General features: G+C 42.7%; 4 protein-coding genes across 5 annotated transcripts in view; 2 read left to right on the top strand and 2 right to left on the bottom strand.

Annotated features, from left to right (window-relative positions):
* The window catches only part of Mob4 (MOB family member 4, phocein), a 58,171-nt gene extending 33,926 nt beyond the window's left edge, over positions 1-24,245 (top strand). For both annotated transcript variants that reach the window (XM_055616660.1, XM_055616659.1), the window contains 7 exons: positions 3,252-3,314; positions 14,908-15,008; positions 17,858-17,900; positions 18,077-18,163; positions 19,584-19,663; positions 21,730-21,841; positions 22,492-24,245. In XM_055616660.1, coding sequence (XP_055472635.1) covers positions 3,252-3,314; positions 14,908-15,008; positions 17,858-17,900; positions 18,077-18,163; positions 19,584-19,663; positions 21,730-21,841; positions 22,492-22,623 — 618 coding nt within the window. In that variant the 3' untranslated portion in view covers positions 22,624-24,245. The remainder of the gene's footprint in view (positions 1-3,251; positions 3,315-14,907; positions 15,009-17,857; positions 17,901-18,076; positions 18,164-19,583; positions 19,664-21,729; positions 21,842-22,491) is intronic.
* A 14,057-nt stretch (positions 24,246-38,302) lies between these two features.
* Positions 38,303-91,645, bottom strand: Rftn2 (raftlin family member 2). The gene is made up of 9 exons (XM_055617143.1): positions 90,953-91,645; positions 79,940-80,123; positions 76,543-76,657; positions 71,694-71,973; positions 69,792-70,001; positions 60,152-60,273; positions 58,942-59,045; positions 48,314-48,392; positions 38,303-39,848 (listed from the first exon to the last, which is right to left on the bottom strand). Exons 1-9 carry the CDS (start codon positions 91,089-91,091, stop codon positions 39,576-39,578), a joined length of 1,506 nt encoding a protein of 501 aa, XP_055473118.1. The 5' UTR covers positions 91,092-91,645; the 3' UTR covers positions 38,303-39,575.
* Positions 91,646-100,158: 8,513 nt separating this feature from the next.
* Positions 100,159-103,058, top strand: Mars2 (methionyl-tRNA synthetase 2, mitochondrial). Its single transcript, XM_055617157.1, has one exon. It carries the CDS (start codon positions 100,179-100,181, stop codon positions 101,937-101,939), a length of 1,761 nt encoding a protein of 586 aa, XP_055473132.1. The 5' UTR covers positions 100,159-100,178; the 3' UTR covers positions 101,940-103,058.
* Positions 103,059-141,500: 38,442 nt separating this feature from the next.
* The window catches only part of Boll (boule homolog, RNA binding protein), a 92,108-nt gene continuing 89,429 nt past the window's right edge, over positions 141,501-144,179 (bottom strand). The window contains exon 11 of the mRNA XM_055616741.1: positions 141,501-141,537. Within this exon, the coding sequence (XP_055472716.1) occupies positions 141,514-141,537 (24 nt within the window). The 3' untranslated portion in view covers positions 141,501-141,513. The remainder of the gene's footprint in view (positions 141,538-144,179) is intronic.

The raw sequence follows: 144,179 nt of genomic DNA, 5'->3' as shown, positions 1-144,179 counted from the left end.
TTTTTTTTTTTTTTCCAGGTCTATTATTGTGCATTGGCAACATTTAAAAAAAATTTTTTTTTAAGTGATCACTTCCTTTAAAAAAAAAAAAAAAAAGTTGGGATTAAATCCAGGACTTTTCCTGTGGTAAATTAAGTGTGCATTTTGTCTCTCAGCTGTATCCTTAGGTGAAAGCTTTTAGTTCTGAAAATTTTCGATTAAACACTGCAATCTGTCCTTTTGCTGTGTTTTTATAAGTCATGTGAAAAAATTTTCATTTTCCCCTTTTATTACAAGTTAAGGTTAAGTAAAATAGAAGAAAAAATGAGGATTAAAAGGAAAGCTGCTTTTAAGCAGCCTTCCCTGTTTATCACATACCTTGTCTTCACTAAAATAGACCTGATTCAAAATGATGTGTATTGTGTTATGTATGAGTAGTAGGTGTCGTATTTTCCCGCCTTTTCTGGTGGAGAGGGGAGACTTGGTCTTATGTACCCTAGGCTGGCTGGCCTTGAACAGAGAGTTAAGTGGTTGAAGATGATCTTGAACTTCTTATCCTGCCTCCTTTTCCTGAGGGTAGAATCATAGGCATGTGCTGTAGTACATTTTAAAAGTTAGACTAGAATTTAGACAGTATTTTTTTAACATATATTGACTGAATTAAATGAGCACGTTTATTTATTTATTTATAAATGTGACCTTGAAATCACAGAGATCCATCTGCTTCTGTCTCCCAAGGGGGATTATAGGCATGAGCCACCACCTACCGTGGAGCATGATTAATTAATTAATTAAATGGTCTTATTTATGTATTTTCCATATCTGAGTGTTTTATCTGCATGTACACCTGTATGCCAAAAGAGGGCATCAGATCTTAGTCTAGATGGTTATGAGCCACCATGTGGTTGCTGGGAATTGGAATTCAGGACCTTTGGAAGAACAGCCAGTGCTCTCCAGCCCAAGTATATATTTATTAAGCTAGATTTTTCTCCTGAGTGTCTAATGAATGTCACAGTTAATGTGGCAAAACATTTAATAATGAGTTAACTTTTTCTTTCTTTCTCATGTAGTCCAGGCTGTCCTGAAACTCATTGTATTACCAAGGATGACTTTGAACTCCATGTCCTCCTTCCTCTATAGGCCAACACTGTTGACTTTGTTTTGAGGCAGGGTATTATATATAAGCCTGGTTCTCCTGGTACCCACTAGATAGTTCCTGTGAGCCTTGACCTCTGGATAATGCTACCTCAGCTTCCAAATGCAGGGATTACAGACATGTATTGTCATTTCTGGTTTGCTAAAATTTTTCTTTTTAGTTAATTTTAATCTTTAAATGTTTTCTGTGTGTGCATGTGTGGGTGTCTTCTCTATAGGTATGCATGGAGACTCTTCTGCCATGCTACTTTTATCAGGGTTTCTGAACTTTTGACATTGAACACACAGCTAGCGTGGGACCATCTAGAACTGCCTACCTTTTACCATGCTGGAATTCAAGGCATGTGTGTCTGGCGGCTTGCTTTTTTAGCTCATGTGCTCAGCACTTTCTCTGTCTCATTTGACAGGACCACTTAGACTAGACTGGCCTTGAATTCATAGAGATCTGCCTGCCTCAGCCTCCTGAGTGTTGGGATTAAAGACATGAGCCAAGCCTAGGGTTTTGTATTTTTGAGATAGGGTCTTACTATATAGTCTTGGTTTATCCAGGACTTGGTATGTTGATCAGACTGGCCTTGAACTCGAAGAGATCTGTCTGCTTGCCTCCCTCTGGCTTTTTTTTTTTTTTTTTAATGTGGGTGCAGGGAATTTAAACACTCACCCAACAAGCCATCTCCCCAACCCCTCACTAATATTTTTAAAAGCAAAATAATCTAATTTTTAACTTAAATTTTTTTTATTTGTGTGTGTGTGTGCTTATGTGAGTTTTTATGTACCACATGAATTCAGGTGACCCTAGGTTCAGTCTCCAGTACTGAAAAACAAAACAACAAAACAAAAAAATTAAAAAACGAAAGTGTGTGAGATATATAAGTAAACCTTGTTGAAAAATAAAATAGGATTGGATTTGAGACCAATGTTCCACAAAAATATTTGCCTTAAAAATTTGGAGCTGGAGGCTGGAGAGATGGCTCAGAGGTTAAGAGCATTGGCTGCTCTTCCAGAGGTTATGAGTTCAATTCCCAGCAACCACATGGTGGCTCACAACCATCTAAAATGAAATCTGGTGCTCTCTTCTGGTGTGCAGGTGTACACACAAATACATATTGTATGCCTAATACATAAATAAATAAATAAATAGATAAATAGATAAATAGATAAATAAATCAATCTTTAAAAAAATTTGGAGCTGGTACAGACCTTTAACCAGCAAATCTGAGTTCCAGGACAGCCAGGGCTACACCGAGAGACCCTGTCTTGAAAAACAACAACAACAAAAAGCAAAACAAAAAGTCATTTGGATGATGCCTTTCATGCTGGGGATTGAAACCCAGGGCTGTGTGCATGCTTGCTGTTCTATTTCACCTAGCTCAGAATAAAAACATTTTCATTAGTTTTATGTGTTTGGGCAGCTGCCTGCATGTGTCTGCAATGCAGTGTTCAAAGAGGCCAGAAGAGGGTACAGGGTCCCCCTGAGACTGGGATTACAGATGATTGTGAGCTACCATGTGGGTGCTGGGAGTAGACCCTAGTCCCTTTGGAAGAATAGCCATTGATCTTAACCACTGAGGCATCTCTCCAGCCCCTGGATTAGTACTTTTTAATGGGAGTCATATTTCTATTTAGAAATTTAAAAACTATTGCAATTGAAATAGAAGTTTATACTATTTATAGTATTAAACTATGAAATAGAAATTTGTTTAAAATAGTATTATGGAATTATAAATTGCTTACTAGTAATGCTAGCTCTTTAAAACTCTTGATTTAGTTTTTTGATGTTTAGAGATATTTTTCCAATGCAACTTTTAGGGGTATTATCTAACAATTGTAAATAAAAAGTGATGAACTTTTCCTTCCAGTTAAACAGTCCATGAAAGATTAATGTATTTGTGGGCTTGTGGTTACAAAGATATACTGTGTAGTTCAATTAAATACAGTCTTGATGTCCATTTAAGATTATTGCCTAGATTCTGTTATTTCACTGGTAGTCATATTGGAAAGGCTTTTCTACTCCGGTGTGAGGTCTGGATCTTTCTTAAGAATTGATGTTTATAGTAGCATTACTGTATCCTCCTTGTAACTTTGTATGTGCTTTAACCATGAGTTTTCTTTTATAGGATTTCTATAATTGGCCTGATGAATCATTTGATGAAATGGACAGTACACTTGCTGTTCAGCAGGTAATAACAGTTTCTTTTACAACTTTCATAACAAGCATATTATATCTTTGGCGTAGTTGAATATTCCCATTTTTTTTGTGTGTGTGGGGGCCACAAACCAAATTCCACTAGGTTAATGGAATGGTTATTTAACATTGTAATCAAACCTCATTTTATTAAGTGTAGTATGAAATTTGAGTGTATAATGAATTAAAGTTAAAATTAATTGAATGACTAAAATTAGAACTAAACCAGAAAATGCTAATTTAGTGACTAAACCTCTGAAAACATGTTTTTGAGATTTGTATCTTTTTATAATGATTTTAGTTCATAACCTACACCCTCCAGGGTATGTGAAAACACATGTTTTCCTTTTAGCTCTTTTCTTCTATCACATGACTTACTGTAGCACTGGTTCCTGAGTAGGCCTTCCATAGCAAGTATCATTTGAATAGCACCTTAGGAAATCCTTAGACGCTCTTATTGAGAGTCACTTAGTGTACTGTGTTAGGTTTAAACCCCTGCTCCATGGAAAACATGGTAGTTCTTTCATATTGAATAAAATGGTGAAAAAATAACATTCATGGCTAATTGCTAAAATTCAGATTAAGGATTAATTGTAGTTGCCTGCCATAGTTGAAACCAGTCAGTATTCTAGCTTGGATTGGGAAGGAGTTCATGAGCATCCTACCCCAACTTAAGTGTTATTGATAACTGTCGGCTTCTAGAGAGGGAGAGCTAGTTTTCTTTAATGATAATTGTTCCTGGTAGGTCAGCCATGATCCAGTGAATGGTCCCACAGCTAGAAGTTGATATATTACTAAATTAAAAAGAGGACATGAGCCAGGTAATGGTGGTGCACGCCTGTAATCTCAGCACTCAGGAGGCAGAGGCAGGTAGATCTCTGTGAGTTTAAGGCCAGCCTGGCCTACAAAGTTGAGTTCAGGACAACCAAGGCTACACAAAGAAAAACCAAAAAAAAAAAAAAAAAAAGGACATGAAGTTTAGGGTATATGGAGATGAGGTTAGACCTGGAGGAGTTAAAGGGAAGGGTTGGGGTTAAAAATATTAAAACATAATAGAAAAAGTGCTCAGTTAATGAAAAAATAAATAATAAAAGATGGCAGAAAATGGGCAGGAGGTCTGGCTCAGTGATAGAGTACTTGTATAGTATCCCTGAGGAGTTAGGCTTGATTCCCAGCACTGGAGTAGAAAGTAGAATGCAACCCAGGGCTCACACATACTAAACAAGCAGTCTTATCACTGAGCGTTATCCATATTTACAGCTAGCCTATTTATAGCATCATATTTGAGGTTAAATTTCCTATAGCCAACATAGAACTGTGGGCTTTATTTTTTATTTTATTAGTCTTTGTCTACTAATTTCTATATTATTTAAAATTAATACAGTTATTTGCAGATATCTTTAGACTTAGGTTAACTTTTATTACTTGTTTCAGTTCTCTCTTTTTTAAATTTTGTAGTTCATTTTGTTTGTGTTTGTGTGTCTGAGCAGATGACTTCACCAGGCATATGGTGAAGGAGCCTGCACCATATAATTAGATAAGGTGTCGCATACCTCTAATGCCAGTACTGGGAAGGTGGAGGATTGGGAGGGTTGGTCATCCTTGGCTATTCAAGTTTGAGACTAGCCTGGCAAATATGAGGGCCTATCTCAAACAAAGACTTCCTACCCCTCACCACCCGACTGGAGAATAGGCTCAGTGTCAAGGAATACTTCCTGCTGTTGCAGAGGACTGGGTTCAGTTCCCAGCACCCACGTGGTGGCTAACAAGTGCCTGTAACTCCATTTCCAGGAAATCCAATGCCCTCTTTTGACCTCTGCACCTTCTTGTTAATCATTTTTTTCTTTTGAAGGGTTATTTGAATTTTTTTAGCATTATGTTTTAATTGTAATTTTTGATTCTACCTTTATGGTTTTGTTTGTTTTGGTGATTGCAGTGATTACTAAAGTCTTTGTTACATAGTCTACTTAAGTAGAATCAGGTACTGTATTATAATTGAAAGACTTTTTTTCTTCATTTTGGTTTTTTGAGACAGGGTTTTTCAGTGTAGCCTTGTCTGTCCTGGACACTCTTTGTAGAACAGGCTGGTGAGCTGCCTACCTCTGCCTCTCCAAGTGTTGGGACTATAGGCCTGTATCACCATGTGTGGCTCGAAAGACTCTTTAAGATTTTTTTTTTCAGATTTATTTTATTTTGTGTGTATGAGTGCTGTGCCTGCATGTATGTCGATGTTCCACATGTATGTGTGATACCTAAGGAAGTGGTGAATCTCCATTTGGGTGCTGGGAATCAAACCTTGGGCCTTTGCAAGAATAGGTGCTCTTACCCACTAAGCCAGTTCTCCAGCCCCCAGTTGAAAGATGCTTAACTCTTACATGAGCCCCTTTCCTCACTATTTTTACTTACTCTTTGTTGCCTTATGTATCTGTATACATATACTGAAATTTAGTCAGAGGGTATTTTCTTTAGTAGGACTGAAGACTGAAATTAAGGCCTCTCAGGTACCAGATAATTTCTCTAACATTGAAGTATATATCCGTAGCTTAATGCTTTTTTTTTAAAACTTTATTAGTTTATTGTTTGTGTGTGTGTATTTTTACACCTGAAATGTGTGTGTGTGTATGTATGTATATATATATATATATATATGTATATGTATACATATATATATATATACATATATATATATGTATCTGTCTATGAAGGCACATGTAGACCATGTTGCTTGTATGGAGGTCAGCGGATATATTTATATCATTTATTCTCCCCTTCTACCTTTACTTTGGTTTCAGGGATTGAACTCAGGGTGAAACAAACACCTTTTCTTGATAAACCTTCTCACTGACACAATGTTCCTTTTGTCTTGTAGAGACAGTTTCAGTGTCTAGCCTAGTCGGGCCTTGTAGTCACTGTTTTATTTTGACCTCCCAAGTGCTAGAAATAGGGGCATGAGGCACCATGTTCAGTTTCAAAGTTACTTTTATCTTATTGAGACACGATCCCACTATGTAGCCCTTGCTGGTCTGGAGCCTCAAACTCATAGAACTCATCCTGTCTCTGCCTATCAAATCCTGGGATTAAAGATTTGCAACTACCCTTACTTATAATTTCTGTTACTGCTAAGGTTTCAAATTTCCTTCTGTTTTTCTCTCATTGAAGAACTTTTTAGCAGTTTTTGTTTTAGCATGGTTTGCTGTCTAGGAATTCTCTGAGGTTTTCTTTTGCTCGCTTGCTTGTTTTCTTCTTGGTGCTAGTGTAATCCAGAACTTGAAGAGGATTGTGTTTTGTTTTTTATTTTTTCTCCCAACTTGTTGATCCCAGGGATTAATGTCATATTTAGCTTTTTAAATTTTTCTAATATTTGTACCAATAAAGACACAGGAGGCATACAGTGAGGTATAAACCTGCTAGCTCAATGAGGTAACTTTCTTTCTCTCTCTCTTTCTTTCTTTCTCTCTTTCTCTCTCTCTCTTTTTCTCTTTCTTTCTGTCTCTTTCTCTCTCTCTTTCTCTCCTTTCTTCCTTCCTTCTCTTTTCTGGTTTAAGAAAGGTGGTTATGGAAAGGGGAAGGGGTGCCCCAGGAAGACAGAGACACAGAGAGGGAGATAAACAAAGAGACAGGTTATATTTCTTGCACCTGGTGGCCTCAGGTGATGACATCAGAGGTTTCGAGGCAACCTAGAAGTAGCCTAGTGGGAACAGCCTAACATTCCTCCTCCTTCTTCTTTTCAATATTTATTTATTAGGTATACAGTATTCTGCCTGCATGGGTGCCTGCATGCCAGAAGAGGGCACCAGATCTCACTATAGATGGTTATGAGCCACCATATGGTTGCTGGGAATTGAACTCAGGATCTTTGGGAGAACAGCCAATGCCCTTAACCTCTGAGTCATTGGTCTATCCCTCCTTCCTTTTTCTTTAGTTAAAAATGGCAAACTTAGGAACAGGTGGCAAGATGGGAATGAGGGCGTTGTGTTCTGGAATGACTGCTTCCTGCTGACTGGGGACGGCGAGATCTTTGGGGTACCCTAAGGGAATTGGAGAGTGTTGGCAAAGTCGTGGCAGTGCCAGCCTTCTCATTGCTGTGTTCAGGATTTGTGAGAACATCAGCGGCTAGGAGGGCAAATGCAGGTCTAGATTGATGCAGTCTGTGAGGTTTGGGTTGGAGCACCTGTGTAGGTAGCGGTTTTGGCGTTGTCTTGGATGTAGAAAACACCCGGGCCTGGCAGGATATGGGAACAAACATAAGAACAGAAAACAAGGTTAAATGTTAGAGAAATTTTTTTTCTTGGGTGTACATTTGAAACTTTTAGGCCCATGGTCTTTTGAGCTGGGCAGGGGGAATGGGGAAAAGAATCCCACCCTCTGAAATTGACAATAGGTGCAGTACTTGTCAGGAGTCCATTTGACCCAGGAGGTGGATTTGAGTGGATTTCCTAATAGTAGATGGGCTGGCACGATTGATCGTGAGAGGTGAAGCAGATGAGAGTGGTTGGAAGAGGCACCAGGAGAGAAAGGAAGTTGGCAGTAAAGGGAATGGGATTCTGGAGTGAAGACAAAGGAAGTGCCCACCGAGTTTCATGGCACCGATGTAATAATAAAAGCCATCACAATGTATTTGGTATGAGAAAGGAAGTTTATTATGGAATGGGTAAAGGGTGCCCCAGAGAGACAGAGACAGAGAGAGGGAAACAGAAAGTAAGAGAGCTTCTTTTCTTAACTATATGCAAAATGCAAAATGTGTATCTATAAGCCTGATTCTACAGCCAAAGTGCTAGCTATTTAGAAACCTCTTTCCATCTGTGTCATTTTACCTGGTAGTCTACCTTTCTCTTGCACTCATCCAAACCCAAGTGGGCTCCTTAGCTCTCTTACCTAGAATGCTGTTTTACCTATGTTCTGCCAGACCTCTCTGTTGTTCCAGCAGGCTCAGAGAAAAAAGTCCTGTCTCTCACCTGGAGCTCCTTCCATGAGGGCTCTTCCAAGCCAGAAGGAGGGAGTCTGGAATCCAATTGCTCTCAAAGAAACCTGCAGCTCTTCTCTGTACCCGTGGCAGGCTAAACCATGTCACAGTCATGGTGGTGGGGCTCCAAGCCAAGTCACTAGGGGTTGAACCATTTCACCTCTACCATGGCTCAAGGCCACCCAGCTTTGCCTCACAGAGGCAAGACCTCTCCCAAGCAACTTGCCTTAAAAATAGGAAGGGACTTTCCATTCTTTAGCATCCTTCCAACTGTATCTCTTCAGGACACACCTAACTGCATCTGACATTCATTTAGGCTTTTTATATTTTGCTAACAATTAAGTTTTCTATGTACAAAAATGAAATATCCAGCAACAAATCAAACTCAGGTTGTCAGGTGGATGAGCCATATTTCTGTGCTGCTTGCATTTTTTTGATGAGAAAGAAGTGGCTAGTTGTACAGCATGTGTGTCTTTTTTTTTTTTTTTTCTTTAGTTTTTGTATTTGACAACATTACTACAATGAAATACCTCAATCTATTGCTTTGTGCCTCAAAGAATGTGTTAGATGACAGCTGTGATCGCTAAACCACTCAGTTTCTTGGGAAAACTGTTTCTCCTTAAACTAGAAAAGCGCTTATTCCACATCCAAGGAGTGCTTTTCACTCCTGAGCTGGGCTGGAAAGATTTTCTTAGACCAGTGGTCCTTAACTTTTCTTAGGCTGTGACACTTTAATACAGTTCCTCATGTTTTGGTGACCCCCAACCATAAAATTATTTCATTGATACTTCATAGCTGTAACTTTGTTACTGTTAGGAATTACAATGTAAATATCTATTAAGTGACCCCTATGAAAGGGACATTTAACTCCCAAGGGGAGTCTACTCCCACAGGTTGAGAACCACTGTTATAGACTGGTTTCAGCCTCATGGTATTGACTTTTGAGTTTCAGTGTTTATCAGTTTCTGGGAAGGGGAATACTGGAAAGAGCAATAAACAGTCTCACTGCTAGTTCAGTGGCATTCTGTTCCGTCTGCTGTTTATGTTTCTGAGACCTCAGCTAGCAGAGCCAGGTGCTGTCCAGATTATGCTCTCTCAGTGGGAGAGAAAGATTGGTAAGTGTTCATTCCACTTTATCCCAAATTGGAATCAATTAAAATAATTTTGTATGGAGTTATATATAGTGTAACTACTATCCATAATAGTTATATTGTATGGCCTCAAATTATTTCTAAAACCTGCTTTAGAAAATGTTATTAGGTCATGATAATTATAGCTCAGGATTAAATATAAGAGGAAGAAAGATGGTCTTAAGTGACCATCTTTAGGCAAAAGCCTTTTGCCTTTTTAAATGGGCAAGATCTCATTATGACACTGTCTGATCTCAAATTCATGGAGATCTGCCTTTCTTAGTCTTTAAAAATATTTATTTATACATACATATTAGCACTCTATTTGCATGTATATCTGCATGAGAGAGCATCATTAGATCTCATTATAGATGGTTGTGAGCCACCGTGTGGTTGCTGGGAATTGAACTCAGAACTTCTGGAAGAGCAGATAGTGCTCTTAACTGCTGAGCCATCTCTTCAGCCCCTTTCTCTGCTTCTTGAGTGCTGGGGTTAAAGTTGTGTGCCATTATGCCTAGCACAATAAAGTATTTTTTGAGTATTCACAGGTTTTTTAGACATAATACTATTGTATACCAAGTAGAATGTAAAGAAACTATTTTTATTTTTTGTTTTTCAAGACAAGCTTTTTCTGTGTAACCTTGGTTGTCCTGGAACTCTGTAGACCAGACTGGCCTTGAACTCACAGAGACCCTCCTGCCTCTGCCTCCGGAGCTCTGGAATTAAAGGTGTGTGAGCCACCACTGCCTGCTTTAGAGTAATTATTTTTATCTATTTTTTACACCTTTTTAAAAAAAAATGTGCATTGATGTTTTGTTGCATGTATGTCTATGAGAGTGGTAGCTCCCCTAAAACCAAGTTACAGACAGTTGTGAGCTGCCATATGGCTGAGAATTAAACCCCTGTGGAAGAGCAGGCAGTGCTCTTAACCATTCAGCCATCTCTGCTCCCCGTTTGCCCCCACTATGACATTTAAAGAGCTCTTATTAGAGACTGGAGACATGGCTTAGTGGTTAGACCACTTACTGCTCGTCCAGAGGATCTGGCTTCTGTAACACGTTTTCACCGTCCACATGTCACAACAGTCTGTAAGTACAGTTCTAGGGGATTGGATGCTGTCTTCTGACCTCATCAGGCATCCATTCAGGAGGCAGGGGCCAGAGGAAACTATGTCTCAGGAAGACTGATAGGGCTGCTGGATGGCTCATTGGTAAAGGCACTTGGTGCCAGTCCTGCCTGCCTGGTGATGGTGGAAGGAGAACTGACTCCCACAGTTTTTCCCCTGACCTCTACATACCTGTGGCAGGTATGTAAACGGAAAAATCCTTAAAGACCCCAAAACAAACAGTAGTCATTCCTTATTCATAAACAGCCCACTCAGCTCTTTTATCCTGATATTGTAGCAGGACAGTCTTTTTTTTTTTTTTTTTTTTTTGGAGACAGGGTCTTACTGTTGCCCAGGCTCAAACTTGGTACACAGCTGAGGAGGATCTTGCGCTTCTGATCCTCCTGAGGCTACCTCCCAAGTACTAGGGTTACAATTATACACACCAGGCTTGGCTGTAATGGATGCTATGTTTTTGCCTTGAAACTGAAAATAGGAATGGTTTTATGATTTGCAAATGACTTTGTAGCTTTCTGAGAATTATCTTAAGTTTTGGTAGCATATTTAATGAGTAGTAAGTCCTAGGGTTGGAGAGATGGCTCAGAGGTTAAGAGTTGTTCCTGCTGATGATCAGGGTGCAGTTTCCAGGACCCCCACATCAGGTGGCTCAACTAACTATAACTCCATTTCCAGGGAACCTGACAGCCTCTTCAGCCTCCTCAGTCACTGTCTGAAATAGGGTTACTGTTGCAATGATGAAACACCATGTCCAAAAGCAAGTTGGGGAGGAAAGAGTTTATTTGGCTATGCTTCCACATCTATAGTACATCACTGAAGGAAGTCAGGATAGGAATTAAATCAGGGCAGGAACCTAAAGTTAGGAGCTGATGCAGAGGCCGTGGAGGGGTGCTGCTTACTGTGTTGCTCCTCATGACTTGCGCAGTCTGCTTTCCTATAAAACCAGGACCACCTTCCTAAGGGTGATACCACCTGCAGTAGGCTGGCAACTCTTAATAATCACTAATTAATAAAACACCCCACAGGCTTGCCTACAGCCTGATTTTTCGGAAGCATTTCTCAGTTGAGGCTCCTCTGTTGTCTGTAGGTTGTGTCAAGTTGAGGTAAAGCCAGCCAGCACACTCTATATTACTGAGGGTTCTCCAAAGAACAGAGGGGATAGAATAACATGTATAAATATGTACTTGAAAAGGTATTTAGAATGATTTACAGTATGTGGTCTGAGTAGTCTACCATTGTTCTTACATCTGGAAGCTTTCTACCACTGAACTACATTGCCAGCTCATTTTACTTTTATCTTTGATTTATTCACTAGGGTAGCATTTTAGTATCCTTCAAGAATTTTTTGTAGTGGGGTTCGGTGGTGCATGCCTGTAATCCCGGCACTCAGGGAGGCAGAGGCAGGTGGATCTCTTGAGTTTGAGGGCAGCCTGGTCTACAAAGTTAGTCCAGAACAGCTAGATCTGCACAGAGAAACCCGGTATCTTGAAAAACCACAAAAAACCAAACCAAACAAAAAAACAAAAATCCTTTTCATTTGCAGTGTGGCTCCAACTAGCACAGGAAGCCTAACTGTTAGTTTGTCTCAGTTTTCTGAAAGGATGTCTCATAAACTTAGTATTTTTAGCTTGTGACTTAAAAGTGATGAACAGTGACTCCTCTTTGACTTGCATAGTTAAGAGACTATTTTAAACTGGCCTTTCTTCAGTATTATTATGTTAGAGGGACTTGAGGAGAAAGAAATAAGGGAATGGCTAATCAATGAAATATTCAGAACATACAATATTTGTGAATTTATTTGCCATCTTGTATGAAGCATAATTCATTATGCCCTCCCAAACAGTTAAAATAGTTACATCAGAATATCATTAATCACAGGTTAGCATAACAGATAGTAATGAAAAAGTTTGAAATATGAGACTGTGAGAGCAGGATGCAGAGATGAGATGTAATGTATACATACTGTTGGAGAGTGTATGCCAGTACATTGCAGACTAGTACATTTAACACATTTGTTAAACCAGCAGCAGCAACAAACTCACAGGATTGAAAAGTATAAGAATGTAAAGTACAGGAGGCTGGAGAGATGGCTCAGTGGTTAAGAGTACTGGCCGTTCTTCCAGAGGTCCTGAGTTCAATTCCCAGCAACCACATGGTGGCTCACAACCATCTATAATGGGATCTGATGCTCTGTTCTGTCATGCAGATGTACATGCAGCTAAAGCTCTCATACATACATAAATAAATAAATATATATATATAAAGAATGTAAATTACAATAAAAACTAGTTATGAACAGACTGAACAGGTTGTATGTATGTATTTAGGAATATATATTAATATATGTATAGTATATAACAACAATTAATAAAAAAAGAGGCCATGAAATTGAAAGAGCAAGGAGGGGCATATAGGAGGCTTTGGGGGGAGAAAAAAAGGGAGAATATTATTATAATTTTATTATGATATCAAAAATAAAAGAACTGAAAATGAGTTATATGTTGGGGAGGGTGATGTTGGCATTAGTCTTTAAAAACTTTTATTTATATTTCTTATATCTTTTTCTCCCTATTCCATCTCAATCCTTTCCAACATCCCAACACCAGGTAGAGAGAAAAGGCATATAGTTCTTTTAGCTGCTTCCTGCTGATTGGGGTCATCGGGTACCTTGGAGCTAGTCCAATCCTCGTTTCAGGAGATCTCCAATTTCTTGTCTCACAACAGCAACCAGAAGCAGCAAGGGGGAAGCAGGAGCAGCGTTATTCTTTCTCAGAGCCTCCACACTCTCTGGGTTCTGGTATTTATTCTCTCTCCAGAGCCCTCAGAGCTAAACTATCTGCAGCTGGCAAAGAGGTCCTCTCAGAGTTCTCACGAAGCAATAGGTTTTGCTGCTGTGGACCATCTGAATCAATCCCACACCTGGGACCAAAACAAAAACATGTTTATATTCACAACAGGTGGAAATTTGGAAAGAATTATTACGTGGAATTTGAGGTGGTTCAAGATTAATGCACTTAACTTGAGAGCATCAAAACTTAAGATCATTAGGATGAAATGGAAAAAAACAATCTGAGAAAATGCTAGGCATCTTAGGTCTAGATTCCTGGGAGGCTAAGGTAGCAGTATGACTTGAGTGCTTGGCCAGTCTGGGCCACATAGTGAGAACCATTCTCTTACCCCTAAATCACCACACTACAAGAAAGGCTTAAATAGGCATTCAAGTCCCACGCCCGGGCGCCAATCTGCCGGGGCCAGCCGGGCAGGGTCGAACGGTTCTTGAGTTGGGCGTGAGGATTAAAATTAATAAAATGAACACACAGCACACAGGAAACTTTTTAAAAGTCCAGACTCGACAGCCATGGCAAAAGGCAGACTGCTGCAGCAAGCAGTGCCAGCAGCAAGCCTCAAATCTCTGCCTCCAACTCTGTCTCCAGCCTTCTTCTCTGTCTCCAGCCTTCTATTGCCGAAACTGTAACTGTCGGCCTGTCTTTTTATTGTAGAGTTTCTGAGCCAGAGTAGAAACATCTCAGAACAATAGGTTAATTTGCAAGGAGCTAGAGGAAGAGGTGTGACCCTCACAAGCTATCCCACCTGCTGTCACAAACAAAAGGAGATGGACTTGCAAGTTCTCTGCCATTAGTAAAGGCCTGCTAAAAGCCATCTCTCCACCGAGATTTAAATTTCAAAGCTGGCCGCTTGGAGTCACGGCTCCCGACACACATGCCTATAACTTCATGACGAAGAAGCCCGAGAATTGATGTTTGAGTTAGCCTTCGTGGCACACGCCTTAAATCCAGCACCGAGCAGGCAGAGGCTGACTGATGTCTGCGAGTTAGAGGCCAGCCTGGTCTATAGCTGTAAGTGGCTGCGCTTATGTTCAGGCCAGGGTCATCTGATATGGCCATGAGGAATGAAATCAGGCTGGTTGGAGGGGCCACAGCAAAACTTCACCTGTGGCAATTTTATTGCGAGCAATCAGACTTTTCATACTTTTATGAGAAATAGAATATAGTGACAGTTGCCAGAGTACAATGATGTTTGCAAACTTTACAGGGTACAAAAGATTAATGTCTAAGATCAATTGTCCTGTCAAGCTTCTTTGCTTCCATGACTTCTGAGGGAACATAGAGAGAAACACAAAGCAGCCTGAACACTTTGCTGCCTGAGGGAGTGCATTGGTGTCTCAGGAACTGCAAGGCACATTGTGCCCCAGGAGCTATGGCTCAGCCAAGCCAGCGCCATGGTTTCCTGCGCAAAGCGAGTTCCAGGACAGCCAGAGCTACATAATTTCAACAAAAAATATTAAACATAGTTAGCATGAAATACAACATCTATATAATTTAATTAACCATAAATACTTCTTTCTTTATAGTATATTCAACAGAATATAAGGGCAGACTGCTCAAATATTGACAAAATTCTTGAACCACCTGAAGGCCAAGATGAAGGTGTATGGAAATATGAACATTTAAGGTAGGTCTTTATGAAATCTCAGGATAGTACTAACAGTTCTATTAATAGTACACTAATAAGTACCTCCTAATAATAATTATGAATCAAAGAAAATTTGTAAATCACAACTCCAATTTCTTTTTTTATTTTTATTAATTACAATTTATTCACTTTGTAGCCCCCTGTAGCTCCTTCCTTCTTCCCCTCCCAATCCCACCCTCCTTCCCACAACTCCACGTTCTTTGAGTGTCCTTTGGTTATTTTGAGACAAGGTCTTATTTGGTAGCCCAGGCCTTGAACTCCTGATCCACTTGTCTCCCAGTCTCCCACCTCCTAAGTGCTGGGATTGAAGACAAATGTTATCACAGCTGGTGTGGATTTTAAGCCTTAGCCTCCTGAGTACTAGAATTACAAGCATGCAGTTGATAACTGTTAATTCCAATTGAGTTATAACTTGATTCAAATCTCCTGGTAGCTCGTAATGAATCTTTGTGGTTAGGAGAAGGTGCCCCTTTGAAAGGCTGTAGTCCCATTGCAGGATGTGTGGATTTTAGCTCTGGATTGTCTTTTTCACTGTGTTAGCTCTCTGTAGATTAATTTGAACCTGTCAATTTGTGCTCTTTGCTGGATTATACCTGCAGCACTACCAAATGAGTTAGTTGAACTACGTAAGCCCTTATCATTGTGAATCTTTATTACTTCTTAGTGAATAGTCACTCAGAACCAAATAAAATACAGTTTACTGATACGCAGTGGTGGACAGTGGTAGGTGATTCAGAAATAGTGTCATTTAGTATGATGTGTCTTTTTGTTAGAGTGCTGTTTTAATAGTCTAAGCGCAGTATTTTGGAAAGGAAGTATAATCATAGAAAACTGAAAATTTATCCTTTACCTTTTGTTTTCATCCATTAAAATATACTTAAATAGCTGCCTGTAATCCCAGCACTTGGGGAGGCAGAGACAGGTGGATCTTTGAGTTCAAGGTTACCCTGGTATACAAAGCAAGTCCAGGACAGCCAAGGCTACACAGAGAAACCCTGTCTCAAGAAACAAACAAACAAAAAGTGAAACCTGCCACAGAAAAGCAAAGCAATAAATAGTATGCGTAAAGTGGTTTTATGAATTAGTTTCGTATGTGTCCTTTTTATTTAATTTTCGTGACCTGTTTTATCTTCTAATTGTAAGGCTTTATAGTATTGCATCTTTGGGGAACCAAAGTGTTTTTATTTGGTGTGGAAACAGTTGTGATTCTACCTGGATAGAGTGGAATACATATCACTAGATAGGATTTTTAGAGTAAACACAGTTAATATTTTGACAACTCTAAAACATTTATTTTTACTACAGAGGATTGTCTTATATCAAATGTCTGCCTAAAACTGTCTGGTACTATTTTTAATATATTAAAATATATTGAGAAGTTGGCATGGTTGGCAAAGTGAAGACAAATCAGGAATTTAAGGTTTTCCTCAGCTGCATATCAAGTTCAAGGGCCATATGAGATTATCTCAAAAAGTGTACATTAAAGAGTGCTTAATGGATTTTAGGCATTGCATAGGCCTTACAATTTTCAGTTTTAGAAAAAAAAAATCATGAAAACCCCCACCAAATTCTAACAAAAGGAAGTTACGTGGGCTATGATCCCAAGATGTTTTAGTCTATGCATGAAAGCAGTATCTTTTAGGAGCAGGTAGTGAAATGGAGGATTTAAATTTTGTATATTATATGTAGGATAGCTTTTGAAGCTTTTCTGTTCTATTTTTGTTGTGCTGGAAATTGAACTTAGGGCCTTGCACATAGTAGGTGCACTAGTGCTCTACCACTGAGTTATGACCTCAGATTTGCACGTGTATTGTTCCTGTTTTTGCCTGTTTGTACATTTATGTGTATTTGGGTTTGGATGTACATATTTGTGTGGAGACCTGAAGTTGATAGCAGGAATCTTCTTTGATTTCTCTCTACCTTATTTATTGAGGCAGACTCTCTCAGTTGAACCAGCTTGTTGAAGAGCTCTCCTGTCTCCACCTCTTGAGTGCTAGAATGGCACAAGGACCACCATGCCTCCTGGTGTTTACCTGGGCTCTGGGGATTGCAAGGTCTTCATACTTGCATAGCAGGCACTGCATTCACTGGGTGTTTTCAGTCCTGAGTTTTCTTTTTTCTTTTCTCTCCTCTCTTCTACTTCCTCCCTCTCCCACCATGGGGACAGGATCTCTCTCTTTGTAACCCTGGCTTCACTATGTAGAACAGATTGGCCTTGAACCCACAGAGAGTCATCTACCTTCGTCTCCTGGATTAATGGTGTTCACTATCTACCTCACCTGGCCTGATTTAGTATTTGTTTGTGTTGTGTTTGTTTTTGTTTTTGAGGCAGGGTTTTTCTATGTAGTCAGCATTGAACTCAGAGAATCCCGAGTGTGGGGATTAAAGCCCTGAGCCACCATGTCTAAGTAAAAATATTCAAGTCTATAAAGGCATTTAGTCTTTTTTTTTCTGTCTAACTGTATGTAAAAATAAACACATGTAATTTGTTACATAACTGAAATGTCTTTCAGGCTTTATTGTACATATCAACAATCTCCTACCTCTGTTTCTCATACTCAGAAGTTTTCTCTGAATACATGGTTAATGTGAACCTTTTTCAATAGTTGTATACAGTTGGAACAACTACATCACAGTAGATTCTCAGAGGACTGACCTAGTCAAGAAGTGCACATTTTCCTAGAGTCTTGGTGAAATTTCTAAGCTACTTTCCAGAAAAATTAAATCAATTTTTAGTGTATAAGAAGGTAACCAGTTTGGCTGCCTTATGAAATAAAATAAGAAAATAAATAAAGCCTGGATAATAAATGTGATTTTTACATTTTCAGGCAATTCTGCCTTGAACTAAATGGACTTGCTGTTAAACTTCAGGTAATGTGTTTATGTTAATGCTATAATTCAAAATTCTGATCTTTAAAAGTAATTTTGTAGGCTTAGATTTATTCAGAGTTTATTTTCTTTTTCACATTTTATAGAGAAATGTAGTGACCCAAATGACATATCTTTTATCATTCTACATATTAAAAAAATAAAATTATTTTTAACAGAGTGAATGCCATCCAGATACGTGTACTCAAATGACAGCAACCGAACAATGGATTTTTCTTTGTGCAGCTCATAAAACTCCAAAAGAGGTGAGAATTGAGAGGTTTCAGTGCATAGTCACTTGGCACCATTACTCTGGACCTGAGGTGCGGCCAGACATCTCAGAAGGGAGCATTTGGGGAGGCAAGTCTGTTTATACAGCACCTGAGAAACAGCGATTAAGGGGCGAGGGTCACTGTCCCATGGACCACTTCTTCCAGCTAGGCCCCATCTCTCCAAGTGTCTGCCTCGTCCCTGACATGTTAGCTGAGAACCATGCTTTCAGCAGATAGGCCTTGGGGAACAGTCCATGTCCATACTTGAACAGAAACATTGTGGAATGTAGTGGGCCTAGTTGTGTAATGTCATAAATACATAAAACACTGCTGAATTTGTTTAATGTGTGTGGGTGTGATGTGTATGCAGTGGTGTGCACAGGTGTGTACATGGACCTGTGGAGACGAGAGGAGGCTCTCTCCCTACCTTACTACTCCCAGCTGTGCTTCAGTTCCAGGTGCTTCTGGTCATGTCTGCATTTTACATGGATGTTTGGGATTTGAACTTAGGTCCTCATGCTTACTTAGCCACTGTTTATTTCCCCAGAGCTCTAAAACTACTGAATGGAATCTAAAAATGTGTGTGTGTGTGTGTGTGTGTGTGTGTGTGTATGCGCGCGCCTCTCTGTGTGTGTCCTTGTGTGATTTTGTGTGTCTTGTGTTTAATTTTGTGTGTGTGTATGTATATGTATACTTCTGTGAGTCGACCATTACCTGTGTAAATCACTAATCATTCAAAAGTTCTGTTTGTCCAGTTGTATTTAAGGCTGGAGTGTTCTTCCTGTTCCTGTTTTCTTTTAGGGTTAGTGCTGGGAATGAAATAGGAAATTAGTTAATATATCTTATAGAAGCCTGATATCATAATTCACAGTGAAAACTAAACTTTATTGATGTGACATATTTCATAGTCACTCTGAAATCAGAAAGGGCTTTTTCTTAGAGTATGCTCTTGTCTTTGGAATAAGATACCTAAGATGGTTAATTGTCTTGATGGGCTTGAGAGGAGGTTAGGAGATGAAGTGAAGTAGGTATATCAGAGTGCGTTCACAGACACCTAAATCATGCCAGCCCTGGCCTAGTAAGTGCTTTAATGCCCTGGGGTTGTAAAACTTGAACAGTGTTGAGAGAAGGCGGAAACTGGAAAGCTGAATTTGGTAAGCAAAGGCAGGACACTGGAAGGTGCTCTCTGAAGGGCATTTTCCTCCCTGGCCCCTTCCTGCTGCCATGAGTTGATCCCTCCCTACCACAGTCGTCCCGCCATGGTGGACTAAGCTCTGAATTGTGACAGGAAATCCTTCCTCCTTTATGTTGCTTCTGTCAGGTATCTGGTTACAGTGGTAGAAACGCTAGTAAACATACACCTAATAAAAGAGAGGCCTTCTTGTTAATGCGTTTACACCTTTCTCTTTTCTAGTGTCCTGCCATAGATTATACCAGACACACACTTGATGGTGCTGCATGTCTTCTGAATAGCAATAAATATTTTCCCAGCAGGTAAACAAAACATGCTATTTAGCTTTTTGGGTTTCTTTTAAAGGTTGATGTTTGAAAGATAAAATTAGGGTTTGATTTTAGTTTTCTTTTTAATTATATAGTTGACTTGTTCAGATTATGTGAGTTTGAAATTAAGGTGAGATAACATTAGAACTTGTCTCTGAAAGTTCATAGACGCCTCAGAACTGGTCCCTGCTGCTGCTGTTCCTTCTCTAGGCCTCTCCTCACCAGGCATCAGCCTCCTGATAAAGAACAGACTTTAAGGGAGACTGCTTGTTTTTCCTTAGTTTGCCTGTGGCTATTCTAAGCAAAATTAGCATATGACATACATGAATAAAATACATTTTATCATATACATGATATATTTTGGTACTGTTCACTCCATCGCCCTCTCTTAGCTCACTCGTCCCTTTCCTCTTCCCAACTGCCCCCCTTCAATTTTTCTTGCTTTCTTCCTCTCTCTTCCCTCTCCCTCCCTCTACAGCACCCCACCATGTGCCCCAATACATTTTGCTAGGGTTGTTTAGACACATGGATGAGAGTTTGTTTACTAAAGCATGTGCACTTTAGCCTAGTCTGTTTTCCTCCCCATCAATGGTTAACTGAGTATATAATCACACTTGCTGTGAGCTCGACAATGTATCACCCATGTCACACCTGAAGTCAGCATTCTACACTTCTCCACCTTCCTCTAGCCCTTAAATTACGACTTCTCATTTCTCAGGGTTCCATGAGCTTTGAAGAGGGTTGATAGTACTGTTCCATTTACAGCTAAGCATTCAGTAGTCATTTATTTTCAATATTGTGACCTGTTAGGACTCTCCAGAGTTACTCTTGGCTACTGCAAAACAGGTTTGGCAGCATGAACAGTTATTTAGAAGCAACTTGGAAAACTGTGGGGAAAAACTGCTTGTATTGTATTACTGGTGAGATTTATGAACCCTCCCACTTTTAAATTGAAAATAGACTCCTCTCCCCATGGTTTATGAGATCTTTTTTTTTCCCCCCCGAGACAGGGTTTCTCTGTGTAGCCCAGACTGTTCTGGAACTTGCTCTGTATATCAGGCTGGCCTCAACTCAAAGAGATACTCCTGCCTCTGCCTCTAAAGTGCTGGGATTAAAGATACGTGCCACCACTGTGTGGCAGTTTATGAAAAAAATTACTCATTTATTGTTTTAAATTAAAAAATTATTTATTGTTTTTGAGACTGAGTCTCACTATATAGGCTTGGGTAGTCTTGAACTCACTGTGTGGATCAGGCTGACCTTGAACTCACAGATCCACCTGTCTCTTTCTCCCCAGTACTGGGACTAAAGATATTTGAGCCGCCACACCTAGAATAACTCTTGTTTTGAGATAGGGTCTTATATAGCCCCTGCTAGCCTCGAACCTCATCATCTAGCCTGAGTTGTCCTTTAACTTGGGTGATCTTCCTGCCAGTCCTTGTAAGTACTGAGATTGCAAGTGTCTGCCTTACATTGGCATGTGACTGTTCTTTTATTCTATTAAGGAATTTTTTATTTGTTACAAAGTAAATGGAATTAGAGGGTTTTTCCCCTCTAAAATATGATTAGCTCCAGGTACCTCATCTAAAATTTTTTGAGGGTTAAAAAACACAGATAACATCTAATTTTTCTCCCAGTATTTTATATTCTAAAAGAGAAACAGATATATGCATTTTGATTTTCAAAAATATAAAGGAAGCAAAAGTAGATTCTATAGGATAAAATAGTGAATCCTCTCAGCAGTTTTAAGTACCTGCAGTAGACAAAATACTAGTAGTGTAAAATATTTTTTAAAGTCTTTGGTTTCTTAGGTTTTTTTTTTAAAAAAAAAGTGTTGAGGTGCCAGGGATTCATTTTAAGTGCATTACACTTTAACACAGCTTTTTAACTAAGGTGCTGTGGTTGAGTAGAGAGGGCACTGACCCAGGACCAAGCATTGCTTTTTGTTCTTATAGCACTGTAACTTTGATCCAGATTCTTCTATCCCTTGGTGTTGTTTGGACTATATAGCTCTACCATTTTGTCCAGTCTGTGAATCTGTTTTGTTTTTCTAATTTTAGGGTTAGCATAAAAGAATCATCTGTAGCAAAACTAGGATCAGTGTGCCGTAGGATTTATAGAATATTTTCACATGCCTATTTCCATCACCGGCAGATATTTGATGAATATGAAGTAAGTATATGTCTTAGCCTTCTTTTTATTGCTGTGATAAAGAACCACAACCAAAAGCAACTTGAAGAGGAAAGACTTTGTTGCTGCCTACAGCTGTTAGGTTCTACTCCATCAGGAGGGATGTCCGGGTGGGGGCGGGAGCAGAGGCCATCGAGGAACACTGCTGATTGGCTTGCTCCTCGTGGCTTGCTCAGCCTACTCTCTTTTTGCTTTTGTTGTTTGTTTTGTTTTTTTGAGACAAGGTTTCACTATATGGGCTTGACTGATGTGGAGCTCACTATGTAGAGCAGGATGGCCTCAGATCCTTAGAGATCTCCCTGATTGAGCCTCCCAAGTGCTGGTATTAAAGGCTCAGCCTTCTGTCTTAAATATCCAGGAGCGTCTGCCCAGGGATGGCGCTGTGCATATCAATTGAGAATATAGTCCCCATGGGCTTTGTTAGCAGGCAGATCTGGTGGCATTCTCTCAGATGAGGTTCCCTCTTCCATGATGACCCTTGCTTGATTGAAGTCAACAGAAAACTAACCAGGGCAGTGTGTCAGTAATTACTGTAATATATTCTTGTCAGGGTGGCAGTAATGTGTGTTGATATTGTTTCTAGCTTTTGATTTTGGATAGTAAAGTGACTTTGTTTTTCCTCCTTTCTACAGAATGAAACATTTTTATGTCATCGGTTTACTAAATTTGTGATGAAATATAATTTGATGTCGAAGGATAACCTGATTGTACCAATTCTAGAAGAGGAAGTTCAGAATTCAGTTTCTGGGGAAAGTGAAGCATGAAGGGAATCATGTAGAGCAATGTACTGATCACATAATTAACAATTATGTACTGTATATATATCATTTTAGACACATCAATCATGTATCCATATTATAGCTTATTTGTTTAGTATAGGTTTTTGTATGCTATGTGTTACCTTTTAAAATGAGAAATACATTTTAAGTTATTCATGAGCTGTATATTCACTGGTGTGGCACTCATGGTTTTTAAGTAAGTTTAGTATTATCTGTTTATAATGCCTGTTAATAAAAGAATTTACAGTTTGGTAAAATTGCTGCTAAACAATCATTGGATCTCAATCCTTTCAAACCTGTAAAAGAATGAGCTTGTGTTTCTCACAAGCCATTTACTAACGATAATATTTTCTTTGGTTTCACCCTTAAGTTTTGAAATTTTAGACAATTCAGTAGTATTCCATCTGTACTGTTAACTTTTCCAGAATGAGATAAAAGTGTTTAAAAGGTCTGTTTATAGCGTTTGATACGCATAACCGATTATGGATATGTTCAGAGAAATTTGAGGAGTTGTTAGTAATACTTAAATAACCTTACTCTGCTACATAAAGTATATTCTGGGTCAGTGTACTTGGAAACATTACCTTTTTTGTGACAGTGGATTATTAAATATGTGATGATGACGATAAGGCACATACGTGATGTTCCCATGGACACCTGCCCCTTCTTGTTTCCTTTAGTCCTCTCCCGGAACTACATTAGTCAAGAAACTTATTTACCAAGCTATGGTTAGTGGTGGCTTCTCCCTATTTATATTTGTATTAATTGCATATGGAGCATACCTCAGACTAGCAGTGATGTTACACTACAGAAAAACTGTACTGTACAGGAAAACTGTACTGCCTACCTTTGTTTTGGGAAATTGTTGTAATTACTTAGAAATAGTCATTAATATAGTTTGACTCTTCCTGTTAGTAATATTAATCTTTTCACCTAACACTTGGCAGCATTAAATAGATATGAAAAAGATAGTGTATTTATTTTATTCTTCCTCCCCCAAAGCTTATTGTTTTAATTATATGCACATATAAGACTATTTACAGTAATTCACAGGTTCCAGTAGTGTTGCTGAGTGGTTATACTTTGATTTTTTATTTCAGGGTCTTAAAAATTTAAGTGCAAACTTAAAATGTAGGTGGTGGGGTTTCTCATGAAATGCGGGGGTCTGTTTGCCATACTGTAACAGGGCACTAAGATGGGCAGGGACTGTGCCAGCAAGTGGCACAGTCGAGGCCACCTCTGCTGATCTAACAAACAGGAAGCTTCTTTTTTATTTCAGAGTTATTTTCAAAGGAAATTGGAAAATGCGTTCAACTTGTTTGTTTTTCTACTTATTTAAAGAAATGATTTGTATTGTATTATGAGACAAATATTCACAGGAAAGTTGGGAAATGACAGCGCCCTGAGAGTGTGTGTGTAGTTGACGCCTGTCCGAGCCTGCCCTGTGCCAGCGGTCATGGTCATCACTGTGTCAGAGCCCACAACTATCCTTTAAGAAGTTCTATGTTTGCAGTGAATAGAACATTGGCTGAAATTAGATGTTCATATTACTGTCACCATAAACCATTGGAGTTAGTAATTTTTAAATAAACTTGGTAAATATCCTAGAGACTAACCTGCTAAGTTCATAAATTATGCATAGCATAGCAATGTTCTCTAGTTGAAGTTTGACAGTGGATGTCTGTCACCTGACTATTTCTCAGTGAACATTTAAGGTAGAGATCGGGGTTGTAGATGTGGCCGTGGCCGAGTAACTGGAACACGTGTGAATATATGGCCAGTGTTAACAGGAAAATAAAATATGGTTTTCTTTTTCTACTCACTCCACCTTCCCTGTAGTGTGTTTGAAATTGATTGTGAAAGAGAAAACTCTGTGTGAACCTGGTCTAATAGTAGGTAAGACAGTGGGGAAGCAGTGTGTTTTTTAACACGGTTCACATAACTCTGGAAATGCACATGTACATGAGTAGTTTAAAAAGTAGCTGGAGGGGCTGGAGAGATGGCTCAGCGGTTAAGAGCACTGACTGCTCTTCCAAAGGTCCTGAGTTCAATTCCCAGCAACCACATGGTGGCTTATAACCATCTATAATGAAATCTGGTATCCTGTTCTGTCATGCAGTTGTACATACAGGCAAAACTCTGTATACATAATAAAGACTACTGGGAATCCCAGCCCTTGGGAGGCAGAGGCAGGTAGGTCTGAGCTTGAGGCCAGCCTGGGCTACATGAGATCTTGTCTCAAACAGAGGGCTGGTAGGATAGCTCAGCAGGTAAAAGTGATTGCTGCCAAGCCTAGTCTTGAGTTTGATCCCGGGAACCCACATGGAGAGGTCTGCTGCTTGCAGGTTGTCCTCTTGACCTATGCATTCTATAACATGCATGCGCCTATACACCCACACAAAATACTAAGTAAATGTCAGAAAGGAAAACAGGAATGGAGGCAGAGGCAGGCGAGGTGACTCAGTGGGTGAAGGTACTTGTGCCAGGCCTGATGACCTGGATTCAGTCCCTAGAACCCACATGGTAGGTAGAAGGAGAAAACTGACCCGTGTGGATTGTCCTCTTAACCTCCACATGTACTTTGGTATGTGCTAGCTCCAAGTAAATGAGAGAAAATTTAAACCTTTGAAAAAGTTATTGAGTTGAAGTGAGGGCCTGGAGAGATGGCTCAGTGCTTAAGAGCACTGGCTACTCTTCCAAAGGTCCTGAGTTCATTCCCAGCACCCACATGGTGGCGCAGAACCATCTATAATGAGATCTGGTGCCCTTTTCTGGCATGCAGGCACACACGCAGGCAGAATGCTATATAAATAGTAAATTAAAAACTTAAAAATAGTTGAGGTGATGGTTCAGTTGGTGAAGTACCCGCCTTGCAAGCATGAGAGGTAGCAGGCTTGTAACCCTGTAGTGGAGGAGGCAGAGCTGAGGCAGGTGGGCGCCCAGCTGGCCAGACAACCTAGGTACCTGGCAAGTTTCAGGCCAGTTATCAACACTGACTAGGGGCTAGAGAGGTGGTTAAAGCACTGGCTGTTCTTTTGGAGGACCCAGGCTCAGTTCCCAGCATTTACATGGCAACTCCTAACTGTAATTCCCTTTCCAGGGGATCTGACCACCCTCACAGATATACATGCTGGCAGGACACCAACGTACATGTAATAAATTGTTTTTAAAAACTGACCAGAAAACAGGTGACACAAAGCGCACGCACACACGCACATACGCACGTGTACACACGGTGAAGTGGTACTAAGGAACAATACCAAGATGCCCCCTGACCTTCACGTGCACACATAAGGTTTTCAAGCCTGGCAAAGTCACTGCTGTGTGAGGGAAGTCAGGCTGCGTGTGTATACAGAGATCAGGAAGTTAAGGTTGGGTTTTCCTGCCAGGTATGGTGGCTCAGTGCCTGTAATCTCAGAAGTTGAGAAGCAGAGGCCGGAAGATGGCTCAAAATTCAAGTACAGCTTTGGCTATATATACTGCATCCCAGGCTAGCCTGGCTTATAGAGTAGCCTGTCTCAAAAGTAAAAATAAAAGCTTTACATACTCTTTTTAGAGAGGCTGGAGAAATGGCTCAGCAGTTAGGAGCACCTAACTTGCAGAGATCCCAAGTTGATCCCCAGCACCTATGCTGTAGATCAAAACCATCCAGAATTCCACTTCCAAGGGATATGACCTCTTCCAACCTCTGTTGGCCGCAAGCACACGTCACATATACATATATGCAGCCAAAACAATAAGAGATACAATTCACCTTTCTGCTCTGGGAAAGCATCTTATGTTCCCGTAACATACCATTGGCTGTGTCCATTTTGTTTTAACTGGCTTTAAAGGTGAAATTCTCACTTCTAGGACAGTTTCTTGGCTAGATTATTTGGGGGGTGTGGGAAGTGTGTTGTTAAGATTTCATGTAGTACAGACTGGCCTTGAGTTTCTTACCATCTTGCCTCTACCTCCCAAGTGCTGGAATTGTATGAAACCACTGTTGGGCAATTTTTTATTTCTCTCTTTCCTTCCTTCCATCCCTCTCTCCTTCACCGCTGTCTGTCCCATTCTTAGTTCAATTCTCTTTTCCTGTTTGTTTCTTTGAGACAGGCTCTCTCTGTAGCCCTGGCAGTTCTGGAACTTGCTGTTTAGACCACTTTGGCTTTGAACTTACAGAGATCCGCCTGCCTCTGCATCTGAGTGCTGGGTGGCATGCACCACCATGCCTGACCTTCTCAGTTAAATTCTTTTTTTTATTATATTTATTTATGAATACAATGTTCTGTCTGCATATATATATATCTGCACACCGGAAGAGGTACCAGATCTCATTATAGATGGTTGGGAGCCACCATGTGGTTGCTGGGAATTGAACTCAGGACCATCTGGAAGAGCAGACAGTGCTCTTAACCTGTGAGCCATCTCTCCAGCCCCCATCAGTTAAATTCTTAATGACTTAATATTTTAATATCTAAATACAGTTAGAAATCCATGATTATATTGTTAGCAACACTGTATTATAGTTCTAGACATTCATTGACCGTTGTCAAATTCACTTTGCAATAGAATGGACACCTGCACCCCTCCCCCATGGTTAAGCTGTGTTTGTTTAAGCCAGGATATGGTGGATATACCTGTAGTCCTAGCACTCAGGAGGCTGAAGCAGGAAGATGGTGAATTCTAGGCCAGCTGAGGCTGTGTGACAAGCTGGATAGTCTCCCAAATAAGGGACAAGGAAAGCTGGGAGCGTGTCTCAGTGGTGAGGCCCTTGCTACGTAATCATGTGGACCTGAGTTCAGATCCCAGCACTCATACCAAAGCTGGGTTTAGTGTCACATGGCTGTGATCCCAGTCCTGGGAGGCAGAACCCTGAAGACATCTCACTGCAGCTCAGGTGCCAAGATGCAGGTTCAGAGGCCCTCTCTCAGGCCTTGAATCCTAGCACTTGGGAGGCAGAAGCAGGTGGATCTGAGTTCAAGGCCAGTGCGGGCTACATAGACACTTTCTGGACAATCTAGGATACATACTGAGATCCTGTTTCAGTCCCCAAAAGGTGAAGGGATGGTAGAGGAAGGCACCTGGCATCTACCTCTGATTTCCAAGGTACACAAATGGGCAGGTATGCATTCCATGTGGGAATACCCATACCACATAATACATATACATACCACATATATACACCATGTGTATGCACATGAAGAGGTTTTGTGTGTGTGTGCGCGCGCATGCGTGTGTGCATGGTAGAGGACAACTCTTAGGAGTCAGTTGTTCCGCCATGTAGGTTCCAGGGATTGAACTCAGGTCCTTAGGCTTGCTGGCAAATGCCTTTATCTGCTGAACCAGCTTGCCAGCTCTTATTTTATTTTTAAAGATGTATTTTCTTTCAGGTCCTCCAGCTGCTCCCACTTTGTTTTCTGACCCAAAGTCAATGTTATCTCCCAAAATGGTGAAAGAAATTGGCTGCATCCCTCAAATTGTCAGAGGAATTTTATAACTCGGCTGTCCTGTTTTAGACAGGCCTCAGTGGAGAATTCATTCTTTCTTGCTGTCTAGAGGATGGAGCACAGTGCTGTTTCCATAAGACATGCTGTGGACTGCTGGGCGTGGCATTTGGCATTCCAGTTCTGTGGAAAGACGCAACACTTTGACGTATCTAACCTGATGACTGTAGGTGCATTGTAGGGTAACGGGCCTCTGGAACTTCTGTCTGGAACTTCGTCAGTTGATGGGCAACTGCACCGTTCCCCTTCTCTGGCTCTTGGTAACCACCATTCACTCTGACTATCCACTTTTAGCTCCTACTGGAGTGAGGTGTCCTAGTAAAATTAAGCAGCATTTGAGACGAGCTTCTTTAAGCAAACAGTGCATTCTTCAAACTCATCCATGGGTGTTACTGTATACTATATACTGGAGACTCCCTCCCACCCCCCCTTTTTTTCTTTCCCTTTATCATTATGTTATGTGTATGGCTATTTTTTGTGACTGTTTGCACCATGTGAATGCAGGACCTGTCAAGGCCAGAGGAGGACTGCAGTTTGGATGTTTGTTAGAACCCAGCCCGGTCCTCTGGAACAGGAGCCAGTTGCCTTACCTGCTGAGCCATCTTTTCCGGCCCCTTCTCCAACATCTTCATTTCAGTTGTTTTCACAAAATGCCAGCAGTGGGAATGTTGAGTCGTGTGGCACTTCTATTTTTAATTTTTGAGGAATTTCTATATTATTTTCATAGCTGCTACAGGATTTTGCATCCCTACCATCTGGGTAAAGGCTCCTTTTTCTCCACATCAGGCACCCTGCAGGTGTGAACCTCACTTCCCTGATGATAGTAAACAATTCCCCACGTACCTGTTGGTTGTTTTTATCTTGTCTTTGGATAAGTGTCATTCAGCTCCTTAGCTGATTTTAAAATTGGGATTTTTTTTTTTTTTGCCATTGAATTGCATTACTTCACTATTTTAGAGATTAGCCTGCTATCAGATGGGGGTTTGCAAATATTTTCTGCCATTCTGTAGGTTGTCTTATCCTCTTTTGCTGTACAGAAGCTTTTAAAAAAATAAAATAAAACAGCCTTTGTGGGGCTAGAGAGATGGCTCAGTGATAAGAGCACTGCCTGCTATTCCAGAGGACTTGGGTTCATTTCCTAGCACCCACATGGTGGTTCACAACTCCTGGGTGGTTCCTAGCACCCACATGGTGGTTCCAGGGGACCTAACACGCTCTTCTGGCCTCACTGTGGGCACCAGGCATGGGCATGGTGCATAGACATACACACTGACAAAATGCACACAAACACAAAAGAAGAAAATTTAAAACAAAACCACAGTAGTTTATGTGCATGGATGAATGCATGGCTTGCCGCCACCACGTGTGTGTGCAGCTCTGAAAGAGACTGTTGGGAACGGGTTCTCTCCTACTGTGAGGGCCCCAGGGGCGGAACTTGGGTTACCAGGCTTGGCAGCAAGCACCATTACCCCCTGAATCTTCTCGCCAGCCCAGATTTGCCTTTTGGGGGAATATTGAACCTAAAACAGAAGTCAGCCCTGGTAGGCTGAGACAGGACCATCACCTGAGCAGGGGGGTCTGAGGCAGCCTCAGCAGCGTGGGGAGACCTCGTCCCAGAAAACAAGAAAGCAGGTGTGCACCTGGGCATTGGTAACTTAGAGGAGCTAAAAGAATTTAGTTTTGTTGGTACTCAAAAGTCCTAAGGCAAAGCTAAGAAAACAGAGGACAAAGGAAGTGGGGCATGAGAATTGAGTTTTTTTCTTCATTTTAATTTTTTTTTTTTTTTTTTGAGATAGTGTCTCATGTAGCCCAGGCTGGCCTAGAGGAAGGTGACTTTGAGCTTCTGATCCTCTGCTTCCTCTTCCCAAATGCTGAGGTTACTCTAACTTCCCAGTTTACATGTGCTTGATTAAAATCTAGGACTTTGTGCACGTCAGGCGAACATTCCAGGAGCTGCATCCTCAGCCCCTTCAGCCCTCCTCCCCTCATTTTGGTAAAAATCACTTATCTGAGACAGGGTCTCACTGTGTAGCCCTGGCTGTCCTGGAACTCAGCATGTAGACCAGGCTGCCCTGCATGAGCCGCAGAGCTGGATCTGCAGATCCCCGGAAGGCACGGACGTGAACTTGGAGAGGCTTCCACACTGGGCCTGAGAAAGCAGTGCCCAACCCCATCTCTCTGTCGTATGAAGGCGAACTAAAAGTGACCTCAGCTTTTAAACAGGCCCAGGTAAGTGAACTTTTTGCAAGATGCTGCAATCCCAGCAGGAAGCAACACAATCGTCTGGTTGAACTCCAAGTGTTTATTAAGGCCAAAGTGCAACGTTAGTCACTGGGTGGGAGTAGGCTAGAGTTTGGCAGTGGCCTGTCTAGCAGAATGAGGTGCGCTGGGGTGTCCGGGACTTCCAGAGCTCCTGATTCACTTCCAGGGCCCGTCTGAATCATGCCGTGATTTTGGCTGATTATAAACAGCCCCTTTTTCTTGCTTACAATTCTAAATTAAAAATAGGCCAGTCCTCAACTGGCTCTAGTCCCACCTTCCTTTAGCTCACACTAGCTGGGTTCTAAGTGTGCCAGAAGCTTCACAATGCAGCCCTTCTTCCCCAGGCTTCCTCTGCAGGCGAGCACTACTTTGGAGATTCCTTAAGTTGGACCCAAATGTGCCTGTGAGTCACAGTTGGCATGGGAGTTGTGGATCGCTTGGCCTGGCCTGGTGCTTATGTCTTGAGTGGCTTAATATGAAGATGAAACCTCTGCTCACTGCGCAGCAGAAATCCAGTCAGTGATAGTCCGGATCCAACTGAGGGAGTGAATCAAGCCATTGTCAGTTCAGTGCGGAAGTATGTATTCAATGAATAATTTCTTACGGCAGAAGCTTTTCCCTTGGTCAGAAATACCTATCAGGATAGGCAAGTGAACGAAGCATCTTAAAGACTACATTTAGGATTTCAGGAGCAAACCTGAAGATATTAGCTAACAGCTATATGAATGACACCAGTCTCAGGGCTAAAACCTTGACTTTGGGGAAGAATAGAATATGGTGTTTATGGCATCAAAAGAATAAAGTAGGGGTCAGGTGTAATGGTGAATGCCTGCTTTCCCGGCATATGAGAACAAAGGTGGCAAACCCTCAAGTTCAAGTTGATGAGACCTTTAAAAAACCACAGTGGCTAAAAGGTGCTTGCTGCCAAGCCTGATGAGCCAAGTTTAATCCCCGAGACTCATGGTAGAAAAGAGAACTGACTCCATCGGGTTCTGACTTCCCTGCATACACATGCAGACTCTTACAAAACAAATGAAGTTACGTGTATGTGTGTGTGTGTGTGTGTGTGTGTGTGTGTGTGTGTGTGTGTGTGTGACAATATATATTTGAGACAAGGTTTCTCTATAGTCCTGGCTGTCTTGGAGACAAGGCTGGCCTCGAACTCACAGAGGTTCACCTACCTTTGCCCCCTGAGAGCAAGGATCAAAGGTATGTACCACCCAGCATAAAATTATTAAGGAACAAGAAGAAAGGGGCTAGAGAAGTGGCTCAAAGATGTTAAGGATGTTTACTGCTCTTCCAGAGGAAGGTTCTCCAAAGCGCTTCAGGTGGCTCATCACCCCTGCAGCCCCAGCTCCAGGGAACACCCTCTTCCGGACTCTGGAGAGCCTGCGCCACCATGTCTACATAATTTTAAAAGCTCACGTAAAAATCCCCAGAAGAATATGTATTTGTTTACTTGTACGTGGAGGGTGGGCATACGCATGCCGTGGACGTAAGTGTGGAGGTCAGGTTAACTTGCAGGAGCCAGTTTTTTTCTTCTACCCTGTGGGTCCTGGGGATTGAACTCAGGCTTGGTGGCAGGCGCCTAGCCCAGTGAGTCATCCCAGCAGCTCTCATCCCCCTTCCCACCCCCCTACCTTTTGTCATGCTGATTTTGAACTTGAGGTACCAGAACCTTCTGTCCAGCCCCCAGCTGGAAGTTCCTGATCCGCCACTTTAGTCGCTTCTGTCTATAAAGTTAGGAAGTTTCACTGAAGAGCATGTAAGTTGTATTTTACAGTATCATGATAGCTTATGTTGCTGTCTTTTGCCAGGAGAGAAAGAGGCTGTCCCGCTTGGCAGTAATCTATAATAAAGCCTCTTCAGGGCTGGGGTCGTAGCTCAAGGCAGTATTTACCTGGCATGGACAACACCCTGAGTTTGATCCTTTGCTCCACAAAAAGCAGTTGTTGGAATCCCAGCAAGAGAACTGTGTCTGAACCCAGCCTGGGCTAAATATACCTGTCGTGATAAACAAAGGCGTTCTCAAGCTGGGTGCTGCATTTGCCCGCAGTGTCTGTAGTTCTGGCTCCTCAGGAAGGAGGTTCATTGTGCCGGCAACACAGAGACACTGCCTCAAATAAAAAGGTTTTCCGTAGACTTATTCACAACTTGACTATTGAGAAGTCAATGAAGGCTTTCATTTAAAATTGTATTTTTGTTGTTTGTTTTTGGACAAGGTCTTACCAGGGAACCCTGGCTGTTCTGGAGCTCAATAGAGCAGGCTAGTCTTAAACTCATAGAGATCCACCTGCCTCTGCTTCCCGAGTGTTGGGATTAGGTGTGTGCCAACCATGCCTGACTTTGTGTGTATGTGTGTTTTGAAGACAGTCTCCCATTGCAGCCCAGGCTGCCCTTGAACCTGAGGCAATTCTTTTCTTAAGTACTGGATTGCAGGCTAGTATCACCACACTTGGCCTAACATTGTATTTATGTGTGTCTATTTTGTATAATTGAACACAGTGAAATATATTAATACAGTAGGATTTCAGGTAATTAACAAAGATTGGAAAAGTCAGGAGGAGAGATTTCTTGGGTTCTTCCTTTCTTCCTTTTCTCTTTCTCTCCCCCCCCCCATTCCCTTCCCTTTTTTTTTCCCCCTCTTCTTTTTCTGAGGCAAGGTCTTTGCTATGTAACCAAGACTGGCTTTGAATGTCAGAGTTCCCTGCCTTTCCACCAGAGTGAAAGAAGCATAGGTACTTGCCTGGCTGAAAAGGTTTTTTAAGCATTGCTTTGGAGCATGGGGAAGGCGATTGTCGGTTATTGATCTGGGAATTTTTCATAGGACAAACAGCGTTTACTGTTTCTGAATGAAAGGTCACCTTTTAGAGTAGGTTAGAAACAGTCCTTGTTTCAACTAAATACCAGGTGTGGAGAGGCACCATGGCAAGGAGTCTGGACCATAGCAGGATGGCAGCAATTGGAATAGAACATACGGATTCAAATCCAAGCCCTGTCACAGCTCCCAAAGCTCATGGCCTTCATGTTCCCCATCGTTTCTTAAGGACCTAGGGAGGATAAGAAAGTCTTCCTCTGTGCGGCTAGTAGAACAAACAGAAGTTTGTGATTCTGGGGCTGGAGAGGCGGCTCAGTGCTTAAGAACTTGCTGTTCTTGCAGAGGACCCGGGTTCAAGTCCCAGCACCCACATGGTGGCTTATAACTGTTGGCAAGTCTAGCTCCAGGGGATTTGACTTCTTGCCTCTGTGGGAGGATTTGCAGGTCTGGTGCGCAGACAGACATGCAGGTAAAACACTAACGCATGTAACATGAAATGGCTAGAAAGAAAAGCATTCACATCGACCATCTCTGTCCACTCCGTACACCGTGGGACAGAGTGCACGATAATTATATAAAAAAGAATATCAACTAAGAATATGTCTTTCCGGGGAAAAAACTCAAGCGACATGTGGGCTGCTGTTGTATTCTGAGATCTTTGGAGAGGCACAGCCTGTGAAAAAGGGAAGCCCAGGCCACCTAGAACTTACTACATAGACCAGGCTGGCATCAAACTCTCAGAGATCTGCCTGCTTCCGGATCCTTCTACTTCTACTGCCGAGTTACTTGGATAACAGGTCTGAGCCACCATGCTCAGCTCGATTTGCTTGCTTACTTGTTTTTATTTATGTATTTAGGTAGAGTCTCTATAGTCCAGGTTGGTCTGGAATCTACTAGGTAGCACATGCTGGTCACAGTAATCCTCACAGTATCCTCCTGCCTGAGTGCCACTATGTCTGGTTTTAAATCTGCATGCTTTAAAGCTATCTAATTAAAATGTTCAGTTTTATAGTTGCCATATTTTAAAGCCAACATGTATATTTTTTCATGTCTAAAACCATTTGGGGGCCCTAAAAATTTCATAGGTGCTTGCACCTAAAATGGTCTGTCTGACAGCTGGAGAGATGGTTCAGGGCTAAGTACACTGGCTGTCCTTCCAGAAAATGGTCTGTTGTAGTTTCCTAACACCGTGGGCTTGTCAAATGATAGCCTGCGCTTAAGGAGACAAGGAGGGCCTTGTAGAGGACCTCAGACACAAGGCTTCTCTGCCTTCTTGATCTTCATTCTCTTTCCCTTCCCTTCCCTTCCCTTCCCTTCCCTTCCCTTCCCTTCCCTTTCCTTTTTCCTTTCCTTTCCTTCCCTTTCCTTTCCTTTTTCCTTTTTCCTTTTTTCTTTTCTTTTCTTTCCTTCCCTTTCCTTTTTCCTTTCCTTTCCTTCCCTGCAACCAACAAACCCTGTCCCCTAAGGCAGCCACGAGACCTAGAAGGGTCGCTCTGACCTGCGTTCCTGAATGTGGCCTGCCCTATACTGTCCAGGAAGGAAGGAGCCAAACAGGTGGGTCCTGCCAAGGCCCGCTGGTTTGTCACCGTTAGATCCTACTTCAGAAGAAGTCGCCCACGCCCTTCGTCAGCTCAGCTGCACTCCAGCTTTCCCTGCATGTTGGAGCCTTCATTTCTGGGTAACTCTGGGTCATATAAGGCTTTGCTGAGTAAGGCTGGTCTTGCTTTCCTTTTGCCCTCCCGTCTGTTGTGCGAGCCAGCATGACTGTGCTGAGCAGGGAAGTCCTTAGTTAGGTCTTCACCGCACTCAGGCTGCACAGAGGCTGTGTCTTGTCCAGCACTGTGCGCCCAGGCACTCCCCTCAGCATCAGCAAGGTCTTCATCACCTGAAGTGGCGTAATTATTTGTATTACTTTTTTTTTTTCAAGACAGAGTTTATCTGTGTAACTCTGGCTATCCTGAACTTGCTTTGTAGACCAGGCTGGCCTTGAACTCAGGGATCCTCCTGCCTCTGCCTCCTAAGCGCTCAGATCAAAGCTGTGCTCCACCATGCCAGGCTTGTATCACTAATTCTTTTAAAGACAGGCTCTCACTATGTGTCCCCGGCTGGCCTAGCTGGCCTTGTACCTGCAACACAACCATCTGCTTTCCTAGTTCTGAGGTTATAGGTGTGCACCAGGACATCTGGCTCTGTATAATTATTAATTTACTATATTTTTAACTCCTGATAGTCAACCTATTGATTCTGCAGGGCAGGAATCTTTGGCAAAGCCCCTGGCCATGAATCAGTTGGTGAGTGTTAAACAGCTGAGTCCAGGAGAGTGTGTGCATGCCTCCTCCACAGGGATTCTGGTTTAGCCCGACACAAGCCAGAACCTTGGAGAATAAAGAACATGCTGCAGACATAGCCCTCTCCAGATCATTAAGCCTGGGCCTGGTGGTAAAAGATTAAAATCTCGGTGCTCAGAAGACTAAGGCAAGAAGTTGAGAAGCTGGAGGCCAACCTGGTCTGTGTAGCAAGTTCAAAGCTAGCCTGGGTAACTTAGTGAGAACCTGTCTCAAAATAAAAACTGAAAAGAGGGTTGGCACATGGGAAGGAGAGGAAGATAGATCAGGGGCTCAGTGTCAGCCTCAGTTACATGGTTCAAGGCCAGCCTGGGCTATACTACACCCTGCCTAAAAAATAAAAAGGTGTGAGGTATAGAGGTTGCTAGGGGCCTGGGGATATAGCTTAGTGGTACAGTTCTTGCCTAGCCTAGCATGCAGAAGGCCCCTGGGGGGCCAGCCTGGGGGAAAATAATCAAGAGTGCCCACATGAGTGGTGGCAGCATGGTCTTCTGCAGACACCTCACTGTCATTTATTCTCGGCTGGTTAGCATCGGTCGGGGCCCTGGCAGCTCTGTCTGGTTTGGAATGCCTGGGCTGAAGCGGTCATCCCATGTCAGACTTTTGGGTGGCTGAGACCACAGGTGTGTGCACAGGTGTGTGCTGGGCTCCCCCCACTGCAATGGGAAGAAGTAACCCTGAGATTAAAAGCAAGAGTTTGCACACTTTTTATCTATTTCATGTCGGTGCGTGCGCACACAGGTCACGGTGCACGTATGAAGTCAGGGAACAGCTTCCTGGAGTGAGTTCCCTGCTTCTACCTGGGTCCTGCGGACTGGGCCTGGCCATCAGGCCTGGCAGGAAGCTCCTTTACCTGCTGAGCCAGCTCGCTGGCCCTAAGAGCAAAGCATAAAAGAAAGTGTGCCAGCTTGGTATGGTGGCGCACCCTGGAGGCCGAGGCATGAGCTTTGGAACCTGGGCTATGCAGCAAGACCCGGAGTTTAATTTGAAAACAAAAAAGTGTGTCTGTACAGTTGTCTTTTTCAGGCAAGGTCTCGGTATGTAGAGCAGGCTAGCCACTCAAAGATCTGCCTGCCTTGGCCTCTCCAGTACTGGGACGAAAGCTATGAGCCACCATGTCTGGCTGCTTGTATCTATTTTTAAGAAGTTGTAATTGGCACATTCCTAAGTTTTCTCTCAGTTACATGTAAATTTCTAGCTCTGCTCCTTTTTTTTTTTCCTTTTTATTTATTCTCTCATGTATTTTTAAAGAAAGGGTCTCGGGGAGCCAGGCTGACCAACGTTGAATTTAGTAAAAGATAACCCGGGGCCCCTGACCATCCTGCTGGGGTTACAGGCACGGGCCACCACACTTGGGCCTTTTTTTTTTTTTTTTAACTTTTCTCTTTTTGAGACAGGGTCCCATGTAGCTTAGGCTGGCCTCTCTCTAACTTGCTATGGAGCCAAGGATGGCCTTCAACCCAGGACTCTGCCCTCTGCTTCCCCTGTGCTGAGGAACGCCTACCTCTCCAGGGTGCTGGGGCTGAACCCAGGTCTTTATGCCCACCAGGCAAGCGCTGCGCGGCCGGGTCACACCCTTAGCCCCTCTCTGTACTTAAAATTACGAAAACTTTTCATCATGTGTCCGCGTTGCGGCCTGTGTGTGTGCCGCGTCAGAGGTGCCTGCTTCCCTGGGGTTACAGGTGGTTGGGAGCCGCCTGATGTGGCTCCTGGGAATAGAACTCTGGTCCTCTGCAAGAGCATGCGTGCTATTACCTGCTGAGCCGCTTCTCCAGCCCCCGCCCCCCCCCCCGTTCTTTTTACTTATCTACTATTTTGTCCTCACTCCCGTCACCCTCCCTCTGGTCTACACTGCCCCCTGTACACTCTGTGCACTAACTGAGGTACAAAGGCCCCTTTCCGCCCTTGTCATCCCTGTCAGGGGACCTGCGTCTTTCTGAGCACGTTCCCGTGTTTCAGGGCTTCAGGACATGCCGCAGAGTTTTGAAGTCATCCTCCGTTTTCATCAGAAGTTCGCCAACTGTTTATTGTAGCGCAGGGTAGCCTCACAGGCTAGCCTCAGACTTTGCGTGGTGTCGGCTCACTGAGTGCTGGGGTTGCAGGTGTGGACCACGATGCCCTGCCTACCAACCTGAATATATAAGCCCTGTCCATCAAGGCATCTGCCCCCCCAGAAGTGACAGACGTGTCCACAGGGAAGTCTGAGCAGTGTACACTGTGGACTTCGAGGCTTCGGCATAGACGTGGGGTCGTCGTGACCTCACCAGAAGCTCACGGAGCCTGGCTTAGTGTGGGTACACTGAGTATCTGATAACACATAATACATATCTGTCCCATGTATACAGCGTATGAAAGCCAGCTATTGCAGCGTAACGCGTGTAATCACAGCACTCAGGAAGTTGAGGCAGGAGGATTGTTAGGAGTTCCAGAGTTACATGTAGCAAGACCTTGTCTCAGAAAACCGGACGAGGGACGGGCAATGGTGGCGCACGCCTTTAGTTCCAGCACTCAGAAGGCAGAAGCAGGCAGATCTCTGAGTTTGAGGCCAGCCTGGTCTACAGAGCGAGTTATAGGACAGCCAGGGAAGCACAGAGAAACCCTGTCTCAAAAAGCCCAACCAACCAACCAACCAACCAACCAACCAACCAACCAACCAACCAACCAACCAAAACCACCACCACTACCATCACCGCCAAAACAAAGAAATAACAAAACCAAACACAGAACAACAAAACGTAGGAGTATTTGTGTTCAACCGAGACAGAAGCCAAATAACAAATGACAGTTTATTATTCCAATGAGTCACAATATCAACATCAAGCTGATAAAAATACAGTCTGTGAATTGCTTAGCGCCCCAGTCAACTGCAGTTATCTTGGAGCTCAGCCTTTCACATGTCCATAAAAGTCCCCCATTCTGTAGATTCATCTTCACCTGATAAAGCCTGGGCTAGATAGAGGCCTCCGGGGGGAGGGTGGCCACAGGCTAGGACAGGGTTGGAATCACTGCGTGGGCCGTGAGCCCCGCTCCACTCCTGCAGGACAGAGTTCTGGGGTGCAACGTTTTTCCAGTTGTAACAGGTCAAGACGAAGCATGATGTGAACCTAACGGCTGTAGAAGGCACACTTCCACCTGAGGACGCTATTTGTTCTCCTCAAAGCTATTTGCAAGTTTGAAGAAAGAAAGTCAAATCGTGTTGGTTGTATTTTTGAGACGGAGTTTCACTGTGTAGCCCTGGCTGTCCTAGAACTCGCAGAGATTCACCTGCCTCTGCCTGCCAGGTGCTGGGATTAAAGGCGTGCCACCATGCTTGCTGTAGATGACATGGCTTTGACACACTGAGATTGTGGGCTCCTTCAACTGACTTTTTTAAAAATTAATTTTCCTATTTGTGGTGCAAGTGCTTGTGGAGCCCAAAGCCAAAGTTAACGATTCACCGAGGGGCTGGCCGTACCATGGCCCTTTGAAAGAAAAGACGAAAGAAAGAATTTTTTTTTTTGAAGGCTTTTGTCAAACGTGGCTTGCTTTGTATGTACATACAACAGTTAGAGGCAAAAATTAGGTTGGTTGTTACAGGCGGGGAATGGATATTTTCACTTGTCTGTGTGTATGGGAGGAGGGCTAAAGACAGGGAGGGAGAAAATATTTTTCAGTTGAAGTGAGTCTGTAGCTTCCTGAGAAGGCTCTAACGGTTGAGATGATGGTTGTGGTACTCAGTCTTTTCAACAGGAGTTATTTTGTCCATTACTGGGGAAGTGAACCAGGTTGTCGCTTAATGACCAGAAGGGACATCTGTTTACGCAGATTAAGTTTGGCTGAGAGAAATGCAAGCATGCTTTTGCATTGATAAACAGTTGTCATTCTTCCTTGTCTGAGGGGTTGAGTCAAAATTTACATAAATTAGGGGGAGGCTGAGCCTGGAAATTAGAAACGTTACATAAATGTAGATAGTAGTAGTGAAATCAAATCAGGCAGCAGTCACTTTAGTGTCTATTTACAAGCCTTTCTAACGCCAAGGCCTGCAGCTCACATGCAGGTGACCTGCGTCACACCTTCTTCCTGGTCAAACTGTCCATCATCCAGTTCCCGGAGGACGCTGTCGCTGCTGCTGAACCCCGAAAAGCCGTCACTTGGTGCAGGCCGCTCCTCTTTGGTCCAACACTCTCTGGAGGGAGTGAGGGGGCCCTCCTCAAGAGGGGCTTGGCCTCCTTCGGGTTGGGCCACCCTTGTGTCCAGGCTGATGCTCCGGCTGCCTACCTTGTTCCTGTCCTCGCCCTTCAGCAGCCGGCTGGCTTTCCTCTGAAACAAGGAGATTGTCAAGCAGGGCTTGGAAAACGGGCCTTGCACTCTGTGTCCCCCCATCTCCCGGCCTGAAACTCCCCTTTCCTTCCCACTTCTCGCTGTAGGGGCCCCGGGCGTGGCAGAGGGCCTAGCCCCTCCGCCGATGTTGCTGGAGGCCATGGCTCCATCTGTCCTCAGCACCTTGGAGGAGATCCTACTTATCTCTAAGGTCCAGCTCAGAGCCTTGCTTCTCTCTGCCTGCCTTGCAAACCTGCTCTTGGCTTGTCCTTCTCAGTGGCAGGTGGGTTGTGTGCACATTTCTCAGGAGAGACATGAGTTAAATTGTACTTGGGGAAACAAAGCAAGCAAGAAACAAGTGAGTGCTGTCTGGTGGTGGTGGGGTAATGGTGTCTAAACAGCAGAAAATTATGCTTTAGTGGGTTCCTTGTCTCTTTGTCATTTGTCATAAGAGGCACAGGTGCATCCTGGGAAAAATGCATTTTAAAGGTCCCTTTAGAACAAGGGTTCTCAACCTGTGGGTTGGAATCTCTCAGGGGGTTGGGCTAGCCTGTCACAGGGGTTGCTCAAGACCATCAGAAAACAGGTATTTCACTGCAACTTAAAACAGCAGCCAAGTTACGGTTATGAAATAGCTATGAAAGTAAATTTATGGTCAGGGGTCACCACAACATGAGGAACTGTACTAAAGGGTCTCAGCCTTAGGAAGGTAGAACCACGGCTTTTGAATGACTACCTGGAATGTCTTTGGGGTCTAAGCAGACGCCTTTTCTGGTCCTGCTGCAAACAGGGTTAGTGCTCTGCAGTTTGACCCAGCCCATTCTCATTCGAGGTTTCAAAGCCCATGCCAGGCCTGGTCTCTTTGCTCCCACTCTCTCCCTCTCTGTCTCTGTCTCCCTCTGCCTGTGGATGTAGCTCTCAGCTCCAGCACCATGCATGTAGCATGCTCTCCAAGATGCTAATGGACTAACCGTCTGAAATTGTCAGTCCCCAATTAAATGCTTTCTCTTACAAGAGCTGCCTTGGTCATGGTGTCTCCTCACAGCAGAACAGTGACTAAGACAGTAGACGTCTCTGCCATGATGATGTCTCTGCCATGTAAACTTAGGTCAAAAGATCTCTTAGCGACAGAAGGAGCTGGAGGAGGCCTCAAGCCCAGCCTGAGGCTGTCCAGGAAGCTATGATTGCTTTTTTGCTTCACTGTCACTGCTAATGTGTCATACACTGGATCTATCACAGATCTCAGCTCTACAAGCTGAATAAGGACTCAGAAATCAAACTAGTCATTAAGTATTCTTTCCATTCTCAAAGAGTTTACTCACCCTACATTCATTTCAGTGTCAGTCAAGCACTAAGAGTACACTTTACTGTGTGAAAGGCTCAAGTTACGAAACTCTTAGAAAAAAACTGGCCTTATAGGCTGGTCTTTACAGTTTCTTACTCCCATCTCGCTGGCACACCCTTGCTCTCACCAAATGCAAACATCAGACCCTTGACCCTTGTCCTTTTTTGCCCCCATTCAAAATCTGCCGAGCTGCGTGCTCGCAGTGAGGGCTGCGAGGTCCTCTGGGGAGGGGCCAGTTTTGAGAGTGGTGCCCTGATCAGTGACAGGCCTGGACTGGGCTTCCTGAAGCCTGGCTAGCAGGGCCTTTCCCACAGACACAAAGATCCCCAGGGCTTGTGCTCAACCTTCCACCCCCACAGGGAGGCCCTGCGGCCCTCGGCCCTCGCTGCAACAGGGACAAAGGTGATGTTTGCAATACATTACTGTATGTCAGATAACAGAGGCCCGCTCTCACTGCAATGAGAACCTCCTTAATAAAAACAGAAAGCTCTTTAGAATAAGCTGTTGTTCATAGTAACTTATCTTAGATAACTGTTAATAAGTAAACAGCCATCTGTTGTAAATTTGAAATAGTATCTGACAAAATACGCTGTATCCTAAAAGATTTCAGAGCACACTCCTTTGCTCATCCAAACTCTTTACGGTTTGATTGATGTGTCTTTCGTAATGATACTGCCTCTCCCATGCAACCTCACGCCACGTGAAACCTTTTTTTTTACAATCAGACAACTTGTGATGTTCTAATAACTGGAAATGTTGGAGTCTGAAGCCAAGCCTACCCTTGGAGACCAGCCATGTCAGTCCCTCATTCTTCAGGGGTTCCCCATGAAGGGATAAGACCAAAGAGGGATTGGCCCCACACTGGCATTGCAGTCATCTGCCTTGTTCTTTTCACAGTACATTCATCACATTTGTAAAAACTAAACAAAACTTCCGGTTACAGAAACACACGCACACACACTATATACAGACACACACTGTGGGGAACCTGGCAGAACACAGAATGGAAGGAAAGCTCACCTATAATCTTAGCTCCAACAAGGCTCGTGTGGGAACCCTGACATACTTACTGCGTCGCTTCTCTCCTCGCCCCATCCTGTCCCCCCTCTCTGCCTATTCGTGGTTCTCCAACCCAGCACAAGCTTTTGTAGCTTATGTAGCTGATCTTCCCCTTAGCGCTCCATTGCAGTTCCCCTCTATGTCAGTGCTTTTGTACTGTTCTCCGGGCGGACTCGTGGCCTTTCCTGCTATCTCCTGAGAGTTTCCCTACAAAGCGAGGGGGAATTAGGCTGATTTGGATGCAGAGCCAACACCGCCCTAATAACCCTCTAATGTGCACTCTTGTGTAAAAGAAAAGGGGTTGACCCATTCTCTTAGTGTCTTTTCTTGATGCTGTGGCAAAACCCTGAGAAAAGCAGCGTGAGGTGGGTTTGTTTCGTCTCACAGGCTGAGGGTACAGTTCGTCACGATGGGGAGCGATGGCAGAAGACGGTCATGACAGCTGGTCTCACTGCATGCACAGTCAGGGAACAGAAGTGAAGGCTTGCGCTCAGCTCACTCTGCGCTGTTTCCAGCCCCGGGAAGGAAGGTGCTGCCCGCTTTCGAGCGGGGTCTGTGTCTTAGTGAGGGTTTCATTGCGTGAAGACAGCATGACCAGCGCAACCCTTAGAAAGGAAAGCGTTCAGCTGGGGCTGGCTTACAGTTCAGGGGTTTGGCCCATTACCATCATGGCAGGGAGCATGGCCATCTGAACTAACCTGCACTCCATGTTTATTGCCCTGCTTTTCCTAAGATCTGAGAGTGGAAACAACCTGAGCCAACGTCCATTGGCTGATGAGCGGATAGAGAAAACGACACTGTCCCTGCTGCCACTGGTGCTGACGGGAAATGAGAAAAGACAAGGCTCGGAAAGACAAGAACTACATTCTTACTGACACGCAGAATACGGGAAAGTTAATCTCATGCAATTACAAGTAGAATGGTGTCTACCTGACGCTTGAGAGAGTGGGGGTGGGGGAGGAAAGGTCAACCAGTGGACGCAAGTTACAAGTTACCCATTTTGGTCTGCTGTGGCCTCGCTGGGTGACTGTGTACACTTGATTTCAAAGTTTTCACCATGAACAAGTGAAAAATACCTGAAAAGGCTGATATGCTAACAATTTAAAAATTATATGACATAGATATGCATTGAAACATCACATTGTACACACACACACACACTTTAAAATTATTATGTAATTTCAGGGTCTAGAGAGATGACTCCCGTGATAGTTAAGAGCACTTGATGCTCCTGCAGAGGAGCAGGCTTTGTTCCTAGCACCCATATGGTGGCTCACAACAGTCTGTAACTCTAGTTTCAAAGATGCCCTCTTCTGGCCTCCCTTCCTCGGCACCAGGCATGCACATACATATATGCAAGCAAAACATTCACACATAAAAAATAAATTTAAAAAAATCTTAAGAAATTCTGTACCACTTAAAATTAATTTAAATAAAAACACATCTACACTGCGAAAAGCAACACTGCGTGCCTTCCGGGGCCAGTCTCTCCATTTTTCTCTTAATGACAGAGCTTCCTCCCCCCGACATCCCGCAGTGTCTGGGTATATAATGTTTCACTATGATATCAACATAGAGGTCACACTTCTAGCCTTCTTTGGAAGTGGCTGTGGAGAGCTGGAGGCATTCAGGGGAGAGCAATATGAGAAGAAATGCTTGCCCTCAGAAGTCACTGCCCAGGGCCCATACCTGGGACTCCCATTTCCTGTATCGCGGTGGCTGAGTGTGTTATCAACTGGCATAGGAGCCCCGGCTCTGCAGGAAGAGCCCACTTCTGAGGGTGGCAAGGCTGAGCCAGGTCACGAAGCTCCAGCCCACCCCGAGTGCCTGCCCCTCTTTATGAAGCACTGGAGTCATTTCCGATGTGCAATTCGATTTTTACGGGACTGGTGTGTTTACTTGCTGTGCTTGCTGTGTGTCCATGTGGAGGACAGGGCCAGCAACATAGGGCTGCCTCTCTCCCTTTATGTCACGGCTTGCAGAGACTGAACTCAACATGTTAGATTTGCAGCAGGACCACCTCGGCTGCCATCTTAAATACCAGTTGTTGGAACAGCTTAGTAGTTAGTTATTTACAAACTGACAATCAACATGGAAAAATGCTATTGATGACTAATGCTTCTCACTTAATTTTCCCTGACTTTCTGATTACGAAAAGTTCCAAAATGTAGAAAATTTAAAAGGGAATAAGTGCCCAGTGCCCTCCACCGAATTAAATACTTGCTGCTTCAGAGCTGTGTGTAGGCACTGGAACTTCAAACTGACTGATAAACTCCATTTCTGTATTCACAGCTGATGGTCCTTTTAGCTGGAGAAAATACAGGACCACTTGGCATTCCTGGATTTTTCTCCAGTCTCTTTATACCATTAGCAGAATTTAATGATTTGGTGTTGGAAGAAAACCATTCCTTTAAAAATAATTACAACCTCTCCTATTGCTAGTCATGGCACCAGACACATCTAGATATGTTTCCAAAGCAAGTCCCAAGAGCTCTGTGGTGTGTGCTAACACTGTTCGTATTTTATAAGGGAAATGGTGACCTGGCCGGGCAACAGGCACTGTCTGTGTCCTTCCCAGCTTCTTGTCGGCTCCCCAGCCTACTGTGGATGGGAGTCCTATTCTGAGCCTGTAAAAACTGAACATTTTTAAAGTTTTTTTAAACTACTATTTTAAAAATTATGTCTCTGTGCGTATGTGCACAGGTGTTTGCAGAGTGCAGAAGAAGGGGTGAGAGTCCATGTCGTTAGAGTTTACAGGTGGTTGTGAGCTGCCCACAGCAGTGCTAGGAACGGAACTCGGTCCTCTGGAAGAGCAGCACACGTGTGTGTTTCTGTAACATAATCACCCAGGAGGGGATTGATGAGTCGTGTGTGTGTGTGTGTGTGTGTGTGTGTGTGTGTGTGTGTGTGTGTAAGAAGTGGCTAGGCCATCTTCTAGAGTGGCTAGATTGCTCACATCCCTCCCCACAGAGACTGCTCTGCTTGCCCGTGAGCACCACCAGCTCGTGGTTATGTAGAGTCAGGAGTTTAGCCCTTGGAATACGTGCATGACGGCATCTCACCATGGGCTGCATTTGCACTCCCATAACCAATAACTAAGCATCTTTTCATGTACTGATTTCCTGTGTGCATACCCTCACTGGCAACTGTAGTTTTCTTACTGTTGGTGTTTGAGGTTCTTGGTGAACTCTTGCCACAGCCCAGTTACAGATGGGATCTGTAAGGGTTTTGTGGTCTGCGGCTTATCTTTCCTTCTTTTAGTGGTAGAGTCACATGGCACAGGTTTTTATTTTCATGAAATCTAATTGGTCAGCTTTTGGTTTGGTTTTGTTCTTCGAGACAAGGTCTCTCTTTGTAGCCCTGGCTGTCCTGGAACTCACTCTGTAGACCAGGCTGGCCTGGAACTCACAGAGATCTGCCTGCCTCTGCCTCCTGAGTGCTGCGATTAAAGGCATGTGCCACCAATGCCTGACTGATTTGTCATCTTTTAATGGGTCAAGGTTTTGCTATTATGTCTAGGATCTTTTTGAACTTCACAGACATTTCTCCACAATGGCTATTTTGAACGTTTTCCAGTTTTACTAATGTACAAAACTTTTGATGTCCTAGAGAAAATGGGGCTGAGGGCACAGCCAGATGTGTCTACAGCAGTGGCGGCAGCCACTCCCAGCCCTCCTGTGGGGGAGGGGCAGGAGGGTGAGGATCCCTAGGTGTGGGACACTGAGGCATTCCCGATGCTGCCTCTGCGGAGTCGCAGCCCTGGGCTCCCACGTCCCACTGTCTCTGTAGCTTCAACAGCAAGCGCCACACTGACCAGCTCTGTCCAGCCCGTGAGCCCACTCACTTGATGTAGCTCTTGGTTCTAGCAGCACCTAGGCCCGGGGCACACACTGTAAACTCTAGAGACTCAAGTCCTGGTGGTGAGGTAGTATGACTCACCGAATGGCAGCCACACTCAGGGACTCTTCCTGGGGAGGATTTTGTAACTCTCACCCTGGCTCTTTCCTCTTCTCTGTCCTATCCTCCTCCCCACTCCCACACTCCCTTCCATACTTTCCAATTGTCCTCACTCCCTTTGTGAACTCCAGACAGTCTTCCTCTCCATCTCTCTTTGGAGTGGAGTCTCGGCCTGGCTTTTCCTTCACTGCATCACGTAGAAGCATCTTCACATCCACCATATTGCAAGGAAGGCTTTCATCTTTTTAATGTTTGGGGCTGAATCGGGATCCTCATGAACATGAGGTGAATGCTCCGCCACTGAGATCTATCCTCAGCTCCAGAACTTCAAGTTGAAGAAGGAGTCTAAGTATTTTCAGAGAATCAAGAAGCTGCTATCAACTCTAAGTAGGAAAGACTGTAAGGAGCTGACTTGGACTCAGACACAACTGCATGGCCCTCCATTGATCCAAATCCCATGGAGGTTGTAAATGCGTGTGGCCCTTCCTAAACGGAGAATGTTAAAAATAGGAAAGGAAAGAAAGCTTGTTACATAATGATGAAGTAACTGTGTGGAAGAAGAGAGAGTTAAAAACTGGTGCTGGCTAGTTCCGGGTCAACTTGACATAAGCTAGAGTCATTTGAGGGGAAGGAACCTCACCTGAGAAAATGCCTCCATGAGATCTGGCTCCAGACAAACCTGTAGAGCATTTTCTTAATTAGTGATTTATGGGGGCTGACAGCCCGTTGTGGGTGGGGACACCCCCAGGATGGTGGTCCTGGGTCCCGGAAGAAGCGGGTTGAACAAGCCAGTAAGCAGCAAGCACCTGTCCGTGACCTCCAGGTTCCTGTTCTGCCTGAGTTCCTGTCCTGGCTTCCTTTCCATGACCAACAGTGAGATGGAAGTGTGAGCAGAATAAACCCTTTCCTCTGTAGCTTGCTTTTGGTCGTGGTAGTTCCATCACAGCAGTAGTGACCCTAACTAGGACAAATCCTTCTGGACATTCTTTCACGGCTAGCCTTGCTGTTTCTTGACAGTAAACTCTTGAGGCAGTGCCATCCTCCCTGAGGTGAAGGGGCTCACCTGTGGGCGCTAAGCCAGTCTTTCTGGTGACCCTCCTGCCGCCCCATCTTCCCGTCCACTTCCCCACCTCTCAAGCGACTTCCGCAGCCAGGCAACCCTGCTCCAGAGTTAACTGAAAAAAACACAGCGTGGCTAAACTGCGTGCACTGTTGGTGTGTGAGGGTCCTCTCGCTAGTTAGGCGTCACCCCTTTCCTCTACCCTACTAGGATTGGTAGCCGAGGCCTGGCAGCTCCAGTGACAGGACAGGTTAGCAGCACGGATCTGTGTTGTATGCGCACAGGGACTGTGTAGAAGAGAGGCAAGAACTCAAGGAGATGGCTTGGTGTGGAAGACTGAGCTCAGCACGGCTTTTACAGAGGCTGACAGGCCGTGGGCGAGTACCCGGCCAAGGAAAGGCAGCGTGCGCTTCCGGGGAGGCAGTTTATGGGAAGGAGCACCAACAGGAAAACAATGGAGGATGAGTTCTAGATTCGAGTCGGGGAGAAGCAATATCAGGTACTTCTTCCCAGCAGGGGCAGTGGATGTGCGCACACTGGGAGCCTGCTACCTCTGTAAGGTGAGGCATATGCCATTACATGGCAGGAAAAAGGGGCAGAGAGCACTTCCTGTGTCTTTCTTCATTTTCTGGAGCTCAAAAGGGTCCTCAGGCCACTGCGCTGCATGTTAGAATGGCATATTTCAGTAGTCTTTGGAACTGTCGGGGGAAGGCTGGCAGATATCCCTTCTTTTTAAAAACAATTACAGTTTTGATTTTATTAGCTAATGTATGTGAATGCACATGTGTGTGAGTGTGGGCACATACGTGTGCACACGGCATGTGTGTGGGTCGGAGGACAATTTTGGGGAGCCCATTTTCTCCCTTCTACAATGGGTTCTGGGGGAGCCAGTCAGTTTCTCTGTTACATTCTTCTTTAGGAGACTGTTCCATGCTGAGCCTGTGCGTCCTATCGGTACTCATGTTTAGAACAACAGAGAGAGCTTACGGATTTAATGCTTTACTGTCATGTCTTATAATGTCAAAATTGGTGAATTTTACTCACTTCTGGGGTCTGAGCAGCTGAACTCCACGTAACTGGCCTTTGGAGAAATACGACCTGCTTTGTAGCCAAATTCCCTTCACTGAAAGTTAAAATAGTAACATTAGTATTTATGAATTAGGAATTTTTTTCAATCCTAGAGAACTTTTAATTACTTTTTAAACTTAGGATACCAACAAATGGATTTCATTATGGCACTTTCATATACATGTGTCATTATACTTTGTTCTAGTGAATTAGTCATTTTCTCTATATTCTAGGTTGGCCCAATATATCCTTTGTGGGGTAATCTTCTGAGCTCCAAAGAGTTATGCAATAGGACTCTATAAATTACACTGGAAAACAGAGAGGAAAATCCCTTCTATTAAAAAAATAATTGGGGGGGCATTGGCGAGATCACTCCATGGTTCAGCGCACTGGCTGCTCTTGCAGAGGACCTGGGTTCTGTTCCCAGCGCCCACATGGCGGCTCACTGCTGGCTGCAACTCCAGTTCCAGGGGATCCAGTGCCCTCTTTTGGTCTCCGCTGGCATCAGGCATGCACATGGCACCCAAAGAAACATGCGGGCAATACATCCAGACACATGAAAGTTAACTAAATCAGGAGCTGGGGAGCTGACTCAGTGACCAGGAGTGGACACTGCTGGCGGGAGGGATGGCTGAGCAGCTAAGAGCGCTGGCTTCTCCACCGGAGGCTCAGGTTCAATTCCGACCACGGACTTACAACTGCCCGGAACTTCAGTTCCAGAGGATCGGGTGCCCTCTCCCTCTTCTGGCCTCAGAGGGCATGCGTGTACACGGTGACGTAAAGGCAGAGAACCTGAGCTCATTTCCCAGCACCCATAGCGGGTGGCTACACATCCTCCAGCAAAGGGATCTGATGTTGTCTTCTCTTCCAGGGCACTTGCACACACGGGCATTCATTTACACAGACACGTAAACAAAATAATTTAAAATCCTCTTAAAACAAAACCAACCCCCACCTTTGATTATAACCTCACCAGTTTTGCAAAAAAAATTTTTTTTTTGTTTGTTTGTTTCTTCTTTGGTCCTCTCACTGACTTTATTTTTCATACGTGTGCCCACCATGCATTTACATGTCCTTGTATTCCTTGTTTACGGGATGATGTTTTTAATGGATGTCTAAGACCTTCAAAGAATGAAGGCACCAGAATGTACAGTTTCCCCTTATGTTTTGGAAAGTAAGTTTCCTGCTAGTTCTAAATCACGCTGTTGTTATATATATATATACATATATATATATGTATATATATAACACATATTTACATATATGTGTATATATACACACATATTTACCTATATTTATCTATTTATCTATCTATCTATCTATCTATCTATCTATCTATCTATCTACCTACCTATCTATCTATCTATCTATCTAGTCTTCCTCTTATGAATTATTTCCTTGAGATGAATTCTCCGGAATGAGATTATCAGGTGAAAAGGTATGATGTAAGGCACATGGTACTGTCAGAGGCTAATTTGAGAAGCCACATACACGGACCTTCATACATGTTGTCCACTGAGACGGCGCAGCCACAGCTGCTTCCATTCACCGCAGATGCCTCTGTGTAGCCAGCCACTCAGTATTCTCCTACTCAGCTGTCATGGCAAAGCGCCCCTCGCCAGAGCCTCCCCAGGGTGGGAGCCTCTGAAGGGCTTCCCGGTGTCCTTGGGTTTGTGGGGATGAGTGTTTGCAGCTACTGTTGCTCAGTAACCACCTTTATTATGCAAAGAACCCGACAGAGCAGTCCTGTGGGCTGCCACTGATTCTGTGCGCTTTTATCTGAAGATGAATGCGAGTGGAACTTTGCTGCACAGCGTGCAGCGGAGGGGCGCTGGCAGAGCACGCCGAGCTTATGGGTGCCACCAATCTGGGGACACAGGAAACCTTCCCTCAAAGGAGGAGGAGACCGCTACAATTTTATTTTATTTATTTTTAAAAAGATTTATTTATACAGTACTCTGCCTACATGTATGCCTACATGCCACTGTAGGGCACCAGATCTCACTAGAGATGGTTGGGAGCCACCATGTAGGTGCTGGGAATTGAACTCAGGACATTTGGAAGAGCAGCCAGTGCTCTTAACCTCTGAGCCATCTCTCCAGCCCCACAATTTTACTTTTAAAAGACCTTTTTTTTTTTTTTTTTTTTTTTTTTTTAGATTTACTTATGTATTTTACGTATAGGGGAACTTCATCTGCATGTATGTCTGCAGTTTTATGTCAGAAGACACCAGACAGTACTGAGCTGCCATGTGGGTGCTGGGAATTGAACTCAGGACCTTTGGAAGAGCAGTGAGTGTTGTTAACCACTAACCCCTCTCTCCCACCCCTTTAAAAGACAGCTTATAGTCCAGTTTCATTTTAAATTGACCCTATCTTGTCAGAACACAACACTCTGAATGACTTTTGGAGATAAATAGTGAGGCATCACGGAAGGGATTATCGTATAGACTAGACTGCAACTGTGTCTGGAAGTCATGGGGAACACTGGGAAAAGCCACGACTTAGGAACCAGACAGTTCCTGGGTTCAAATCCAAGCCCTGTCACAGTGCCCAAAGCTCATGGCCTTTTTGTTCTCCACCGTTTCTTAAGGACCTAGGGAGGATAAGAAAGTCTCCCCCTGTGCAGCTACTAGAAGAAACACAAGTATGTGGCTGGGGGGCTGGAGAGGCAGCTCAGTGCTTAAGAGCACTTGCTGTTCTTGCAGAGGACCTGGGTTCAAGTCCCAGCACCCACATGGTGGCTTACAACTGTTGGCAAGTCTAGTTCCAGGGGATTTGACTTCTTGCCTCTGTGGGAGGATTTGCAGGTCTGGTGCGCAGACAGACATGCAGGTAAAACACTAACCCATGTAACATGAAATGGCTAGAAAGAAAAGCATTCACATCGACCATCTCTGTCCACTCAGTGCAACGTGGGACAGAGTGCAAGATAATTATATAAAAAAGAATATCAACTAAGAATATATCTTTCCGGGAAAAAACTCAAGGGACAGTGTTCACAGGAGAAAGGAGAAAGATTTCTGGGCAACGTTCTAGGTGGGGAAATACAGGAGGGCACCAGGCCTGGAAGAGAAACACAGGGCAGGCCAGGGAGGTGGTGCTCCAGCGTGGTTCTCCCCCGCCAGTTAGAGGACGGGACACGTCTGAACACAGCAGGAAATGCAAGTCTCTCTAGCCTCCGCTGCTCACTCTGCCTGGTACGAACACTCCAGGTCAAGGCCGAAAGCTCTGGCTGCAGAAGGGAGAGGCTTTTGACTACAGAGCCTTCTGGTTAGGGATGAGTTTAGGCTGTTCTGAGAAGTCGGGCTTCTCAGCATCTGCTTTGTTGAGAACTCGGGGTTCTCTGCATCTGCTTGCTAAGACTTCAGGTTATGACTACATTAAAGTGGAGAATAACGAGGGGAGGTAAAAACAGGTGCCTGTCCTACCACCCCAAGGCAATTAGGCTGTGTAAACTTACAGCCTTGATGTTACTCAGGAAGAAGCAGCGGCAGAAGAAACTCTCTGACCACATTTTGCTCAAATGTAACATTTGAGCATCATATCAAAACCCAGTCACTGAAAGCTTTGCTTAAAAATTTCAGTGCCACCAGATGTGGTGGTACACTTGAGAGGCAGAGACAGGCAGACCTCTGTGAGTTCAAGGACAGCCGGTTCTACACAATGAGTTTCAGGACTGCCAGGGCTATGTAGAGAGACCCTGTTTTAAAGAAATGAATGAATGAATGAATGAATGAATGAATGAATGAATGAAAAAATTCCAGAGAATTAAGTTTTGCACAGAAGTAAGTAGCATGTTATATATATATTTGTAAGAAGACAAAACAATGCCACCATCAAAGCCCTCCAAACTAAAAAGCCCTAAATGCAGCTTGATAATCCTTTCAGGGATGCTTAAATTTTGAACTTATTTTTGTGGGATGTCATGGGGCTGAAGATGTGACTTGGTGCTGCAGCTCTTGCTTAACATGCCTGAGGCCCCGGGACACAGAAAGACAGAGACACACCACAGGGAGAGCAGGGAGTAAAAAGACAAGACATTCATCAAGACAAGACACCAAGACATTCATGGTGAAGTTACAATACACCTCACTAATAAAAGACTGTCATCCCTAAAGAAGCTAAGCAACAAGGAGGACTCTAGGGAGAGGCTTAATCCTCATTCAGAGAAGGGCAAAAAGTATAGACATCAGAAGCTGGAGAAGACAGGGAACAGGACAGCAGTCTACCACAGAGGGCGTCTGAAAGACTCTACCCAGCAGAGTATCAAAGCAGATGCTGAAACTCAGCCAAACTTTGGGCAGAGTGCAGGGAATCTTATGGAAGAAAGGGGAGATAGAAAGACCTGAAGGGTACAGGAGCTCCACAAGGATACCAAGAGAGCCAAAATATCTGAGCCCAGGGCACCTGCAGAGACTGATACTCCAACCAAGGACCATACATGAAGAAGACCTAGAACTCCTGCTCAGATGTAGCCTATAGGCAGCTCAGTCTCCACATAGGTTCCCTAGTAAGAGGAGCAGGGGCTGTCTCTGACATCGACTAATCGGCTGGCTCTTTGCTCACCTTTCTGTGTGTGTGTGTGTGTGTGTGTGTGTGTGTGTGTGTGTTGAGGGGAGCCTTGCCAAGCCACAGAGGAAGAGGATGCACCCAGCCCTGATAAGACCTGATAGGCTAGAGTCAGATGGAAGTGGAGGAGGACCCCCCCCCCCCATCAGTGGACTAGGGGTGGGGCATAGGGGGAGAAGGGGAAGGGTGGGACTGGGAGGAGATGAGGAGGTGGCTACAGCCAGGATACAAAGTGAATAAATTGTAATAAATGTTGTGAGTATTAATATTTACTATTGATATATCTTTTATTAAGCAGCAGCTAGTCCTAAACCAGCTGTATACCCAAATCACCACACAGAGACTAGGATTTATTTAATTAACCTAGAGCACAATGCTGGGCAATAGTTACTCCATCCTAAACCTCCAAGCCTGCATAGTTTCCTGCCATTCAGATTTCACCCATTATACTTGCTTTTAGTCATATCTTAGGTCTGGTTCATTTTTCCATGTGGTTCCAAGTCCTCTCCTGTGGATTCTCCCTTCCTTCTGCTTCCTCTCTCCCCTCTGCGGACCAGGATGTCCCACCCTGTCCTCTCCATTGCTCAGTAGTGGGGCTGGTTGTTTAAGTGACAACACAGAGAACAAATGGTGGCTTGTTTACACAAACTTGAGACAGGTGATGCTTAGAATAAGCATCAAATGCAACGTCTGGATTGAAACCAGATAGTGGGGTAGAGGTTCAGCATTTGAATGAACAAGGGTACATTCCACGAGAATATTATATCAACAAATAAATAATAAATCAATAAAAAATTAGCACTCCAAAAAAAAAGAATGCTTTGACTTATTAAAAAAAAAGGACTGTCATCAACTATGTTTAAATTATTTATAAATACAATCTTAAAAGTGAGCAAAAGACTCAAACAGGTACTTAACCAAAGAACTCAGGTGGCCCATGAAATGAAAATGTGCTCAACCTTTGTCATGACTAAAGCTGTAAATAAGAGAGGCTGGAGAGATGGGTGGTTGAGAGCACACCATCCACATCTTTTCCAGCTTCTGTGGGGGCCTGCACTCACACGGTACACACACACATATTCAGGCACACACAGGAACACAGAAAATAAAAACAAAGCAAACAACGAAAGGACACATGGAGGAGGGATGGCTCAGAGGTTAGGAACACGCTGTTCTTCCAAAGGTCCTGAGTTCAATTCCCAGCAACCACATGGTGGCTCCCAACCATCTAGAAGGAGATCTGGTGCCCCCTTCTGGTGTGTATGCATACATACAGGCAGAATGTTGTATAAATCAATCAATCTTCAATCACATGGAAACTGCACAGATCACTACGAACTTCCCAGAATGGCACCTTTGTGAAGTGGTATTTCATGCTTGAGAAGAGGGAACACTTTACCCTGCTGCGAGTATAACCAGAAGCGACCTATTTGGGGCAGCCTGACCCTCATGTAGCTGAACTAAACAAATGCCCGATGACCCGGCACTGCTTACAGGGAGCCCAGGGCTGCGCACCAGGGCTTCTGCTTGAGCTCAGAGGGCTGTCCACAACCACCAACAGAAGGCGTGCACACCGCCGTAGGCCGACAATGTGCAGAACAGACACCCACATCGCTGCACACAGACATAACTGTGTCTGTGAAAGCAACACAGGGAACAGACCTTTGCACCACGGACTCCCAGAGGTGCCCGTGTGCCTGTAAATGAGCCCTGTCCTTTTCCCTTATAAGTAGCCCTAATTGAACTCACCCAACCCAACCAAACAGAAAGAACGGCTTTGTCTTTGACCACTTAGTCACATGTGAGGTAAAAGGTCTTAAAGGCATGCAGCCTGTGTGGTGAATTCACCCGTGATCCCCGCACTGAGGAGATGGAGGTAGGAGGCAAGGGCTTCACAGCCGGGGCTCAGCTACATAAGCAGTTTGACACCAGCTGAAGCTACACGAGGGCTCCTCTTAAGCAAACACACAAACCAACAACAAACTCAAAATAAGAAACCAAAAAGGCCCACTGCTGGTTTTTACCACAGTCGGGTAAGCCCCAGTGTTTGGGAGGGTGAGGGAAGACAGGGGATTTGGGATCTGCCCCGGCTACAGAGCAAGTTCCAGGACAGCCAAGGTTACATACTGAGATTCTGTCTCAAAAAACAAACAAACATTTATAGAATTTGCAGCTTGTAATTTTGTAGCTACCTAGTCACATGGTCCCTCGGCCACTATGATCCTGATTTGTTTTTTTTGGGTATTAGTATGTGAATATCAAAAGAAGGAACTGGGCACCTCTGTAATCCCAGTACCCAGGAGGCTGAGGCAGGGGGACCCTGCGTTGGGCAGGCCTGGTCTACACGGGAGGCTTCGCTTTGTCTCAAAAACAAATACAACCAAAAGCCGAACCCTGCAAACTCAGCTCCACCGAAGTCCTGGGCCGGGAAGCACCAGCAGCGCTGGCAGCGCAGTGTGTGTAGTAAGCTGGCAAACGCTGGGCCCCCACGACCATCCTGAGCTTAGCCCTCTGTGGGGGGCTTACAGGGAAGCGCCCTCCTGCTTTGCGGAAGCCTCAGGGGACGCGGCCCTCAGTATCCCCAGCAAGCATGTCAGTGCTCTGAGCTCTGCACTCACACGCTTGCGGGCCACTGCGTGGGTGCCGGGAACCGAACCCCGGTTTTCTCCAGCAGCGAGCGCTCTTAACCGCTGAGCCGTCTCTACACGTGCGACCCACGCCGTTGGTTAAGCGAGTAATATGTGCTGCGTGCTCAGCCAATGTTCGTGGCAGCTCTCACCTCGGCTTCTCCAGTAGGAAAGGACCGGCACGCCTCCTGGCATGCCAATCCTGACAACAAAGACTTCTGTTTTCAGGCTGCCTGCAATAACCTGGAAGAGTGTAGGGACCGTGGGTTACAGCCTCATGCTGTTTCCATGACAGCGCGGCTGTAACCTCCGTGAGCCGGAACGCCCTGCGTGAGCATTCAGGGACAGCTCAGGCAACAGAAGAGCAGGGAAAGCTGAAATCCTGGATCTAAGGAGGGCCTGTTGACAGACAGTGCTCCGACTGATAGGGTTTCAGGCACAGGCCCTCCAAAGAGCCTGACATTTCTTTTTCTGGTGTAAACACGTATCTTTATGACATTATTTATTTCTGTTGCCTTCCTGCCTTGGAGTCCTCAGGACTTGAGGGTCCAACTTTATTTTGATATTCATAATCTCTCTTCTTTTAAATATTTCCTTGGGACCTATGGACAAAGTAGCTTATTGATTAACTGCTGTATTAAATTACAAAGTTCATAAGCTTGGCCTGCCCCATCTAGGATGCAAGCCCCTGGCTGTGTTAACACTGCATCAAATGTAAACTTGACTCTCTCCTAAGTGACATCAGGACCAGGCACCATGGAAGCTTCTGCAGCTTTCCACTGGTAGGCTGACTTTTTCTTTCTTAATTTCATTTAAAAATTATTGGAGAGTGTCAGTTTATTATAAAACATCAAATAATAAGAACTGAATAGAAGCAAAGAAGCCCCTTTTCCTCTTATAGTCTCCAGAACTGAATATATTCTAGAACCACCGTGAAGCTGTTCCAAGGGTTGCTAGACATATTCAAAACCTATAAAATCAGGATTATTCTCTAATACTGTCCTAAAACGTACCTTTAAACCCTTAGCATATTAAAAATTTGAAACTTATTTTATGTGTATGGGAGTTTTGTCTGTGCATAAATGCACCATATGCAAGCAGTGCCTGAGGAGGCCAGAAGGGGGCGTCAGATCCCCTGAAACTGGGTAGCCACCATGTGGATGCTGGGAATCAAACCTGAGTCCTTGGAGGAGTAGCAGTACTCATAACCACTGAGCTCTCTCTCCAGGCCCCCAAATCCTTAACAGTTATTACAGAAAGGATTCTACGGCAACGCATACTTAGTGCCATTCTAAAGCACGTAAAGCTAGGCCCTGGGGCGGGAGGAGGAGGCACACTTCCACGGGTCCGCACTGCCTAGAGTGTCTGGGGCACAGGGGAAATTTGCAGGGTAAAGTTTTGGCACCTCTCTCCCGCCCTCTGCTCTGGACCTACGGCCCCTCCTCACATGAGGGGGTCTCCAAGGCCTGGCCTGCAGAGTCAGACCTCATGCAGTTCGCCACAAAGGGGTTGAGTCTGGCTTCATGTCTCACAGCCTACTCCACGGCACAGCATCCAGGGATCACACTCGATTTCAGTTCCACCCTTAGGCTTAGGCCTGTCATTCCATAACTGATCTTGACCGGATACAGGAAATGCCACTGGAGCTCAGCAGCAGTGGGCTGGCTGCCAGATGTCCGGCCCATTCATTCAGGGCACTGTGGGAAACACAGTGAGACCAGCTGGAATCCCCGGATGAATGACAAGGGAGAACTGTGTTTCTCCTTAGGGGAAGAGGAAGACGTTCAGGATTTACACGTTTTGGAAGGTCTGTAATTCTAGCTGTATCAGGCCAAATGACCCTCAGGAGAGCTATCAGAAAGAGAGAGAAACACACACACACACACACACACACACACACACACACACACACACACAACCAAACCTGGACATGGTGGCATGCACCTTTAATCCCAGCACTCAGGACAGAGGCAGGTACATATCTGTGAGTTCAGGGCTAGCCTGGCCTACAAGTGAGGACAGCCAGGGCTTCATGGAGAGACCTTGTCTCAAAACGCAAACATACAAACAAACAAAAAAATGGGTTGAAGGCAGAAACACAGAGGCTGCTCAGAAGGTGCGTGTGCAGGACCCCACACTGGGTGCGGACCCATGGCCCTTCTGCTCTTGTTTTTCAGAAGCTCCTGCAAATTTTTTTCTCCTCCTCCTGTTTGTTTGTTTTTGGAGACAGGGTTTCTGTGTTTTAGCCTTGGCTGTCCTAGACCAGGCTGTAGGCCAGGCTGGCCTGGAACTCACAAGAGATCCACCTGCCTCTGCCCCCCAAGTGCTGGGATTACAGGCGTGCCCCACCACCTCCCGGCTGCCTGCAAAGTTCTTCAATGTCTGCATATTTGAGGGACTTGGGTCGGTGCAAATGCCTCGGTCTCATCCTCTAGGCCTCTGACTGACCGACTGGGGTGGGTCTGCAGCATCTGTGTTTTCCTGGGCTCTTCCGGTTATTCCCACAGCCCACTCTGAAAACTAAAGGATCACTGCCGGACTGATACTTGACGGGTGTGGCAGATGGAGACGGTGGGAAACAATGTTCTGGGGAGTTGGCACTCGGTGTGAGAGCAGTTACTTGGGTTTGTTCATCTCTCACTACTCCTCTTTTGATCTTTAAGCTTGGGCATCTTACTGTGCCCACCTGGAGAAAGTGCGGCTTTACTCTAAAGCCATGTCGATCACAGGCTTTTACAGTCTGTTCAGCCATTGGGGAGAAAAGGGAAGAACAGAGGAGGCAGGTGGGACTGGCAAGGGTGTTCTCACACCTCTTCTTAGTCACATGCAGTGGATGGTGAAGCCATGATGACAAGGCCCCTGGGGCACTGTGCCACCTGAGGTAGGCAGTCACTGGCCTAGACAGGGCAACTGTGGCTGGCAGCCACGTTCAGGATGCCAGTTAGGGGAGAGGGAACATAGAGAATCCATCAGCCTTTTTCAAAAGCTATTGAGAAGATACAGCGACTCAAGCTTTCCTCCCAAGAAAGTCGGTGAGCACGAGAGGAAAGGCGAGTGCGTACCTGTGAGTGTCTGGCATTCCCGTGTCAGAGCTGGCTGTGCTGCAGGGGACAGCTGACCTGTCACCCTGGAGCAGCTGGAGGCGCAGGTAGCCAGTCTTCTTCCTGCCTGCCCCAGCCCTCGAGCCCTAAGCCTGGCTTGCGCTGGGGCAACTCTGCACCCAGAGTGAAGAGACCAAGAGTTTACACATCTACAACCTGAAGGGGTTGGACTTGGTGACCTCCAAATTCCATGAAGCCACACTCGAAGCTTTTCTCTCTCATAGGCTTTAAACAAGCACTGGCCAATTTAGTGCACAAGGGAACAGGTTTAGAGTTAAAGGTGCAGGCGGATACCCCGGCATTACCTGTCATGTCTCAGTATAGGTGTGGGCAACACGCTTGTCAGAAGCCACCCGAACTCAGCCAGCGTGTGCAGCAGCGGGCCATAGTCTGTTTTGACTTCACAGCCCTGTGTGGAGAAGCATGTGAGCTGACGGTCTGAGGACAAAGACCCCGGCGCTGAGCAGCCAGGACGAGGGGTGACAGGGCTGCAGCGACGGTTGTCTGGCCAGTGGTCCAGTGCCATGGGGCCCATGCAGCCCCCGGAACCCCATCCTCTACAGCTGCTCCCTTCTTAAATCCACAGCAAGGGCACAGTGGCCATTCAGGCCTTTCTTTGGTCCTGGGAAAGCCGTGGTTCTCAGATTCTAATGTGTGGAGCTGGGAATCTGCATTTTAAAAGCTCCCTAGGGTGTCAGTTCCACCAAGTTTACAAAGCAGGTTCGGCAGCAGCAGCCTAGAGGCTGACGGGGCTGGGAGCAGGGCAGCGAGCTGACAGGGGTGAGCTGACCGGGGCGTGCTCTAGTTCCTGCCTCACTGGAGTTTGCTTTCACTTGCTTATGACTCTCACCTTCCCCAGCCCCTTTGTAGGGTTTTCAGTTTCTTTGAAAATGAGTTCTGTCCTCTATGGCCTTTGTAAGGCCAGATAGTAAAAATGTTTCCTTCAAAGACCCTGTCATGCTTTCAACAGGGGTACCTGAAGGTGTCTGTCCCCTCAAAAGCAGGGGCCGGTGACACAGGAAGTTGTAACTCCCCAATCCCAGCAAGTGTGCCGCCGCTGATTATGAAGGACAGTGCCGCCGTGTGCACACAGCTGGCCTGCTGCTCCTCAGAGAAAACTTCTGGCTATTTTTACTTCAAAAATCAATTCTTAAGGTCAAAAAGGTGCGTCATGTTGAGCCCTCAGAGGTTAAAGACTAGGTGATGACTGGATTATTACTCCCAGCCAACTACCCAGGCATTTTGTAGTGAGGGTTTCAGCACCAGGGGATTTTGTTTGGGGCTAAAATCTCAGACTTGGGGGAACCTACTTAGGTGCAGACGATTTTTGCTGCTCATTTTACTGAAATGTTTGACAACATGGGTAAGGCATATAGAAGGTTGTCCGTTCTTTTTTGAGGACATTTTGATGACAGTGGACCATCTGTGTTTAAGGATACCGCACGCACCTGGCAATGACTTTAGTATGTAAAACCACACACAGAGAAGAGCAGGGTCTCAGAAGCTGCGGCTCACCTCAATGATGGTCCACTGTTCCACCACAATGGCATCGTTTCCCTTCCTGTTAGAACCTGGGACTCCACAACCTTCTTCTTCATAGATAAAAAACCCTTCCAAAGATTTCGGCGAATGGTCCCCTGTGAGGGAAAGGACACAATTCAGAAGAGTCATAAGTAAATTATACCTGTTTCTAAGGATCATCAAATCCTTAGGGTCACCGTGACAGCGAGCTGTGAGAAACACTTGTCAACTGGAAGCTGTGTCCTTGTGTGTGTCTGCACGAGCAGCCCCAGGTTCTGTCCCACCATCTCACAGTGACAGCTGCTGGGTGAGTCAGCTCACGCTTGTAATCCCAGGACTTGGGAAGCAGAGATAGGAGGATTACGACTGTAAGGTCATCCTTAGCTACAAGTTTGAGGCCAGCCTGGGCTATGTGACACAGAAATGGGCTGGAGAGATGGCTTAGTACTTAACTTTGCTTTCTGCTCTTCCGGAGGACGGAGTTCAGTTCCCAGCACCCGCACTGGGTAGCTCACAGTTGCCTATAGCGTCAGCTTTAGGGACTCCCATGATATGTACACACACAGAGACACATAAATAAAAAACCTTTACAGGAAAACCTCACTTAAACAGGACAAATTTATTTTGGTTGAATTCTTCTGCTTTAAGATTTCCTTTTTCTCCATAGGTAAAGACGGTTTTATATGTCACTGAATTAAAATCCAACATACACATGAAATTACCACAACAGAGACAAGATTAAATAATGTGAGCACAGATGGAATGCCAATCTCAAAAGCATCTGGAAATGAGCTTCACCCTGAAATAACATTTTGGCTTTTGATCTGTATTATATCATCAATGGAGACATGAAAAATGTTAGTCCTTGAACTTACGCGTATAATATTAAAATCAATGTGTGCTAAGAGCTTTAAAACCTGTAAGTGCAGCTGGGTGCGGTGTTATATGCCTGTAATTGCAACACTCGGGGAGGCAGAGGCAGGAGGATCTCTGTTTGAGGCCAGCCTGGTCTACAACGCAAGTCCAGAATAGCCAAGGCTACACAGAGAAACCCTGTCTCAAAAAATAAAAATAAAATAATAAAAAAACCCAAAACCCTGTAAGTGCAAGGCTAGGGACACAGCTCGGTAGGTAAGCTGCTGGCTGTGCGAACGGAGGGAGGGACCTGGGAGGCAGGGACAGGCAGATCCAAGGCTCGCTGACCTGCCAGCCTAGACAGAGTGAGAGACCCTGCTCCCCAAAAGAAGATGGGGGGTGGCAGAGAAAGATAACTGGATGTTGACCTCTAGTCTCCACGTGCACATGCCAGGGCAAGTGCACACATGTATGACATGTCTCTCTCTCTCTCTCTCTCACACACACACATACACACACACACACACACACATACACTCATATTAGAAGCACTGAGCAATTTTTTACCTCAGAGCATTAAAAAAACCCATGTCCCCACAAAAGCCACAGGAAGAGGCTAACAGAAGTCATTGTCCAAGAACCCCTGCTGGGAAGGAAGTTTTAAGGAAGTCCTCTCTGCATTTCTCTTGAATAGTTGACAATAACCATCTGGCCTAAACTAAAGGATTTAATGGAGATTCTTTTGTCTCCTACTTGGCAATAGAAGACATTTTTTCTCATGGTCATGTGCTGGGTGAACATTGTGGGTTTTATGTTACATCAAAGTTTCCTTGTTGGTCATACAAAAGAGAATTGTTTTGTTAAAATTGCTGGATGTATACAGTCATTGTAACGAGGAAATTTGTGTTTGTCTATAAATACGTGGTCACACCTCAGAAGTCTTAATAAATATTTTCATTTTAAAACCCTCTACAAAAAGAGCCTGTCTGTGCGGCACAAGCCTTTAACCCCAGCACTCAGAGGCAGAGGCAGGCAAATGTTTGAGGCCAGCCTGGTCTACAGAGTGAGTTCCAGGACAATGAAGGCTACACAGAGAAACCCTGTCTCAACAAACCAAACCAAACATTCCAATTACTCACATCATGGTGTGCTGATAAGTCAGCCTGTCTACCCTGGTTGAATAGATTGCTTAATATGCTCCCAGTATAATCCACGCTGTATATTTATATTTTAATAAGGAACATATATTCTACTTTGTCCGCACAATGATTTTTATTTTATTGTCACCATCTCCATTAAAAAATGATTTGTTGTTCTAAAAAAAAAAAAAAAAAATTCTATTTTTTTAGGAACCCATGCTGCTAAGATCACAGTCTACTAGGACCAGAAAGCCTTGAGCTCAGCGCACAAAATGGAGGACTCCCTTTGTCAGTGGGGTGTTCAGATCCCCACACCCTCTACCTGAGGATAAGGGATGTCCTTAGGGAAATTACAGGTTCGATGCCCTTTCTCTCCGAATAAAATTGCTCTGACTCCCAGAAGCTGGTCCTGGAAGTTGCCCCTGTCCATCGCCCCCGCTCCCTTTGTCCTCACGGACCAACAACGAAGACAATGACGACAGGGTAATAAAGGCTAAGGAATTTTCACGTGACATTTTAAGTTTAAAATGAAGACAGCACTAATTTTAATGTCATTTTTAGTTTTAATTTTTATTAAGAGACTGAAATACGAGCAAATTGGTTCTTGCCTTTTTGGGGGGGATTTTTTTTTTTTTTTTTTTGAGACAGGGTTTCTCTGTGTAGCTCTGGCTATTCTGGAACTTGCTTTGTAGACCAGGCTGGCCTCGAACTCAGGGATCCACCCGCCTCTGCCTCCTGAGTGCTAGGATTTGAAAGCCATCGGCCACCACAACTGGGCTTTTTGTCCACCCCCCTTCTCCTTCTTCTTTTAACACATTAGCATTTAGGGCAGAATGCACTTTTCTTTTTGAGATGGTTCCCAGAAACACAGGGAAGTTAAATTTCCTAGCTGGGGTGCTTCCTACTTGTAGTGCGTGCCCTACCCTCCTTTCACTGTGGTGCCCACAGTCGCACCACAGTCACCAGCAGAATTAGAACGGATAATTAGAACTGGATTTTTTTTTTTTTTTTTTAGAATGGGGTTGTAGATTTTAAAAGAATTATATATTGCAGTAATCACATAGTTACAGCCTGTCCCTCTGTTTCCTTTGGGACATGACATTAGGAAAACCATGTTTCTTGGGTTCAGTGTAGGAAGATAAGCACCTCTAATCTTCTTTTGTTCTGTTTTGTTTTGTTTTGAGACATGGCATCCTGGAACTTGTTAAATAAACCAGGCTGACCTCAAACTCGGAGATCTGTATGCCTCTGGGATAAAAGGCTTGTGCTACCAAGCTCAGGAATAAGCTTCAATTTTAAACAATAACATCTGTCTGTCTAGTGTGTGTGTGCGTGTGTCCAACCTAGGTGCTTGTGGAGGTCACAGGACAACTTGGGGGAACCAGCTCTCTTCTTCCCCTATGCTGATCCCAGTTTTCAGGCATGGGTGCAAACACCTTTACTCATGGAACCATCTCACTGACCCACTTCTAAACCCCTTGGTCTACAAGAAAGCCGGTTTGTACAGTCCAAACAACACTGAGATAAGAAAAAAAAAAAATGAGGCTCATTGTAGTGTAACATTGTTAGTGAATTTTGAAGACACTATGTTGAACAGAGGGAGCCAGATACACATGACTACAAACAATCTAGCTGTAGGGGTAGCTAATGCCTGTAATCTAGCACTTGTGAGGTTAAGGAAAAAGGATTTTGCTGAGTTCAAGGCTGGACTCAGAAGGAATCCCTGGACTACAGAATGAGACCCTGTCTCAAAAACCAAGTGCAACAAAGTAGTGCAATTTGTGGAATAATTAATTCTGTCTTGGTAGAATCCAAAACAGGCATCCCCTGGGCAAGTGATGAGGAGACGGCCTACCCTGGCTGGGAAGCCTTCTGGAAGCCTATGAAGTTCTCATCTCGAGTCTGTGTGCTCCTGTTAGTCACACATCGGATGAAAGCCTTTCACTCTGTATGATTATTGCATTTACAAACTGAAGTCCTTGCTACAGAGTCCCTGGCTGGCTCAGTGCTCATGCTAGGGCCACCTACGTCTGAGTCTGATGGTTCTGGGAGAGAGTTCTTAACATCAGTGGCAACAATGGTGAGTGGCAAGAAAGATTTTGTGGAGAAGGGTTTAGTTTCCAGGTAACAGGGAGAGGAATTATTAGGGACAGTTTTCACATCACTGTTCTGCCTGTAGCAGATAACACTGGATAACCCAGAGTGTTCCATCCCATGCCTTTGCCTACCAGCGTTTTTTTGGGAGCAGGTTTCAGGTATGTAAAAACACAGGGCGCCCCCTCCTGCCCAGAGTTTTATTCACACATTCTCCCACATCTGACAGTGGTGGCTTGTTCTGTGTGCACGCTCTGAAAATGTTCTAGGAAGCCCTGGCATGACTCACTGCTCTCTCTCCTTCTCCTTTTCCCTCCATCTTTTTCTCTCGTGACCACCAACACTAGTTAAATGCGCCTGTGCACCGGGGAGGCAGAGGCAGGTGAACCTCTGTGAATTCTAGGCCAGCCTAGTCTACAGAGTGAGCTCCAGGCCAGCTAGGGCTGCATAGTGCGACACCATCTCAAAACACACAATTCCTCCTGCTAAAACACTTAAAATTAAATACACTCATCCTGATTGGTAATGGGTGGTACTACCTGTGATCTCAGTCACTTGGGAGGCTACAGCCAGAGGCTTGTAAATTTGAAGCCAGCTTGGGCAACTTAATGATACCCTTTCTCAGAGCGAAACACAGTCCTCCTACCCTTCACCCCCTCCCCCCAGTGAAACCCCAGAGGCTGGGGATTAGCTTAGCTGTACAGTGCTTGCCACACACTGCCGAGGTCCTGGGTTTGATCCCAGCACCACAAAACAAAAACAAATATGGTATCTACAAAAATAACATGCTGTCCACCGCTTCCCTTTCTGTAAAGACAAATCAAAAACCAAAAAGACAATTTAAGAAAGGGAAAATGCTTTCTTCAAAGTTCCAGGAAGGTGACCTTGTGACCTCTATGCCTTAAGGGTATCTATGTGTGGCTCAAGGAGCACAAGGTTGAAGGATTCCCCTAAGAATGGTTGCCTTTCTGGACATGTGATCTTACATACCCGTCAGCTAGATACGGCAATGATATTAACGTAAATGTGAGCATCGCCAACACTCGCGTCTTAGTTTACAGGGCCATGTTTCTTATTAAGCTTCCAAAGGTGTGAAGTGAAGGGCAGGTGGGGCAGGGTCATCGCTAGGCCGTGTCTCTGTGATGCACGGCCGATCAAAATGAGTGTCAACCTCTCTTTAAGGACTGCTAGAGTAAACAGCTGTGTTGCTTTCAATGAAAATAGCCTCCATAGGCTCTTATACTTGAATACTTGGTCCCCAGTTGGTGGAACTGTTTGGGAAGGACTAGGAGGTGTGGCCTTATTGGAGGAGGTGTGTCTGAGGGTGGGCTTTGACACCATTCCCAGTTAGTGCTCGCTCTCTGTCACTGATTTGCTGATAAGGATGTGAGCTCTCAGCTGCAGCTCCAGGGCCTGCGCGCTGCCTAGTTCTCTGATGGTCATGGACTCTAACCTGCTACAACTGTAAGTCCCAAATTAATAAACAAAAACAGAAACATTTTTATGAGTTGCCTTGGCCGTGGTGTTTTGTCATGGCAATAGAAAAGTAACTAAGATAGCAGTCGCTCTATTCTTTCCCTTTATGGTCTATGTCCCCAAATGAGGCCAGAAAAGGTAACTTTAAAATGCAAATCAGATCGTGACTCCCTTTTAAAATATTCAACTAATGAACTGAAATCAGTATCCTGCATGATGGTTAAGATCACACCCTCTGGTGTGGGAGATGGCTCAGGCTATAAAAACACCTACAGCCAAGCCTGGTGATCTGACCTCAACCCCTAAAACTCAGACTGTGCAAGGAGAGGACTGATCCTGTAAGTTGCCCTTTGACCTCCACATGTACACTGTAGCAAGCGCACACCCACACATCCACACACACTTAATTAAAAAATGAGCACATACTCCACCTTGCTGGCCACACTTCTTCCTACTTGTGCAAATGTGGGCAATTATTTAGGGACTGTATGCATCAGATTTCTCACAGGACTGTGTGGATGAAATGAGTTATTCTGTGCAAGTTGTACAACAATCCTGGCAGAGAGCAAGTAAAACATATATGCCAGCTCTTGCCAAAGCCTTATTGATGCACATGACTGCATGGATGGATGGCCCCTGCCCACCTGTCCCACTTTGTCTAGAGCCATCTTTCCCTACATGCTCTGTTCCAGGCACACAGACCTTCCAGGTTCTTCTTGCTCTGCGCTCTCTGCCTTGAATGGTCTAGACCCCAGCTCTGACACACCTGCCCCTACAGCCTCCTAGTTGCACTGCGCTTATTACCGTCCTGTATGTGTGTTTGTGTATGTGTGTGTATACGTGTGTGGGTGTGTGCATGCTATGGCACATGTGTGGAGATCAGGGGGCAATTTGTAGGAGTCACTTCTCTCCTTTTGTCCTGTGGGCCCTGGATAACTGGACTCAGGTGGGCAGGCTCGGAGGCAGAGGCAAACACTTTACCTCGAGCCATCCTGTTAGTCTCAGGTCATTCTTTCTTGTAGCTTTTCCCCTGGTTCTCTTGCCACAACATCTTACTTTTCTTAGTTTTCTTACTTTTGAAACTGTGTGTATGTACGGATGTTCTGATACCTTCACAGCCTGCTTTGTACCTGTGCTCGCTCAAACTATTACCAACTCAGTGCCTGAGCGTGTACTCAGAAGAGAAACAGGTATACCTTTCAACCTTCTCATCCCACTGCTCTTCTCCCTGAGGTCCCTCGAAAGGAGGGGAATCCGCAAACAATCCAAAGGGGGCCATAAGATGAGGCATCTAAAGTGTGTCTGGGGGAGGGGAGGGAGGCTGCACTCCCGTGTGTGTGTGTGTGTGTGTGTGTGTGTGTGTGTGTGTGTGTCCTCAGGGGAACGTTCAGAACAGAAGAGGCTGACTGTGGAAGGGCACTGCAGAGGAATTCCATAGATCTTACAGTGTCAGTGTCATGCTCTGCGGAGGTAGCTAACTTTGCAATGTATTCCCTCCCCTCCACTGCTGTTTCTAGAGCATTTTCTCCAGTGTGACTTGTGAGCTAATGTATTTCTGGGCAGTGTCGAGTTCTGCATTTCTTTTTCTCCATTGTGAACTGATTTCTGACAATATTTGGGATGAAGGCAGAATCAAGACACAGCAAAATACGCATTGTTCCCCTGTGTGTGTGGGATGGCAGGCAGCAAACACGCAGAACCAAGAGTCCAGTCCAGCCCTGCTTCTTCTCACTGGCTTTGCACAGTGACACACGACACACACACACACTGACCAGTCTCCCCTCTGCAATATCCCTGGGGACTCCCAGGCAAGTACTGGTGACACACCAGTGTCCAGGCCCCATAGACTGAGGTGGATAGTGCGGGTTTGGCAAAGACTGCATCCCACTGTGTCTGAAAAGACATTCCCGAGTGTTGAAAGACGGACAGTCTTCCCAGGCTCTAAAAACTAAAGCCCCACCCGGTTCCTGGCTAAGCAGCTGCTGTAGCTAATTTTGTTTTCATCAGGCCAGGCCCAAGGCAGGAATGCCTGAGACAGACTGCAAAGAATAGCTTTCCTTAGGCAGTCTGTCACTAACCAGAACTGGCTCCGACTTAGACACCGCAAAGAGAAGATGGAGAGGAAGACAGGGGGAGAAACACTGTGAAGCACTAAAACAGTCTCCAAATAGATGATCCGTACGGAAAGTATGAGAGTGCGCATGATGCATGCCAGGAGGGAAGACGCCCAGAAAGTGAGCTCCGTGTTGCCTCTGTGCTGGGTGCCTCACGTGCCCTGTCCTCACTGATACCTCCCAGCAGCTAAGACAGAGTTTCATACCCCCTTCAGGAAACAGCCTGCCAGAGCACCCAAATTCCCCCAATCACAGAGCTAGTCAGGAAAAGTAGAAGTTCAACCCTGGTGTATCGGGTTCCAAAATCCTCTTTCTTTTCATTAAACCTTGTTATTTCCAAAGAAGACCAAATCGGAAGACGTTTCCCGTAACCAGAAAACCCTGGGGAGTATTTGCTGAGCACCTGCTCTGTGCCAGGCATCTCTACATGCTCAGGTGCTCCTTGGGCTCTAGGTGAAAGGGTCTTCTGGACCATGAACCCTGGGCGTACTAAGTTCTATCCGGTCATCTGCAGAGCTCAGGGAAGGCCCTAGAAGGCTGCTTTAAGAACAGAGTGGTCTCACGGCGTTGTGTCTGATTTAGAACAGAGTGGTCTCTGGACACTCTGTCTGATTTCCCCTTCATGCCTTGCTCCAACCTCACTGAGCTTAAAGGCCATAGCAAGCCCAGCTCCCACCTTTCTGACATTTTCTCTCCAGTCTGCCCACGATTTGTCTTTTTACTTATTTGAACATTAAAGTCATTTTTGGGAAACTCTTTTGTTTGTTTTTGTGATAGATAAGATTGGTTATGTACTACACTATAACTCAAAATTAGAGAAACACAAAAGAATGGGTCCACATCTCTGAATTATTTTCTTCACAAATTTCAGAAAGAGCCAGAAACTAACTACATACATTGTACCCATATCAAAGTGGATATTAACTATGAATCTGCATTGAATTTCCTGACTGGGCTGTTGTACACTGTACTTGGAAATTTCTATTGGCTGGTCGCCCATGGTGTGTCTGTCTATTCCTGATGGTTCCTACACATTAGCAAATGTTACATTACAATTCCACACCAGCATGGTTCTTTCATTTACTCTTAAGAATAGTAAAGCTTTTTCTTTTCTTTCTTTCTTTTTCTTTCTTCCTTCCTTCCTTCCTCCTCCTCTTCTTTCTCCCTTCTTTCTTCTTTTTTCCTAAGACAGCTTTTATGTGTATCGCTGGCAATCTTGGAACTCACTCTGTAGACCAGGCTGGCCTGGGACTCAGAGATCTTTCTCCTTCTGCCCGCTGAGTGCTGGGAGTAAAGGTATATGCAACCAGGCCAGGCTTGCTTTAGTAGTTTTTAAAAAAACAGGATCTTAATATGTATACTTGGCTGGCCACTGCCCAGAAATAGTAAAGCGTTCTTAAAAATTTTAAAAATTAGCCGGCAGTGTTGGTGCAGGCCTTTAATCCCAGCATTTGGGAGGCAGAGGCTGATGGATCTCTGTGAGTTCAAGGCCAACCTGGTTTACAGAGCTAGTTCCAGGACAGCCAGGACTACACAGAGAAACTCTGCCTCGTAAAACCAAAAGCCAAAACCCAAACCCTAATAACAACAACAAAAACACACTTTACTTATCTCTGTGTTTGCTGTAGGTGTATGGGCACATGTGTGCCGCGTGCATGCCTCTGCATCCATGTGGAGGCCAGAGCTCAACTTAGGGCCTTGGTTTTCCTCTATCTTCAGTCCTACGGTTTGAACTTAGCTTGTGGGGCCCTGCTGCAGCTTCCTTTACCTACTCAGTCATCTCACCGGCCAAGGCTTTTAAATTAAAGCTACAAATCTGTGCAATAACTGGACTATATTTTTAAAGAATTATACCCATCCTTATAGCCACAGAATTTGAAAGGTAAAAATATTTTCAGCAGTTTTGACACAATCCAGGTTACTTACATATGAATATGTTACTAACCTAAAACTCACCTTTAGGTGTCTCCCAGCATACAAGAGAGTCAATTAAAGACAAGCCTTGCTTATAATAAAATGTCGTTAACTCTAGCCAATTGGCATCAAGTGTGCTGACGGCTGCTCCTTTCCGTGTCACCTTCATGGACAGGATGCCTTCCTGATAGGTCCAGCAGGCTGCATCCTCGTCAAAAGCATTGAAGACCATGTACAGCTTGTTATCTGGGACTAAGCATTCAGGGAAAAGGGAAAAACAATCTTACTGTTCGAAATTCTTAAACAGTTTGTTCTCCACGAGACATTAAAAACACACAAATAAAAATAGAAAACAATAGAAATGCTCACCACTTAATTAAAAAATATATGTACATCTGTGTCCATGTTCGTGTTCTGTGCCTGGGTATACGCACACACGTAGAGGCCAGAGGCTGATGTTGCGTGTCCTTCTCTACCGTAGGTTTTGGGCTGGGAGTCTAACTGAACTCGGAGCTCACGATCTGGCCATCTTGTCTACCTGTCCAGCGCCGGGGTTACGAGCATGCGCTTTACATCTGCCTTCTCTGGGGGAACTGGGCGTCAAATGCAGGCTTGATGTTTGTGGGATGAGTGCTTTACTAAGCCACCTCTTCCCTCTCCCCATCCCAACTCAGCTCAATCAACTCTTAGCACTGTGTCACACTGGCTTTGAATTATTTCTTCACGGAAATAAGACAATGGGCACAGTGGAGGCTACAATGTAGTAGGTACCTAGCAATATACAGTCCCCGATTCCAGCCTCTAAAAATAAGTGTCAGAATGAATTTGGTATTTATTGTTCTCCCAAAAGCTTTTAGTTTTTAAATGTACAGTTATTTACCCTAAATATTTTACTGTTTAAAAAAAATGCTTTAGCAGGGATTGAGGATTCAGGAACTTGCCTGGTGAGAGCAAGGTCTCAGGTTTGGGCCTCAGTTATTAAAAAACAAACAAAAAACCAAAAAACGGAAAAAAAAGAAAAAGAAAAAGACCCCCTCTGCCAATCCCCAGTTAAAAACAACAACAACAACACTTTAACAGTCCACTGTTCCACATGCATCTCCTGCTTCTTCCTCTAGAGAATCGTGCTCAAATGGGCCTCTGCCATGCAGAGGACACACATGTATCTCAGAATGTCAAGGCCCAGTCTCCACGGTGCCCTCCTAGGACAGTGCTGATCAAAGGCTGGGTGCAGCTGTCAACGTGCTAGAGCTCTAGTGCCAGGCCCTGGGCTGTTTCCCTTCATAGGCCTGTGAGAGCCTCGGCAGGTTCCCCTTTTAGAAAGCAATAGAGGCTTTTGTCTCCACAACCCACGTTAACTCTACCGCTTACGGTCTTGAATTTTCCTTGATGTCCCTGCAAGAAAACATTCCTGCAAAGATGTCAGGAAACTTTCACACAGTCAAAAACAAATACTCTTAGTTTCTTGGGAATACTTGAGACCTGACAGACAAGAACAAAACTATTGTCTACAGTTATTTCCGGCTGTGGGCACTATTGTTATAATAACTGACTCATCATGATGTTCCATTGTCATATTCCAGTGGTGATCAAAGCCAGTCCATTCATTTCAAAGGTGAAAAGCACGGGTGAAGTGGGGAAGGCCCTGCACTGAGATTCTCACACTCTGTTTACCAGACAGTGGTAAACCAAGCTGCTTTCTTGGTCAAGTCACTTCCTTCATTTTAGAGGCGGGTCGGGTGACTGGCTTGCAGGGCCAGTGGGAGAACTAATGCCCCAGCATTTGCCCTGCCTTATTTCAGGCTATAATAAAAACAAGCCCGCGAGCTTAGATTAGTTCATTGTCCTCGTAGCCTGCAGACATTACCTTTGTCTTGTAGTTCTTTAAAATAAACATGTAGTTTGGGGGACATAAGAAAACACTCTTAGCACGCATGCTCTCACCTTCTCCCCACTCTGGTTTAGAGCAGCCGGCGCTGCTATTTCCTTCTGCTGGATGCTGCCCGCTTTCATGCTGAGGTTCCTCCTCCACGCCACTCTCAGAGCAGTGTCCACTGAAGGCTCCCTCATTCCAGCTTTTGCAGTTGTCTTGTGAACCGTGTCTCACTCGCAGGCCCGACTCTGCAACCCCATCATGGCTGGCTCCATTACAGTGCTTGGATGGCAAGCAATACTGTGATACGAACCCAACAAATTTCATTCCTCTTCTAGCAGCAGCATTAATCTGCGTTTTAAAGAGATGGCAGGACCAAGGTAAAGCCCATGTTCAAACCAGACAACTAACCTTCAGTCCTCAAGGAGGTTGCTAGAACATACAAAAAACTGGATAGTGAAACAGCCGAGGACCCCTAAAGATCATGTCTCAGCGTAAGCGTGACTTGTCACACAGAACTAATCTGCTTTAGAAATGATCAAAATGGGACCGTATTTTTCTCTCAAATTCTGCCACATTTGGCAAGAAGTAGTAATTTTACAGCATGATTTTTGGAGACTATTAACAATGATCTTTCCAATTGGATCAAAATTAAAGATTATTCCAGAATACTCCCAAAATAACTAAAACAAACACAACCTCACTATTAAAGAAGACATTAATTTAAAAACAAAATACACACTGCACTATTTAATGTTAACAAAGATGTTAAGAGATCCGTTCCTATAAATATGCATATGTAAAACATGAGTCCAGTTCATGGCAGCTGTACTGAAGCTTGCCAATGTGCTAATGCATGATGGCTGCCTCTGACCTGGGCCACGTACTCAGGACTGGATTTGATCCCGCCAGTCAGTGAAGAAATAAGCTCTGAGGCCCGCGCCATGGAGTTAATGAGATGATCTGGGATCTTCGCAGTGGTGATTTCATGTCCAGTGCTGTTTCTGTTCACGTCCTTGTGGGAGTGTCATCTCCTTTTCTCGAAAAGCACACAGTGCCCAAGACCTAAGGCTCTTTTCCGCTCTGTTTGAGACCCTTCTTCTTCTCCTGTGTTCAGAAGGCAATACTTCCTCCTGCAGGAGCTGTGTCTTCTCCGTCTCTGTATTGCATGGTGCCATGGGTGCACTATAAACACTCATTAAATAAGTGAAAAGGCAGTAGAAGTATTTTTTGTTTGTTTGTTTGTTTGTTTTTGGAAACAGGGTTTCTCTGTGTAGCCCTGGCTAGCCTGGAACTTGCTCCGTAGACGGTGCTGGCCTCGAACTCCGAGATCTGCCTGCTTCTGTCTCTTGAGTGCTGGGACTAAAGTTGAGCACCACCAGGCCTGGCTCAGCAGTGTTGGATTTTCATGGTCACTGTTTTAAACATATAAACTAAAAGTTTTAAATGTTATTCTGGAGAGAGTTATGATGGAGGTTGAAGATGGAAACACTGATAAGATGAAGTGGAATTTTCAAAGTCAGGAAGAACTGAAGAAAATGAAGAGCAGTACAATCAAAGGGGCCACTGGGAGCCAATCTGGGCGATGGAAGGTGACAGGAGCCAGAGCTCTGGAATATAGCCAGCCCTGGCCTCATTCCTCTTAAGAGTCATATTCTTAGAGTTAATGCTGTGTAGGATACTTGGACATAACCACACAGTTTCCCTCTCCCAGGTGTCCTGGGTGACAAGAAGGAGGTGTGAGGTGTGAGAGGGCTTGGCATTCTCTGAGTGAAAGGCCAGTGTCCTCTCTAGGCACTGCTTCCAGTGGGGCATTCAAGTACATGTTTCTTACTGTAACAGATATTTTTTTTTTCTTCCTGAAAACTCTGTGAACAAACATATGGATGTCCTTTTTATCCTAACTTGGAGGATGCACATTTTAATTACATGTGTTTATTTGTTTGCTTGTGTGTGTGCGCTCCTGTGTGCATATGGGTACTTGCGTGTGATGTATATGTAGTGGTCAGGGGACAACTAGCAGAGTTAGTCCTCTTCTTCTGTTATGTGAGTCCCAGAGACTGAACTCAGGTCGTCAGCTTCGGTAGCCCTGCCTTTCTCCTGGGCTGCCTTGTCAGCCTGGGAGGACTGATATGTTTAAATGCAGTGTTTTAAGACCCAAGAGAAAAAAAATGCAAACTGAGTAGTAAAAATAGAATGGTCAAGGGTGGGAATCTCCCAGCAGAACGCCAGCATGTATTCGGCATGAGCGTTCGATCCTCAGTACTACAAACAAGGAAACAAACTAAAAATAGAGGAGGCATTAATATATCGCTCAAGTTTGACTTGAAAATTAGCTGTTCAACAAGTCTTCACACAAAGGCGCTGTTCAAAAAAAAAAAAAAATATTTGGCATTCGCCAATGGCTCTTGTCCACGTGTATGCTTCTGAAGTGTCTCACTTGGAGAAGAATCCCGTTACTCTAATTGCTGAAACAACAGTGCTTTCCTGGTGAGCAGGTGTTTAACTGTGGCCAGGAAGTTAGATTCATAACAAGCGCCCTGACAGTCATCTATCAAGACTCAATTAGTTTTTTTTTTTTTTGTTTTCAAAAGAAGCTATCTGGAGCGGATTTATTCTCAGAAAAAGAAATGACCCAGCAGTAGATGGTGTGTGTACTTTTTAAAACCTGGAGTTTTCCTACCAGCGGTTGAATGGAAACTTTGTACCTAGATGGGGACAGTCATTAGCAGCTCTTAGTGGCCAGACACAAACCGCAGGTGCTTCTCCGATTGATGGGCTATTCACACTTGAAAGCAGCAACAGAAACAAACTTCACTTTCTTTTTCTCTCTTCCTTGCATCCCAGGTTGGTCTGGAGCTCAGGCTCTCTCAGCCTCAGCCTCCTACTTGCTGGAATTACGCCCCACACTGTTCAATGTAGATGTGAGCCTGCATGTCTCACTCTATCAAACTTTTTTTTACCTCAAAGAAAGTGCCTTGGATCCTTGACTCTATATATTCAAATTCAATAAAGGCTAGCTGGGTGTGGTGCTGTATGATTTAATCCCAGCACTCAGGAGGCAGAGCTTGCCGATTGATCTCTAGGAGTTCAGGGCCAGTTTGGTCCACGATCAGTGGTTCTCAACATGTGAGACTGCTTTGGCAAACCTCTATCTGTAAAAGTATTTACAATATGATTTACAGCAGTAGTAAAATTACAGTTATGAAGTAGCAACAAAAATAGTTTTATGGTTCAGGATCACTACAACACGAGGAACTGTATTAAAGGGTCACAGCATTAGGAAGGCTGAGGACCACTGAGAGCTCCAGGCAGCCAAGGCTATCAAAGACTGTTTCAAAAACAAAACAAACAAAACCACACAACAAAACAAATAGAAGCTAAGAACTTATGAGAATGCCAGTGTGACTAAAAACAATTTAGAATATTTATGGAATTATGATATATATGTTTTTTTTTTGGTTTAGTCAATTTACATTTAGTGTTCAACTCTTTTTGTTAATGCAGCTTCCAAGGTATACATTAATTGTAAATTTTCCCTTGTTCTCTTTTTAAGTTAATTTTCTCAAAAAAAGCATAATTTTTTATGCCAACACCTCCATTCACAATTAAATGTGTTTCCTTTTTTTGTTTTCTTTCAGATTTTTTTTTTTCATATTTAAAGAAACCTTTTAACACAGGGAACTTCCCAGAGACTCATACTCCAACCAAGGACTATCCGTGGAGATAACCTAGAACCCTGACAATGCAGCCACTTCTGATGAGAACTGATAGACTAAGATCAGAAAGAAGGAGAGGAGGACCTCCCCTATCAGTGGACTTGGGGAGGGGCATGCATGCAGAAAGAGGGGGGGAGGGTGGGACCGGGAGGGGAGGAGGGAAGGAGGGGCTTATGGGGGGATACAAAATGAATAAAGTGTAATTAATAAAAAAAAGATAATAGTGACCAATAAATGTTAGTTCATATTATTGAGTTAAAAAAAAAAAAGAAAAAGAAACCTTTTAACTCTTTGTCTCACCTGAAACTTTTGGAATCTATTCTCCACGGGAACAAGTGCCTTCTCCCCCAAGCACTGACTAAGTTACAGTCATTCTCACGCTTCCCGTTCCACATTTTGTCATTACACTTGTAATACGCAGCTGAAATTTCTGCTGGCCCTATTCTGTCTTCCTGGGTCTTAGGTTTTTGTGATGGCTAGCCTCTGACATTAGTCTGACAGGACCTGGAATCAATTAACAGGCAAGCCGACGGGCACACCTCTGAGGAAGTTTCCTGCTCAGCTTAACTGAAGTGGGGCTACCCGGCGTCAATGTGGCACTGCTTCTGGTGGCAGCCCAGATAAAAGGAAATGAGACACGAGGCTTTTTCTCCCTTGCTGTCATGTGCTGCTGAGTTCGTTTGTGCTGGCAGCATCCTGCTGCGGCTAGTTTTGGCTGACGTTTAAACCCAGCTTCTTCAACCTTCCGAAGGGCACACAAGGCCGGTGGGTTTCCAGAATCTTCCAGGACTTCAGCATTCAACTGGGACTGCTGAGGCGTCTGGTCTTGGGAAGGAGCAGCTACTGGGTAGGAAACAGCCTCAGCTTGAAGGTACCACCCCTCCAGAGAACCCTGGCTGCACAGAGTTAGACTCTGTACAGTTCCGCTCACATGCTTTACAGTTTGAAAATCTGTACAGTAAGTCATCACTGCTCTCCTAATCTTGTGGGTCCTACTCTGTAACTCAGGCTGCCTGGAATTCACTGTGCAGTTCAGGCTGGCTTTGAACTCTCTACATAGCTGAGGATGGCTTGCACTCATGGTCCTCCCTTGAGCAGTGCCAGGCTTACAGGCCCGGGCTACCGTGCCTGGGTTCCCTATAGTTTCAGGTAAGAAAGGAAATTGCTGTTTAGTGTACCATGAGGAATGCACAGCCAGTACCTTTTCGATGAGTTCCTTCGCTGCGTCGTTTGCTTGTGTCTCGTAAGCAGGTGGACACTCCTCCATCACAAGTCTTGCACGCCTCTGTCCAACTGCTGCTGCCGAATGCTTGGGGCTGCGAGGAGAACACGGGCATGCTCAGAGGCACACTGCTGCTCTCCAGCTGGGTCCACACGGAAACCACGAGCAACCCACAAGCAAGGTCATGGCTATCACTGTGCTATCTCGGTCGTGACGTTTCTCTAACAGAATGCCACACACACACAGCAATTTCTGTTAACTTACACTGCCTTAATTCAAACTTGCAGCGGTTGAATTCCCAGCTTAACGCAAATGAATGAGACTTTGTTGTTGAGCAGAAGCACAAGTTAAAAAAACAAAACAAAACTGATCCTATCTGAATGCAATAAGCATGTCTGTCTTCCCCCCCCCCCTTTTCTTTACTGATCTCTCACTTCTGCCAAGCTTTAGACACTGTTAAGCCTATTTAACACTAAAAGCGGGAAAGGTAGTTTATACACAGTTGATGGAATTTGTAGTCAGTAATAAGCATTACTACTGTGTAAAACTGTCAAGTGTGCTTAGCAATGCTTGAACTTGAAACATTTATATTCTAGTAAAGGCTGAACTCCATACACACTCGGGAATGTGTGTGCTTGAGCGTGTGTGCACACACGACTGTGTGTATGTGAGTGTGTGTTTGACGGTGTGTGTGTGTCTCTGTGTGTGTCTGTTTGTATGCACAGGTAATTACTGAGTAGCAGGTAGTTGCTGCCCCTTATAACCAACACTGAAGGAGCTGGGTACGTGGCTCAGCGGTACAGTGCCCGCTTAGAATGTGCAAGGTCATGGATTTGATACTTACAGTGAACAACAAAACCTCCAAAACTTTCTGCTCCCCCCCCCTCCCCAAGCAGAGTTTCTCTGTGTGCCCTGGCTGTCCTGGAACTTGTAGACCAGGCTGGTCTCTGCCTCCTGAGCGCTGGGACTAGAGGTGTGCCACCACCACCTGGCCTTTTTTTTTTTTTTTTTTTTTAACTTAGATAAGTTCTTGTGTATCTCAGGCAGGCCTCAAACTTGATACGTAGAGGAGAATGACCTTGTCTTTGACCCTCCTGGATGCTGGGGTGACAGGTGTGTTACCCCATATTTGATTTATGTGGAACCAGAAAATAAGCCCAGGGCTTCCCGCATGTCAGGCGAGCACTCTGCCATCTGAGCTGCATCCCCAGTCCGTCTGGAAGTTTTAAAGACTCCCCCCCTTCTTCCTTCCCTTGGCAATTTTCCCCTTTTCTCACCATTTCCCTCTTAGAATGTTTTTCTTTAGCCTTTACATTGCTAGTGCTGTTCATCCACCACTGTGAGGAGGAAACACGGTTTTTGAGATAAAACAATGCATTATTGTGAGTATGTATGTGAGTGCATGTGGGGGGCCACGCGGGTCGGAGGGCACCTCTGCAGCTGGCTCTCTCTCCTTCCATCTATGTGTGTCCTGGGACTGAACTCAAGCTACCTGGCTTTTTAGTGGCTTTACTCACTGTATCTCTTCCCAGCCGGAAGGCCCTAAGACAGTTCTCATACAGATCAAGAGTGGTGCAAAACTTCTTAATACATTAAACTGAGGCAATATTATGGCCATCTTCATTCTTCATTGGAGAGAGGCACAGCAGCTGTGGTGGTTTGAATCAGAGCCCTCACAGGCTCATATATTTGCATGCTTAGCCCTCAGCTGATCAACTAGGAAGGATCAGGAGGTGTGTCTTTGGTGTCACTGCATGTGGGCGTTAACATTTCAAAAGCCGACCCTAGGCACAGCGTTTCCTTTCCTGCCTTCTGCCTGCAGACCAGGATGTAAAGCTCTCAGCTACTTCTCCTGCACCAGGACTACATGGGTTCTGCCATGAGGACAACGGACTAACCTCTAAGACTGTAAATAACCCCTCACGTAAACAGTTTCTTTTTTGAAGAGTTGCTTTGGTCACCATGTCTCTTCAAAGCAAGAGAACAATAACCAAGACAATTGTTTTCTTGTGGTATAAGACTCACACCCAGGGCCTGGCACCAGTGTTGTACTCATCAACGGGGGGGGGGGGGGGCATAAGACCCTGTTTTGCACGTGAAAAGTCTAGGTTCACTCCCAGGAATCCCCCACCTCCATCATATTTAGGAAAAAAAGTCGGCAGTATGTCTAATTTACGAGTACTTGGCGTGGTAGTTCTCTCTGCTATGAACAGTTTAGGAAACCTTTCATATGAATGTAGGTGGGCTACTTTCAGCGGTTGCAAGAGCATGGGTAGTTGGAAGAACTCCGTGAGAGGGGCTGCCTGATTTGGTCAGAATGGTCAGGCTAACTGTTGCTCCTTATCTTCTGGTGTTTCTACAGGAGTTACTTCCACGCCCAGCTTTACAGGGGTTTCTTGGGTCTATTTCCCTTTGCTCACTGATGTCCTCCTCACTTAGTACCTATTTATTTGCCTATTTATTTGCCAAGACAATGACTGGGGGTGTGGGTGTGGGGATCGTTGTTTTGGTTCTCTTCTTTTGTGCTAGAGGCTTCCTATGTAGCCCACCCCAGTGCCAGAGTTGAGGTGCTCATGCCTTACTCGTCCTCCTGGTACGAGGAGGACGTACCAGGTGCTGCACTTACATGCGTACACCCCACTTGGCTTCATCAGGAGTTTTAAAGAGGTGAATTTCCTTATTCCAATGCAGTTTCAACTGCAAAAAGTGTTCCTTGAATTAATCTCCCATTATCCTTTATACCCCATTACTCTTTCAACATCTTTTCTTTTAGGTTAAAGAAAACCCACCTAGGTGGTGGCGGTAGCACACAGCTATGATCCCAGCATTGTGGGAGGCAGAGGCAGGCAGATTTCTGTGAGCTCAAGGCCAGCTGGTTTATAAAGAGGGTCCAGGACAGCCAGAGCTACACAGAAAAACCCTGTCTCAACAACAGCAGCAGCAGCAGTAATAAACAAAAAGTTGATTAAAGAAAACCATTAACCAAGGACAATGCATGGAGAGGGCCTAAAACCCTGGCTCAGATGTAGCCCACAGACTCAGTCTCCAAGTGGGTTCCCTAGTTAAGGGGAACAGGGGCTGTCTAGGGGAGCAGCTTTACCAGGCAACAGAAGACGACAAAGAAGCCAGTCCTGATAAGACCTGATAAGCTAGGGTCAGAGGGAAGGGGAAGAGGACCTCCCCTAGGGAAGGGGCATGGGGGAGAAAAGGGAGGACCAGTGGGATTGGGAGGGGATGAAGGAGGGGGCCACAGCTGGGATACAAATTGAATAAATGATAAAAATTAAAAAAAAATTAAAAAGAAGAAAAAAGAAAAAGAAAAAAACCATCACTCTCAATAGCCTGAGAGGTGACTTCTCTCAAGCACCGTGCTTACCTTAATTTCCGGCGCGACAGCACCGCCCTGTAGAGGTGACTTGCCGGGAGGTGTTTTTGCTGCCCCACAGGCTGGATAACTGGGTGAATGGCCCCAACAACAAAGCCCTTGAGATAATAGTCTTCCACTTTGGCAACTATATCCAGAACTGAATTTATCTTGATGACTTCTGGGTTTGTTGAAGCTGAAATACCAAGAATGAAGAAAAATGTTCATATTGGTAATGTTGAATTCTAGTTTATTTCTATCTACGTGTGATAGCATTCGTGACTAGGAGAGACAGCCTGATTTCGAGGACGCCACACTAACAGGTATTATGTATTTCCTACTTGAGGTGAGATGGGTTGCCTTCACGGTGTTATGACTGTGGATAATCCCAGGCCACAGTGCAGGTGATTTACCCAACTCAGAGAAATACTGTTGTCAGCCTTAAAGCAGAATGAGAATGACTTACAAGTTCCTTTTCCAACAAAAGAGCTTTACTACTTAGAATTTTATTTAAGTGACTATATCGCCCTTAAGTGATATGAAAGACACACATCAAAAAAAAAAAATTAAAAGCCAATACTTTTTATTGAGTGAGCAAGATAAGATTCTTAAAAATACAGTTTATATAAGTTTAAACACTATAAAGGTACGAAATTGTACTTGCTAGACAGAAATCATCAAAGAAAAGAGAAGAACAAGATGTAGATGAAACGTAAAAGCAAAACTGCCATGCATTCGAAGTGTCCCTCCAGGAGGACTCAGGCTCTCCAGGAATGCACTTGTGTCCAAATGAAGAGAAAAAGGGAAATTGCTTCGCAATTGGAGAAAACGTCCTCAACGTTTTAGAAATATTAATTCAAATAGCTTCATTTTCTGTAATATTTATCTCACATGGAAGGCAATTAAGGATTATCAAGCAGAAATAGACCTGGGTTGGTTATCTTTTGAGTAAGAAAGCACAGGAAATTAACTCCAGGTAAGGGCTGGCCTGGCTTGGCAGAGGCCGGCAGAGGCCGGCATGGAACTGTTGCTGATTGACTGAGCACAGGAAGAAGGTTAAGAAGCAGATGAGGAAGAAGGGTCAGAGTAAGCTCGTGCACCGTCACACTAACACTCACGTGGTGGAACAGCTCCATGGCAGTGAGCACTCACACCAGCTTCTCACATGAAAATGAAGTGCTCCACAGAGAGCTATGCCAGCATGAATCCATTTCCTTCCATTTTTATCCCCTTTTGGATTTAAACTAATATCCTACATCTAATACATTTCCTTCATCATTATGAATAGAAATGAAAACAAAGAGGACAGTCCTGAGCTTTGAAGAAACATCTGGTCTCCATGTAAACACCCAGCCCTGTCTGTCTGTGTGGCAAGCATTTTGTTATTCATTTGGCTTTACCCTCCTGCCCCCCCGCCCCCTTTTTAACATTTGGTCTACAAATTTTGACTTTAAAACAAAGCATCTGAAAAACTACACAATCGTGTGAAACAAACTCTTAGGACTATGGAATAAAATATAATGTAAACTAATCTTTAGAACTATGTGCTGATGGTACATCATTTTAAAGAAAATTACAGCCATTTAATGGATGAAATGGCTTGGGCCAGGAAGTGGAAAAGTTAGCATGACACTCAGAATCTCCAGTCCTCTTGTCAGCCTTGCACTTACAGACCTCACTCTGACATGTAACAGCTTGGGGTTCTGGACACGTCACTGTTTTACCCCAGTAAGCCGTCATCCCTTTTCCCATCCCCAACCCCGAGTTAATTACCCCTTCCTCTGCTGTGTTGTATCTGCTGTGCTGTAGTTATTGTTTATATGCTTGTCTGGGCTGTTCAGCTGGGAATTCCTTAATGGCAAGAATCCTATCACATCTTTCTGTTCCTCACATGTTCCTTAGGTCATTATGTTAGACAAAATTACTGGTCATTACAACAATAAAGAGGTAAAGTTACTGTGCAAAGATGGAAAACCAATCAGTACTGGTTTGGGGAAATAAGAAGCAGTTGGTTAGTACTGACAGGCAAAGCAGCACAATCCAGGCAGTGCTGGGGAACCGCCTTTCGTTGCCTTGATCATGAAAGTGAGGGTGTCAAGAACACTGTGAGGGGCTGGAGAGAGGGCCCAGCAGTTAAGAGCTGCTCTTCCAGAAGACCTGGCTTCAATTCCCAGCATCCACACGGCAGCTCACAACCATCTGTAACTCCAGTTCCAGGGGACGCAATATCCTCACACAGACAGACACACAGACAAAACACCCATGCACATAAAATAAAAAATAAATTATTCTTAAAAAGAAAAAAAAAAAGAATAACATTGTGAGGATCCAGAGCATAAAGTCATGTTCTTTTTTTAAAATTTTTAAATTTTTTTTAATATTAGTTACAGTTTATTAAATAAAGTCATGTTCTTTTGAGAAGGCCTGAGGCCCCCACATCATATTAATTGTATCACACAAAGAAAGCCATATTGCAAACAGAGTAAAAAGTAGTGAGATAAATGGTATAATTGGCTTCATTTTAGAGTGAAATATGGAGAGACATTTGGGAGAAAGTTTTACCAAACTCAAAGAATCATTTATGGGCTGGAGAGATGTGCCAGCAGTTCAGAGCATTGGCTGATCTTCCAGAGGACCTGGGTTAGTTTCCTAGCACCTACACGGCAGCTCACATCCATGTAACTCCAGGTCCATGTTATCTGACGCCCTCTTCTTGCCTCCTTGGGTACTGCACACATGTGCACAGACACACATGCCTGCAAAACACTCATACACATAAAATAAAAATAAATGAGTATTAAAAGAAAAGAATACCTTCTGCCGAAAGTGGTGACATGTGCCTGCGGTCCAGCACTTGGGAGGCTGGGTCAGGAAGACGGAGAGTTGAAGCCATCCTAGGCTGAAGCCTGATGGTTGTCAACTTGACATGTCAGGGAAGAGGACAGCTCGGTTGACGAGCTGCCTGTATGACACTGTGAACACATCTGGGGGCTGTCTTGGTTGTTAGCGTGTGCAGAAGGGCCCCGCCCACTGCAGGCAGCAGCGTCCCTTGGCAGGCGGGCCTCGACTATAAGAAAGCTGGCAGAGCGTGTGCGGAAGAGCAAGACAGCAAGCATTTCTTCCTCCACAGTTTCTGCTTCAAGCTCTTACTCTGAACTCCTGCTGTGACTCCCCACAATGGTGGATCATAACTGAAATAAACCTATTCCTTTCCAAGTTGTTCTTAATCATCTGAATGTTTCACTGTGTTGACAATTGTATGGTATTCAGACCTACTTGTTCCTACTGATGAGGAGGGCAGAGAACACACTCAGCAAGAACGTTCCTACCACACTCAAAGAGTGGGTGATTACGTATCTCAGACAGTCCCAGCCTTTGAGGCCAAGCCTTTGATTTGACGTGCTTGCGTAGGGCAGTAATATCAGAGGCCCACTTACCCTTTAAACACAGGAAATTAAGGGGGAGGTAGGGGTTGTTTAGGGTAGATTGCAAGCACAGGCAGTGAGCGGCAGCTGTAAGCTGGCCTGAGTGCCACACAAGTTCTTTGGAAGAAGGAACAAACGGTGTTTGTAGCCTCGGTGGGTGTGGCTGGTTACTAGTAAGTTATGCTACACGGTCTGTAAAAAAGCATTGCTGTGTCTTACAGGGCTTTTGTGAGGCGTCTGAAAGGAGCAGTCTGTAATTGATTAGAAAACTATACAAATGCTAAGTGAATTTTTATCACTACAATTAAAGCATGTTGAGGGTTGAACAGAATTTTCCTTATTCTTAAAGCTTTTAAATAAAATATCCACTGATGTTCTGCATCCGCCTTCACTAAGAGCTTCAAAGACTGAACCTTTAAATGCCAGTCAGTGGACATGGGGCCTCTCGTTTGTCATCCCTACATTTGGGAGCCTCAAGCAGGAGGAACAGGGCAAGTTCTAAAGCAGCCTGTGTTACCCAAGTCAGTTTCACAACAGGCTGGGCTATAACATGAGGCTTAAAAAACCCAAATTTCTAAAAAGATACAGAAAGTCACATTCCACCATAAATCTGAGCTCTCGTTAAATACTGGAGGTTTTTCTCTGGCGACACAGTCCTATGAAAGCAGCACAGACCACGTGTGTTTGTTTCCATGAATTCACCTCTGAAGACTGGCTTGTATTGTATTGTATTATTGGCTTGTGTCGGCTTGAAATGTATCTAAAACTGTTTTCTTAGGTAAAAACAAAATGTGGAAACTCCGGCTTTACCACATTTTTAAAGGGGAATGGCCTGGTGACCCACATATTCTGACAACTGTAGAACAGAGTAATAAGCAAGGAATCCCAACAAGTGCTAAGTCCCATGTGAACAGGTCACATCCAATTTTGGTCCCTTCAAACCCTGCAAGATAGGTATTACTGTCTGATCAGCAAGCTCAAGAGAGGTTAGAGAACTGATTTAAGTTGTTGGTAAATTCCGAGGCTGAGCTGGAAACCAGGCAGAAAGATGTGGCAACCGGGACACTCAAGCCCACAGGGAAACCCCCCCAAACAAAAACCAAAAAACAAACTTCATCGATCTGAACCACGGTCACTGAAGATTTGTGCTTCTCAGCCTTCCTAATGCTGCGGTCCTTTAACAGTTCCTCATGCTGTGGTGAACCCCAACCTTAACATTATTTTCATTGCTGCTTCATAACTGTAATTTAGCTACTGTTATGAATAGTAATGCAAATATATGATATACAGGATGTCTGATATGTGACCCCTGTAAAAGGATTGTTAGACTCCCCCAAAGGGGGGTTTAAACCATTCTTGATTGTTAAGTAATTGTGGCTGTTAGGAGGATTACCTGATTTATTCTACTTGTGAGAGGTTTTTAAGTAATTGAGAAACAGGCTACTATGTAAATAACATTTCAACCTTTGTTTTTTAATGGGAACTGGCCACTGCTGAAGTCAGTCAGTATAGTTAAATGAAGTAACACAATGGCAGTGTTCAATGGCCTTGAACATGGGGCCAATTATCTTGCATCAGGCTCCTGAGTGCTGGGATCCAGTGCCACCTTGCTTGGCACTGGACGCAAGGCGGTAGACTCCTTGTGGCTTGGGAATCTCGTCACCTGCCTTTATCTGCTTTCTCCTTCATGAACAATGCTCCTCTCTCTGCTTCCTGTGCAGCCCCATTCAGGCCTCAGGACTCCTCTCACTGCTGGCCTTCCGTCATCCTGTCTTTCACCATTGTTTGCTTTATCCCCATCCATTCCTATTCACTCTTTCAACTTTTCTTTGGAGGGCAGGTATAACAAACACAGGAAAATAAGCACAGAACATACTTAAAACTATTAACACTTGGATAACCTTTATTTAACGAAAAATGAAAAACTTCCCTGCTCTTCTGAGACCTCTCATTCTACCCTTTCCAATCTCGGTTCCCTCTTTCCACCATACCTAACCTTGATTGTCCAGTAACCATCCATTCCTTCGTCTTCCCCTAGTGCCAGAGACTAGGAACATAGCCCTAATCTCTACAGGTCAGTGTCAAGCAGAGACTGTGTGCCAAAGGAGCAGTTTGGCCCTGATGTGTACTGCCAGGCCAAGTGGTGGATGTTTTGAGCCATGTGAAATGGGATCATACAGTTGTGCTTTCACTCAACACCATGCAGCGTTGGACTTGCCTCTGAGCTGTGCTTCCAGAGCTCTGCTTTCATTGCAGGATAGCACAGCGGTGAGCAAAGGATGGCTGTGGTGTTTAGGTGTGTATGTCCTCTGGCTGCTCTAGCACAGTGTGCAGAGTTGAGCAGGTGTGGCCGAGGCCGCAGGGCTCATAAAGCCTTTTGTGCTTATAGTCTAGCCCTTCACAGAGACTGTTAGTGGATGCCTGCAGTCCGGTGGTCACTTGTGTGAGTATGCTCTTAGTCTGCGAGTTCCCAATTGCTTGACTTGGACATCCTTGGGCACCCCATGGTGTGTGTGGGCACTGGGTATATCTTCAGTTAAGCAGAAAATGTCAACTGTTTTTTTCTTAAATGATTATAACATTTTACTGACACCTGTCATTGGCAATCTTTTAGAATTTTTGCTATTCTGGCTATTTCGTAGTAGTGGTTTTAACATGCCTGTTCTTGACTACCAACGACTGAAATACAGTTTCACGTATCTTTTGGCCACTTGGATTTCTGATTTTGTCTGTCCAGATTCTTGTCTATTCTTTCCTTACTGTCTTGTAGTGGTGATTTAACTACTCCAGGCAGAAGCCTTTATCTGTATCTCATTCACGCTTTCTATCTCAGATGAGGCGGCACTTCTGAAGAGCCTTTCCAGATCACCCCACTTGGGTCAAGGGGCTCTTCTTCCATAGCCTCTGCAGTCCTAGGCTGCATCATAGGGCATAAGGGTGAACACTGTGGCTGTGTGTCTCCTTCCCAGCTCCTGCCACAGGTGCTCATGTGCACAGAACCAGGCTGTTTTGTAATGTACACAGGCTCGGAGAGGGCTCCTCACATGATACGGGAGCATAAGTTGGAAAGAAGCCCCAGGCATAAAGCAGAGAGCTGGCAGGAATGTGTATGCACTGTCTCCTAACATTGCCTGTTTTGGGGTGGGGGGTTGTTTTTGAGTCAAGGTCTCCTGGTGCACAGGCTGGCCTCAAACTTGCTGTATAGACAAGAACAGCTTTGAGCCCCTGACCCTCCTGCCTCCACTTCCACAGTGCTGAGGTTACAGGCCTGTGTCTTCATGCTTTGTTTTATGCAGTACAGGGGACTGACCCCAAAGCTTCATGCATACTAGGCAGACACTACCAACTAAGCTATATTTCTAGCTCTTGACATCTTTAAGAAGGGGTCAGCCATACGCTATTATTAGAGATCCCTTCCTCACCGGATTAAGAATGGATATCACAATAGTTGGTATTTGTGAGATCTGTTATTTTTCTCAGGTGGATTATGTCACCATTTCAAACATAATGGAACACTTTATGTGGCGTAGTTAAAAAAAAAAAAAGAATAGTTATAGCAATACTTAAGAGGATCCAGTCAATTTTATCACTGGTCTCCCCACTCCCAATAGCATTTTTAACATCTAACAATCCTTTAATTGCTAGGGGAAGAGCCTCAGAATTCATTAGACTGATAAAGTTATACAAAATGCACATTTACTTTTATTTTCCTTCACCCTGTCTCCTTCCCGCTCCCTTCTCCCACCTCCTTGTTTCTGACACAGGTCTTGCCGTGTAGCTCAGGCTGGCCTCAGATTTGCAATCTTCCTCTCTTGGCCTTCTAAGACATGGGATTACAGGCATACACAACCATGCCTCACTCTGTCTTTTTAACCTCTATTTCTGACCACATACTAACTCTTGACTTTCAATACATTCTCTGTAGAGCTTCATTTGCATTCTTCTTGAATGTTCTCTCACACTTGACATAACTGATTCCTTCTGTGTTAGACCTGTGCTCTCTGCTCGCTGGTGGTCACAGTCCTGGTAGCTACACTCTTGCTGATATTGCTGTTCTCTTCACAGCTGTGCCTCAGGTCATGCCAAGATAACTTTTGCTGGGCCCATACTCCCTCTTTTGAAGACTTTATTTCAATTCTCCCTCAAATCACTACTTCTAGCTGGGACGACAAAGCGGAGTGAGAGCTGGGTTTAAAGAAGGAAAGGAATGCAGTCCATCCCAGACTTGGGACGGAGGTGTTCTTACAGGAGGGATGGTAACAGCTAGCTTTTATTGAGTACTCACGAACCCCAAGGTGCCCACCTCACAGACAGTCTTTTATCACTTCTTTTAATATCTAAAACAACTCTCTGATGTAAGCAGCATTAGAACACCCGTTTGCAGTTAAGGGATCAGATACAGCAGCTTGAAAGAACTCATGACACGGTCCATGACTAGAGCAGTGATTCTCAATTTGTGGGTCGTGACCCCTTTAGGGGTTGCTTATCAGATATTTACATCATGATTCACAACAGGAGCAAAAAAATTACAGTTATGAAGTAGCAACAAAAATGATATTATGGTTGGGGTCACCATAGCATGAGGAGCTGTATTAAAGGGCCACAGCCTTAGGAAGGCTGAGAACCACTGGACTAGAGGTTCTTGTATGCCTAATCATTATGCTATTATTTTCCTTGTTAAGATGTAAGGAATGACTTTAAGACCAAAACAAACAAAAACAAAACAAAAACCAAAAACCAACCAACAAAACCCCAAAACAAAAACAAAAAACAACAAACAAAAAACCCCACACACAGAGCAGGGAAAGCCGAGTGAACCCGTGAAGGAGCATGGAAAGCAGTAAAGAGAATGGGGAGATGAGACCTGGAAGTTTAGTGGTCCGTTTTCTGGCTGGACTTGGTACGTGAATGTGTGTGTGTGCACGTGTGTGTGTGCGTGAGTGCTCAAGTTTACGTGTGTACATCATGTGAGGGCAGAGGTTGGTGCTGGTTGTCTTCCACATTCTACCTTATTAAGATAGGTTTCTCATCGGGTTGGAGCTCCTGGGTTGGCTGGCTGGACAGTGCTCTCCCGAGATCTGCCTGCCTGTCTCTGCTGTGCTGGGCCACAGTGACACACCTGGCCTTTCTGTGAGACCCCAGTCCCTTTTCCTGACTGAGCGCTCACTCCCCAGCATCTGAGAAGAGGCTGGTAACAAGTGAGCTCACGCATAACAGTGGGGCAACTTTGAACCATTTAGCACTGGGATGAAAGTAACATTTCATCTCCTACAATACATACACAACCACGGCAACTTGGACCAACAGAATTTGCAATGAAATGAAGGGGAGAAAGACAGAATTGAATGGGAAATAGATACTTGTTCGAGATAAATGGTAACATGCATAGGGACCTGAAAGTCTCCCCCTCGTTTAACTTTATTCTCTGGTCCATGGCTTCCGCTTGGGGAAAAGTACGAGACAGGTTCCTTGTGAACACACACACACAGCTGTCACCAGGCCATTTTGTTTCCGCCTAGGTTTCTCACTGTGTGGTAGTCTGGCAGCCAGGAGCAAGCACCATTCATTTCTCTTCCCAGCAATCCCAGGAAGGGATGGCCTGTGCCAAGCAGAAGGCTGGCATGCGCTAGCCCACCCAGACTCACTGTCACAGAGACTGGAGTGGCAGGCAGGTGGCTGTCGAAGACTGGAGGAGGGAGGCAGGGAAACCCTGCCTGGAAGAGGGGGTGGAGTGGGGCTGCTACACAGCATCCTGGCTTCTGAAGCAAAGGCAAAGGCAAGACCAAAACAAACGGGTGAACAAAAACCCCAAACAAGAACATGTGGGAGAACTGGGAAGAACCAGGGCCAGGAGTCCAGGCGCCTGGACCAAATAGGGGGCAGATGCTACCTAAAGCCTGCTTGCTTTAGTGTTGGTGAGCACACAGTGAACCCAGGCCTGTGCTTCGTGGTGACATTATCCTTCTGCAACTGGAGTGGAAGCTGGGAGGTAGAGCTCTTTCATGGAGAAAAAGGTTTCTGATAACAAAACCAAAATGACACTGCGTAAAAGCTGTGTATCTTCTTGACTCAAAGGCAATCGCATTTATACAAATTGGCTGGAGGTGCTAACATTTTGGAATGGTACGAATCAGAAAATGCCGAGTCAAAGTTCTACAGCCCTACCGTGAGCTGTGCATCAGAATCTTAAACGTGTGCAGGTGAGAGCGGTTCTGGCTTAAGCTTCACAAACAGATAAGAAGGGCATGTTTTTGCATTCTATACATTTACCACCCAAACCAGTCTGCATCGATAAGGAAAAAAGTGAGCCTCCACTGTAGAAACACCCCAGTCCAAGGAGTTTTCTGGAATGACATTTTTAAAAAGGCATGTAAAAAGTCATGATTATGTGCCTATTTTTCCACCAGCATTAACCATCCATTTTAAATTCACACAGCAACAAAGAAAATTGAGAATATTAATGTTTCTTCTTTTGGCAGCCTCATCATTACTCAGATTCTTAGATCAAAATAGTTGGTGAAGCACAGGTACTGATCTTATTTGTCTCTGAATTTTGCTTGCTGGCCAGCTCAATTTTTAACAAAGAAAAATGGGCTGCTCTTGCTCTTTGCACAAAGATGCACTGTTTTCAGAGCAAATTAAAAAAAAAAAAAGGATGGTGATGTGGTGGTGGAGAAATATCTAGTAGGATAATTTTATAAACTCTATTAACGAATGAAATGTATGACTTGAGAGAAAATTATGCTTTGCAATTAGAACTTAATACCAGTATTTGGGAAACTCAGCAAGCAAGTTTCCCTAAATTTCCTTTTCTTCTCTCTTTTTCAGCACATTCTAATTAAAGACACGGTTTGTTTTAAACACTTAGGCACTTGTGTCTCAGGAGTCTGGAACAGTGTTCCGAGTTTTCAGAAGGAGAGAGGCATAGCCCTGGGTCAGGAGGAGGCACCTCAGCTCCTTTCCAGAGCTGCCATCTGGCCTTGTTTGTTTGTGCTTCCAACTTTTTGGAACAGAGTTTCTCTGTTCAGGATGGAGAACCAGCAGAGGAAGTGCCTTCCAGCAGGCTACTTTTCCCTCTTAAAACAAAAACAAAAACAACTAGTTTTTTCCATCTTTAGTTTGGTCAAACATACAAGCATGAGTAACACAACCACAAAATTTAACACACTGGCCACCTCAGTTGCCTTGGCCAAGTTCTCCAAGATGCAAACAAGTAGCCTTGCCATAGCCTGCGGTCCGTGCCTTTCAAATCTTTTCAAAACACAAGCTGTCATTAAGGCTACAGCAATTTGGCCTAGAAATCAAACATTTGTCTCATTGGCTTTAACAATAAAAGGAACATTTCCAAGCAGTTTTCCTAATTTTGTATAGTACACGAGCCATGTTAAAAAAAAAAAAAAGCACATAAAGCAAAAAAACAAAACAAAAATCTCCCCAAATATAAGTAAGAAACAAAGCGTCATTGTTAGATGGACCAAACAATTTCATTATGAAAAAGAGCTTGGGAACCCACAGGTTCACACTCCCCCCCCCCCAAAAAAAAAATCTGTATTCTCTTATTTTGGAAACAGATAATAAATACAACAGAAATAAGGAGTACCTTGTAAAGTAAAATCCAGCAGTGCATATTCATAAGCAAATTCTGTCTTTGTTTCCACTTGCGGTCTCTTCAGGGTAGAAAATATTTTTCCAGGGCTGCTTTCATCGGGGTCTTCTAGCTTCCTAAGTCCGCACCCCATGGCAAAGTCTGCAAGGAGTTAAGAGTGCTGGAAAGAGCGAGAGGAGCGAGAGCAGCCAATTCTGTTGTTCAAGCTGCGAGGAAACAAAGTTTAGACTGAACTTCTTTGATTTGGTTTTCAGCGAAATGATAGATAGCCGGGAAGCAGGCGGCGGGTCGGAGGACTGGAGCTGGGGACTTCATCCATTCTTCTGCGAGGTCACTGAGCCCGTGGTTTAGCTCGAGCTCCGGGAGGCTGGGCTCCAGCTTCCAGGAGGCTCCTGGAAAGCGGCTGCAACTTAGCGGAGGATTTCCATGCCACGTCAATGTACAGGCAGCGCCCCTACCAGAGTTCTGCGGCTCAGGGCACCGACAGGCTTTGTCTCACCCAGTGGCTGGATGGAAGAGAGGTGTCCAGAAATGGAATTAAAGGCAAAATGTAACTCGGGTGTGATTATCTTCAGATGTAAGACAGAGTCAGTCAGAGTGATGCGGTTCTTTCTGTTTGCTCTGCTCTGTCCCGTGCTGGAGCTCTCTTCCCTGCTTCTCCCAAGGAAGCTAAAGGGAGGAGGAGAGGAGAGAGGAAGAGAGGGAGGGAAGGAAGGAGAGAGGAAGGGAGGGAGGGACAGAAGGAAGGAGAGAGAGAGAAAGAGAGAGATTGAGAGACTGATTCTCTACGTGGTTGGAAGCAAAATCAATTTCAAGAAAGGAAGCGAACTTTCTGAGGAAGCTCTGGAATCCAACAGGAGAAGAGTAGCAAGAAAGAAAGAAAAGAAGGAAAACCTAGAAAAGCACTTTAGTCCTAGGTGGAACTTTTGAAAACTTCTTCCCACATGGAGATTTTTTTTTCCTGGAAAAAGTGTGCTGATTAAAACCATCAAGTATAAAAAACCATAAGACATTTTCATAAAAAAGATTTGAGGATGAAAGTGGATAATGGAGTGAATATGTTACCATGGTTTATTTTATTTTATATTTTTTAATTAGCATGTAGCAATAAAAAAGAAAAAAAAACACTTAAAAAGAAAAACATTTTCGTATGTAATTGGAAAGAGGAAACAGTTAGATGAGGAATTAGTTTTCCCAATCTTATTGGTTTATTATTTTATTTATTTATGTGCATGTGTGTGGTTGCCTAAATGTGTGCAGGGGTCCTTAGCTACCAGAAGAGGGGGGTATCAGATCCTATGGACCTGGAGTAGCAAATGGTTGTAAACCACCATTTGAGTGCTGGGACCATATCTCAGGAGCAGCCAGTGCTCTCAGATTTGGGCCAACTGACCAGCTCAGCAGCCCTGGTTTAAAACACCGTTCTTAGCAGATGTGACTGATGGCAGAGCTACAGGTCTCAAATAGCCTTAGTAAAAAAAAAAAAAAAAAAAAAAAGAGTGTAGATAACTGGACTGATTTAATCCTATACCTTACCCCAGGTCAAGAATAAGTTAGGAGGAACCAATGCAATGCACAGTTATTGTGCTGTGTCGTGCCCAGGTCCGGGACGGTGTGCCCCTGCCACTCCGAGCCCTGGAAGCAGACTCTGCTGCTCCTGCTTAGCACAGACATGCTCCTGGGCACGTTACTTTCTTTGAGTCTCAGCGTCTTGCCCTCTTAAGATGTCCCTAGTGGCTCTTCTGCCACCGGCTGGTTTCAAAGGCTGGAAGCTAACCCCATCTTCTGCCCAGAGCAATGCATTTGCCCACAGTTGCACCTAGGAGAAAGGGCTGACAGTCATGGTTGGAAAGAAGTGATTTTGGCCCCACTCGCACTATTTACAAAATAAATCCTGATCTTGGAGAACCTGAAGAATGCCAGTGTGAAGAAAATGTTCAGTCATTAAGTGTGCACATGAAAACCCTTGAATGGAGCATCTGTGGATTATTTAGTTTGGAGAGCACTGTCATCTTTTGCCTCTAACTTCTGCCTACTTTCCTTTATATATTTTATTTCTCAAAGATGTTTTGTATAGGAGACCATTCCATAGTCTGCATGTTTAAGGATAGGCGTAGTCAGGCGAAGGAAATTCTGGGTAAGTTAGATGAGTCAGACAGTGCTGAGCGAGGGACTCATTTGACTATGTTCAGAGATTCATGCTTTCCAAATTTCATGTCCCCTTTTTGTAGAATGGGCTGTTGTGCTGTTACACAGTAACAATGAGCTCTCTGCTGGTCACCAGAACCAATCACAGTGCTTGGGAAGTTGTTTATTAAGTACCCACTATGCTTATCAAGTGCCTGCCATTTCCAGGCACTCAAAAACCACTGGGTATAAAAGATGACTAATAGGGTCTGTCCCCTACAGGAACTTATGGGACTATATCCTGGCTGTTTTCAAGGATGAGTATATGTAGGATTGACACAGAGAGGTGGGAGCATGAGCCTAGAGAAGGGAAGCACATAACTAAAGTCAGTATGGTGTGAATGAGTGGTTACTGGAACATAAAACATAAAAGAGGAGAAAAAACAAGCTGGGAATGAGGAATGGGCTAAGCTGTAATGGACGTTGAATGCTATGCAAATAGAACTTAGATTTTATTTTGTAGGTGATGGAATTAAAGGACATCCACTTTCCTGTTAGATACATCACTGGTACAGCCTGAGGAAGATGGTTGAAGTAGAATAAAGGGGCTAGAAAGAGCCTAAGTTCAGCTGATGCTGATGCCAAGGGAGTTAGCTCCTTCATACTATTATGTAATAGTTACTATTATTATTTTGAGACAGAGTTTCTCCATGTAAGCCTGACTGTCCTGGAATTCACTCTGTAGACCAGGCTGGCCTTGAACTCAGAGATCTGCCTTTGTCTGCATCTCAAATGCTGGGATCAAGGGTGTGCGCTACTATCGCTGCATGCCTGAGAATAAGGCTCCTTAAACAAGGCCTGACCAAAGACACCACATCTGGCATGCCAGCACTGATGGGGGAATCTCACGGGACCCCACCTCTAGATGAGGAGCTACAGACAACCAATGACTTCTGAAAGAAGGAGAATGAGCCCCTTAATGGTTGTTCAATACCAAGTGGCCAGCTCTAAAAACATACATGCAAGCAACACTCAATGGACACAATGGGTTGTGATATGCATATATACATCATACATACATATTTATGCTTAGGAACACGTGTATAACAGCAATAAGAAAAAAGATGCCATAAATTTGAGAAGGAGTGAGAGAGACATGGGAAAGGTTGAAGGGAGGAGAAAGAGGAGGAAATTATATAATTATATTTTAATTAAAAATAAAATTGGACAAAAAAGTGAGAACCGTCTTAGGAATGCTTCAATGTATGTACATCAGTAAATGTTATAAATTTGATAAATGCTCTCAAGGACAGAAATCACATGATTATTTTGATAGATGCAGAAAAGTTTTCTTATAAGATCCATCACCCGTTCATATTAAAAGTGTTGAAGAAAGTACGAATAGAAGGGGCATATCTCAACATAATAAAAGCTACATATGATAAATCTATAGTGAATATTGTATTAAATGAAGAAAATTAAAAGCATTTCTATTAAAATCATACTAGGGTATTCAGTTTCTCCATCCTTACTCAATATAGGACTGTAAAACTTAGCTCGAGTAATAAGAGAAAAAAAGACTAGAAATATGAAAGGAAGAAGTCAAAGTATCTCTACTTACAGGTGATATGCTTCAATAGACAAGAGCCGTTAAACAATATAGCTGGGCATGGTGGCACACCTTTGATCCCAGCACTCAGAGGCAGAGGCTCTCTGTAAATCTGAGCCCAGCTTAGTCTACAGAGTGAATTCCAGGACAGCCAAGACTACACAGAGAAACCCTATCTCAAAGAAAAAAAAAAAAAACAAACAGTCTACCAGCAAACTCTCTACTTTCAGCGAAGTGGCTAGGTACAAAACCAACACACACACACACACACACACACACACACACACACACGTCAGTAGCTGCCTCCTATGCCAATGGCAAACATATTGAGAGCGATCAAGAAAACAGATTCCCAATAGCCTCAAAATTTTACCTTGAATTGAACCTAACCAATAGAAGACCTCTACAATAAAAACTTTAAAGCACCCAAGAAAGAAACTGAGGAAGTCAAGATGGAAAGACATGGGTTGGAAGAATTAATCTTGTGAAAACAGTCACTTTACTAAAAGCACATGAACACACAATATTTAATTCTTCATCAGATCATGAGCTTTGGAGTGTTTTTGCATTTTTCGGATATTGTGAACATTAGTGGCATAACTTTGTATCCATTTGACTGGTCAAAATGAAAACATATAACACCAAATACAGATTTTTTTTTAATCAAGGAAATGTTGCTTATAGGCAACATTATAAGAGTGTAACTTTAGGGCTGGAGAGACAGCCCAGTGGTTAGGAGCGCTGACTGCTTCAGAGGACCCAGTATCCCCATGGTAGCTAACAGCTGTCTGGTACTCCAGGCCTTTGAGAGTACTGTGTGCATGTGGTACACAGACACACAGACAAAACACCCCAAGACAAAAATAAAATGAAATAAAAGCAAATAAATCTTTAGGAAAAAGTGTAAATTTATTTAACTATGTTGGAAGAAACTTGGCGTTATCTTGTGAAGCTGAACATTCACATTTTTTTTTTTTTTATTTTTTATGATCCAGCAATTTCATTTCCAGGTGTAGGCTCAAGAGGAACTTTAGCACCTAACTATCAAGAGAGACATCTGAGAGCGTGAATAGCAATGCTGCATCCCTTGTGTGTAGGAACAGCCTTTCACCTCACGGAATTCTGTTGCACAGTGAAGGAAGCCCCTGCAGTATCTGATCATTTTTCTTATATGATGGGAGAAGAGAAGCATGCTGCTTAGTTTTTTTGTCAACTTGCTATAAACTAGAGTCATCTAGGAAGAGGGAACGTTGTTTCTGAAAATGCCTTCACCAGATTGTCTGTAGGCAAGTCTGTGGGCCATTTTCCTAGTTAGTGATTGCTGTGGGAGGGCGCAGGCCATTGTGTGCAATGTCATCCTGGTCAGGTGGTCCTGAGTTGCATAAGAAAGCAAACTGAAGTTCAGGCATTCTCCTTTCGCCCTCCTTGTTACTTAGTTTCTTTGGGTCTGTGGAGTGTAGTGTGTCTATCCTGTATTTTATGGCTAATATCCACTTATAGGTGAGTACATACCATGTGTGTTTTTCTGGTTCTGGGTTACCTCACTTAGGATGATCTTGTCTAGTTCCACCCATTTGCCTGAAAATTTCATGGTTTCCTTGTTTTTAATAGCTGAGTAGCATTCCATTGTGTAAATGTACCACAGTTTCTTTATCCATTCTTTGGTTGAGGGACATCTGGGTTTTATCCAGTTTCTGGCTATTACAAATAAAGCTGCGATGAACATAGTTGAGCAAATGTCCTTGTGGCATGGTGGAGCATCTTTTGGTTATATGCCCAGGAGTGGTATAGCTGGGTCTTGAGGTAGACATATTCCCAGTTTTTTGAGAAAGTGCCAGATTGATTTTCAAAGTGGTTGTACAAGTTTGCACTCTCACCAGCAATGGAGGAATGTTCCCCTTTCTCTACATCCTTGCCAGCATGTGCTGTCACTTATGTTTTTGATTTTAGCCATTCTGAGGGATGTAAGGTGAAATCTCAGAGTCATTTTGATTTACATTTCCATGATGACTAAGGACATTGAGCATTTCTTTAAGTGCTTCTTGACCATTCGAGATTCCTCTGTTGAGAATTCTCAGTTTAGCTCTGTACCCCATTTTAAAATTGGATTATTTTGTTTGTTGTTTAATTTCTTGAGTTTTTTAAAATATATATTTTGGATATTAGCCATTTTTCAGATGTAGGGTTGGTGAAGATCTTTTCCCAATCTGTAGGCTGACTTTTTTTTTTTTTCTTTCACTCAGAAGGGGAAATAAAATAGACATCAGAAGTGAATAGAGAGGGAACTGGGTAGGAAAAGGAGTATGGAGGGGGATGAGGGTGGGAAGAGTGGAGGTGGGTGGGAGGCGAGAGGGCGGGGGGGGGGAGAGAGAGAGAAGGGAAACTGATAGGGGCATCTCTGGGACCAGCTGAAGACCTGGGACAGGACAGGCTCCTGGGAGGATATAGAGGTAACTCTAGCTGAGATCCCTAGCAGTGGGGGATATGGAACTGAAGGGGCCATCTCCAGTCTCGAGGCAGGACTACCAGTGAAGTGAGGGTAACACCAAACCACCAACAAAACTTTCTACCCCAAATTTACCTTGTCTACAAGATGTCCAGGGATAAAGATTGAACAGAGGCTGAGTGAAAGGCCAACCAATGACTGGTCTAACTTGAGAACCATCCCATGGGAGGGAGCCAACCTCTGACACTGGTGGAGTGGCTCCACTCAGATGCTGAGACCCACAGCCAAACATTAGGCAGATTAGATGCTATTAGAGAGTCCATTAGCTGCCAATTGGAGCTAGCTTCTGAGTTAGGGATGGGAGCCTGTGTCTATGTCCCCTCTCAACACTGGGGCTGCATTAGGCCCCTACTTGTGCAGGCCCTGCGCATGCTGCCTCAGTCTCTGTGAGTTTATGTCATCTGGGCATCAGTCCTGTCCTGTCTGGAAGGCACTGTTTTCTTGGTGTCTCCCATTCCCACCGGCTCTTACCATCTTTCTGATTTCTCTTCCTCATGGTTCGAGAGCTCTGAGGGGAGGGATTTGATGAAGACATCCCACTTAGGACTGAGTGTTCCACAGTCTCTCAGTCTCTGAACACTGTCCAGTCATGGGTTTCTATATTAGCTCTCATCTGCAGGAGGAAGCTTCTCTGATGCTGGCTGAATAAGACACTGATTTATGTGCATAGCAGAATGTTATTGAGTCCTTTTATTGTTATTTTTTTTGTTATTGTTTTTTTAGCAGAACAATAGTATTTGGTTTTCCCGTAGGTCCATGGCTTGTCTAGTCTCAGGTTCTCGGCCATCTGAGAAATGGGCTTAATTTCATGGAGTAGTCCCTAAATTCCACCAGATAGTGGTTGGTTAATCCTACAACTTTTGTGTCATTATTTCACCAGCGTATCATGCAGACAGGTCATCACTGTGGACTGAAGGGTTTGCAGCTGGATTAGTGTTTAGCGCTCTCTTCTAGTCGCATGCAGAATACCATGAACACTAGTGAGTAGGAAACCCCCAACTTTTAAGTTTACTGGATTTTTGCAAATTGGTGGATCAACTAGAGCACACAGACTGACTACTCAGTGGATGTTTGTTTCCCCTTCTGTTACTCCTCTAGAGAATTCCATCCGTCTAGCATCTGAATCATTACAGAAAGCATATCCAGCTCACCACGTCTTCACACATCATGAAGAAATGAATGAACATGGCTGAATCTTAGGAACAAAATGTTGAGTTAAAAAGGTAAGGTGGCTACTACATGTAGCACTGTCTTTTAAAAATCTTTTTACTGGTGACTAAATATAAGCAATGTTACCCACTATTGTTATACAGGAATGTGAATGTGCAAGTAAAAACTCAGAGCAATTATTACTCATGGGGGGGGAGGGGAAGGAAACAGCTCATAGGTCTAAAGTGTAGCTCATCTTTAACTTTCCTTTCTTTCCCTTCCTTCCTTCCTTCCTTCCTTCCTTCCTTCCTTCCTTCCTTCCTTCCTTCCCTCCCTCTCTCCCTCCCTTCCTTCCTTTTCCAGATAAGGTTTCTCTGTGCAGCCTTGGCAGTCCTGGAACTCACTGTGTAGACCAGGCTGGCCTCACAGAACTCACAGATATCTGCCTGCCTTTGCCTCCTTGAGGGCTGGGATTATAGGCTTGTGCAGGGCTGACAAAATTTTATTGTAACAAAGTCACTACTGATCAATGAGGGCCACAGAACAGACTGGGGGGCTGAACTAGGACTCTGAAGAGACGTTGTGCAGCATATTTAAAGGATGAAACCAGGATGGGCTGTAGCATTGTTCTCTCATATTTTGACAGAAGGGTTTGAACAAGGGAGTTTCCATAAATCAGGATAGGAGTTGGTTCCTGAGCACATGAACTTAGTTGATCCTGCCAACAACATGAAGAAGTTGTCCTTGAAATGGCTGCATTCAGACAACTGTTTCCTTACAAGTTGTCCATGAGATGCCTGGACTCAGACAACTGTTTTCTTACAATAGAAGCTGTTCAGCTGTTGGGAAGTCCTCAGCTCCCCTAGGGCTTGGGACCTTGAACTTAGTTTCTCCTTATGATTAAATGGAGTCTGAAAATGAAATGGTAGTACTTAGAATAAGTTTCTTTTGCTTGTTTCCAACAATCCTTTGAGAGCCACCAACAGTACCTAGGTTGGGTGAGGAGTGGTGCTCCGTCCCATTTTATTAAGTGCATATATTCATTGTTTAAATTAAATGGGGTTAGATGAGAAAATATGATTGTAGATGAGAAAATATTCTCTGAGCCACGGATTAATAATCCAATTTTACTTTCCCAGCTCTTCTCCTAGTAAAAATTAAAATTCCATACTAAAAGCTCAGTTCTGGAAAAACTTTACGACTATTTGAGGAGAAAATTGTAACTGGTTTTGTACAATAAACCTGAAAGTTAACGTTTCCTTCTCTGCACACCCAGTCACACTGTACTCCAGTCCCCGGATCACATTTCAAATCAGTCCTTAAGGCTTAGCAAAATGTTGGAATAAGGTAATTCTCCCCCCCCCTCCCCGTGCTTCTCTTTCTCTAAAGTGCTCTAGGAAATTATATTTCTTTTTTTCAGATTTATTTAAATTCTGAGATGAAATTTAAATCGTTTTTCAGATTTGACTAGGCTGGATTTGTGTCCTGCAATATGCTGGTTAATGGGTTTGGGAAAATGCCTCAGTATAAAAATCTTGCCAACAAGCTCGGCCCAGAACCGATTCAGCTCAGTACAGATCCGGGGCAGATCCCAATGAGCAAAACTGCGAACCAAAGCACCACCCAACAGGGCACTACTCAAACCCTCCCGCCAGCTAGCAGCCCTGGCGCGCCGCAGGAAGCCCGGGGAGGTGCCGTGGGCGGGGCCGCAGAAGCAAGGGCTCGCCTTTCATTGGCTTCCGAGCCGGAAGCCGCGGCGCTGTCCCGCTGCGCACGCGCCCTCCTAGTGCTCGGGAGCAACGCCTCCAGGACTGGCGCCGGCCGGCACCATGCTGCGGCAGTGCGCTCTGCGGGTGCTGAGTGGCGCCCGCGCGGGGCGCGGCTGTCGCCGCTACAGCTCGTGCTCGCCGAGCGCCAGCGGCGACGCTCGAGAAGCGCGGGCCTACTTCACTACGCCCATTTTCTACGTGAACGCCGCGCCGCACATCGGGCACCTGTACTCGGCGCTGCTGGCCGACGCCCTGTGCCGCCACCGTCGTCTCCGCGTTCCCGGCTCCGCGTCCACGCGGTTCTCCACCGGCACGGACGAGCACGGCCTGAAGATCCAGCAGGCGGCGGCCACCGCGGGCCTGGCCCCAATCGAGCTGTGCGATCGAGTGTCTGCCCAGTTCCAGCAGCTTTTCCGGGAGGCTGGCATCTCCTCCACCGACTTCATCCGCACCACGGAGGCTCGGCACAGGGTGGCGGTGCAGCACTTCTGGGGGTTGCTGGAGGCTCGGGGTCTGCTTTACAAAGGGATCTATGAAGGGTGGTATTGCGCCTCCGACGAGTGCTTCCTGCCTGAGGCCAAGGTTACTCGGCAGGTGGGTCCGTCCGGGGATCCATGTCCTGTGTCTCTCGAGAGCGGACACCCTGTCTCCTGGACCAAGGAAGAAAATTACATTTTCAGGCTTTCCCAGTTTCGAGAACCTCTCCAGCAGTGGCTTCGAAACAACCCTCAGGCGATCACCCCGGAGCCGTTCCACCGGGCAGTCCTTCAGTGGCTGGAGGAGGAGCTGCCTGATTTGTCGGTTTCTCGGAGGAGTAGCCACCTGCACTGGGGCATTCCGGTTCCCGGGGACGACTCGCAGACTATCTACGTGTGGCTGGATGCCCTGGTCAACTACCTCACTGTAGCTGGCTACCCAGATGCAGAGTTCAAGTCTTGGTGGCCCGCCACATCACATATCATAGGTAAGGACATTCTCAAATTTCATGCTATTTACTGGCCTGCCCTTCTCCTAGGGGCTGGATTGAGGCCACCACATCGCATCTGTGTACATTCGCACTGGACAGTGAGTGGCCAAAAGATGTCCAAGAGCTTGGGCAACGTGGTGGATCCCAGGACTTGCCTTGATCGGTATACTGTGGATGGCTTCCGCTATTTTCTCCTTCGGCAGGGTGTTCCCAACTGGGACTGCGACTATTATGATGAAAAGGTGGTTAAACTGCTGGACTCCGAGCTGGCAGATGCCATAGGAGGGCTTTTAAACCGGTGCACCGTGCACAGAATAAACCCTTCTGGGATCTACCCGACTTTCTGTGCTGCCTGTTTCCCCAGGGAGCCAGGGGGCACGGGTCCGTCAGTTCGTGTGCAGGCAGAAGACTATGAACTCGTAAATGCAGTAGCCACTTTGCCCAAGCAGGTAGCGGGCTATTATGATGCCTTTCAGATCTATAAGGCTCTGGAGGCGGTATCCAGCTGTGTTCGTCAAACTAATAGTTTCGTCCAAAGGCACGCACCGTGGAAATTGACCTGGGAGAGCCCTGCTGATGCTTCCTGGCTGGGTACCGTGCTTCATGTGGCCCTGGAGTGTTTGCGAGTGTTTGGAACTTTGCTTCAGCCTGTTACTCCCAACTTATCGGATAAGCTGCTTTCAAGACTTGGGGTCTGTGCCACTGAGAGAGGCCTCGGGGAGGTCGACTTCCTACCTCGATTCTATGGACGCCCAAGCCCTTTTGAAGGGAGAAGGTTGGGACCTGACACTGGGCTTTTGTTTCCCAGACTGGACCAATCCAGGACTTGGCTAGGGAAAGCAGACAGAACCTAGGAACGCAGTTCATACTGGCTGGTGGTAAAAGAACAAATGTAGTTTTTGCATTTTCAGGAAAGTTAAAGTGTTCAGAAAGTGTTAATCAGAGATGAGCACATGAGCTGTGTCCTTAAGAGCGACTGAGGTGCCTAACCCACCCTTTTCATTTCTCTGTGCCACTAACCACTGTACTTGGTTCCCTAGTGTCTCCAAGAGAAGGACGGTTGAGGGCAGGACCAAGTTGCTGATACTGTTCCTTCTCATTGTACCTTCTCCCAAACCATGGTCCACGCTACCTCTCATAGCCTCTGCTCCTCAGGCTGATTTAGCACAGTCCCTCCTTGAACTGCAACTGGGATTCAAAGTCCCTGACCTGTTTTTACAGGTTAGCCCTACTTTGTTAAACACGGTAGGTCTCCTGTTAAAGAGACTTTCTTTCCTTCTTTCTTTTCTGAGAACTTTAGGAACCAGTGTCCTAGACTAGATGATTTTTGCCCATGTTTGTACTCACTTTGCAGTTGTGCTTTATAATACTACACTTCATCCAGTAGGGGACTCTGCTCTCACAATTCAGCCTCTTCACAGCGTGGCTTCAGAAGACTTAGAATTATTTTCAGCTTTCTAAATTCACAGAGCTTTAGAATTTTACCGTTTTTCTTAAAGGATAACTTTGAAACCACTGTTATTTTAACAATACAAGATACTAGGGTTCTCATTTTAAAACTACTAAAAGTGACATGTACAATAAGCTAGTAGGTAAATATAACAGGTTTATATGATAAAACTAAAGCTCTTGAGGTACACTGTGTAGTACCAGTATAAATTTCAGTAGTGGTTATATGTATAATGCATCTATAAAGCCCTCTCTTTATATTTCTTATTTCTTAACTTAGACATATATAATTTACCTCATATTACTATTTTTGGTCAATCAGGATACATAGTACAAAATCATGTAATATTGTTATTAATATATTTGTCAAAGTAATTTTTGTTGATTACTTTTCTTTGAGACAAGGTTTCACTATGCAGTTCAGTCTCCTGCCTCAACCTTTCAGGTGTTGGTATTACAGGGTGTGCCACAATGCCTGTCTTGTTCTTTCAACTTGTTATTAAAGCTTGATCATAACTACCTTATTTAGATCTCTTTGGTTATATTTATTGAAGGTAATGTTGAAAGAAGAAAATTATCAGTGTTTAGGATTGTCAAGGATTCAGGGTTCTCTCCAAGGCTCCATATAAAAGAACATCCAGAGAAGATGTTAAAGTAACAATTAGTGTGGTGATTAGAATAGTCAGTCAGTGTTACGTCTGTTCACAGCACAGCTTGGCCACAGCTTAAATGAGCTTGCTTTGGAACATAAATGCTGATCTGGTATCGTGCAGAAAGGGCTCGACACGGAGTAAACAGTTGAGCTGGCAGTTGCTCCAAGTTTACTCTTAAGTGCCACCCTTCTGCTCTAGTTCTATTAGTCAGCAAAGCGACAGCCTAGGTTGCGTGGAAAGGTGGAAGGACCATTTCCACATGCGTTCCTTGGGGCTCCTTGTATCACTTGTGCCTTCGGTCATCCCAGGCCCTTATGGCATCTTTTAGTTACCTACCGGGATTCATGGGGTAGACTTCTGGGGTACAGGACAGTCTCTTCGGACTGCGTAGTGGTGTGAGGTAGTGTATATCCCTGAAAGGAAGGCACTTAGAAGACCAGTGAGATTAGCTCTCCGCTGCTGAGCCCTCACTGCAGTGTGCGCGCCATGGTCCACAGTGTGTTCCATAGGCAATTCTCCTTGTGTCCCAGTGGAGTTTGGCTTGCTGCTGTTGGAGTTTTGCAGACTGTTGTTTTTGAAGGCATTTCAGTAGCTGCTATTAGACACGAGGAGAGATGGCCTAGCAGCCAGGGTAGTCTGAGTGGAAGAGTGTAGTAAACTGGATCCCTCTTCTGTGGTGATGAGGAAGGTCAAACAGTTCTGTACTAGGTACAGTAGGTAAAACAAACGGCCTTTGTCGTACACATCTGTGTTTGGCTTGACACAGGAGTTAAGAATTGCCAAGTAGAGAGTTACATGTAACTGGAGGGTTTGCACTTCTAAGGTGAGGGGTTGGGGGCCCTTCTGGAAGAAGGGAATAAATGTGGAGATTTGTAAGGTTTCCTATTCTGGAAATGTCAGTACTTTATGTGGCATCTTATAGAACCTTTTGCTACAAGGCCCCAGCCCCCAGTACTCTTGTGATTCTCAAACACTCTTAAAGGCAGTATCACAGGAAGTGACAGCACAGGCAGGTCAGATTTCAAGGAAGGGATGAGAGTGGGGGTTGGAGCTAGAGTTTATCGGCGGAGTACTTACCGAGCATGGAAGGTCCTGGGCTCATTCCTAAGTACTGCCAAACAAATAACAGGTCTCACCTCTCCAGGCTCCTGTCCTCTATCTACGAAGTCATGTAAGAAGCAGTAGGTAATGGTTATGTTAAATGGTATTTCTGTGTACTGCAAAGCATGTTTTACAAACTGATAAGATTAGGTACTTTACAAGTTGGAAAAACTTGTGGCTGCAGAAGCAGCAAGTAGATACAATCTTTGATTGCACCAAAACCTCAGACATTTTAAATAGACACTTTTCTTGAGAACCTATACGAGCCTTGATAGGTGTGAATAGGCTAGTAGACTATGAAGTTGATGCGGGAGTGTGTAAATTTCAAGGGCTGGAAGTTGGGCCCTTGAGCCAACATTTGTTCAGTGGATGTTTTGGTGAAGGTTTACCTGTGACTGTGACAGTTCTTCAGCCCGAGAAGTTCTGATACTGGAGTGGGTATCAGTTGACTGCGCTGTAGGCTTCAGGAAGCAGAGGCAGGTGGTTTATGAAGATTGGAGCAGGGATGGCTTCATGGATCTCTGACTGCTGTGCCTCTACGAAGTTTGCAGTGACACTGCTGCACTGGTGTCACCTGGAGTTATGGGGAGTCCAGGCCCCTTAGGTAAGCTGTGGCTAGTGAACATTGCTGCTCTGTGATAATTTATAACTGCACTTCTCCATTGTCTGAAGTTCAGCTGAAGAAACTTCTTGTGGTAGTGCTGGTTGTTATAAACTTTGGTGGGTCCTTACCTTGCCCTTTACCTGAGTAGCTGAAGATAGAAGATGTGGTCTTGACTACAGCCACACGTTTTTGCTGCAGAATTTTGCTAGTTTGGAGGTAGGGGCTACGGCCAATTGGGGTACCCAAGATTGTAGAAGAAAGCCTTCAATTCTCCCCTAAAACTTTGAGCAAGCACAGCTCGTCGTGCCCCCTCAGCTGGAGCTTTGGATAGGACTGGTGAACTTAAACTCGTTTTTTAAAGCTTATTTTTGTGTGTTTCTGTCTGTGTTAGAATGAGAACAAGAGACCGTGGAGTGGCTGGGAGTAGAGGAGCAGGTATGTGTGGCTTTGTATTCCTGGGTGTAGGATTATGCATAAAAAGGTCAGAAGATGGGGTGAAATATGTGTCCTTACCTTTCTACCTAGTTTGGGTCAGTCTGTTGATACTGAGTAAGCCAGACTAGCTAGCTTTCCCATTTTCTGGAGATTCTCCGGTTTCTACCCCTGCCTCCTTCCAGGGCCTGCTGGGATTATAGATACTTGTATTACTTGTGGGATTTGGAGAAGAGAACTGGGGTGGTCAGCCTAGCAGGGCAAGCCCTTTTACTTACTGAGTCATCGCCTTAGCCCCAGCATTGCTGAGCTCCCAACAGGGAGCACAGTGCTTTGGTTAATATTTAAGAGCTGGAACAATGACAGCCACATTAAGGTTAATTAACCACATCTTAAACTTACATGTAGTGTTCTATTTCTGGAGACAGGACCAAAGCCCCCAGCTTAAACTGCCAGTAACTATTTTGAGCAGACAGGAAAAGACTAGCCAGTGTAAAGGTGAAATTTTCTTCTTTTTTATATAGTCTTGGGCTTCCTAAAATTCTGCCTTTGGATTCAAGGAGCAACCTAACAAGGAAAGAGCTGTACACTTAAATACTGTTTTAACTCATAGTCCATGATGTGAGACAGACTAAACCATGGGTCTGAGAACTGGGAACGCTTTGGTGTGGCTCTGTTCTACCGGAGGTTCGCCACACCTGGATTGTCATCGAAGTTACAGGCAAAAGGATAGATGCTTCATTCCTAATGAACTCAACAGTTTACAGCAGATACCTAGGGTATTGTGAGATGTGAGGATATTTCAGGAAGGTTTGCCAACTGCAAATAGAAAATTGAGGCTCCAAATGAGTTCTGCCCTTGAGTTGTTAAGAATGTTTGGTTTTTAATTCTGTAGAGGCATGGAAGACTGAAGTGGGTAACTGGAGGGAAATGCTAGGAATAACTGGAAATGGAAGGTGCCACCTTCCTCAGTATACAGTGGGGAAATGGAACAATCATCACAATCTTACATGAGTAGTTTGCAGCCATTGTTAGTTGAGAATCACTAAGATACTGAACATGAAGATGACTTTCAAAGATCTCATTATGGTCAAGTTATAGATTGGAATGGTATCTCAGTGAGCCCTGGCTGTCTTGGTACTATTTAGACACCAGTCTGGCCTTGAACTTACAGAGTCACCTGCCTCTGCCTCCCAAAAGTGCTGGGATTAGTGTGCCAGTAGGCCGGCCAGTGCCTGATGATGTTTTTAAAGAGGTAGTTAAGCTTTTGTTTGGACAACTAAATAAGACCACTTCAGTAGTTTAGTTTCTTTTGAACTAGTCTAGAAGCTTCTATTGTTTAAAGTCTATAGATAGACATACATAGTCCACAAGCTTATTTGAAACTAATCAGCAAAATAATACAATGGAATATTTCTAGCCAGATGAAAAGGTAGAAGAAAACTTGACCCAGAAAATGAGAAGATTAAAAGGGCCAAGTAAAAGCAAAAAGAGCATAAGATGATAAATACAAATGAGTAATTGTAATAGTGTAAAATTTATAACTTCTGAAGAGACAATAAACAAAAGATAGCTGGCATAGCAACATGTAATATTAGACAATTCAGGCTGAGGTAAAAAAAGTAGTAACACAAGGGACATAGGACAAAAGGAATAATGCACCAAGTTGAATCAGTTAGGAATTTGTATGCTCTGACAACACAGCCTTAAAAAATAGAAAAAGCCAACAGTGAAAAAATACATATAAAATAAAAAATTCCACTTAGGACTTCAGGAAAATCATGCAATGAGAAGTGAAAAATACCGTAACTGAGTAACTATTATTAGCATTTGAATCTTTAATGCTTACTATACAATATACCATTACTGTTAAGGGAAAGGAATTTGTAGCAGCTAGGTTTTGTGACTTTAAATTTTCTTTTTTCATACAAGCCTCTATTAAAGTAAATGCAACTGTTGGTCTGATATACTTGATTCACTAAGTTCTTTCAGTAGCCACCCCCTCCAAACCCCTAGCTGGGCATGGTGGGATACACCTTAAATCACAGCACTCTGGAGGTAGAGGCAGGGACATCTCTTAAGTTTGAGGCTAGCCTGCCTGGTAGAGTTCCAGGTCAGCCAGGGTTACCTAGTGAGAACCTGTCTTAAAAAAAAAAAAAAAAAAAAAAAAAAGATCATAAGAAGATGGTGGGAGAAAACCAATAGTTCCTTTTTTATTTCATCTTTTCCCACTGACCTAGTAAGCTGGTGAGAGGCACAGAAGACAGTAATTTGCATAGGATTACAGTTAAAACAGCAGTGCCTAGACTCAAAGGGCTCCTGCTGAGCCTTAGCACACCACAGTACAAACACCAGTCATAACTATATCGTGGAAAGCATAACTGGATCCAAATTATCTGAGATCAAGTAAGACCCTTAAACTTGAACAGAGTAGTGTTTGAAGCTGAGGGTAGTTAATGTGACAGTTATGAAAGTGCCTACAGAAACTTGTTTGTATCCTAAGCCTGCTTATATACTGATGCAAATTCAAGCAGTTTTTAGGAACTGTATAGCCAGCTTTTCTTTAACATTATTCCTTTCTTGTTTTCAATGCTCCATGTCCTAGAATACATTGATTGTCCTCTAACCCACAGCTTCTTCGTGGGTCACATAACTAACTGTGGGGGAAACCAAAAAACTGTCAACAGAAAAAGGTTCCTGAACACACAACCAAAAATTGATTGAAAATCAAATGTGTGAGGAAGCTAGTGTCTCCGGTAGCACTCAACAGTGTTGCATCGCATGACCTTATTGTAGCCCCGCTACTTTACACACAATTTCAGCCCTGCAATGTCGACAAAGGCTGCCAGATGTGGTGCTGTGGGTGAGAAATGTCCCCTCTTAGGCTTGTGTGTTTGAACACCTGGTTTGTAGTTGTTCTTTTTGGGGAACGGGTTGGTGGAGCTTTGCTGGTAGAAGCGTGTTGAGGGGGCATTGGTACTGTTTCTTTTCCCTCCTTCAGTGTGCTGTGCCTTCTGCTTGTGTTTAAAGAAGTCAGCTTTCAGTTTCCTGTTTGCTAAGCCTGCCACCTGCTGCTATTCCTCCTTTCCATAATGGACCTTTTCTTATCCCTCTAGAATGGGAAGTCAAAACCAGCTCTTTTTCCCTAAGTTGCTTTTGGTTATGGCATTGTATCACAGCAACAGAGAGCAGACCAGGACACTGAAACACCAGGGTTCAAATGCAAAACTATGTATGTTAGGAATTGCTGTCTTTACTTTACAGTTTTCTGTGTTTATGGGAATATAATACTTTAAATAGGGGAAAAGCCCGTAATATTCCAGCAACCATTCCTTAGCACCAAATCTGCATATTATCAGGTTGTTTTGGATCAGAGTATTTGTTTAAAAGAATTGAAGTAGAAAGATGATCATGAGAGGAAAGCACGTGAAAGTAGAAGCTGGTTAATGAGGGAAAGGAACGGAGCCTGCTGGGTGCAGAAGGTGACAGTGGAGGGAGCAGATGGAAAAGTATAAAAACACATGTATGAAGGCGCTGTTATATAATTAGTTACTCTCTGTGTTAACCTGAAAAAATAATAAAAATAAATAGAAGCTAGAGAGAGAGAGAGAGAAATCTAGAGAGATGAGTGAGTAGCTAAGAACACTTAGTACTTCTCCAGAGAATCTGGGTTTGATTCATTCTAGGGGATCTGACGCCCTTTTCTGGCCTCCACTGGAATCAGACATGCACCTGGTGCACATACGTACATGTGGGCAAAACTCTTACATGAATAAAAAATAAGTCAATCTTTATTGGTTTGAATGAGATCGGTGCTCAAGGGCTCATGTTTAAGCTTCAGCTGGTGGAATCCTTTGAGAAAGATTAAGAGGTGTGGCCTTGTTGGAGGAAATATGTCACTGGGGATGGGCTTTGAGATTTCAAAAATCTCTGCCATTCCCAGTGTGCTCTCTGCCTCTTACTGATGGATCAAGATGTAAGCTTTCAGCTGTTGCTCCAAGTCTGACTCTACTATCTAACTCTCTGGAACAATTAGCCCAATCAAGTACTTTCTTTTCATAAATTGCCTTGGTCATAATTTCTTATCACAGCAATAGAAAAGTAAGACAAAAATAAAAGTTGCTGTTTGAGTTTCATTTTATTTTTTTTTAAAGTTAAATGAATTTTGTTTTGGATTTGGTCAGAATTTCCATCAACTTCTGAAATAACCTTAGACATTCTCCATTTTTTTATATATTGATATGAAACTATTTTCAGCATTGAAGATTATGAAATAAAAATATTGATTTTATAATATAAAAATGTTGAAAGATGTTTTATGTCTTTTAGTATCAGCTATTCAACCAAGATTTAGCTCCTAAAGGTGTAAACCATTTTTCCTGTTGGTATGTGTGCACATAATATGTGTCTTGGCACATAACCCATGTGTCAATGTGAGAAAAATTCCTTCTTTTCTTCCGCCTTTACAGGGTACTCAGAATTGAACTCAGGTCCAGGTGCACACAGAAAACACCTTTTCCTGCAGAGCTGTCTCACTGGGTCAATTAATTCTTTATGTAAAGATCAATAAGCACATTTATCTTAGTATACACATTTGCTTTAGGCTTTAATAAATGGTAAGATTATATGTGTACAAAAGAATTGTTTTAAAATAAATGTATAATTTATCATCAATAAATGTTTGGCTGATATATACTATCTTATGTATATATTAGTCATAAAATTTTCTTAGGTGAAAAGGGGTCACAAATGGAGTGAGTTTAAGAATCTGCTAAAAATTAAAGAATCTTGTCATAAAATACTTAGCTAATGAGGCTAAGTATTTTAAAATGACATTTTCTCAACACTTCACATTTATCTTTAGATAAACATCAATATTGAGGTTTATTTGAATTAACTATTATAGTAACAAAGCTAGAGAATTTACTAGAGGCCACAAGACTGAAACTTTATTTCATACATACAGTTTAATACAAATGAACACATCAATAAAACTTACCTAACAAATGAACATATTAATAAAACTTATCTATTTACTAACAGTTTAAATTCTATGACATCTATTCTTATGACATTTTTCTGAAACTGCAGAAACCAGGTCGCCTGGCTGTGGTTATTACCCATTCAAAATGCCAAATACTGGATAAGACTTGACAAATTTTATTTCACAGTATAGTCAATATGTTCTCATCTCTTTAAACTAGTAACTTTATTGTGAGCTGCAAAAAGAAACACTGAGTTTCACCTTTACATTTGAAAAGGAATGTAGCTGTTTTGTTAGATGGGAGTTTCACTCAAGAAAATGGGCTGAGACCATCTTTATAGAGGTCTCAGCTCTCATGTAAAACATTTTAAGAAATCAAATGTTTTAAAATTTGTGTTAACTAGAAAGGCCAGGAATTCTGGGCTTAAAACAACTTTTTTAGTATCCTATTTGAATGCAGACACCTTAGTTAGCGAGGCATGATGCTGTTCAGTAGGTAAGAATGACTTTATATACTAGAGGAATTTGTAAAGCCTTTCATAAGGTACAAAGCTTCAATCTTAGTAAACTAGAATTAATGAATTGACATTTTATACTTTAAGGCCCTAAGGAAAGTTCATTTTACAGAAAGTCCCTGTGTTGTATATAAAACGTAGACTTTTAAAGTATTAAGTCCTGTTCTAGTTTCATTGTGGATGGCTTTTTTCCCTTTTCTCTCTCTCTTTAAATGCTGGAGACTGACCCAGAGTCTTGTGCGTTAGGCAAACGTTTTACCACGGATCTAGCTCACCAGCTAGAGTTTATTTTTAACTCATCATTGGAATCTAATTAGAATAAGCTTATTTTGATATTACAGAAGAACTTTGTAACTACTTAAAAGGTTAGTTACTGAAAATGTGTATATAATTAGTTTCATGAAAATGGCTGGTTAGTTTTCATGCCATTTTAAGAAGGAGTTTTATTTGGATGCAAAGGAAACATTTTTAAGATTCCTTGTGACATTGTTTTAACCTAGTATAAAATATAAAAAATTGTTTGTTAGCGCTGATGGGAATTTTTTTAGTTAAATAAACCATTGTTCACATGAAATCGGTCTATAAAGTAATTCACACCAAACTGTAAATAATATATTCTTGGATGTAACTGATGTCATACATTAGTTTTCTAGCCTAATTTTTCTGTAATTCATGGAGATTAGATACAGAACTATAACTCTGACATGAATAGCTGTAGCTCAGTGTAAATTTACTAGGAACTGCTGTGATTTCAGATGGACAGACAACAGTCATATTGAAAACTTGCTTCTTAAAACCAAATAATGAGAAGGGGGCTAGTTAAGTTAAACCAAATTATTAGAGAACATCATTGGTAAGTTTGTTTAAATATTCAGTATGTAAAGGTGTGTATGTCTGAGTTCAACAATTTAAAACAAATTGTAAAGATTATATATGAAGTTGGAACATGGGCTTACACACATCCTGTAAACATGGGATTATTGCTGTTTATTTTCATTTTCCTTTTCACATCAGGGTAGTAAATGTTATTTTAATTAAAAGCGCTTCTCACAGTTTGAAATAGTCTGAGCAGAATACTACAACTACTAACTTTACTAATCAGCACTTGGCTTTTTACAAAGGGCAGAAAAATTATGGGTATTAGTATCTTTTAAAAATCTGTCTGCATACTTTTACATGTTGTTAAAAACATGGCCATATACCATGTATCTTTCTTTATTTTGGTGGTGAAAACAAAGATCCTAATGTGATTGGCAAGAAACACATTGTATTAAATCTAATCTCAAATTGTTAATGGATACTTTTAAAGTTATTCTTCTATCCTCAAAGTACCAAGGGAAGAGGATGTATTTTAGCAATACTTTTTATGCTGATTAGACATTTCCTTTAGGTACTGTTGGTGGTTGTTTCAGAACTGAATAAGGGTGAGGTTATTATAGGATTTATAAAAAGACCTTAAAAACTGAAAGCTTAAGCACTGATGTTTTACAGTTGTTAAAATGATTTTTGTTACATTTGTAAAGAAGAGCAAGGCGCCACAACTGAAGCAGAGTAGTATCTTTTGAGGGCTTACATTAATATTTTCATGGTATCTCCATTTAATACTTTACAGTCTAAAGGAGATAAACAGTAATATATAATCGTTACAGAATTGAATGAAAATAATGTGGAAGTACAATATATTTTAGGAGAGAGCATAACTGCTTGAACTAAGTTGGGTAAGAAAAACATTTCATTGTCAAAAGTTTTTTTTTTTTTTTTAATGCAAAATAAGGATTACTCTCAGACTCTTGGAATTTATAAAGGTTTTAGAAAAATGTCTGATTTCACTGAATAAGCCTGAGTAATAAATATGGGATTAAAATATATACTGAAAACAGGTGAGCTGAGTGTCAAGTATATTGTTTCATGATATTTTGGCTAGGGCTCTGGTAATAGATTACATATAGCATGTTACTTTGAAAGTAACTTTAGCAAAAGAAAATACTTTTAAGTAGATGGAATAGCCTTAGGATGTATAAAGATACTATCTAATATACTAGTACATTTTTTTCACAGACATGTATTTTAGGTCCAAAAATTAGGATTACATACCCCAAGTATGTATGTACATCCACAAGTATATTCATCATCCTTCATGAGATGAATAAAAAGTAATTCAAGTTATTACTGGGAATTGCTTTTCTGATATTATGAAAACTTTTTTACTTATAATTCTTACTCTTTTCCAGCTCTTTAATTAATACTGTCCAAGACAGTATTAATTCCTGGAGGTAAATTTAAAGTACTGAAGTTCTAGTGTTTTCTAGAAGTACTGTGCTATCAAATTTCATTAAGTTCTGAAGTAAAATTCCATGTAGTCAATTTAAATCTTTATATAACCTTATTGATTTATGTAACCTTATTGTTTTTACTAATCTAAGCTTCTGTCAAGGAATTTTTTTTAATAGAAGCCACATTTGGTAAACAGAAAGCATTAATTTAAAAGATTAGTTATTTCTTAATTTAAAAAATTCTAATTAGTATGGCATAGTTTTTAATTTTTAGAAACTTCTTTCATTCCTAACAGCAGGCAATCATACCTTCTTTGCATTTAAAAGTAAAACTGTGTTATGGGTAAATTCTAATGTTTTAAAAGCCTATAAGCCCAAAGAAATGAATGAATGAAAGGTAAAAAGAAATACTGACAGTATCAAATCTGACATGATGTAATTATGAATACTTATATGCCTTAAGATGCCATGAACACTCTACTTCATGTATAAATGACAGAAAAGGGCCAGAAACAGATAATTTTTAAGAATATTTAAGGATAGTGTCACTTTGGCCATGGTAACCACATACAATAAGTGGCTATAACAGGACAGACTTATGGATATTTTATAACACCTTTTTACATCAATGTTTTAAAAAAATTGTAACGTAGAGTTTGAAATGTTCTTATCAAAAGCACTTAATACAGGTAAAATACACATGAACACAAATGTAGTGAAACCAGAATAATGTGACAACTAGAATCTATACATCCTCTCCTTAAGAAGATGGAGTTTGTTTAGAGACTATTATAAAAAGTGGTCTGTTGCTAAGTATTTCTTATATATACACCATGAATTTGTCTACAAATATGAAACTTTTGGAATAAAACTGAAAATCTAAACATCATAGATGTTTGTAAGTGGTTATGTATGATGATCATGCTGGTAAGACAGCCAGATGGTGACCTGTAAGATAGTTGTTGTCTTACAGAGACAACTCTTATCTTGTTTGTTACAGCTTACAGCTCTATAGTACTTAAGTGTCTGAGTTAATAAAGGAATCATGATTTAACTCTGCATCTCCAATGTTCTGGCTACTAAGGTTTAGAAATTCTCTTAAAAAAAAAAAAAGCAAAAACATTTAACCTTAAGCATATTCCCAAACCCATTTGTTACTAGACCGCATAGGGGTCTAGTTATTTTCTATTTCTGGACAAAACAGTTCTCCAAGAGTCTGCTTAACAAAGTCAGTACAGGAAGGTGGAGTGGAAACTGAATCCTCTGCTCTGAAATCTTTTCTAGGATGAAAGTGTGGGCTTCGAGAATATCGAGGTTTCAAACCCACAGATGAAGGTTGAGAAAAGCTTCTCCTCACAGAATGTAACCTTGGTTCCTATTAAGAGATTTAAAGAAAATTAGGGTTTTAACGCACTTTAAATGGCTCTCATTTTTATAATTACTTAAGGGAAAGATTTAAAAAACAAGATTAACTGGGTCTGGATTTTTTTATTTTTCTTTTTAAGAAAGCATTAAGGATCTAACCTAAGCCTTGTGTGTGGTAGGCAAGCCTGGTCTATCACTGAGCTATATTCATTCCTGGCCCTGGGTCTGGATTCTGAGGAAAGTGTTCTTCAGGAAATGCTTGAAGAGGAGGTTAACTTTCTAATCTGCTGCTACACAGGGAGGCATCCTATGGCTATAAAGAAATCACATATTAAAGGATCCAAGAATTGCCATATTCAATAAGATTTCTAAATTACATTATACTTTTTTTTTTTAAAGATTCATTTATTATGTAAACAATGTTCCATCTGCATGTACACCTGCACACCAGAAGAGGGCATCAGATCTCACTATAGATGGTTGTGAGCCACTATGTGGCTGCTGGGAATTGAACTCAGGACCTCTGGAAGAGCAGCCAGTGCTCTTAACCTCAGAGCCATCTCTCCAGCCCCTACATTATACTTTCTTTGGGCCATCCCGAAACTTTGGCTAAATTTGTGTTTTACAAAAACTTATGTGCTTGTGGTATGTAAGATTAGAATTAGATCTTAAGGATAAGAAAGCACTATAGGAGACAAATCAGCAGGTTATTAGTATACTACGTAATGGTAATAGATAAACTCTTTATCTTGCTGTTAAGCAAATCATTCGTTGACTAAGTTTGGTTTCAAAAAAGGGACTTTTATTTGATCTACTGCAGAATATAAAGATTGGTAGAGATACCCCCTGCTTAAGGCACTCAAAATAGCAAGTTTTACTAGTCATCTTTAATAACTAAATGACTTCTTTAGAGCATCTGGGTGGAGGCAAATCCTGTTACTGAGAAATCTCATCAATTGTTTTCCCTGCTTTAAGTGATCTGAATTCAATATTGTGATTAAAGAAAGCCAGTAAGGAGGTAGTGACTGCCATATTGAATACAACTTTTGAAGTAGCACCTAGACTAAAACAACTGTATTTGACTATTTGACTAAAACTGTATTTGACTATTCTAAAAATTAGCATCTTTCGTACAGTTAAGGGATATGGATGAACTTTCTAAGATTAAGAAGCAAAACTCTCTGCAGGGGCATTTTCTAGGTATAGTTTAAGTTAGGTGCTACAGGCACATGGAACACTACACTGATCTCCTAGAATGCTGAGCATATCTTATGAGTCAAGAAGTAATGTGCCAGTGCCAGACCAAGTAACTGTCAGAAAAAGTTCATGAAAACAGGGAGTTATTTTTAAACTGTGATAACAGATCTGGATGCTTTAATTGTGTAATTATAGTTAAATTAAAAATTTAGCTATAAATTAAACTTAAATTTAACTAAAATTAAAAATGCTTTAATTGTGCAAATATAGTTTATTAATAGCACTTTAAGATACTTTGTGATGTTACAGTCTTCCAATTTGAAAAGAATGTTGCAATGTCTTGTAGGAATCATAAACTAAAGAAAGTTTATCAAAATCAGTATTATAAAAAAATTTACTCCATTGAAATCAGGCTATATTGTCAGGAAGTTTTAACAAATAAGACAATTATGATAATGACCTTTATCTTAGATCAAATTTGGGGCTGGAGAGATGGCTAGTGGTTAGAATCATGTACTTCTCTTCCAGAGGACATGGGTTCTATTCCTAGCACCTACATTAGGAGGCCCACAACCACCTGCATCTCCAACTTCAGGGATTCTTGCACTTCTGGCCTCTGTAGGTACTTGCTTGCACTCATATGCACATAACCACATACATGTGCACAAATATACACATTAAAAATAAGAAAAAGTTGAAAAAGAATTAGATCAAATTTAAAATTTTTGAGTCTAGTCCTTATTACTAGGATGTAACAACCAGGTACGAGTAAACATTCCCCAACCAGCAGAGCTGGGGTGTAGTTCAGTGATAGAGCTTAGAAAACAAGGTTAAGTGGAGGGGTTACACTCAAATACAGATGAATGCCTACATTGTAGCCATTAGCAAGAATGGAGAGGAAGAAGGAAAAATGTTTTGGTGGTGGATTTTGTTTCAGAAGCATTTCAAGATGTGTTATGTTCTCATGTTCCCAAGAGTGAATGGTGAAGGCTATAGCTATCTTTTGCTGCCTGAAGGCTAAAAGGTTTTCCGGGATACCCTAGAAGCTCGCTCTTCTCTCCATGTGTTTCTTATATTTCTCAGAATGCTAACTTGAACAGTATTTTAAAAGTCTATTTTACTGAGCAATATTAAAAGTTCTAGAGTAGCTGTATTTCCACAATGGAAACTGGTTTGTATACTTAGGTTGCATGATAAAAGCTTGTTGAAACAAATTTTTGTTTCTCATGATTTATTTTCTGTTTTAGAATTTAAATATATTTTGGCTAGACTCTCATATACTTAAGAAAGTAGAACAGATTGATTTTTACTGACTAAATGAAAGATGGTTCATAATTCTTGGGTGAAATAATGTCTCAAAAGTATTATGTTCTTTCTGGATTGATTTGACCCTGCCCTATTTTTCCAAAGATTATTAACCTTCTTATAGTGATCACTACTAATAATTTTTCTACCATTTATAGTAATGTCATATTGAGTAGTTCTCTGAACCTGTATAAACTTCTATTCTTTCATAGAAAACTAAGTATGGCATGGACAAAACGGGACAGTTTGTATGAGTCCTTATAAATTATAAGGGCCTCTATAAATGTGAGGTGCTATTTTTGCCTTGAAATGGTAAAGCAAGTATGATTTTACAGTATACCATCAACAAAGTTAATTATTTACAGGGAGTATTAGGAACTTTTAAAGTAGATCTATCTACATAGCAATGGTCCAGCAGACCTGACTTAATGTCTCTTCTGAAACATTACTCATTGAGCCCTCTGAGTCAAAGCAGATCTGAATGCCATTTTCCACAGGGTTTTAACTGCTGTGCCATCTTCACAGCCTGTTAGCAAGATTTAAGACTGAGAACTTACAGGAGCCTACCACAGAAGGCCTCTGAAAGACTCTACCCAGCAAGGTATCAAAGCAGATGCTGAGAATCATAGCCAAACTTTGGGCAGAGTGCAGGGAATCTTATGAAAGAAGTGTGAGATAGAAAGACCTGGAGGGGACAAGAGCTCCACAAGGAGAACAACAGATCCAAAAAAAAAAAAATATGGGCCAAGGAGTCTTTTCTGAGACTAATACTCCAACCAAGGACCATGCATGGAGATAACCTAGAACCCCTGCATAGATGTAGCCCTGGGCAGCTCAGTCCAAGTGGGTTCCCTAGTAAAGGGAACAGAGACTATCTCTGACATGAACTCAGTGGCTGGTTCTTTAATCACCTCCCCCTGAGGGGGAAGCAGCCTTACCCAGGCCACAGAGGAAGACAACGCAGTCAGTCCTGATGAGACCTGATAGGCTAGGGTCAGAGAAAGGGGAGGAGGACCTCGCCTGTTAGTGGACTGGGGAAGAGGCATGGGAGGAGAAGAGGGAGGGAGGGCGGGATTGGGAGGGGATGGGGAAGGTGGCTACAGCTGGGATACAAAGTAAATAAACTGTCATTAATAAAAAAAAAATAAAAAGACTGAGAACTTAGGTTGGAGAGATGGCTCAGTGAGTAAAGGTGTTTGCTGCCAGTGATTCTCAGTTCAATCCCTGGTAGGAGGAGATAACTCTCGACTCCTACAGGTTGTCCTCTGATCGTCACATGTGTACCGCAGCGTGCACTTGCTCATGTGTATTTGTACACACACACACACACACACACCCCACAACCTCTCCTCCTGCATGGTTACTGATAACTGGTTATAAACTTTTGACTTGGTCACAGGCCCTAGGGGAGAACCTGATCCCATTATTCTGGCAAGTGGACATAGTATTAAACTGCCCTCCCACGTTATCCTTGTCGCCCTAGATTACTGCATCTCTCAGCCTTCATCAGAGAAGCTTCTTTCTTTACAGTACATGGAGATGAATACAGAGACCCACAGTGGGTTAATGTGCACAGAGTCAGGGTCTTTAAAGTTCTCCGCTGTAGATGGGACCTCTGTACCATATCCTCTCCCCAAGAGGGAGGTGGCAGAACAACTGCAAGAGGAAGAGGCAGTGAATGGCTTCAGTGAAACAGTATTTACTGCTGAGGACCACTGCACACAGAAACTCAGGGACTGTGACTGCATGCACGAAACTTTCAAAAAATCAAGTCATCCCAAATCCCCCTGAGATGCTATTAGCACCCAGTGGCTGCTGGATGAGGTAGAGTCGGTTTTCTTTAGGTATACGGCTCCTGAAAGGCTACCGATGTTCTGGTACATGGTCCTACATACATGCACGTATAGGCAGCACGAAGTGCACTCAGTGGGCTTAAGAAAACAAAGCACATGAAATTGGTACTAAAAAATGGTGGTTAGGATAGGGATAAAACTGGGAGGGAATGGGAGTGGATTTATCAAGACATTATATGTATGTATGAAAAGTTCAATAAACTATGTAGCACGAAAATAAAGCTGTAAATTTCTCTTTATCAGCTCTCCATCATTTTCCTAAGGTCAAAGCATGTGCTTAAGGTTATACCCTGTTTTCAAAAGGAAGTTGTACTCAGAGCCAGGTGTTGTGGCACCCACCTTTAATCCCAGAACTCAGGAGACAGAGGCAGAAGAAGCTCTCTTGAGTTTGAGAGCAGCCTGGTCTACATATGAGTTCCAGGACAGCCAGGACTGCAGAGAAAGACCTTGTCTCAAAACATCAACAACTGGCTCAGCAGTTAAAAGTACCAGCTGCTCTTTCAGAGAACCAGAGTTTAATTTCCGGCAGTCACATAGCAGCTCACAATTGTTCATAACTCCAGCCTCAGGGGAATCTGATGTCCTCTTCTGACTTCTACTGGCACTAAACACAGAAGTGGTGCATATGACTAGACGCAGGCAAGACACTCATATACATAAAATAACAAAATTAATAAATATAATAAAATATATAACAAAAACCAGATTTTTAAAAAGTTGCATTTTGCTTCTCAAGTGTGCGTCTTTCAGTTAGCCAATTGTGTTAAGTACATGAGAGCAAACTTTGACTATTCAGAGTGAGGCACAGGTCCTCTTTGCTTTGGGAACAAAAGATCACTAAATGATAGTTCATGCTGCTGAGGATGTAGAGTAAGGGAGACTCATCCGTAGTTGATGGGAGTGCAGACTTGTACAGCCGTTATAGAAATCAGTATGGCAGTTCCTTGGAAATTTGGGAATCGATTTACCTTAAGATCCAGCTCTACTCTTGGTCACGTAGGACTCTACATCCTACTTCAGAGATACCTGCTCAATCATGTTCATTCATTACTATTCTATTCACAATAGCCAGAAATTGGAAACACCTGATGTGACAATCAGCAAATGAATGGATAAAGAAAATGTGTAATTATACCATGGAATATTAATCATTAAAAAAGTGAAATAAGTTAGGCATGGTGTTGCAAGGCTTTAATCCCAGAACTCAGGAGGTGGAAGCAGGCAGGTCTCTGAGTCTAGTTGCTTTGGTCTACAGAGAGAGTTCCAGGATAGCCAGGGTAGCACAGAGAAACCCTGTTTTGAAACAAGTAACAAAAAGTGAAATCATGAAATTCACAAGTAAATGGATGTAGTTAGAAAAATGTCATCCTGAGTGAGGTAACCAAAAGACAAGTAAGGTATATATTTACTTTTCTGTGGATGTTGCTGTTACGTCTTGGACAAGCAGGCTTAATCCACATTGCCACAGAGGTTAGGTATATAATAAGGGACTGTGGGAAGAACTGGGTTGCTTTCTATTGGGGGGGGACCAATAGAATAGCATAATTATAGATGGGTAGGGGGGAGATTGGAAGGGGAGAATAAAATGAGGGGAGAGGGAATACAGGTGGGGCAGCTGAAATTCAGGGCCCTTTGAGGGGTTGTATGGAAACCTAATACATAAAGGCTTCCTAAAATATATGCATATATGAAGGTGATTTAAATGAAATTTCCTAATAATAGGGGAGACAGAGCCCCAACTGGACATCTTTTGTTCTAGGATTGGGTTACATCTAATTCAGTTGTTGGCCAAAGGTGCTCCCCAGAAGCCCCATTGCCAAGGCTATCTGCTCCTCTCATAAACTGATGCTAAGGTCCTACTGCTGAAGACAGTATCTACACAACTCACTGAATGTGGAGAAGTTGAGCTGGTGTCTGCATAGAGCCTTCACTCATACTGACTAGTGTTCAGGGCACTGGAAGGCACTCTGCACACTACCAAAGAAGAAAGGTAAACACTAACCCAGCTATAAGCCCTTTGCTCTACACTCCTCAATCTGCATGCAGATTGTGGTAGTGCAGTACGGTTACAAAGCTTAGGGACTACCTGCCAATATATGATTGGATTTAAGGTCCACTCCATAAGATGGAGCCCATTCCTGACACTGCCTGGGTGGCCAAGAACCTAAGACTATATAGGTCAAAGATGTAGGAGAAAAGCAACTACTACTGTTCTGTTAAGGCAGTGGTTCTCAAACTGTGGGCTGCAACCTCCTTGACGGGGTTGAAGGACCTTTTTATAGGGGCCAAATATCAGATATCCTGCATATCAGATATTTACATTACGATTCAAAACAGTAGCAAAATTACAGTAGCAACGTAAATAATTTTATGGTTGAGGTCACAATGAAGAGCTGTAATAAAGGGTTTCAGCATTAGGAAGATCGAGAACCACTGTGTTAAAGGATTGTAGTAACACAATGACTTCTAATAACATTTGTTATTAGATCTACACTCATAGACCAGTGCCTTGCTCAGCCATCATCAGAGGAGCTTCCTCCTGCAGCAGTTGGAAACAAATACAGAGCCCCATATCTATACAATGTGCAGAGTGAGAGACCTTGGAACACTCAGTCCTAAATGGGATGTCTCCTGTCCATTCTCTTCCCGCACAGCTCGGGAAATCCTGCAGAAGAGGAGGCAGAAAAAGTGTAAGAACCAGAGGGGATGGAGGACATCAAGGAAACAAGGCCTTCCAAACGCAGCGGGACCAATGCACATATGAACTCTTAGCTCAGGCTCTGCACAGGGGTTCCAGTGCTGAGAGGACATGGAATCAAGGTCTCATTCCTAACTTAGAAGCCATCTCCAATTGATAACAATGCGCAAATGACAAATAAGTTTTCTCCAATGAATCTCACTGTATATACAAACCACTCTTAAGGCCAGGCTTCATGCCGAAAAGTAGATGGCCAAGACAAAATAAACTCAGTAGTATTTCTGGAGGGATTTTTATCTCAAATTGCTTGTCTGAGGATTTTTCCTCCTACCTTACAGGGCTTTTGCTTATATATTATGGTTTCTGATTTTGTGTTTTTATGGGATTTCTGTGTTTGCAAATGTATGTCTCTGTGTCTATACCTGTTTCTTTGGATCCTTACGATATGTCTATTTTGTCTTGTCCTATTTGGGTTTATTTAATTTTCTTTTATATTATTATTAACCAATTAATAATAATAATAATAATAATAATAATAATAATAATAAAAACAGATGCCTGTTTTCTAATGAGAATGAGAAGAAAGTATGTGGATTTGCGTGTGTGGAGAGGTAGGGAGATCTGGGAGAAGTTAGGGGAGGGGAACCATCATCAGAATATATTATATAAAAATATATTTTCAATAAAAAACAAAACAAAGCTTTGCTGGGTGGCCTGTTTGCTACTTACCCTTGTGTAGAAGTAAAACTTTTTCCCCTCTAAAAATGAAAACAACCCTGGTACCACAAGACTGTTTCATAGTTATAAACTTTCTTCATGTATAGTAAAAGACACTAGGATTTCTAAGATTCATTTGGATTCATAAATGAAATGATTCTGTCTGTAATTTCAGGTTCCTAACAGGGAAAAGGGCTTTCCTCTGAATATAAATCAGTCAGTTTAACTGGCACTTAGAATGCAAATAATGAATTAAGTCACAGAAAAGTCTAAGTCTAGTCTTTGGGGCTCAATCTGCTTTCAGACGATGGTTTGAGTTTAATGTTACATTTCTAGACCTCCGCAGAATTCATAAGGGATTGGTTTTCGTACCCCTAGATGTAAATCAATTGGTTACTAATCAAGTCCCTTATATAAAAAGGCATACTATTTGCATGTAATTTGCACACATCTCATATACTTAAACCTTTCCTAGATTTATAATACTTAACACAATGTGAATATTATATTAAATAATTGTAATATGGTATTTTTTAGGGAATATCAAGAAAAAGCATCAGTTAATATACAGTAGAAATACAATTAAATATTCTTGATCTGCAGTTGATTGAGTTTGCACATACAAAACTCATGGATAGAAAAAGCCTACAATTTGTAATATGCTCAAATACTTAAATTCCAATTTCCCTAAAAGTTGAGGTCATATCAACTACATTTCTAGAACTTCATTTCTGAAAAGTAGTTGTTGAATGATTATTTAATTTTATTAATATGAAAAATTAAAAACTAGACAATTTTAGTTATTTTTTGCTGCTCCCTTTCATGCTCATGTCTTGTAATATTTATGATTAGCACATATAGTCACCACTTGGAGGTCTGTGCATGTAGGTCAGTTGGTAGACTATAATGCATGAGACCTGGGTTTGATCCCAGGCATCACATGAAATTGGGTATAGTGGCACACAGCTATAATTCCAGTATTCAGAAGGTAAAGTGGAAGATCAGAAGTTCAAGGTCAACCTTAGCTATGTTCTGGGCCAACCTAGGCTATATGAGACTGTTTCAAAAACAAAAATCTAAACAAAATCCCCAATAAAACAGAAACAAAACTTTGTAACAGGGCTAAACAAACCACTACTTGACTACCACAAAGAACAGAAGTGAAAGCAGAACTTGACAAGATCTCATCCACAGGTAAATGGCCTTGGTTTCTTTGTTTTTAAGTTTTACTTCCTTTTGAGGCTGGAGAGATGACTCAGCATTTAAAAGCACAGACTGCTCTTCCAGAGGACCGAGGCTCAATTCCCAGTACTCACATGGCTGCACTCCACTGTCAGTAACTATAGTTTCAGGAGATGCAGTGCCCTCTTTTGGCCTCCACAAGCACAAGGCAGCCATGTGGAACACAGATGCAGGCAAGACAACCCTTCCCATAAAATAAAATTAAATAATAGTTTTATTTATATATATTGTCTTAGAGTTTCTATTGCTTTGAAGAGACACTATCACCATAGCAACTCTTATAAAGAAAAGCATTTAATTGGGGCAGGCTGACAGTTCTGAGGTTTAGTCCATTATCATCATGGCTGGAAGCATGGTGGCATACAGGTAGACATGGTGCTGGAAAAGAAGCTTAGAGTTCTGTATCTGGATCCTTAGGCAGCAGGAAGAAAGAGTGACACTGGGCCTGGCTTGGGCTTTTAAAACCTCAAAGCCCAACCCCAATGACACACTTCCTTCAACAAGCCAACCCAACTCCAGGAAGGCCACATCTCCTAATAGTGCCACTTTCTGAGCCTATTTGGGCCATTTTCATTCAAACCACCACATTCCACTCCCTGGCCCCCATAGGCTTATAGCCATATAATAATGCAAAATAGTCTAATTTCAAAAGTTCCCATACTCTATCACAGGTTCAACACCATTTATAAGTCCAAAGTTCAAAGTTTCTTCTGAGACTCAAGGAAATCTAATCTCTCTCTCTCTCTCTTTTTTTAACAAAGATGATTTTTATTGGTAAGACAGAAACATATCTTTCCTTTTGCAGTTTCTATTGCTGTGACAAATCATCATGACCAAATGCAACTCGGAGAGGAAAGTGTTTGTTTAACCTTAAAAATTTTCAGGCCATCACAGCAAGAGTCAGGGCAGAACTCTTGCTGTGTTCTCAGGGCAGAAGTCAAACCTGGACTTAGAGACTTCAGAGGATACCTGCTTCTTGGCTTGATTTACATGGATTGCTTATAGACACCGCAGCAGAGGCTCATTTGAGATTCCTCTACCCAAATGTGCTTGTGTTGAGTTGAAAAAAAGAATCTACATGGTGTTCTTTCTGTAATCCAAAGGTATTAATTTTGTGAAATCTGTAATAAAAAGTCACAAAATACCAGTTCTTACATATAGAATGCTTAAAGCAGAAATTGATGATGATGATGATGATGATGATAAATAATAAAAAATAATCCTGGCTCCAATTTTGTATTGTGAAATTAAGAAAGGAGACCACTCAAGCCAAAAAGAAAAAGAAAAACAAAAAATAAAAAACAAACAAACAAAAAAACCCTGAGGCAGGCCTCAGGGCCCTGCAGAAACTGATACCCCAACCAAGGACAATGCATGGAGAGGACTTAAAATCTGAGCTCAGATGTAGCCCATAGACTTAGTCTCCAAATGGGTTCCCTATTAAGGAGAACAGGGGCTTTTTCTGGCATGAACTCAGTGGCAGGCTCTCTGATCACCTCCCCCTGGGGGAGGGGTGCAGCCTTTCCAGGCCACAGAGGAAGACAATGCAAACAATCCTGATGAGACCTGATAGGCTAGGGTCAGATAGAAGGGGAGGAGAACCACATCTATTAGTGGGCTGGGGGGAGTGTACGGGGAGAAGAGGGAAGGAGGGTGGAATTGAGAGGTACGAGGGAGGGGGACACAGCCGGGATACAAATTGAATAAATTGTAATAAAAGATAATAATAATAATAATAATAATAATGACAATAATAATACTAAATTTTTTAAAAAGACAATATGCTAGGGAAAATATTCTGGAGACAGGACTGGCAGTTTCAATTCTGCATACCCTCATTTCCTTTTTTGATCATCCCTCACCCTTAAAGACTATTATCTCCTTAGAACATTACTGTCTGCTTATACACACTGTTGGATGCGTCATATTGTATGCTGCTGTATGTCTATAAAAGCATTACAACTTCAAAAAAGAAAAAATTCAATGCAATGAGATGGCTCATAGTTTTAATCCCAACACTATGATGTGATGTCAGCTTGGGCTACACAGTAAGCTCCTGGCCAATGTAGTGTACAAAGGGAGACACTTGAGCAACAGCAGCAACACCCAAACTCTGTAGTCTGGAGTTTATAAATCATTTTCCTTTCCTTCTTATGAATATCAGTGTAGTTTTCAGCACAGTAAGTACTTGGGCACATTAGTGGTTAATAATGTTTGTAGAAAATGTTGCCTGAGGCACTAGATATGTTTCTGGTTGTCAAGGCAATCTCTTAACTGTAACCTCTGTAAACACACACACACAAAACAAACAAACAAACAAACAAACTAAAAACCCTAACATATACTTCCAACATACAATGGCACAGAATACATAACCATTTTTAAAAGGGCGAAGAGGGAACATAGTGAGGAAATACTGGTCCAAATTAACCAAAATAGCAAACTCCAAAGTCTGCACTTCCATGTTTGATGTCAAAGCACTCTTCAGATTTCCAACTCCATTTTGTTTTAATGTCTGAAACACATTTAGTTCTCTTGGGCTGCTTCCACTCCGTTTGTAGCTCTCCTAAGCAAGAAACCTATGGCTCTGGCATCTCTATTAATTTTGGAGCTTCCAATGAAATCCAGGCTTCACCTTCACAACATCACACAACTCTGGACCTCCATGCAGAGACATCCCTGACACATGCCTGGCCTCAGCGGCTTTTCTTAGTCTTGGGAGGAAAATTCCATAACCTTTTTCTTGTATTCTTGACACTAAAGCAAGAACCATGTGGCTGAAGCCGCCAAGCTCTGCTGCTTGCTGGGGCTGGGCCCCCTTGTTCAAATCATTTTCACTAGCTCTCTGCTTTGGATGGTTTCATTCACTGTCTAAGCTTGGCTGTTCTAGAAGCTGCTCTGTAGATCAGGCTGGCCTGGAACTCAGAGACCTGCCAGCCTCTGCCCTCCAGATTGCTGGAATTAAAGGTGTGCACCACCCCACTGACCCTAACCTTTTTTTTTTTTTAATTCCTTTACACAGTTGGAAGTTTAGCTCTGAGGTAACCACTACCTTTATTCCAGTGAGCATAAGGCTCTTCCTTAATCTGTTTATACTCCCTGGTGCTCCTCTTCTCCTCAAACTATATGTTTTGTATTTTTTCCTTCTCACTTTGCTCCTTTTCATTTTAGAGCTGTGTAAGCTGGCCACTAGTATCCACACAACACAGTCAACACTAGGCTGTTTTGAAATATCCTCTGCCAAAGCTGTTAATCCATAATTCAATTTAACCTCAGGCAGATTTTTTGGGACAAGAACAGAAAGCAGGCATTCTTCACCAAAATATCCAGGAACAGTCTCTATGCCACATACTAATATTCTTCTCCTCTGAAACCTCTTGAGCTAGGTCCCCACAGTTCAAACAGCCCCCAGTACTATCTTCTATGCTTCTACTAGTATGGCCCATTAAGGCCCACTTAAGGTGTTCAACTGCTTTTTCTAATCCAAGGTCCCAAAGTCCACATTCCCCAAACAAAGAAACAGTCAGGCCTGTCATAGCAATACCCTAGTGCCTGGTACCAACTTCTCTTTAAGTCTAGATTTTAATTGCTGTGAAGAGACACCATGACCATGGCAACTCTTTTAAGGGAAAGCATTTAACTGGGGCAGGAAGCATGGTGGCATGGAGGTAGACATGGTGCTTGAGAAGTAGCTTAGTTAGAGTTCTACATCTGGCTCCTCATGAAGTAGGAAAAGAGAAAGACACTGGGCCTGGCTTGAGCTTTTAAAAACCTCCAGACCACCTCCAGTAACACACTTCCTCCAACAAGGGCAGCCCTGCTCAGACAAGGCCATACCTCTTAAGAGTACTACTCTTTAATAGTACCATTTTTATCAAATTATCACATATGTAAGTATGTATGTGTCCTTGTTTGTCCTTATATGTACCATGTTACATGCAGTGTCCACTAAAGCCCAGAAGATGACATAAGATTTCCTAAAACTGAACTTACAGTTGTGAGCTGCCTAATATGGTTCTGGAAACAAAATATAATATGGGCCCTCTGTAAGAGTAATGAGTGCCCTTAGCTGTTGAGCCATCTCTCCAACCCCATGACCCTGATTTCTATGAAGAGAATGAAAATCAAGTCACATCTGCTGCTTATCAATGATGGTGGACTAGATCTCAAGGGGAAATAAGGATTTGTAATTTTGAGTTCACAGAATGATAGTTCAAATATGATTGATAATCATAATAAAACTTGACAAGTCCCTAAGCATGATGTTCTTTCTGAGGAAATAGCATGATACACACAGACCCATCTAGACAGATTTTAATGGCCAAGTTTGTTTCACTACAAAATAGAGCAAATTGCTTTGCAAATAACAAAGAAAATGTTCTTTTGAAATGACACTGTACAGTCAAGTTACATTCACCCCGGTATTTGGTTTCAGGGAGTAACAAAAAAAGATCAACTGGAAGATGTATATGGAAATGTTCTTTAGGAAAAATTCAGGATGTTTCCTAATCAATGTAAGCAAACATAACATGATTTAAAAAGTAATATTTAAGAAGCAAATGAATACACCGAATGGGTTGTAAGGTTTATTCTATTCCAAGTCAGAATTAAGTCTTTATTACTGTTATTATTTTAAGGGTTAAGATATCTTCTTATATTGAATTTTTTTCATATAATATAGTCTGATCACTCCTCCCAGCCCCAACTCTTCCAGAGCCTCCCCACTCAGCCAACTCTACATCATTTCTCTTTTATTATTTTTTTTGGGGGGGTTAATTTCTCCAAAACAAGTTTTTAACATCTAAGTCCTGTCAAGAAACAAAGCACACTGCAGCATTCTGCCCTTCTCATAGGAAAAGCATGCCAATGCTCAGAAAGTGGAACTATCCATATGGCACAGTAGTGCCACAAAGATGCCTAGCAGCACAGAAGGTTAGAAAAAAAACTGACTGCATTCTACACTGCTATTTAAAAAAAAAAATCATTGAGATAAGTCAGGGATGGTGGTGCATGCCTATAATTCCAACATTCTAGAGGTGGAGGCAGACTGATCAAGAGTTCAAAGTCATTTTCAGCTAAACAGCAAGGTCTTGGCCTGTCTGGGCTACTTTTGACCCTATCTTAACTCCCTCGCCCCATCAATAAAAACAGAAATATAGTAACTTTAGTTACATAGTAAAGTTTTAGTTAATATTTGATGTGGGAAGAACTAAATATTAAAAAGGAATTAAAAATTTATATCTTCCAAATAAGATTTTTGTCAGTTTCCTTCAGTTAGAAATAGATCCACAAAATTCTATTCTACAAAACCTGTAAAGTGATTTTTTAATTGCTTGTTTGATACTTTCAACAAAGGAACATGATAATGTATGAAATAAATGTCCAATATTAGTCATAAAGTACAGGATAACCATGCTTTAATCACAGACCCAAAGAAGCCAAGGAGAGCCTAAAGGAGGATGCTGAATCTCACTCAAAACAGAAAATAAAGCCAATATTTGAAGTAGATGGAAGGAGAGGACTGAGTGGGAGAATGGGTGAGGAGGGTAATGGGGTGGGAATTAGGTGTGTGGAGAGTGGGGTTGGGGGAGGACTCGGGAAAAAAACAGAAATTGGTGGGGGGCCATCTCTGGGATAAAGGAGGCTCCTGGGAGTCTATGGGGGTGACCCTAGCTGAGAATCCCAGCAGCAGGTGTTAAGGAGCCTGAAGTGGCCACCTCTTGTAGCCAGGTGGGATTTCCAGTGGAAGTCTTGTAGCCAGGTGGGATTTCCAGTGGAAGTAGGGGAACACTACTCATAAGGCCTAGACCAAAAATTTGTCTTACCTAAAAGAAGAGTAGGGGTAAAAATGGAGCAGAGATTGAGAAAATGACAACCAATGATTCGGTCAACTTGAGAGCCACCCCATGGGAGAGACAACCACTGACACTATTAATGATACTCTGCTATGCCTGCAGACAGGAGCCTAACATAACTGTCTTCTGAGAGGCTTCATCCAGCAACAGATGAAAACAGATGTAGCCAAACAAAAGGCGAAGCTAGGGAGTTCTGTGAAAGAGTGGGAGGAAGGATTGGGGAAGCCAGAGGGGTCAAGGACACCATAAGAAGACCTACCTAACCTGGGCCCATGGAGGCTCACAGAGACTGAACCACCAACCAAAAAGCATGCGTGGACACTCTACACATATATAGCAGATGTGCAGTGTGGTCCCCTAAAAACGGAAGTAGGGGCTGTCTCTGACTCTTTTGCCTGCCACTGTCTCTGACCCTTCTGCCCTAGCTGGGCTGCCTCATCAGGCCCCAGTAGGAGAGGATGCTGAAACTTGAGGTTCCTGTGAAGGTAGGTACCCCTTAGGGGCTTCCACTTCTCTGAGGAAAGAGAGGATTGGGGGGAGGGAAGGAGGGAGTGTGAGGGCAGAATAGGGAGGAGAGGAGAAAGGGGCCTGGGATCAGGCTGTAAAGAGATTAATAAATAAATGAAAAAAACAAACATACCCAAACCCACCTGTCAAAAATGAGAATATCTCTAGCCTTATATTCTGTCTATAAACTTTGAGTTGGATACATTAAAATACATTGCTTATTAATAATATGATATTATTAATATAATAATATTATAATCATCCTAATCATATATTTTCTGTTATCCTATTTTTTATAGAAACATATAGAAACAACTGTGTAAATAAAAGGAAGTTATAATTACACAGGCATTTCAGATGATTCAGAATATTCAATTGCATTAAAAAACCAGAATGATACAAGTGATCATCCAAAATAATGTTGGAATTCAACTACTATGAATCGTGATTATTGTAAATAGCATAATTCCCACCCAATAGAGGAAATACTAAGGCAAGTCACAGATTATAATAGACCCAAATTTCATAAATACAAATGTCAGAATGTCATTTCATTATTTACTAGAATTTAAATCTATAGAATCTTAAGAAAATTTGGATAGTTTTTTAAAATACAAATTTGTGATTAACTATGATTTGCTTCCTAATTTCATCTGATACTTAAGGCTTTGTTACAAAAAGTAATTTCCTACCTCATTGTCAACCCTTTAAATTAGTCTCTTAAGTGTTTATGATGCATAAAAAAAGATTAGTTGGGTTATTAAAAGGCCTTAACACTGTTCAAATGAAAATTATCACAGTTTGCTTTTCTATATTTCACATACTAGGAACCACTGTGAACAGTTTAAAGCTTTAAGAGTATAGGTGAATTCAAAAGTGGAAGAAAGAAAAAGTAAAAACCCAGAATGATGTTTGTAAGTATGAATAAAATACACTTAAATTCTATTCATTAAGGCGAACATCTTTCCCTAGGCTACAGTGTTAAAATCTCTACTGAACTGGAGAACTATTTTGGCTTGACAGGATCATCTCTAAGCCTTTCCTGGGGAAGCTGAGGTACATAGGAAGACCCTTGTGCTCTCCTGTTTTTCAAAAAAAAAAAAAAACAAAACAAAACAAAAAAAAAAAAAAAAAAAAACAAAAAACAAAAAACAAAACTGGTATTATAATTAACTGAAAATTTTAATTACATCCCTATGCACAGTTTTTGATGGATTGCCAACTAGATTTAAACATCATTTGTATTATGACTAGAACAGAGCAAAATTCTTATTACAAAATTATGATGAATTGTATTTTTAAAGGTTACATTTTTATTTGAAAAATATAACAATGTGTACATAAGAAAATATCTTTAAGCCCTAATACTTTAAAGTTAAGAAAATTTACTAAGCCAGATAGAAGAAAAAAAAATAAAAAAACAGTATTTTGAAGCATTTGATGCATGCCTTGGGAGCACTCGTGAGGCAGAGGCAGGAGGATCTCTGTGAGTTTGAGGCCAGCCTGGTCTACAGAGTGAGTTCTAGGACAGTCAGGGCTACACAGAGAAACCTGTTGTAGGGGAAAAAAAAAAGAAAAAATGAAAATTTGGAGAGAATTCTACCCTAAATAGAAATTAGAGGTCCGTCAGAATGCTAATGTCTGGAAAGGGAAAAAGCAAGATTGAAGGGGCCTTTTTTATCAGTGTAAGTTTATTTATTTATCTACATATTTAAAATGATCTGGATAAGGCTGTGGCAATTAAAGAATAAACTGGAAAAGGATATAAAGGTAATTAGAGAGCTCTTCCCAAGTTCAGGGACAACAAGCAGGTTTAGCGTAGTCTTTAGGTAGAAAGTACATATTTTCATTTTTGGTAGCCCTCTAGTGCGAATTCATTTTTAAAAATTATTTTATTTTTTATTGATTATAGTTTATTCACTTTGTATCCAAGCTATAGCCCCCTTCCTCATCCCCTCTCCATCCTACCCTCCCTCCCTCTTCTCTTCCCATGCCCCTCCCCAAGTCCACTGATAGGGGAGATCCTCCTCCCCTTCCGTCTGACCTAGCATATCAGGTCTCATCAGGACTGGCTGCATTGTCTTCCTCTGTGGCCTGCTCAGGGGGAGGTGATCAAAAAACCAGCCACTGAGTTCATGCCAGAGACAGTCCCTGTTCCCATTACTAGGGAACCCACTTCGAGACTGAGCTGGCATGGCTACATCTGTGCAGGATTCTAGGTTATTTCTATACATGGTCCTTGGTTGGAGTATCAGTCTCAGAAAAGACCCCCTGGCCCAGATTTTTTGGTTCTGTTGTTCTCCAGACCTATCTCTCTTATGAACACTGATGCAAAAATACTCAATAAAATACTCGCAAACCGAATACAAGAACACATCAAAGATATCATCCACCATGACCAAGCAGGCTTCATCCCAGGTATGCAGGAGTGGTTCAATATACAGAAATCTATCAATGTGATCCACCATATAAACAATCTGAAGGAGAAAAAAACCATGTGATCATCTACTTAGATGCTGAAAAACATTTGACAAAATCCAACACCCATTCATGTTTAAAGTTTCGGAGAGATCAGGGATACACGCACATACCTAAACATAGTAAAGACAATATACAGCAAGCCTATAGCCAACATCAAACTAAACGTAGAAAAACTTAAATCAATCCTACTGAAATCAGGGACAAGGCAAGGCTGCTCACGCTGTCCAAATCTCTTCAACATAGTACTTGAAGCCCTAGTTAGAGCAATAAGACAGCTAAAGGCGATCAAGGGAATACAAATTGGAAAGGAAGACGTCAATATCACTATTTACAGATAACATGATAGTATACATGAGAACTCACTTTTAAAGCACTGAAAGCTACTAAGAGTAAAGATCTAGAAAGAGCTGGTCACTGGAAGTAACTGGAGATAATAAAGGGTACAAAGTCATATAGCTGCTGTCAAGCCTAAAACTATAGGGACAAAAATCTGTTCTACTTATAAAACAATGTACAAAACCAAACTGTCATTTCCTAAAAGTAGTTGAACTTTCCTTCTCACACTCTGTTGTTAGACAAATTACTGAACTTGTGTATCCACTTTGGAAATCAATTTTGCAGTTTCTCCAAAAACTGGGAATCGATCTACGTCAAGACCCAGCTGTACCTCTCCTGGGCATATACCTAAAGGACACTCCACCATACCACAAGGACATTTGTTCAGCTATGTTCATAGAAGCTTTATTCACAATAAACAGAAACTGGGAAACAACCTAGATGTCCCTCAACTGAAAAACGGATAAAAAAAAAAGTGATACATTTACACAATGGAATACTACTCAGCTGTTAAAAACAATGACATCATGAAATTTGCAGGCAAATGGATGGAACTAGAAAAGATCATCCTGAGTGAGGTAACTCAGATCCAGAAAGATACATATGATATGTACTCACTTATAAGTGTACATTAGCTATAAAGTACAAGATACTCAAGTTATAATCACAGACTGAAAGAACCTAAGTAACAACAAGTAGGGCTCAAGGGGGAGCACGTGAATCTCACTGAGAAGGGAAAATAGAATAGACATAATGGATGGACAGGGGGAAGCAACTCGGTAGAGGTAGGGGTGGGGATGGGCACAGGAGGGATCAGGTGTGTGTGTGTGTGTGTGTGTGTGTGTGTGTGTGTGTGTGTGTGTGAAGGACAGAGAGAGTAATGGGAGACAACTGGATTGGGGAGAGGCATCTCTGGGATGAGTTGGAAACCTAGGGCAATGGGAACCCCCAGGAATCAATGAGGGTGACCCTAGCTAAGATTCCTAGCAATGGAGGATATGGAGCCTGAACTGGCCATTTCCTGAAACCGGGGAAGACTCAAAGGAGGGACTGGGATGCTAACCCAGTCACAAAGCCTTAACATACAATTTGTCCTGCCTACAAGATGTGCTGGGATAAAAATGAAGGAGAAATTGAAGGCATGGCCAACCAATGACTGGCCCAACTTGAGACCCATGCCGTGAGAAGAAACCCACCTTCAATGCTGTCAATGATATTCTGCTATATTTGCAGACAGGAGCCTAGCATAACCATCATCAGAGAGGCTTCACCCAGCCTCTGATGGAAACAGATACAGAGACCCACAGCTAAGCATTAGGTAGAGCTGTTTCTACAGAAGAAGAGAAGGAAGGATTGTAGGAGTCAGAAAGATCAAGGACACCACAAGAAAAACATACAAAATTTGGGCCCTTAGAGGCCCACAAAGACTGAACTGCCAACCAGGGAGCATTCATGGGACAAACTTAGGCCCTCTGCACATGTTACAGTTGTGCTGTTTGGTCTCCATGTGGGAATCCTAACAGTAGGAGCAGGGACTGTCTCTGACTGTTGCCTACCCCTTTCCCCTAACTGGGCTGCCTCTTCTAGCCTCAGTAGGAGAAGATGTGCCCAGTCTTACTGCAACTTGCTATGCCAAGGGTGGTTGATATTCATGGTAAGGCCTGCCCTTTTCTGAAGAGAAATGGGTGGAGTGGATTGGGGGGTTGAGGGCAGAGGAGGAAGGACTAGGAGGAGAGGAGGGAAGAGAAACTGTGCTTGGGATGTAAAGTAAATAAATAAATAAATAAAAAAGAAATAAATTAAAAGGGTTACTCTAAAGAGATGTCTTTGATCATTTGCCTTCATAGAAAACTGGATTAGGTGTTTTTTTTTTTTTTTTCCTTGCTATGACAAAAGTAACTTAAGATAGAAGAGTTTATTTGGTTCACAGTTCTGAAGTACAGCCTATCATGGTGGGGAAGTCATAGTGACAGGAGCTTGAAGCAGGTAGCCACCTTGTGTCCACAATCAGGAAAGATGGGGATGAACACTATTAAATTCTTATTCCTTTTCCTTCAACCAGAACACAAGCCCACTGAGTGCTGTGTCCAATCCAGTGAGGCTTCTCACCTCAGTTAACTTCTTACCTAGAAAATCCCTCAGACACTGAGAGGTTTCCAGTGACTCTACCTCTACCAGGACAACAATATTAATATTCACAAGTCTATCCCTTGTCAACTTGACATCCACTGCTTTTCCCCAGAGGCTTAGGGCCATCTCATAATGCAACATGCATCAGGTTAAAGTCCCCAGAGTCGTTAACAGTTTTAAGAAACACTATTTAGAAGTACAAAGCATTTTCAGAAACTCACTGCAAACTCTTCACTATGAGATATGTACAACAGAGGATAATCTACTACTGAAGCTTTCCTAAACCAGTGCAATTTCTACCTGTATTCTAAACACTTATACGACAGGCAAGTGTAACTCTCATCCCTCCTCAAAAAGGCTTCTTTTCACAGTGGCTTAAGACTATTACAGTAATCTACAACTGGTCAAACAGAGAGATAAGTGACTAAGAGGTACCTGACTCCATCTGGTACATGTGCAATGTAACTCCTATACCTAAGGCTCAGAGAACACTGGAGAAGAGGGGCAGAAAAAATTTAAAAGCCAGAGAAGCAGAATTCCTGCTTAAGAGTTCATTTTCAAGGTCTGACAGGGAAGCTGCACCCACAAGCAGCTCAACAATATAGGTGCTTGAAAGAGATCTGAACAATGACAACACTAGTTGACATCCCAACATGGGTGGAGGGAATCTCATTAGGTACCACTGAACATGAAGAGCTATAGGCAATCAATGGCTGCTGAGAGGAGAATTAGTTTTCTCCAGGGATAAGGCCTCTAATTGGTTATCAATCCTAAGTGGTCTCTCTAACACATGAACATATGAGCAACACTATATATATAGGCTTAGCAGATTGGATTATATAAAACTGTGTGCATGTTTGTATAACAATATTATTAAAGCTCATGAAAAACTTGAGAAACTTGGGGGGATATGGAAGAGAGAATGTAGAGGTAGAAGTGATGTAACTACAGTACTTAAGTATGAAATTCTCTATAAAATTTAAATTAAAAAGAGGAAAATAAGTAAGTTATATATTTCCAACATACAAACATTCCCATTCCAGAAGGGAGGAATGGGAGAATAGCAAGGAAAAACTGGATCAAAGTAAGGCTGAAATCCAGCAGGGTTAGAGAGCAAACTCCAAAGCTCCATGGCAGGATTAGGGCTCTTGGTGGAATCATCTGGGCTCCAAAGGGCTTTAGGTAGCCCACCTCTCTCTTCTGCTACGAGCAGCACCATGGCCTCTTTTGAGCTAGCTCCATTGTGCACCTTCAGCTTTACTCAGCAGATATCCCATAGTTCTGGTATCTCCAGTATCCTAAAGTCTCCAATCAACTTGGGCTTCACTTTCATAGCTTCATCAAGTGGCCTCTCAGTGTCTCCTTGCCGGGACTCCAGAACTGGTAAATGACGGGCCCAAGCAGCTGTGCTGCCATGATAGGCTTCATAATCAGTCTTGATACTGTAGGCTTGAGTTTGTTTCCTGGTAATGTTCCCACACTTGCTTAGATCCTATTTTTATTTCTCAGTTGTTTTATTTCTCTGAAGCAGTTAGGCGTTTACTGGAAAAACTCCAAATGGCCACAACAGGTGGATGTTCCTAAGATCTATAGATAGCCTGCTCTGTTAGTTAACCAATCAGTTTATGACAAGCTTGCTTTTGCTAAATTCGAACCAATCATGTAACAGCCAAGTTGCAAAGTCCCATCCCTTGCTCAAACCACAATAAAAACCCAGCTTTTGCAGCTGCTCAGGACTCCCTCCCTGATCCACTGCGTTGGTGACAGCAAAGAGCCTGAGCTTAAGCCCAAATTAAAGGGTCTTTGTTCTTGCATACATGGTCAGTCTCTTTGTGGTCTTTAGGGTCTTCTCAACCAGGGCCTAACATTTGGGAGCTTGTCCGGGATCCCCAAAACAATGCCTCCCCTCAAACCCCTCTAACATGTAGAGTCAACAGCTGGCCTGCAAGTATCATTGTTTTGCCTTGTCCTGCTTATTTGTCATGTTCCTGACTTGGGCCCAACCTGTAAACATGTATTTGCCTTGGAAGGTCTTAAGCAAACACACTGCTGGAAGACCCCAGGCCATGGCCCCAGAGAGGTGTTTTTGTTTTGCAGTGGCATTTTGATTTTAGGCTTTCTCTTCTGAAGCGAATTTGCATTTTCACGAAATGGAACCTTCCATGGGTATAGTCTTGTCCTCAGGCACCTTCCTATTATTCCCTACATACCAGGTTTCTCTATAGTAGACCAATCTCTTTAATAACTGTAGCAGTACCTATCTTGTGTTTAATTTTAAAAACTTTCTTCCTCCCCAAACACACATTAAACATGTCTTTCTGTTCCTTTCCATTGTATACTTGGATAAAAACAGTGAGCAATAGTGATTCCACAGATGAAAGCTAGCCTGCTCTGAAATTTCTCTTGCTAATAAACCACATTGGTCCATCACTTTTAAATTCTGCCTCAACACATTCCCATACAGCGGTAGACTGAAGGCAGTATTCTTTGTCACAAGCAGACTTAGCACAGTGCCCAAGAGTCTTTGTTCTTCCTTGAGCCTTAGAAACTTGACCACCATTATCTGCTTCTCTTGACATTTTCATCTTTTAAGTGCGAACAGGATGTTAAGTAATGCCTATAGCACTCTAGGATTTTCCCTCAAGATTTCAAGCTCTTCCATATTTCTCTTGTCAAACAATTCCAAAGGCTGAACAACCACAGGGTCAGGTTTTCACAATAATGGCCCCAACTTCTCAGTAGAATTTTGTACCTGTTACTTTTTTTAGTGCGTTGACAAAAATAAAAAATAAAAACAAACAAAAAACTCTGACAACAGAGACTTCAGGCAGGAAAAGTTTATTTTGCCTCAGAGTCATAGATGGGGGAGAAGTCACAGCGGCAGGAGCATGAGGCAGCTGCTCACTCTGTGTCTGCAGCCAGGAAGCAGAGGCCTGAGTGCTGCTGTCAGCCAACTTTTTCATTGTCATTTAGTTTAGGACCTCAGTCCAGGAAATGATATTACACATATTTAGCTAAGGTAACCTTCACAATTCAATTAGGTATCCCTCACAGACGTGCCCAGAGGGTTATCTCTTCAGTGATTCTAGATCCTGTCAGGCCGACAATACTGTCCATTACAAATACTAAATGATGGTTACTTCTAGGTTACTTCTATGGTTACATTTTGATAGAAATGAAAAATATGGTTAAGACACTAGCTTCCGTAAGAAAATTACTGTCATTTATTGTCAAAGAAATTGTGTCTTCTGTTTATGAGGAAGTACACCATCATTTGAGTAAATAACCAATAAATAGCTAGAAAATTTTCAAATTACATGTTTTAAAAGTAAATATGTAAATATGTAACCACTCATTAGTGAGTGATGCCTTACATAAAATGTCTAATTATACAGTCTATTACTATACATTTTTAGTTAACTATAGTCAAACTTGGCATTATATTAATTTACTGTTAATCAGAATATCCAAAAATAATAAACTTGAAAATACATAATCTCTTATTTCATTTATGTGTACTATCTCATATTTGTAAAAACAAGACAATATTGAGGCTAGTAGATAGAAAACAAACTTATCTTAGAAACAAAAAATACTAACCTTGGCAGTATAAAGTAATTTTGAGTAGTCTTTGTTGAGAGAAATAAGCAGAGTTTTTAAGGTAGAAAATTGTACAATGCACAGAAGCAGAGTCAAAAAACATGCTGCAAGTGCAACAAGCAACAGCCGCTGTAGATGGTAATCAGAAAATGGTGTTCAGTATGTAGAGATGAAAGCCGACAGCATAACTTTAGGAATGCATGCATATCGATGAAAACACAGAAGTGAAAGACACAGCACCAACATGAGTGCTATTTCTTTAATTTGGTTTTATTTTTGAGAATAGGGTCTCATATGTAGCTGTGGCTTGCATGAAACTCTATGTAGACCAAGTTGGCCTTGAACTCAGGGATTCACCTTTCTCTACCTCCTGAGTGCTGGCATTAATGGAATGTACCACCATCCGTGCAATATGAGCATGATTCATATCCATCCTTCACTTTGCCTCTGGTATATGGTATGTGTTGTGTGTGTGTGTGTCATTGTGCAGGGCTGTGAACATGAGTGTAGGTGCATGCATTTGTGTGTAGGTCAATCCCAGGTGAAGTGTACCTTGTTTCCCCCCCGTGACTTGATAACTGCTGGTTAGGTTGTGCTGACTGGCCAGTGAGGTCCAAGGAGCTGCTCTTTCTCTCCAGCACTGACATTGCAGTTGTGGGTCATCATGCCTAGCTTTCTTACATAGCTTCTGGGAACTGAACTCAGGTCCTCCTGATTTCATGGCAAGTGCTTTCCTAACTGAGCCCTGGCCTTCCTTTGCCTATACTATGTTTAGGGAGACTTCAGAATAACTTTTAGTCAGAAGTACAAGTCTAGAAGTATTAGTGCAACACTGAAAAAATGATAAGTTGAATTTGCTGCGTTCTGATTATTCTTTTCAGGCCTTTGATTCTGAATTTTAATATTACCCATGTACAATTCTTTAGGAAAGATACAAAGAATTTTTACATGTGACTCCATTCCAGTCTGAAGAAATCACCCAATCAAGATAGAAATCAAAGTTTAAAATTTTGAATATTCCATTCTATCTTGGTTGTATCTGAGATTCTGGTAAAACAAGTTGCAAAGTCATGTGAATGTATCACTAATTTTATGGTATCCATTTCACTTTAACACGGTGAATTTCAGGTGTCTTCTCCAGTTTGGCTTTTCAAAATGGGCACTAAATAAGTAAAAACTTACTTTAAAAAATGGTTGATGGAGGATATGGTTAAATCACTTACAATATGTAAGGAGGATTTTGTCCTCGCACTCTTGTCTTTAAAGGCAGCGTGTTAGGCTTGCCAAGCTAAGCCAAGGAGAAAAACAAATGATACCACCCATAACTCAACTGTCAGTAAATCCAAAGTTTTTATTAATATCTTAAAATAAAGCTAACTTCAAGACTGTACACATGTATTAATTGTATGTTTGTATATATGATGTATATGAGCACACAATAATATATGCTTATATGTCTGTACGCATATACTTAAATATATATAAAATTGTAGAAGAAACATACTGGGTATGAATTATTATAAGAATTCTTTGTTCAATAATATAATACATCATTAATTTTTATTAACAGTCCAGGATTTTTTTTAGCATCATGTTTAACATTTTAAAAACCAAACAGTAACCTTTTTTGTTCTCAAGGATAATGCTATTAAAAAAGATTTCTAACATCACTGGTTAATAATTTTGTATATTACAGAACAAAATCTCTTGAAATTTCATTATGGGACTTACTAGTCTATTACATTTTTAAGATTGAGAATAATTAGTGCACGAGACATTCGTATGCCAGTATATAGACATGGGGTCCTACCATTCTCAGGAAACCATTTGACTGACAGACATACTCATTATGGTTTCAAAAGGAAAAAGCCTATTTGATTTATGGGAAAAAAGTCTGGGATCCAGTCCTGTTACTTCTGCTGCTGCTGAGCATGGAAGGCATTTGGGGTTGGAATAGGTGAGGAAAGGGTGAATTATTAGAGTAATGCCAATATCTAGACTTTTCTCTTTTTGTTCTTAAATTAACAAGTCAGTGAAAGAACTGCAAATAAATATAAAAAGAGGTATTTCTTGTCCTACTACAGAAATTTTCCTGATTAAAAATATATGACTTGTTCTCTAGCTTTTGAACAATGAATCTCTTCTACCATTTCCAAGTTTATAATGTGAATTGGCCCTGGAACTAGAATCTACAGTTTTCCTCTGGTGTAAGAAATAATCTTGCATTTTATGAAAATAATTGTCTTCCTAAAATTAATAATATGTAATTGTATATATCGGTAAAAATGAGAAAAGCATTCTAAGAGCACTAATACACTGGAAAAGTATAAGAAAATGTCAGAAGTGAGCCCTTCTTTTATAAAAATTCTATGAGGTGGATCAACATTTTATAAACTTTGGTATCAAATGGATGATGATATATGAGGTTACATTTTTATCTGAAATATTAGAAAAAATTAGTATAGTTTAATTAATTAGCTGAAAAGGCAAGAATATTGATCATGTTGGTGCTTTTTCTAATATTTGGAAGATGTCATCATAAAGTACAAAACACTATTTAAATTCAGAAAACCATGGCAAAAGTAACACTAAAATAGTAGCAGTAACAAAAAAAAAGTCGACAAAGCATAGTAAGTGAAAATACAGCAAAGCAAATTGACAAAACAAAACCATTAAGGCTAGCACATTCTACAAGTTATAGAAGCATTAAAATTCTTTTAGATTAGATATGACTCTTATCCAAAATGTTTAAATAGCGAAAACAAAATGTTTAAAATTCTGAGATTAAAAGAAGCAACATAAAGTAGAGAAAATGAAAGACACCTCACTATTCTTGGTATAGTTATTATTTATGGAATGGATAAAACATGTAAAAAGTGTTACTGCAATTAAACTAACACATATAAAGCCAAATGCCACATCTACCTACTTAAAATTTGTAGAACAGTAGTAAAGCAAATGTCATCAAATTCAGACAGCTTATCATGGAATAAATAAGTATGGTGAGGTATTAACTAACCCTAAGTTTCACAACGGGCAGCTTCTAGCCGGTTCCTTGGAGCTGGATCTTGGTCACACAAGGATCAATGGACAAGAAATCAGTTGAGCTGGACTAGAGCTGCCCAATTGTCTTAATAATGAATGCTCCACACTGTCTGTTAAGTAAAGAGAAAATACAGATCAGGAAGACTGAAGTGAAAAAGATTAAGAATAGATGCGTGCAGAACATAACCAACAGTTAATAAAGACTTGCAGAATGTGGTACTTATGAAATCAGTTTGCTAGGGAGTGAGAATCTAGCAATGAGCAGACATTCGGAACCCAGCTCTTGCTTGCCTCTTGCTTTCCAAGAACTTACAGTCTGCATTGGACACTCTCACCTACTGTCATGGTGTAGGTCAGCATGATTATAAGTGAGTTATAATATTAAATTCTATTATGTAGATTAAAAAGAGTGTTTTTAAAAGTGTAGGAGCCTTTGGCAGAAGGAGATCTAGAAAGTGATGAATGCAAAGAACACCCTTTGAGTTGGTGCTGGTAGATGGTATTATCTGCTCATTCAGTACTGCTCAGTGTTACCTGGCATTATATACTGTGACATCAGTGTTAGGTGATAAGTATTTGTTAGATGAATCTACTGTGATAAAAAAGATGCTATTCACACTTAGTTAACAACTCAGAGCTTATTGACTATACCATGTACAAGTTATAAACCTTTAAGGAGTTTGATGTATGAAAGACTGCTAGGTTAAAGTCTCAGTGTATCTAGAGAGAACAGGAAGCAGTGCTATGTAGCTTTAACATAACTTTGGTTAACAAACACCGGAAAACTAGAGAATGTTAACAGCAAAGAATTTGGTAAGAATGTGGTATATAAGCCAATGAGAGTGATAAAAGGGAGTATATTATTTTAATTAATTAATTAACCAATTATTTTTAGATTTAGTCTCATTATATAGTCCAAATAGGCCTGAATTTGCAATTCTCTAACCCCAGTGTCCCTAGTGTTGGAATTACAGGCATGCAAACCATATCTACCTGAAAAAGTCAAGAGACTTGGGTATAACTTGGTGGTATAGAACATACCTAACTTGTATGAGGCTCTAGGTTCAGTCTTCAGCACTGCAAAAACCCACGAAGAAACAAATATCTAAATAAACTAATTTTATACAGAATTAAAAGCATGGAAACTGAAGGTGGAGAACTACTGAAGAATTGGATAATAATCCCACTACATAACAACAGAGCTTTAAAAATAGATTTGGGGCAGTGAGGAGAGAAGTAAATTTATTATTGTCGCCCCCCCCCTTTTGGTTTGATTTGGTTTATTTTTTCAAGATAGAGTTTCTCTATTTAGCTTTGGTTGTTCTGGACTCGCTTTTTAAGACCAGGCTGGCCTCCAGCACACAGAGATCTGCTTGCCTCTGCCTCCTGAGTGCTGGGATTACAGGCGTGCGCCACCATGCTTGGCTTAATTAATTTATGCTTAGTAAGCTACACAGCTGGAATAAAAAGACCCAAGATATAAAGTTGACTATATGATATTAAGAAGTCAGAAAACCATTAGATTTATTTTGATCTTAGAGAATTTTTGGATGGACAAACTAACATGTAAATTATAAAATTCTATAATGATGATTTTCAGTCTGAGGAAGCTGTGATCACCACCTAGTGATGATGTTTTAGGATTCATCACAAAGAGAATAAAAGCACCAACACGATATTCAATTGTAATTAAGATCTAAGTGAGGGACTTCCAAGGGAAAATGGTGGACCAGCTGCCTTTAATATGGTAAATGAGAAGACTCAGGATAGCATACAGTAGACAAAGGAGAGAGAGAAGAGCACTGCAAACTATAAAGTGAGGGCAGATGTCTTGAGCAACAGAAACCCCCAGGGAACAGAAGGAGGGTGAACAGCACATGCACTTGTGGTACAAGCACAGAGGCCTCATCTACAGCTAAAGCAGGAGCCTTGGTAAATTTGGATTGGCAGTCTTAACTGTAGGATAAGCCGCAGTTCTTGAAAGCCTCAAATCCAGTAGGGGCCTCTGGTGGAACAGTAATTCCTCTAACACTAGTCTTCAGTGGAGAGGTGGTGTTTTGTAATGTCTCAGAAGGTTGTGGTGGGGCACTATCGTGAGAGGAAACCCTTTGTTCTTTAAGACTGAGCTTCTTTGGGGGGCCAGAGAAAAAAGACACAATTTGTCAGAAAGCCTACAGTCAACCTGTCACAGCTCATGGGTGGGAAATGGCTGCTGGCAGCCTTCGTGACTTAGCAGTGGCAGTAAAGGGTTTCTTGGTTTTTGGCCCAGATAACTGCAGCAGAGATTAGTATCTTGAGCCAGTAGGTGGCTAGAACTGAGGGAAGACTTGAAATTTTTTTTACTTCTTGTCAAGCCCAGTCTGTGGACACTCCAAGCAATCTTCTCTTTTCACAGGGTGTTCAATACTGATAAGGATCAGCAACCACTGAAAGGGTCCTCTAGTAACATTCCTCAGTACTTTACCCACCTTTTCCTAGCCAAATACACTCGGAAAACATACTGTGCTTAGACTCTAGCCATGACTTCACCTACCAAAGAAGCCTTCACTTCTTTGGAGTGACTGAAAACCTGCCCAACTCACAGCTTGAGAAATCTTTAACTTCTCAAGTCAGAAGTGAGTCTTGGCAGGCAAAGAAGGTAAGTGACTTGCAGCACCATTGAGCAATGATCCCTTGAATGTACAACACCAGTCTGAACAGGATGAAACAGAAGAGCCCCCAATCTCAACTGACTAACAATTTCACCTGGCAG

Source organism: Psammomys obesus, unplaced genomic scaffold, assembly GCF_907164565.1.
Source record: "Psammomys obesus unplaced genomic scaffold, mPsaObe1.curated_primary_1811, whole genome shotgun sequence".
Taxonomy (NCBI): domain Eukaryota; kingdom Metazoa; phylum Chordata; class Mammalia; order Rodentia; family Muridae; genus Psammomys; species Psammomys obesus.
Note: the sequence above shows the minus strand (reverse complement) of the source record. Positions and strands in the feature narration are given on the sequence as shown.

What these genes read in the sequence shown, in the direction of transcription:
- Mars2 (XM_055617157.1), top strand. Translation starts at nt 100,179, where the DNA reads ATGCTGCGGCAGTGCGCTCTGCGGGTGCTGAGTGGCGCCCGCGCGGGG.
- Rftn2 (XM_055617143.1), bottom strand. Translation starts at nt 91,091, where the DNA reads ATGGGGTGCGGACTTAGGAAGCTAGAAGACCCCGATGAAAGCAGCCCT. An exon ending in GCTGGATTTTACTTTACAAG is followed by an intron (nt 80,124 to 90,952) that starts GTACTCCTTATT and finishes TTGGTATTTCAG; the next exon opens with CTTCAACAAACCCAGAAGTC. An exon ending in CCTATACTGAGACATGACAG is followed by an intron (nt 48,393 to 58,941) that starts GTAATGCCGGGG and finishes TTTAACTTTCAG; the next exon opens with TGAAGGGAATTTGGCTACAA.